This window comes from Neolamprologus brichardi, chromosome 23 (genome assembly GCF_056152115.1).
Source record: "Neolamprologus brichardi isolate AB-2024 chromosome 23, ASM5615211v1, whole genome shotgun sequence".
NCBI lineage: Eukaryota > Metazoa > Chordata > Actinopteri > Cichliformes > Cichlidae > Neolamprologus > Neolamprologus brichardi.
Window position 1 is genome coordinate 1,569,414 of NC_142125.1, and position 131,215 is coordinate 1,700,628.

Below are 131,215 nucleotides of genomic sequence, written 5' to 3' on the forward strand. Positions count from 1 at the left end.
AGTAAATAATTTGCCCACTCCAGCTCCTCTCCCACAGGGGAATTGTAGAAAAGGGCTGGCATTTATTTTTACATTAAACATAAAGTATGCATTTACACGTAACATATTTGACATAAGATAAAACAAAAACAACAACACAAAATCCGACATACCTGATCAAAAAAGGTAAAAGAAAGAAAGAAAGGCCTCCAAGTAAATAATTTTACTCCAGCTCCTACGACCAAATACAAACAGTGGGGAAGAGGGTTAGCTCAACCCACCACAACCTCCAAGCTAGCAAGGAGTATATGTTCATGCTAGCATTTATGGCGCCTAAAACACATTTATGATACATACATACTACACACTCATAACATCTAACAAAAAACAGGCTTAATAATGACGATAATTGAACTAAAATCACAATCAGAAACATCCAGGTGGCTAAATATGCATTATATGAGCGTTTTAAAGTGTTGGGAAAGAAATTATACCCACCTCTCCCACAGGGGAATTGTAGAAAAGGGGAGAGGCAAAAGGGGTACACTGTATTTATAGGGTTGCACCAAAGAAGAAGAAGAAAAGAATGAGGAGGGGCTCTAACTGATAATGGACAAAACTACAGGCTTGGAGGTCCTAAAAGTCAGGTATAAAAGGAACGGTTTGGGGGTTTGAACACATTTTGTGTAATTATAACAATGTGATTTATGACTCTGTTACACATGCATGCAACCAAAGCCTCCTTAATCCCGACTATAAACAGAAACCCAAACTTCTTGTTCCTTGGCTGATAAGTGTACAGATTTATTTACTATTTATTTATTCGTCAGTACAGAAAAGCGTCGCTGGGATGTTGAGGAATTATAGCGTCCTTCTGCACCGCCTCTCCTTTACTTTCTCTCTCCCGTAAAAGCCATACCATGTTCTTGCTTTGGCCCGCTCTTAATGCGAGCCTTTACCTCGCCACAGCCCTTCCTCCATCTTTTCTTTATGCTGCAGCACGCCCCCCCACACCCACTCTCAGCAGCAGCGTGGTTAGGAACCCAGCAGTAAGCAAAAATCCCCCTGCTGCTGAAACACTCTCCACTAACACCAGATTGGTTTAGCGGTGGCTTGGACTGCGCTCGTGCGAGTTTGTGCAGGTTTGTGTGTCCTCCACTCTGATGTGCAGTTTGCGTTGATGAAGAAGCGTTACCACTAACTACCGAAACCAAAAAGTTGATGTTTAAGACTTAAGGCGGCAAACAGAGGCTTGGTTCTGCGTTACATTCGAGATTTTCTTCAGTACAGCTACACATGATTTGGCTACCTGTAACCGATCGGATTTCTGTAACAGTAACTGTGGAGTGGAAAAGTCCCAGTTTCACATTAAAACAGCATTGAGCTCACAACCTTGAGGGTGTCATTGAGAGGCCTCCGTTTGACTCCAGCTCCTCTTTAAGACTCACTCCGTCATGCTGCGGATCATTGTTCACTGCAGGCTGGATGAAGTTGTTCGGGGAGAAAAATGTCCTGTCTCGACGCTGCAAGATTGACTTTCGGTCCGAAAACAAATCCTGTCTATTTTGCATGTTAATTTATTCCCTTTTGCTTGAGAAGAAAAAAAAACCCAGTTTCCTTGAGGAAGTTTGTAATAAAAGCCTCGCGATCGATGATAATGGCATTTGTGCTTGTGTTTGTCATCTTCGCAAAAGCAACAGTGGTGGAGTTTCTACAGATTTATTTGTATACTAGTGCTGTAAGTGGCGTGTAAATTATCCTAACTGTCTGTGTGGCTCTTTATCTTTGTAAGCCAGTACTATTAGACCCTATCCATTAATGCCCATAACCCAGCCAATCAATGCTTAAATAAAAATCAGCTCAATTTGTAGCATTTTATGCAAACGTGCAAACTCCGAGCAGGCTGACTCTTTGCTTTTTGTTTTTATAATGCTACAGGAATAGCTAAAACACAGAGGAATCGATATCACTTACGTTTGGGTTGCGTTGGCCTGCTCTCAAACAAATGCTGCACGTTGCTGCATAGAAATGAGTTTCATACGGATGTACACTGTGCTGTAATTTCATTATAATTCTATACATGCTGCGCTTAGCCAACACCATAGTCACAGCGAGTAGATGCATTGTAACTCGTGAGCTTTTATCCATGCAGCAGAAACTGCATGTGTGTGAGTGCCAGTTACACCTAACGACGCAGCTGCACCGACACGCAGCCGACACGTGACTTTTTTGTGTTATTTCCTGGTAGCGTCTCAGGTGACGGCGACGATCGTTCTGTCTGCTGTTTTGGTTAAAATGTGTTCAAAATGTGAATTTTAACAATTTTAAAATCAGAGTCTATGAAGCAGCTTCAGCGCTACTCTATGTTGTGCATGCATTATTAGCTTACATGCTAAGCTAAGAAGGCCTCTGTCACACCCTCACGTTTCCATTGCAGACGCCTGCTGGGACTCACTGTTATTTTCTGTTTTCACATTAAGTACAGATGAAAATGTGCAGAAGACGCCTTTTAGGTAATAATTACTGCAAGTAAAATTTCATTTAATAACTAAATAATTTTTTAGGGTATTTTTTACTGGCCTCTCAGCAAATTGTTTATTTACCAGCTCGACATGTGCGAGCACGCTGCCTGCATATGGATCATATTTGCCTGACTACAAAGCACATTTGCCTATATTTCACAATTAGTTAACAGCTCGGGGATTAAGGGTAGATTTGACAGTGCGGTGCTGCAATCTGCTGTTGTGTCTCTTTAGCACTGAGAGGATCAGAGAAATAGCCAGCGAGCATCTGTTTCTGCACTTGTTTTATTTCTCTCTCCGGCTTTCTTTCCTTAATCTCCCTTCATGCATCTTTCTTGTCACCCCCCCCACCCGGAGAGCGAGAGCGGAAAGCAGTATCAATCACTGTTAACTGACTGACCACTGTCTGTTGGTGGTACTAAATGGATCCCCACAATTGAATAGAGGCCTAAGTGTGTGGTAAATGCTCTCAATGGGTAAATGAATTTGCGGGTTAACTCGCTCTAAGAGCGTTTCAATAAGGCAAAATAATAAAAACACCTACAGCACGTATTTTTCTTTTGATATATTAAAAACAAAGTCCAGCTGAAACTCTTAAGTCTCACATTCATCACCGCCGGCCCGGAGTACGGAAAGAAAGCAGCCGAGCGTAACCCAAACACAATCCAGCTTTATTTTCCTCATATAGATTTGACTGTACACAGTTCAGACCGTTACACAGAAGGCATAAATGAATAAATTCAGTGCTCTCTTTTACATCTTTTTCAAAGACACATGGCAATAATAAATAGCGCTCATGAAACAAGACGATCAACACGTTTTCAAACTGTACAAAATTTACAGCAATTAAGATGCAAAGTTTGGAGGCAACGCAGACTGAATGAAGCTGTCGTGGTCACATGTTTGTTATTTCACTGTAAAACTCAAACATTACACTGTAGTTAAGGTGCACTCGTCCTGGGGGTAACAGAAGTTTACTCATGGTTGATGTGAGTTATAGACTGCATCCCTTTTTTAACTGTCACATAATGAACAATTGTTTTACAGTAGCTCAGTAATTTAAAACGAATGTTTTACTATTCTTCTTTCAAAACTTTGTCCACGTTGCTTCCAACTGTCATTTTTAAGTGATAAATGAAATAATCAAATATGAGAGCTTCCTAAATTTGTTTTTTCTGTAACACATTTATTCTTCGTTGTATTGGAATTTAACCAACTCTAATACATCTAAATGTTTCCCCCGTGTTACACTTTATATCGTTTTAATTTATCAACCAAATAATTACGCTGTAATCTCGAGTTTCTCTGAATAGTGTCACCTTTTATTTCTTTATTTGCTTTCTGGTTTTGAAAACACTTGTTTTTCCCTCTTTTCCTTGTTTTTTTTAAACAAAAGAAGTACCCACATGACTTTGTTTCTCTTTTGAAGCAGAGATCAAATCTGAATGATGGTTCCTGCATGCTCAGCAGGTCAACAATCAGAAACACCGAATCGTTCCACCGTTTCAGTTGTTGTGGGTCTTTAAAGACGCAGCTGTGGGAAATGCATCGGCCCGGCAGTCGTGCCAGCGCTGACGCTAAAGCATCAGCCCTGAATGTGGGGGACTATCGGTAATCCCTCTGACATGCAGGCCGGGCGGTGGGAGAACAGGCTGACGACACATCTGGGGTCAGTAAGTAGGTTGATAGCAGGCGAAGCTGCACTGAGTAGATTACCAAGAGGCGCCTGGATCAGACCGAAGAAACTCAAGAGAGTTTTTATCTGCGTTCCTGCTTGTTAGCATTTCAAGTGTCAAATTTATGTTTGCTTTTCAACGTCTGCAAAAGAATCTGCATGTGCATACGAATGGATAAGATGCGGGGCGTGTTTAGCAGTTAGAACTGAATATTTCCAAACCGTACACATGTCTTGACTTTGCCTCGAACATATAATCTTTTTATTCCTGGCGAGTCTGTGTCTGAGATCATTTAATACTGACGGACGTCTGCTTCCAGACCAGCTTTTACACAGATGACAACAAGTCAAGCACCTATAAATATAGACGAGAGATCTGCTTTGTAGCAAACAGTGATCGCCCTCATTCACAGAGGGGAGACGTAAACTTCTAATGAACAGACAGACGGACAGAGGAAAGGACGGGCAGACCAACGGTCATCTATTTGCTAATAAGTTGTAAGTTTGAGCACTATGTTCAAAACAAAAAAGCATCAGCGTGGTTCAGAATCAACACTTGTGCCACTCTTTTTTTGTAAATTTCTCTCCCGATGAAACACTGTTTTTTGCCTTGTGCATACGTCTCTCCTCCTGTCCTCTGCTCCTGTTCCTGTCCACATGTGTAGAGAGGCGAGGAGAGTAAAGTGCATTGCCAATGTAAAGGCTCGGACGTGGCTGTACGGCAGTCCTGCTCGGTGTGGATGAGAAGCATGCAGGTGACTCCTGGGTTTCGTAGGGACTTTGATCTGGATTGTGTCGCCCTAATGTTGTGTGAGACGTTTCTCCCCTGTGAGCATTACTCCACCGATATATTTGAGATCCGGTCTCACTTTCAGAGAGTGAACGAACAAAATAAAGTGTAAAAAAGATCATGTGATGCAGAGTTGACTCATTCTGTGTGGAGGCGTTCTCGCTGCTTCTGCTCAGACTACATATCTCCGATGGCTACCTCACCAACTACGACTCCCTTCTCCTCTTCGCCCAACATCGCACCCGAAACATGGACCGTGGCGAGCGATAGAAAGAAATGTAAAAAGCCTTCTGAGTCCACTTTGATGTTTCCCCCACAGTACTTTTTTTTACCATGTCTGAGACTCAAAACTGGGAATGGTCCATCTCGTCCAGCCATGAGGCGGGGCTGGTGGGGAAGTCAGGGTATCCCGTACTGCTCCCTGTGGAGAGGTCTGAGGTCGGGCCTCCTGCCATGGCCCTCAGAGCCTGTCCCACGCCGCCCGGCCCCCCCTGCGCCACCAGGCTGTCCATGTTGAAGCTCAGGTTGTTGAGGAGAGGAGTGTGGCCGGGCAGAGAGGCGATGGAGGAGGGCGACTGGGGGAGACCGTAAGGGCTTCCCGCTCGGATGTCGTGGTAGGGCTGTCCCGCCGCGTCGACGGAGAAGCCGCCATTCAGCGTGTTGGTCACATCGCCGACGCTCCCGTAAAGCCCGTTGGCGTGGCCGAGATCTGACAGGACCTGGTCGTCTGTGGAGGAGAAACCGTCACTTAGGAGTGTAAAAACTTTGAGACATCAGCGGCGCCGTCACCTGCGCGAGCATTATACAGTTGTTATATTTCAATACGGTTAAGTGCTTTTACGAGTCAGATTTATCGTGGCGGATTTCACGGAGGTACAGTAAATGGACGAGTCACGCAAGTCTTTGAAACGCTTTTCAGTTCTCTTAGCGAGAAAGTGAGAAAGGATGCTCTCTCTGCTTCGTCTCTAACCGAGCGATTACTGCAGCACAAAATATTTGTTTCCATCTCGTCCCTCCCCTGAGTGGCTTCAATAACAACAACGCCCCAGAGCGCTTTCTCTCTAATTGACTAAAAGCCTCACATGCTTTATAGAGTTTCTGTCACCATGTTTTCATTTCTCATAAAAATAGCCTTCTTTGGCTTGAGGACTTTTATGACTACCAAAAACGGGGTGTGCGAACATTAAATAACATGGTGTGTCTAAAACGCCGTTCGCATCCCACTAAGGACCCTCTCTCTTTTCCAATAAGCTCCATCATGGTGACAAACAGAGGCAGGAGGATGCGTCAGCAGCCACAGGGACGTGTGACGGGAATGTGAAATGAGAATGCCATTTTGGATTTGCCCGACTGCGACGCCACGCGTTGATGAATGCTGGAAAACAAATGAAACGCCACAAAGACACTTCCAATTGCCGCGGCGCTCGTGTCATTTAGCAGCTTCTAGGCTCCCTCGATCCCATTAGCGCGGCAGCGTGACGGACAGTTCCCTGCAGGGATCTCACTTTTAAGCGATAAAAGCGGCGTACCTCTGAAGCTCAGCTCGCTGTCGCTGAGTCCTGCGTCGTCGGCTGAGCTCTCCTTCTCCACTTTAGTTCCTCCTCGGCTGCGTTTGACACTTTTATAAAACTGAGTCCAGCGATGGCGCCCAGCGTCTTTCTTCAGACGCTTTTCCTTCGCTCGCCGGTTCTGAAACCAAACCTGTGGAACATTTATCGTTAAGTGCAAATGAAATTATGAAACACTGGAAGACATCTGCAACGAATAATCAATGACAACAGGAAGGATACGCTCTCAGTCTGACTTCGGCCTCGGCCTTTGTTTGACGCAATGTAGCATCACTCTTTATAAATGTGTTTATTTGCAACCTGAGCTTTTAAATGAACAAATAAACTCATCAAATTTTAATTATCTCACAACAGTCGATACCAGAAATTTTAGGTAGGAAAACAAACGCATGAACACTAAAGTGAATATGTGAAAAAAATGTAAAACGTGATCTTTTTAGCTCTGAAACACTCTAAAATACTAAATATGTTCATTTAAATTTAAAATTCAAGTAAAATGCATGTGAATTATGTTGTTTACAAATATGCATTTGCTTTTTAACATTTGTATCAGCACTTGAGATCCTGGATTCAGCGAGTCGGCTTTCTCAGGGACCTGCAGGACATAGCCAAAACACTCTACCTGCACCACTCTCATGTCTAACCCCGTCTCCGATGACAGCTGCTCTCTGACGTGGCGTGCGGGCTTCGGCGAGTTTTTGTAGGCACTTTTGAGGGTCTCCAGCTGTTTGGCGGTGATGGTGGTCCTTGGTCTCTTGGTCCCCGCCTCTGAATCATCTGAAAACACCACACATGCGAGCGTGAGTGACTTCTTCACTGCCCTCAGGCCTTCACACTGAGCGTGTCTGTGCTCGGTGGAGTGAACGGTCATGTATAGAAGTGTATTATTGTCCTTGTGCATCTGTCCCACTCCCACAGCAGAGGACATAAATCTATTCACTGCCGGAGTGATTGGAACAGCACCATATAAGAGCATTGCTTCACTTTGCATAATCAATCAGAGATGCATGGACATCTGAGGAGAGAGAGAAGCAGCACACAGCCACAAACAAACAACAGATCCACCGGCAGGAGTCGTATTACCGTGAATACAACTTTATCCATGATTCATAGTGTTGTGATTCTGTGTAGTTAAGTGAAGTCATCAGCACTAAACCAGGTGGATAAAAACTGCTAAGACTTATTGAAACATATATTTCCAGTAAACGCTCGTCGTAGCCTAACAGTGAACACTCCTGCACACCTACCATTTTGTTTGGCGGCCTCGTAATCCACCTTGCACACCAGCCTCCCGTCTTCCATGAGGTAAAACTCGTCCCCGGTGGCCAGCTGTCTGCTGCACATGATGCAGGCGAAGCAGTGCAGGTGATAAACAAAGTCCTGCGCCTTCCGCACGACCTGTGTCGGCGGGATGCCCTGCTGACACGATGCACATTTTGTACCAAAACGTCTGCAGGAAAACACGAAGGAGAGCGAGAGAGACGCCATTAAAAAAAATTTGTAAAGCGCCGGCGGGGTGGATTGATGGAAAGAGTGCGAGCAGCTGAGATTAAAATTTCACACACTACATGACTATTTCTTCATCTGCAGCCAAGAATGATGGCACAGTGTCTGTATTAATAGGAACTCCAGCTGCTGAGGAGGGAAAAATCATCCCTGGAATGTGTTTCTGTTAACGGTGGATCTGCCAGCAGACTGATAGATGGACGGGATCAGTGCACTGTGTGCGTTTGAGCGTGCATCTGCATGTTTGCATGTTTATGCGATTGCAGATGAACTACTGACAGCTCTAGATGAGGAGGAGGAAGAGTAAAAAGAGAACAAGAAGAGGAGGAGGAGGAGGGGTCCTCACAGTAAAGACACCCTGAGGAGAACCAATAAAACACTGACTCAGGAGAGGCTTTAAATCACAACACAGACACACAAAAATAAAAAGAGCAAGGTGAGGCCTCCAAATCACCTCTGGGAAGCAAACACCAGCAAAGCTATGTGTATGTATTATTTAATGTGTGTGTGTGTGTGCGTTTGAACATGCTACAGCCCCCACCAGCGCTGCCCCCTGGGTCACCTAACACAGTTAGCTCCCAGTGAGACTCCGGAGCTCTTTAGGTCTCTTTCTAGCTTTGAGCATTAAAACCTTTCAAACATGATTTGGTAAAAAGCCCCAATATGCCGATCGTGTTCTGGATAAAAGTCAAACTCAATTTTCTCCTGCAATGCCTCAAACATCCAATTGTTGAAAGAATAAATGGCAACTAGACTGTGAAATAAAGGGGTTTTTAATCTGTAGAGCTGCCACTACACTGGGAATCAGGCAAACTGTGCTCATTATGAGGGCGACCAACATCACACATGTTCAGTCAGAACAAAGAGGAGAACAGAGCAGCGACCACCAAACAAACACCTGCAGCTGTCAGGTTTCTGTTCTTCATAAATTAGGGGAAAGTGGTGAATATGTATTATTAAATAATTAAAGGTAAAAAGACAAAGGTTGGCCTAATATACATGTATGGTACAATGTTATATTGTTAGCATTTTAACCGTGTTAGCAAACGGAAACCAGTCGGTTGCAATACTAATACACCGGAACTATTACAGGTCACAGTCGGATTTTTGTCAAGGAAATTGTAATATTTGTTAGTGCTGCTCTGGAGAAAGGCTGACACTGCTCACTCTGCAGGAAACAATCCACGCGGATGGTGAGGGGAGAAGCGCACTTACTTGAAGAAATCCTCCTTGCAGTAGACGCTTCCTGCCCGGGAGAAACATTTGTCCGCCAGCGGTGTCTGGCAGTCGGCGCACTTGAGGCACTTGGAGTGCCAGTGTCTGTCCAGCACCTTCAGGATGAACTTGTCCAGGATGTGCTGACTACAGCCTGCACACTGAGGGATCTCTGTGACGGAGACAAGAGCAGTCCCGCAGAGTTAACAGAGAAGCAAAGAGAAATAAGCGCTTTACGCGAGCCGAAGGGGCGTTCGTTTAGTTTTACCTTCACAAAAACAACAAAAAATGAAATTACATTCATGGTGACGGAGAATTGTTTCGCACATTAAAGTTTCCCCTAAATCTGCAAGCCTGTAGTTTAGTTTTAAAACCCGAATCAGACAATAAACTCGGGTTTCACTCATATTTCCGTGTAGATATAATAACAATGAAATCTGTTGGATGTTTATTTTCTAAAGGCCCGTCACTGCAACAAACACCGTGATGTATCATATCGGTTTAATTTTTTTAAATGTTATTTATTTTGCTTTTGTTTATATATTTATTTTTTATTTTATTACGACTTATTTTGATGTTGCTATCTCAGCTAAACAGCACAAAAAATATATAAATCGCGCGTATTTGTATTGTCCGTCTCTGTCCAAGGTGCTGAACTCGGAGCTGTTCGCTTGTAGGGCGAAAATAATTTTCTGACGAAATATTGATTTTTGTTTCTCTTAATTTCGTTAGCCAGATCTAGTTTGACCCTAATTAATCTCCTAATGATTTTATGGGAAGCATGGTGGCAACCAGTGTGAGAAGGTGAGGCGGTTTCTGGATGTAAATCAGGGTCAAGGGGAGATTAAATTTAATTTTTGTGAATGTAAAAAAAAAAAGAAAGGGAAAAAAGGTGTCTTGGCACACCACACGTGCTCATTCAGAGGCAGATATTAGCAATTAAATTTGGCGTCGATGATAAACTACAGGTAAGCTGCACATTTCAAGACATCTTAAAAAGCGAAATAAAATCAAAACATAATTTATTTAAAAACAAAAAGCGATTTTCTGTCAAAGTAGCACATTTCTAGAGATCAAACAGCATATTTTTTATATTTTAATATTTGTATTTGTAACATTTTTATTATTACAGTAACTCCTACTCCTTCTATTAAATTAAAGCAATGCTCCATAAACCAACATCACGTCAGCATTTGTCTTTAAAGACCTTTAGACTGTTTTTATTCTCTGCCTGTCTTTGTCACACATCTGCATGATGTTACACGATCAGAAAAAAACTGTAAAAAAAAAAAAAAAAAACATACTGAGAAAAAACAAGTGACCGGGGCCGGAAACCACCATGAAGCTAAGACACACATCACAACCTTTTTGCTGTGGAGAGAAAACATATCGGCCGTGAAATCATCTTACAATAACCGTGTAAGCGCCGGGTGCCTCATGCGTAATCCCCACACACAATACTGCGTGCAAAACCAAGCTCACTGACTCTGCACCGTGGAGGCGAGGACACGCACATTTTAGAGGGTTTTTTTTATGTACTACTCTTAGTACCTTTGGCATTTCTGTGATTTTAATTTTAATTTCAAGGAGGAGAAATAATAAAATCGTTTTATTTTCAGTATTCATTCGTTTATTTTGCGAAGAGTAAGAACAGATAACCTCATCGAAATATTCGGTCCTTATTACAGAAGCTTAAAAACAGTGCGCACACTGTTACACACAGAGGAACATTCCGGCACAGACGCAGCTTGGACTGGCTTTGTGTCTCCTCGGCGAGGTAATTCTCATAGAAAGGATAGAAGAAGGCAGTGAAATGATTATGAAGGGGTGGCCTGTGTGTCGGACGAGCATTTTAAATATCCAGAGATAAGTGGTGGGTGAAGCCGAGCGGGATGGCTTTGGAGAGAGAAGTGGTGCTGAAAGGAAAGCAGCACGATTCTTGGCAACGACAGGGCGTTCGCCATCCAGCTTCAGTGTGTGTGTGTGTGTGTGTGTGTGTGTGTGTGTGTGTGTGTGTGTGTGAGTGAGAGAGAGAGTAAACCTCGTGTATTCAGGTCTTCTTCATATCTTATTATCTGTTGCCACCACTCTTCACCACGTGCAGTCTCATCGCTTTGCTCATTTCACACAGCGGGTGAAACACACTTTCAGACTCTTAGCAGGAGTGTTGTTTAGAAGAAGAAACGAAAGGAGGAAGAAGAAGAAGAAGAAGTGCACTCTGGCAGCCGTCGGTTGTCAAGCGATTTGTGTTAATTAAACGTGAAGTAAACACTCTATATCAACGACTAATAGCCTGCAGGTTAAGGTGTGGGTGTAATTGCCCTGAGTCAGCAGAGGACTGTGTGTGTGATATAAAATGCTCACATATATTCTGCTTTGCTTTTATTCCTGAAATAATCCAGGTTTAAATCCAGGATGCCTGCTGGCTCTGCAGGGGGCTGAGTGGCAGGATCTTTATCCAATCTTTTAATCTGTCTCGATTTATAAAATTAAAGAGCATAAGCCCACCATATAGAGGCTCCCCCCCAATTGGTGAGGTTTAAATACTTCACTGAACAGGCTGGAAGTCTGAGATGACTCTTGTCATATTTCACCGTTGTTTATGTTTTTTTTAGTTAGATGGGAGAAATGTGAAAGATTACCCTCAATTTTGTTATATAGTTTTAGCCATTTGTTAACAGATTTCAACCTTTAATGTGTTTCTTTAAATGTGCATCATGAGTATTTTGAAAACAGAGCAGTCCAGTAATTTATCGACGTTATCCCGTTCTGTTGTGGATTATTTTTGACGTTACTCTATTAGACCCGCTCCATCTGTACATTGTTACTAACTGGCATATTAAATAATTAGGTCAGAACAGAAATGTATCCAGTTGCACTTGGACCTTGATTGTAAAAAAAAAAAAAAGAAAGAAAAGGTTTGGCACAGATTAACAGGAGAACAGATGTAAGGCATTTCTCGCCTTTGATGCTGGAAGGTAGAAAATACATCGATACATCGATAATTAACTACTGAATATCTGCCCTTATCCTCAATAATAATAATAATAATAATAATAATAATAATAATATTGATAATTTCACTTTTATTAGTGCTTAAATTGTAATAAATAAAAGTGTTTCAAGCTATTTAATTCGACCCAGTGATGAGTGTCAGTCAAAGTCAGTGTGTTTGTCTGATGGCTGATGACAACTGCGCCTGATCTCTTGACCATGCAGACTCTTTTACAAATTAACAGCTGGGAGGCTCCGTGTGAGCCCAGCAACCTGACGCGGGAAGTTAGAGGCCAAACTGGGGAATCATAAATGTTGCCTTTCACCAGAAATTATTTTTCACCCGGGACGAGTGAAAAATATCCCAGTTTGCGCTTCAGCCTAACGCAGAATACGTCTTCGCTGTGTGAGGCTGAAGATTAATTGGACATGCGGGGTGGCTGTGAGGCCGAGAAGCAGAATCGTCTATGAGGCGCTTTTGCACCGTGAAATAAAGACTAAGCGTGGCACATTAGTGGTGTACGTGACACACTAAGACTCCCCAATCTCGCTCGGGTTGCTGGAACTAAGCCCCTCTCCCTACAGTCAAATCCCCGCAGCACCGGTTGCGCTCGCCAACCAGTTTCCAGACTGAAGAACAGGAGAAAAAAAATGTCTTACGCTGCAGTGGCACTCCGAGAATCTCCGGTAAACTCTTCACAGGACTCTCTGTCGGTAGGACCGCCGCACTTTGCATCATCGTGATCCAAACCGGGAGACAAGCGCACGCACATACACCCGCAAAACGGTGGGCGCACTCCCCCGTCCTGTCTCGTGAAGAAAACAAACAATGATGCTGATGTTGTTGGGCCTTCGTGCGATTTGGAGGCTGATCTCTGTCGCTGTCCCGTCAAGCCTCTATTCCTGTTATTTTCCTATTCCCGGGATGGTGTCCGTGCTGTGCCGTGCCGTGTTGAGCTGTTTTGGAGCGGATCGGACAGGCTGCTTGGTCCATTCAGCGCTGCAGGGGCGGCGGGGCCTGACGTCACCACGGCAGAGGCTGACCGGGAGCCAATAGGAGAGCAGGAAGAGGAGGCCCCCCGAAGGCGGAAAGCATCCTCAATAGGTGTACAAGGAAGAAGGAGAAAGGAGAGGAGCAGGGGAGTCTTACATGCTATATGAGAAAGTCTCTGGAGAGGCGGGGCCTCGCTCCCGTGGAGACCATAAATAGCTCACTGCAGTGGCTTCCGGAGGGTCCCCGGGCAAGCAGGGCTCCTTTAGGAAAGGAGGAGAAGGGACCCGTGTTCCCAGGAAAATTAGAGTTCAGCTACATGTCATTTTACTTTAGAAATGATCCACGAAGCAATAAAAAAAGAAAGCGTGTCTGCTGTCCACGCAGATTTCCCTGCGGATCGTCCAGACTATGTTGTTTCTTCAGCACCCACGTCTGTGACCAAATGCGATGCAAAAATGTACTTTTATAGAATATCAGCAGGTGGGATGGCGGCATCAGTCAATTCAATGCAAGTAAACGCATTTTTCTTCATTTTTATTATTTGGTGATTGATTGATTGGCCCTATAATGTGCGCGTAGGCACCATCACACCTGAGAAGTATCCCTGTAATCTGAGATGTAATCTGAGGTCTTACTACAGCTAAGGGTGCAAAAAAAAGGAAAGAATAATAAATGAAGCCACACCACAGAAGGAATATTATTGGACACGTCTGAGTCACATTCACAGCACCGTCACCTGTAGCCCTTTCCCCGGCAGTGGCAGCTCCGTGCAGCTGCTCTCTCAGTGACAGGTAGGATTAGGAGTCTGGGCGCAGTCCTCCTGACACTGCTCATTTCAAACCCCATCGTCTGAGACTGCTCTCCCGGATAAGATATTCCCTCCGGAGGGCCGCTAGTTCAGGCTAGATGAACTCAATCTTCGCTTCCAATTTACTTCAAGCGTGGAAAGAAAAGCACACAGTGGCGCTTTGCCGCCGCGGTCCGCCTCCAAACCAGTGCAGGTTGTTTCCATCAACTCCGAGTCCGTCTGAGGGTCCCAGGTGACTGTTTGCAGCTCTCTCTCTCTCACACACACATCACATGTTCAACTAAAACAAAACCAGTAATTTTTCTTTATTTAAAAAAACAAACAATAAGTGAAAGCATTTCTTTTTAGTTTATTTACCACTTGGCTATTTTAGGTGAGGTTTTAGTTCAAGTGTATCAATTCGACGCATTTATACCCTTTAATATCCAACACATATTTGAGCTCTTCTGTGATGTGACTCAATATTTTGCACTAGCAATAGATCAAAACTAGCGGACTTTTTCATTTGGCTTTACAAATATCAGAAAAAAGGGAGAACAAGCTCTGGCAAAGTCAATTTAAGTCGTCATATTATGCGTATTTCCCCCCTTTTTGCCCATAAACTGCTTCTATCTCTGTTTATTATTTATTTATTATTTATTTTTTATAGCCACCCTATGGTGTTTGGACCCACAATCCCCTTCGCCTGTACGCGTGGCGTTTCCAGATATAATTTAGTAAAATGAAAACGGGCATCAGGATGATTAAAAGGCAGACTGGGATATTACAGGAATTTTATCCGTCCATCCATCAGTAACGTGCACGTGTGGCGAGGGGATCATATGGTCTCACTTTATTTTCATTATACACTTTTCCCCTCAAGATCATTCAATTTATTCGACTATTCAATTACTCTGATTGTTGGAATCGAGGCCCTTTAGCTGTCCTAGAAAACAATGCAGATAAAATGCTCTTAAACTGTCAGCAAAGGGCAACACAATTAGAATAATTGACGGATGCAAATGCAGCGAGAGAGAAGATACGAGCGCGCACATCTGGTTTAGTGGGACAGTAAATGATGAGGTGCGTTTTTCATCTTTAAATGAGATGGCAGAGCAACGTGGCTATTAGTGACTAAAGGATGTGCAAAACAATCCGCATTTGGGGGGGAATCGTTTTGCATTTTACAAATATATGTATGCTGCAAATAACAGTTAAAAATAATAGTAATTAAAGTGTGAAATTACAGAGAAGATATATTTAATGTTATTATCCAAGAGGACTCAAACGGCTCTGTTAAATTCGCCCGGGCAGTCAAATGAAGTTTAATTTGTAAACATTTTTAACACAAATCAGTAAAGATGTTTTTCTGTTTTTATGATACATATTTCGAAGGAGGTTATTTATCTAAATGAATGTAATCTTGAGAGGAGGCAGCTCTCGGACAATAACTCAAACAGAGGGCGACTCCTTTGCCACCGCCGTTGACCCGAGCACCTCTAATTAGATCTAATATTTCAGTGGATGAGTTCATTGTCACCAAAGCGCAAATCTGCGATTCACAGATCCATCTTAGTGAGAGCAGAGAGTCACAATATCTTATGTGATCAGGCTTTCATGGAGCGGGATGAAAAGCTGCAGCAGGCCTGGTTCATAACGAGCCACAACAGAAAAAGCTTCATCTGAGTGTTTATTATTTTTGCGCGTTTAAATGTATTATTTGAATGTTGGTCACACAAACCAAAGTGGACGTCAGCTGAGCACATTAGCAAATTTGCCTTGCAATGATGATAACACGGTTCAGAGCACAAATTCAGCCTGGGTACGATCAAATTCATGCAGAGACTGCGAGCAGAACAAACGCGTTATGTTTCCCTTCATGCAACACTTACACTTTACAAGTGCGTAAATGGATTCTCCACTTCCAAGACGAATTACAGCCCAGCGCATCGCGCAGACCTACCTGGCTGTCTGTCTCCTCTCTGCTCTCCCTCCTCCTCCTCGCCTTCTTCTTCTCCTCCTCCATACCGCCGAGGCTCGTTTCAGCCAGAGCTCGCAGGGAAACTGCAGCAGTCAGTCCACACTTTCTCCGCCGTCCACCCGCAAAACAACATCAGGTAGCAGTGGCACCGTGTCCCCGCGCATTTGGTCCGAAAGCAGGAAAGGAACAGAGAGAGGGAGAGAGGCAGAAAGCGAGGGGGAAACCTTAGGAGAGAGCTCGGAGGAGAAAATTAAATTGCACTTGGGGGGCAAATTCTATTAGGGAATAGTTATTGTCTCCTGACAGCTCCTGTCCATTTGGGTAATTAGTAGAAGAGATTGGTTGAACAAACGAAATCTATTCCCGTCAGAAATGATATTTTCCAATTCCCTGATTGAACCTGACCCTGTCGCGCTAAGGCGAGGCGGTAATAGGCTCGTTTGACTCGAATAACTACAACAGTTTAAGCCTGCGCGAAGGATTTCATTTGGATGTTGCTTTACTTTCACACTGATAAGATTTAATTGAAACACTATTAATATTATTTATTTATGACAAGATAAAGACACACAAACAGGAGGATTCAGCAGGATCTCCCTTTAACTGAAATGTAGTTAAATTATCCAGTTTCAGTGATGCACTGGCACCTGCCCAAGGTGCTGGCCTGTCTGAATGCTGCCCGTCGTGCTGGAATAGACTCACGAACTTCATTAGATAAGCGTGGAAAGCAAATGGATATAAGGATGAATGAAAGCTGAGACCTGGAGCTTAAGCTGCTCTCGCAAACCAGAGTGCAAACAATAATCTGGATTCAGGTGAAACCTCCTGATGCAAAAATGATGTTAATGTGTGATTAGCAGAAGTCCAGAGCTGCAAAAACACATTAACAGCTCCTATAAGATCACAGCTCCTCTGCAGCTCCTGTGGTTTTCTCTGCATTCTGAATTAGTTCGCATTTTCACCGTTCATGGGCCACACACAGCTCACACAGCATTTAAAATACTGATTTTGACCAACATTACTGAATGAAACCATTCTTTTAAATTTCAACAAATAAAACCTAAAACAAAATAAAATGCATTTACTCCAGTGTTGTATTTTGATATTTCTATTTAAGATAACTATTAAAATCTGATTATTTTACTGCAGATGACCGATCATAACAAACTACTCAATACAAACGTGTGAAGGCATCCACAACCTACAGATTTCCACAGAAAGCCAGTGTTGCATCTTTGATGCTCGCTGAAAGGAGCAGTGTTGGCTGAGTGAGTGAAAGCAGCGTGACTGACAAGTGTTGGCTCTTCTCCAACTTCATTATCCAAGCACTTCCTGTAAGCTATATGCTAACTCTGGAGGGGAAGGGGTGGGGGCGAAACAGGAGCAGAGCCCCGTTTCCCAAAATCATCTATAAGGTGTCATTGTAAAGAAGTACAATGGGAACAAGATGATCCCGGCTTAACAATGTTTTTGGGAAACTGAGCCCAGATCAGCAGAAGTGAAGGTCGGGGTTGTGTTGTAATGATGCGGTGACGTGAACTCACAATTTTAAGTCCTGAAAGTTAAATTATGAGATTAAACAAGCACGAAGCAGTGAAAGTGATTATACTGGAGGAATTTAAAAGTAGTTACTTAAAATGATATAAAACCCACGTCTGCATTATTAATGTGGAAGGAATCACAAATGAATTCGAATAAGACAAACGCATCAACTGGGTGTATTCCACAGTTTCATCTGGTGTAACTGTGGTTGGCTGGTTATGCTGGGTGTGCTGGTTATGCTGGGTGTGCTGGGTGTGCTGGTTGTGCTGGTTGTGCTGGTTCGGGGTCTTTGGGAGCGAAACAAAAACGTATAATCTGTGCTCATTCATCAGCCATTAATTTGAGTGAACTGACAGAAGTAGAAGTTATTGCATGAACTGCAAACCTCGGTACAGGCTGCATGAACACTCACTGAGATGTTTGCAGATCTCGGCAGATGAGCGTCCACATGAAAGGGGGAGGGGCTGCAGCAGACAAATGAGATGGGTCTGACCCTGCGTGACTCCTGCGTTTAAAAGGCTGCATGTTTAAAACCCGAAAGGGGATCTGGCTTAGTTAGGATGCAATGTATACCAATACCATATATTAACCTCTTTTTCATAATTTATTCACCCCACTCCACCCCCGCACCCGCATTCTCCCTCTACCCACAGCAGGAAGCTTTATAGTATTATTAAAGTCAGAAAGAGAGATGACAGAAAAATGCATCAAGCCCCTCCTGCATTTTAATATCAATACCGGCGGGGTAATAAACATCGAGGCAGAGAGCGCACAGGAGACGAGTGACTATAAAACTCTGCATTGTCTAATTTATGGAAGACAGCAACAGGGCAGGAAGGTGAGGTTTTTACCCTTCAGTCAGTGGTTTCATAACACAACTTTGTCTCAGTTCAAAGCATCAGTTTTAGACAAAACACACAAAAAAGTTTAGAAGAAAGTAATCAGCTCGTGTTACTCCAAGAAGATATACGGTGACAAGGTATGCAGGCAAAGCTACGCCATGACGGTGTCACCTTAAGCTCAATTTGCAGTTTGTGTGGTTGCTTTTATGAGCATTTGTCGTCTTTGACCTTGGAAACACAAACAGATTTGTAACAACATTGTAAACTGAACAAACGGATGTTTTCAGATGTTGGTGGACTGTGGAAACCTTCCTGTAACAGAAGTCAAAGAAAAACATGTAGATGAGTGAAAACACAACAACTGCAGCTTAATCTGTAGGGATTTATGTTTCCTTCCAGTCTGTGTGCGAAAGAAGTGATTATTTCTGAGCTTTTTTTTAATGCGATTTATTCTTTTCAGTGTTAAATATGAAACTCGAGGATAGACAACATGGACAAACACTAACAGCTGGAGTAATCCACTGACAGTGTTGGTCAATTTACTTGAAAAAAGTAATCAGTAACTAATTACTGATTACTTCCCCCCAAAAGTAATCCCGTTACTTTACTGATTACTTATTTTCAAAAGTAATTAATTACTTAGTTACTTAGTTACTTTTTAAAAACACGATTTACAACCTGAATAGGTGATAAAGTGATAGATCTTTCAGCCCAATTCTACTTTTTCTGCATAATCATCATACAAAATGTAATCAAATGGAAAAGTCTCTTTTTAAAACTTGTTTTATTAGTTTTAATCTTTTAACTTTATGCATCAAGCAAAAATTTAATTATCTGCAACATTCTCTGACTGGAAGAAATTTGTTTAACATTTAAACCTATTTTCTGCACATTCCAGCACATAAAATAAAATATTTTGTGTGTTTACACTCAGTCTTTCAAATAGATGCAAGTAAAACACAGCAGAAAATAAATAAAGTCAAAGACTAGCGGTCCTGTTGCTCTATTTTCACCTGTAAAGCAGGAGTGGGGTAGGCGGAGGGTTACCCTGGTGCAGGTGTGCAGCGGTCAGTGGAAGAATCCGCGAGTTTCTCTGTGAGTTTCCCATTACGTCGTAGCTACTCGGTGCTTGTTTGGAAGTTTAGGGGTTTTTTCGCTGTAAAAAGAAGTTTTCTTCCCACGCACAACGGACACTAATGTTTTTGTCACTTTTTATGGAATCAAACTCAAAGTAAGGTCAGTACTTCCACGCTTTAAACGCTGCACGCTCATACTCTCTCTGCACTCGATATATGATCCATTGTTGATCTGCACACAGCTGTTGTCACGAACGTCGCACTCGCTTACGTCACTGTCATGAGACATTCTCGCAAAAAAATCACGGTTTTAGTAACGCAGTAACGCAGCGTTCCTACGGGAAAGTAACAGTAATCTAATTACTGTTTTTGCAATAGTAATCCCTTACTTTACTCGTTACTTTAAAAAAAGTAATCGGATTACAGTAACACGTTCCCATCTCTGTTCACTGATGAGGCCAAACTACTATCATGTCTGTCCATCACATATGAATCTAGCTGTTTACAGCTTTATATTAAACTGCAGCTACTATATGGATGGTTTTCAATAACCATAACTAACACTCACTAATTAGTTATGTCTTGTTTTATTTCCACAAAGTGATAAAATAAGACACAGATAAGACGGGCTCGCCCTTATTTTGCGAGATTTGTGTCCAGCTTCAATAAAAAGACTTTTTATTGAAGCTGCTTGTTGGTTGTTAATTTGTGGCTTAGTTGACTCCATTACAGCAGCAGTGATGACTGTGTTTACCTTTATGCATAAGCACCTACACAGGCCATGAGGGCAGAGCACTGGCCCAACACACACATCAAACAACCTGGTACAAACATCACCAAGTCCAAGGAACTCATCCTGGACTTCAGGCTGAGCCCCCCTGCACATCAACAGATAAATGTGTAGAGCGAGTGGAGTCCTTCACATCTCTGCAGGCATCTCCTGGGCAGCTAACACCACGGCCCTAGTCAAGAAAGCCCAGCAGCGGCTACACTTCCTAAGGTTTGCTCAGGAAGGAGCAACTAAACACCTCGCTGCTGATGACCTTCTACAGATCCATCGAGAGCCTGCCGACCTGTGCAGTGACAGTGTGGCACGCCAGCTGCACCAAGGCAGACAAGAAGAGACAGAGGGTGGTAAACAAAGCACAAAAAATCATCGGCCGCCCCCTGCCCTCCTTGTCTACCTTGTCCTTGTCTGCAACTCCTGTTGTCTCAGTAGGGCCAGAAACATTTTAAAGGACACCACCCACCCGGCTTTTCAACCTAATGCCCTCTGGCAGGCGCGACAGATCCATACGGGCCAGAACAGACTCAGGGACAACTTCTTCCCCAAAGCCATCACCATACTCAACTCAACTGTACAAAAGTAATCTGCACTGAAATATCATCAGTTCCCTGCCTGTCTGTCACTGTGTCAGCACTGTGCTGTGTATTTCTATTTATAGTAGTGTATAGTTATATTATTGTATAGTTTTTATAATGTGCTATAAGCACGTGTGCACTTTTATAGAGCTGTTTCCAATTTCGTTATACTATGTATAATGACAATAAAGGCTTTCAATTCAATTCAACTATATTCATACTGTCACATAACTGACATTTTGCGGTTTGTGTGAATCCGATTAAACGGTGTAAAAAGCACAAACAGCTCCGGATGTGTCCTGATTTAGATTTGAAGCCTGTGTCCTCGCTGTGAACTGCTCACCTCAGCCTTGGCAAAGCTGCACACAGATATTACACTGCTGCCAACTTCCTCATTAACCATCATTAGTCTGAACCAGCATAACACTCGCAGCTCACTGAAGCTCAAGACACCTGATAACGGGCTTGTGTAGCGCGAGCGGCACACAGCCTGACGCCAATCCTCTAACAAACAGGTAAACGTTTAAACAGATTAACTGATCGGACGTGCGGGAAAATCGCTCGAGAAAAACGATGATGATGTTTCATGATGTGCAAAAAGTTTAAGGATACATAATTCCTGCTTCACTCTGATGGTCTTCCATCCCAGCTGAGATTTTAAAAAGTGTCACGGTGCACTGATAAGAGGCATAAATAAATAAGTTAAGGTTTCTTGTGATGAACTGCTTTTCTCGATCCATTCTGGCAATCATAATGTGTCATTGAGGATCTAATTTAAAGTACCTGAGAGTTTGATTAAGTCACACAACCACAGCTGCTCAGCTGTGATGCTCCTCTGCTTTAATGTGGGGCTATTAATCACCCTATTGTGCGTTTGTGTGTCTGTGTGTGTGTGTGTGAGAGAGAGAGAGAAATTGACTGCCTCAACTCACCTATGTCATCATCAGAACTGCAAAGGCTGAACACATGGTTTGGATGAAGGGATAGATCGGGCTATAGGATAAGATCAGAGGGTTTATCCACGTATGCTTTGGTGACAGGTTGGAAGGTGGAGGTAAGGGGCAGGAGTCGAGGGAATTCAAGCCGGCGTTCCAGGAAACACAAAGCTCAAGATCAAGCTGTGGCTGTCCTTCAGCTGTGCTCGTTGTGATCTCAACATCAAACCCTCATCCACCATCCATACATCCATTTATCCCCCCCACCCCCACAGTACTCCTTTCATCCACCCCTTATCCCATCATGTTACCGCCCCCGAGGGTCTGCCGTTGCCCTTCCTCAGCAGAGCCCACCTCCAAGTGTGTGTGTGTGAGGATGGAAGAAGCCTCATGAAAGCCGATTGCATTTTAATAAAGTTTATTATCTGCTGGGAGCTAATCCTCAAGGGTAATCTCTCCTCTCTAGTCCTAAAGGAAAGCTGGATTACTCACTTGCTATAATCCCAATGAAATTGTTAGGATTTAGCTTGCGCTGCACAGCAGATGGCAACAGGCTTTTTCCTTCAACCTTGCATGGTTTAACCCCCATTTCTACATGTAACACCCTTCTCCTCCTCCTGATTGTTTTTTGTTTTGACCTAGAACAACAGGAAGTCACTTTCAAACCTGGAACAAAAACATATTTCGACATTAAAGACAACACAGGCGGCATTTACGTGTTTAACGTGACCGGCGCTTCAGAACAAGGAAACAAAAGATGAAGATCCTTATCAAAAATAATTTTATTGATTCAGACCAAAGCAAATGGAAACATCGAAGAAGAGCAGCGCTTCATAGTTCATGGACCCCAGGCAAGAAAACAAAACAAATCCCGATTAATCCAAATCCTCGTCCAGTGTGAACATATTCCTCACTCCACTTCAAGAACCAGAGTGGCGATCACGCAGACTCAGTGTGATGTAATATTCAGACATTATGTCAGCTCAAGTGTAATTTGGACCAACGCAGCTCATCTGCTTCTCTCTGGTCGAGTCACAGTTTTCAGCAATAATTTAAGATTCAACACGACTGCTCTGAATCACTCAAAGTTCATTTAACCGTTTAAATTCACAAAATTGAGACAGAAATGAAAAAGCAACCAAAACAAACGTAATGTGACTAAATTCGCAGCCACACGACAGCGTGAAGGAGGGAATCTGACAGAAAACAGTCAAATTAAAAATCCACCAAAAGTGAAAGAAAACCAAACACAGCTGAAACTTATTAGACCCCCCAGCACAGCTTTATGCCATAACTAACAGTATTGGTAATTTCCAAAAGCATCGGTTTCTGTTAATCCACCAGTTTGTGCAAGCTCTTAAATCAAAATGATATTGGTTCAGTCTTCCTCCCATCACCCCCAGTCAGTCGCGACAGCCCTTCTCTCAGCCCGGCTCTGCCGGAGGTTTCTTCCTGTTAAAGGGGAGTTTTTCCTTCCCACTGTCACCCAGGTGCCTGCTCAGAGGGGCTTTATCTGATTGGTTCTCTCTGTACTATTGTAGTAGTAGCACCTTGAAGTGACTTGTGATTTGATGCTATATAAATAAAAATGAACTGAAAATAAAATCATTGTCAGGTGAATTTTCAGATTTACCATTTTACAAACAAAAATACAATAATAAGATAGTAAAGCACATTTTCCAATCAAGACGTCAAATTAAAGCCATTTGCTTGAATTCCTGCAGAAAAAAATGTTTTGTTTAATGTTTAATGCTTTACCCGCCCATATGGAAAAGAAATAGTAAAAACATATGATTTACTCATGAAAGTGGCCACTTTCTCATTACTTTCATATATTTTTTAGTAAGTATTCAAAACATACAAGTTTCATTATATAATTTTTCAAGGGATCTTATATCTGTTTTTACTCTTGTATGCTTTTCATACAAGACAGATACAAACCTTATAAGATTTATATCTTTTCCATATGGGCGATTCATTTCTGACTCCTCTCTGAAGTCCACTGTGCCGGATTAAAAATATGAATTTAGTTTATTTTGCCTAATAAATAACAGCTGTTAGCTATAAACAAGCTTTTTGATACATTTCTAAAATATTTGTGTTTTCTTCTTTTTGATGACAGGTGATCTAATACATTTTAAGCGCTGTATCTATATCACACAGATTACAGAAAACATTTCAGCTCATACTGGGGTTTAAAGTGGTGACAAAAACTGATTTTCCTTTATTTAAAGTAAATATACATCTAAACACATTTTTTCCACAGTCAGTGTGGAAAGAATGAAATTCCCTTCAGGCTGCACGGAAAATAAAATCATGACTGTCCTGATTTTCTTAAACAAACTTGCTAATTTTCCCTTCTCCTCGTCTCTAGTTGGACAGAAAACAGTGAAATTCACAGTAAAATGTGTCACTGCAGGTAACATTTGACTGGACAGTTATGGAGGGCAGCATTTTTTATTTGTGTGCAGTGCGCTCAAACTTAGGAGACATTAATCTTTGTTATGCCTCAGGTGAAATTAGCACATATTTTAGCTCAGGGGACGGAGATTTTCGGCCGCCGTCGTCTGAGGCGGTTTTTGAAGAAAAGGTACATGAGCAGGAGACACAGGGAGGACAGGAAATAAAGGAAGACACACAAGCTGATGTCCACCTTCGAGAAGCCAATGCTCAACACGGACATCAAGCGTCCCTTGTGCCTCAGCTCAGCCTCCTGACCAAAGTACAGGCCCGCCACGTCTCGCTTCTGCAGCCGCTTCCTTGGCCGCGCAAAATCCAGATCAAAGCCTGCATCCATTGGTTCCAGACCCACCATCCCCAACCCTGCGCCCAGCTCCATGCCGAGCCCAAACACAGGCCCGGGCTCCTGCTCTTCCTTTCTCTGCAGGCTGCGTCGTTTGACTCGGGTGGAGGTGGCCATCTGCAGCGCCTTGGCCTTGTAGTGCTGGTTGACGAACGAGTCGAGATCCACAATGTCCTCCTGCGGGTCTCTCCTCATTCTCACGAAGCTCGGCCTCCTCCGAGCCTGCTGCCGGCCACGACCCAGCTCCATTTCAGGCTTGGCCCAAGGCGTTGGCTCAGACGATCTTCCTACCATGTCACCTGCTAGCCCATCCTCTTCATCTTCCTCGTCTTCCTCTGCTGCCGTTTCATCCTGTGGGCCTTCTTCCTCTTCCTCCACCTCCCCGCCTTTTTCTTCCTCTTCCTCCTGCTCAGTGGGTTCTGTTTCCAGAGGATGTTTTCTGAAGTCCAAGGCCTCCCTGGCTCTTCTCTCTGCGTGTCTCTCAGCTAAGTGAACGACCTGCTGGCTGCCATGTTTCTCCCTCTGTTTTTCCAAAATCTGGCTTTCACTCTCCAGGTAGTCTGATGGGAAAAGGGGGAAAAACAAAACAAATAAAACATATGTGGTTCTCCCTTCACCAACTTTCCAAAAATCACACTTTATGAATCTAGGACCAAATCTTCTCAGACTATGAAGGAACATTTGATCCCATTTGAACTTAAGATACACAGTTACTAGTTTACACTTAGAAATGTAGCAGTCAGTCATTAAATGCATTAAAAATTCAATTAGTAAACAACGCTGCTTTATATATGTGTAACGGGCATCCAGGTATTGATGAACAGGTACGACAGGTACGAATTTATTTTTTAATTTTTTTAAATTTTATATATTTTTTATTTTTTTAATTTAATAAATTTTTTTAAAATTTTTTTACTTTTTTGGATCAGTCTAATTTTGACCTCCCAGTTTGGTAAAGTTCTTGAAGTTCTCAGCATAAAACGTTTTCAGTCAAACCTGTGAGGATTCTGTCGGAGGAGAAGTAGGTCAACAGGAACTTGAGAACCTCCGTCAGGTTCCACGTGTGCTCCCCGTTGTCCTTTACTGCATGGCAGGCTGAACACACGTCGGGTGGAGGCCACTGCATCTTTGGAAATTGAGGATCTTCACTCAAAGCACCTGCAAAAGAAACGGGGTGAGCAGATCGCACAGTGGAGCCTTAAGCACTTTGTTACTGGGAGAATATCAAACGTGCAACAACAGACAGGAAATGAGGATCAACTATCACTGCAAGTTACATGCACTGCACTGTCAGAGGCCTCAGAAGTAAACTTCACATCTTCCTTCTACATTTATGACCATTTCATTCAGAAAGATGTCCAACACTTACAACAAAGAGAGAAATCTTACAATTATCGCTACAATTTTACCATAAAAATCTCTTTTTTTCTGTATTCACGCTGCTGACAGAAATCAAGTATTCAAGAGATTTTTAAAACAAACGTAGACCGTCTCAATGGCTTCTTTCACAGCCTCAGAGTCACACTAACAAACTGTAGCAGATGAAGCGACTTGCAGTCAGATGCTTCTTCCATTGTTGGTGCACACTGACAGGATGTAAGTGCTTTGAGGACTGGATGCAATCTGCGCTGAACCCATTTGATCTTGTCACAGCGCTCGTAAAAACTAAGTGCCTATATGCATATGTGTATGTATGTATTTAAGAGTGTATATGTAAATCATCTGTCTGGGTGTGTGCGCGTGTGTAATCTATGGATTGATATTTTTGTGTGTGTGCGCTCGTATGACAGCGTCTAACAATGATCAATGGGCTTCTGGGATGTCCCAGTGGGAGGGATGGTGAGATAATAGATGTGGCCAAAGTGGACAGCTTCCCCACTCATACGCGCACCCACCCACCCTGTTTTCAGGCACCTCGGTGCTCTGAACCACCTGTCTCGTCCCTTTACACCCCTTTGAAAGCAAAGTCCAATCTCCAAATTGAACATGAGACCAAGAGAAGCCTCAGCGGGGAGCTGCCCTTCTAATGAATTAGAAACTTTCTCCTTTAACATGTTTTCTTTTATGTAGCCGCTGCCCACCGACGCCGCTCATCGCTCACACATCACTCGGCCTTTGTATGCTCGCAAACACACTGGCAGGAGACACGTACACCCACACACAGGGCAGCATCTAGTAATGAATTGCTTGTTGTCACCAGCGGGCCATTGTGCGTCTGAGTGTGTGTGTTGGTTTGTGTTGGAGAAAAGAAGGGCGGGGGGGGGGGGGGGGGGTGCAGAGCAGCAGGTCTGTCACTTTACAGGACTGTCAATTTACATCCTCCTCCTCCACCACCTCTACTCCCCCTTCTCTCCACTGCTCAAGATTAATCTCAGTCATATGCATGTGTGTTTGTACTCTGCATACAGTACTTTACATAAAGGATGCATCAATTTTACTGTGTGCTGAATGTGTCTGTGTGTGTGTGAGTGAAGGGGGGCTTTTAAACATTTCAGCAGGTGAGGGTACACGTGCACATACATCCAGTAAGCCTTCCTTAGTCTAATCAGCTCGCCACGTTTGCAGCCAGGGTGACTTTAGCCACAGTAGCCAGATTGCCACAGTAGCCCGTCACAGATGTCATCACTGCCAGGCATACATATTCATCAGGTATGAATATGTATTGTTCAGCACGTCAAACTAGCTTCTTCAGCAATAATCCTGCAAACACACCAACAGTGTACGCCAGCAGCAGAGCTTCAGGTGCAGGGGTGTGAGTGAAGGGGGCTAATAGTCAAGATTTCATGCTTATTTAAATTATTGCAGAGGAAAAACTCATTTAGGGATTGTTTATTATATCAGAGTTTCTGCTGGGGTTGGGTAATAAATATTAATATTTCTTGTTTTAATTGAAACGTGTGAACATGTAGCCCGATTCATTCAGGTTACACGAGCTCTTTATGGAACTACTTTCTGACTTTTGCTCATTTTAGATCATTTAGCAAAGTTTTTATGCAATCTACACTTTTATATTATGAAATTCTCTCATTACCTGGAAAGATTTTAATGGACAAATATTTTTGGGAAAAAATGTTGCTTAAAAAGTTTAACTTGACATTTTTATTTAACATTTACTTATTTGCAGAGATGGGCAGTAATACTGTACTGTAATCCGATTACTTTTTTCTAGTAACGAGTAAAGTAAGGGATTACTATTGCAAAAACGGTAATTAGATTACCGTTACTTTCCTGTAGGAACGCTGTGTTACTGCGTTACTGAAACAGTCATTTTTTTTGCGAGAGTGTCTCATGACAGTGACGTAAGCGAGTGCGATGTTCGTGACAACAGCTGTGTGCAGATCAGCAATGGATCATATATCGAGTGCAGAGAGAGTATGAGCGTGCAGCGTTTAAAGCGTGGAAGTACTGACCTTACTTTGAGTTTGATTCCATAAAAAGTGACAAAAACATTAGTGTCCGTTGTGCGTGGGAAGAAAACTTCTTTTTACAGCGAAAAAACCCCTAAACTTCCAAACAAGCACCGAGTAGCTACGACGTAATGGGAAACTCACAGAGAAACTCGCGGATTCTTCCACTGACCGCGGCACACCTGCACCAGGGTAACCCTCCGCCTACCCCACTCCTGCTTTACAGGTGAAAATAGAGCAACAGGACCGCTAGTCTTTGACTTTATTTATTTTCTGCTGTGTTTTACTTGCATTTATTTGAAAGACTGAGTGTAAACACAAAAAAAAATATTTTATGTGCTGGAATGTGCAGAAAATAGGTTTAAATGTTAAACTAATTTCTTCCAGTCAGTGAATGTTGCAGATAATTTAATTTTTTGCTTGATGCATAAAGTTAAAAGATTAAAACTAATAAAACAAGTTTTAAAAAGAGACTTTTCCATTTGATTACATTTTGTATGATGATTATGTAGAAAAAGTAGAATTGGGCTGAAAGATCTATCACTTTATCACCTATTCAGGTTGTAAATCGTGTTTTTAAAAAGTAACTAAGTAACTAAGTAATTAATTACTTTTGAAAATAAGTAATCAGTAAAGTAACTGGATTACTTTTTTGGGGAAGTAATCAGTAATTAGTTACTGATTACTTTTTTCAAGTAACTTGACCAACACTGCTTATTTGTTTGCAATAGCTGCATGTTTGAGTTAGTTTATGCTATTTAACTAAGCTGTCGTCCTGTGTGTGCGTTATGTTTACTGGGACGTGTACAACAAGCCAATTCTGATGTGACATGCACTTGTGATTTTGTTTAAAGGGTCAGATTTACAGCAAACCTCGGCAGTATTGATGCATCTTGAATAGACTGTGTGGATAAAGAAAAAGCAAACAAGAAAACGCCAACGTTTCAGATAAAGGACGTAGCTGTGCTCGCACAATGTCCGGCTAATGACACTTTAACAAAAACAGAAACTACACAGAAGCAATAGTGATGGTTTTAATAAATAAGGAACATTTTTATGCATCATTCGTTGTTTTTTTCTCCATTTGATCTTACTGTTAAAAAACAAATTACACAAGTGCGACATAATTTTAGGGGAACCATCCACAACCAACAAAACCATCCCAGGAGGCAGCTGGAGCCGCTGCAGGAGCAGCAGCTATTCCATCTGTAGAAATGTGAATCAGTCTCAGCTGTTGACAAGCAGCAACAGGACCGAGCTGCCACCAGTCTTAATTCTGCCCGTGCAAGAAGGCCGAGGGCCCTGGGGCCTCTTTGTTGCCAGCTAAATTAATTGTTGGGCTGCTTTACAAATAGCTGCTCTTTCATGCATGGCTGCTTGTGAAAGGAGGGGCGGGGAGGCCTGCTAAAGAGCTCCACTTTAGGCAAAGAGGAGGGGAGGGGTTGAGTGGATGGAGCGCGCTTTCCTCGGGGAGACGCCGCCACTCACTGCAGCAAACGCTGCCAAACCCTCGGCTCCTCCCTCGCTCTCCCCTTCTGATTCGCCTGATTTAACCTCAGTGCCCCCCCCCCAGCGACAACTTGACCCATACAGAGGAAAAAGGGGAGGAAAAAAAAGGAAGTGTGTGTGGCTTGTGTCATGGTGTTTGCCACCTGCTGTCACACATTACCCTGGGAATTGTACGCAAAGCGCGCCGGCTCCTGGGGGACGCATCCTGCGAGGATGCTGCACTATTACTTGTCAAGCAGAGGATATGAGTCCCAGGGGATGGTGAGTGGAAAGAGTGGAAGCTACAGGAGGAAAGATGGATGCATGAAGGGGGAGGTTAGATGGTGTTTAACTGTCTGAGCAGCCGCGGGGACGGTGTACTGCTGGCCTCTGTGCTGAGGACACAAGCTGTCCCTCAGATAGAAGAGGGGGCAGTCACAGAAACACAAACAAAAGGCAGTGATTTAACAAAGTGGGCTGTTAATGACCACGCCTAATAAAACCAGGAACACAGAAAAGGGAGGAGAGACACTCCGGAGCTGTTCAGCACTCGTGCCGGATGTGAAAAGAGGAATTTGCTGACAGAGCGAAAACTAAAAGATTGTATTTAGAAACCTGAACGAGACGGACAAACCTGGAAATACAGAGAAAGTTATGCTCAACATTAGATATGGATTTTATTTGTAGGCAGCAGTAAAAGATATTACTTATTATTAAGTAGATATTATTTATATTCTGCTTATAAGTAAGCAGAATATAAATGGGCGGGTCAGGAGCCAGGGGGGTCAGGAGAAAATGGGCGAGGTGGAGGCAGATGATACTTGGAGGGCTAAGACGTGGTGACAGCTGGTGTCTGATCTGAGGATCCATCCTTCCTCCTCAGCCTCTTTTAGTCATATTACGAAGACTAAGTGACCACGAGGAGAAGCTGGACACACACACACGATGGGAAAAGTGGGAGGGAGTAAAGTTTAAAAAAGACTTACTTTGATCTAACGTACATTATTGCAGAAGCTGCAACAAACCATCAATTTATTTTTAATCACTGATTAATCCATGTGGTCCAGTAATGAAAAATGCAAATATAATGCAAGGTTTATATCTGGGACTCTCCACCATTTGACCTTAGAACTGAAGAAGCTTCTCGGATGAAGGTGAAACGTCTTCAAGCAACTTAAAGAAGTCCAGACGCTTTTCTTTGCAAGCTCCTTTGACTACGATGACCTGGATGACTGAGAAGCTTCACAGAAATTTAATGCAACAAGTGCAACATCTTAAATGTGCTTGTTTGTCAGATAAACCACCTGAACATTTCATTTTATCATCTCCATATTCAAACAAATTAACTGGTTTTAGGTTTTTCAGTTTCTCAAACAGATCTCTTCAGCATCATTCAGTCGATTAAACATTACGTCACCAGTTTAAACACTGGTGGCTTGGACTGCGTTTCTCATCTTTTTTTAAATTGTGGGTTTCATACGACTTGGCTTTCTGTTAGTTTATCTAATATTTGTGAAACAATGCTCACTTTGGGGTGACTCACACTTTTATTTAAAGCCGTGTTACTGTATGTTAGTCCCAAGTCAGAAATTAGTCCCACGATAGAAGATAGGGATGCACCGATACTGGTATCGGGTATCTGGGCCGATACTGTAAAATGTGTGTGTACTCATACTCGTAAAAGTTAACCGATACCATGAACCGATACCAACTTATTTCATTAATAAGGGTGGCTTGTCATTTCAGTTGTAGTTTTTAGATTGGCCACTAGGGGGCCAATTATTATTTTATTTATTATTTATTTTATAATTGTTTTATATTTTATTATTTATTTAATAATAATTATTTTGTTTGTTTACAATATGGACACTCTGCAATAATTTAAAAGTTTATTTTATTCGCAAACCTAATTTGTATTTATTTTATTCCAAACAGAAGTGTTTATTTATTATTCTGAAAGCTCGAGACAGTGCCAATAGTTCAGTGATATTTTGTTAAATTACAATGTGGAGACTCTGCAATAATTTAACAGAAGTGCTTATTTTTCACTTGAAAATTTTTTGTGGTCATTTTTATTAAGATTTTATTTTTTATCGGCAGGAAATATAATAAAACCTGTCTTCCAATTAATTGTATTTGTGTGTGTGGTAGAAGTATCGTTTTTTGTACTCTGTATCGGCAAATACTCAGATCCAAGTATCGGTATCATATCGGTTTGAAAAAATTGGTATCGTTGCATCCCTAATAGAAGATCAGAGACGTTTTAACATCATTAAGGTTTGAGAGCTGAAAGAGGGAAAAGAAGATTCTACAAAGAAGCGACAGACCGAGCCGACTCCTACCTGCCAGTCTGTTGTTGACCACGTTGTGTCTGGACCACAACCACAAGACTGCCGTGGACAGTGATGTCACCTGCTCCAGAGTCTCTGCTGCCATGTTCTCAAAGTGTGCCGCACACTCCCTGCAGCCAAAGAAGTTGTGGACGTAGCTTCTCATCGCATCCAGCACCTCCTGAGGATCTTTAAAGACAGTGCACAATGCTTTAAAATACACTACAGTACGTTTAAATTCAACTTTACTGTAGCATTAAATCTCCAAAGTCACTCACAATCACATCTAAATGAGGTCACAGCTGCAGAAACGCACCTGAGCATGCACCTCCTGAAGGTTTGCCAGTGGCAGCGAGGACCCACCACCCGCTGGATTCCCACGATTACGTGGGAGTCACCCAGAGCTGGGTTAACCCCCATATTGAGATGAATGGGATAATGCAATCTGGAGATTAAAGGCCGTTAACGCTCTATGTGAATGGTGGCCCGGCTGTTGTCTCAGGACTCCAGCAGCCCGCTAACATATTTCCCTTTAGCCGTTTGCTTTTGTCCTCAGCTTAGCAGATCCTTTAGATGTTCACCAATCAGCTGGTGCGAGCACGGACAGGAGCTTTGAGGCCTTTATGAAAATAACGATAGGCCTGTGGAAGACCTTTGATACTGTGCGGGTGTGTGCAGATATGGATGAATGATGTTTTCTCTGATAGTCAGAAGTGTGTGTTAGTGTGTTAGTGTGTATCCATGCGCCCTTTAAGCCGTGGTGGTCCGCGGTGGGCCAGATGGACACCATTTTTGGCCAGTCCATCTGCAGGTCACATAATGGTCTGTAAACCTGGGGATTAACCTCGGTGTGGATGTATATGAGTGGGCCTGTCTCTGTGTGTACTGCAGGGAGATTAACGTCCCTGCCAGGAGCGCAGCCTCTGGTCATCTGCCTCCTATTTTTATTAACCGCTCACATTCCACTAATCTACAATAATCCCGTTTCACACAAACAATTAGGCTCAATTTGAACTGTTAAAAATAAAAATATAAACTCATCTCTGTCAGATCAGGTCACTGTTGGGAAGGAAAAAGGCCAAAGCAGAGCTCATGTGTTTACAAAGCTCTCTCATCCTCAGTCTTTTCTGCATTTTTGACCTCTCAATGACCTTTTAATTCATCGCAACACAAACTGTTTGTACCTGAGCCTTTGCCGTTAGCTTGAACGGTAAGAACATGGAAGAGAGTCCACACCCCGCAGGGATAACGTCTGAAGTGGGGCTGTGAACCCTGACAGCCCACCCACCTCACGCCGTCTGGCAGCGTCGAGTTTGGAGCCTGAGAGAAACACAAAGAAAAACAATCAAATTACAGGTAAATGTGAAGTAAGGACAAAAAAAATCCAAGATTTGTATGCAACAGATTCTCAAGATATGATGTCCTTTGATATGCTTAGACATAAATATAATATAGATAGAAAGCAATTTTTCCAAATATCTCCAAATTAGAAGTTACATTCGAGCAAATCAAAATAATACCTGCACCAAACCACCAAAATCAGAATTGGAAGACATAATTTATATATTTCTGATATTGCCCCTTTTTTTTGAACTGGTTTTGCTAATTGATTAGGTCCAAAACATCCGACAATTCGTTGGGAAGGTTGAACGCCTGGAAAAATGATTTAAAGAAGGACATATCCATGGAACAATGGGCATTGGTTTGCGTAAAAGCTCATAAACAAACTATTAATTCTAGACTAAGGTTGTTGCAATACAAATGGTTAATGCGAATATATGTTACTCCGGAAAAATTAAATAAGTACAACTCTAATATTCCAGACACTTGTAATAAATGTAATGAAGATAATGGTAACTTTTGGCGTTGTGTTTGGGATTGCAGGAAGATCGGCTCCTTTTGGGGTGCAGTAACAAACTATGAAACTCCTTCTCTCACCCCAACCAATCACAGCAGATGGCCCCGCCCCTCCCTGAGCCTGGTTCTGCTGGAGGTTTCTTCCTGTTAAAAGGGAGTTTTTCCTTCCCACTGTCGCCAAAGTGCTGCTCATAGGGGGTCATATGATTGTTGGGTTTTTCTCTGTATCTATGAAGCGCCTTGAGGCGACTTTTGTTGTGATTTGGCGCTATATAAATAAAATTGAATTGAATTGAATTATGAAACAAATATTATCCAAAGAGGTTGTTTTGGATCCTGGCTTCCTTATTCTGGGATTGTACCCGGAAAACATGAGGTACATAAAAAGTGACAGAATGTTTATTGATATGGGTTTGTTACAAGCAAAAAGATTAATTGCACTAAAATGGAAAAAAACATTTTATCACACAGTGGATAAAACAAATGATGGTGGCTTTGCCATCGGAGCGGATAACATGTATACTGAAAAGGAAATTGGATGTTTTTGAGAAGGTGTGGAGACCATTTGTGAATTTTGTAGAAGGATTTGTATTATCTGAGGAGGACGAGGACTGAGGGCAATGACATTTGATTTGGGATAATGACAAATTTAGGCCTTTAACGGAGTGATAAATCTGACGACTTTTTTGTTTTCTTTTTGTTGTCTGAGAGGAGTGTATGTTCATGTAGTGTTTAGAATGTTGGACTGTTTGTAAGTCATTAAAATGTAAAAAAAAAAATAAAGATATTGTTGGAAAAAAAGTGAAGTGAGGACAGGAAACAAACAAGCTAAATAAAGGAAATCACATTTTCTTTCTCGCCTAATTTATTATAAACCTGCTGATCTCTGATTCCAGTGAACATGAGATCTCTGCACAAACACCTCTGGACAGGCCCGACTCTGCAGATGAAAACGGACCCGAACAAATGGATTACTTAACCTCGTGTGGTCACTAGAGCTTCTTGGCAAACGCTCTTCAGCTTTTTAGGAAATGTGGGGGGTTTCCAACAAAAGGGAGACCCGTTTTATGATTCTTCAAAGGAAAGAAAGTGTCTTAGTGTTCAGAGAAGCTGGAAAGTATCACCAGGCTCCTCTAAATGAGACAAAACTCTAAAAGTAAAGAGTCTCCAGCATCTCGAGATCCGTTCAACTTAATGAAAGCAGCTGCGTGGAGTTTCCTGATCAATGAGAAGTCGATCTCAGGTTAATGGCTCAGCCCTCCACTAATGAACAGAAGCTATCCGCATCTCTAACCACGAGCCACAGTTGAATTCAACAACATATTTTCTCTGACATAAAGTCGTTGCACTCGTTGCACCGCGCTGCCGTCGCTGGCGTGATTGACAGGGTTACTCAGATGTCAATAGTAAAGATTTGGTGCAGAGTCCATTTCCTCCGAGGCGGAGTCTATTCATACCTTCCCATTGATTCATTGATCCATTGATTTGCCTGCTAAAAGCTAATGATGTAAGTAAGTGAGTCTTTCGATTTGTGAGCGGCTGTACACCGGAGGCACGCGGGCGTCGTTCCAAAGACAACAGCACATAGATTTCCAGCTGCACGCGCTGGCACAGAGACAAGCGCAAAGCAGATACGGAAACATCTGGATGCTCATCTTTAAGAGTATTTTTCTACCCTTAAACTTGTACAGAAGGTTTTTTTTAAGATGTATTTTTATGCCCATTTTGGCATTTCTTTGACAAATTATTGTGCTGCCTCTGAACTGATTAAGTGTCCAGACTGACAAGTGACCTTGTGGTTAGCAGAACGAGCCAGACGCTCGGACATCAGTCTGGGTGTATTTTGTGATGACCTGCCCTCTGTTCTCCCTGCAGCTGCTCATCTGTCTGCTACTCTCTCCATTGGCTGCTTTGGCTAACAAAAAACCTGTTCTCTGTTTGCATTTATGTACTTTCTTTAAATGTAGTCTGCAAATTACAAACTATTTTTGAAACCAGTGAACGCCACAGAGATAAACAACGTTACTACAAATAATTCGGATGCACCAAATTCATTTTAATAATAATAATAATGATGTGTAATTTGTCCCTGTCAGAGCTTACCTGTGCATCATTTTCCAGTTTTTCTTTAAATGCTTCGTATGAAATGCGATCTGCAGTCTGCTTCTGTAGCCAGGAGTTTAAATCCTTCAGCAGGTTCGTCACTATAGGACGGCCTGGGAAGTACTGCATGAGGAAGAACAAAGCACAACATATTCATGGTTCGCAATACAAACAAGGAAAACATCTCTAATGAGTTCCAGTAAACAGACTAGAAAATGAAGGGCGTTTTTGGGAAGAGTTGCAGGTTTGAATCCGTCGATTCATTACTGGAATAAGAGACTTATCACTCAGGCTGTCGCTGTATACGTAGCTCGAGAACCAGAAATCTCATTTCATGCATGTCACTCACTCTGATTACATTTGTGTTGTTAGACTGCAGCGTAGATTACATTAATGCAATAATGATTCCAGCTGAAATTTAAATGCTTGCACAAAGTTTCTGCAACTAAGTTGATTCATGTTATGAGCCAAACATGCAACTTAAACTAGAGCCAGAAAAATCTTAAATGAAACATCTGTTTGTATCCATCACATCCAATTCAGCCTGATTCATTAGAACCCAACTCCTGAACATGTTTCTGATAGAGCCGCTCACCAGCTAAAACATGTTTTCAAATCAAAAGCTCAGTCTCAACCAGCAGTAGAAATCCTGCAAAGGTCCGAGCAGCGCTTCTGAACAGTGTTGGTCAAGTTACTTGAAAAAAAGGAATCGGTAACTAATTACTGATTACTTCCCCAAAAAAGTAATCTCGTTACTTTACTTATTTTCAAAAGTGATTAATTACTTAGTTACTTTTTAAAAAACAGGATTTACAACCTGAATAGGTGATAAAGTGATAGATCTTTCAGCCCAATTCTACTTTTTCTGCATAATCCATCATGCAAAATGTAATCAAATGGAAAAGTCTCTTTTTAAAACTTGTTTTATTAGTTTTAATCTTTTAACTTTATGCATCAAGCAAAAATTTAATTATCTGCAACATTCTCTGACTGGAAGAAATTAGTTTAACATTTAAACCTATTTTCTGCACATTCCAGCACATAAAATAAAATATTTTGTGTGTTTACACTCAGTCTTTCAAATAGATGCAAGTAAAACACAGCAGAAAATAAATAAAGTCAAAGACTAGCGGTCCTGTTGCTCTATTTTCACCTGTAAAGCAGGAGTGGGGTAGGCGGAGAGTTACCCTGGTGCAGGTGTGCAGCGGTCAGTGGAAGAATCCGCGAGTTTCTCTGTGAGTTTCCCATTACGTCGTAGCTACTCGGTGCTTGTTTGGAAGTTTAGGGGTTTTTTTTCGCTGTAAAAAGAAGTTTTCTTCCCACGCACAACGGACACTAATGTTTTTGTCACTTTTTATGGAATCAAACTCAAAGTAAGGTCAGTACTTCCACGCTTTAAACGCTGCACGCTCATACTCTCTCTGCACTCGATATATGATCCATTGTTGATCTGCACACAGCTGTTGTCACGAACGTCGCACTCGCTTACGTCACTGTCATGAGACATTCTCGCAAAAAAATCACGGTTTTAGTAACGCAGTAACGCAGCGTTCCTACGGGAAAGTAACAGTAATCTAATTACTGTTTTTGCAATAGTAATCCCTTACTTTACTCGTTACTTCAAAAAAAGTAATCGGATTACAGTAACGCGTTACTGTCCATCTCTGCTTCTGAATAATACCTCCAGATCATTAGGATTATTGGAAGTCATTGCATGCATGCCTAAATGATGCAGTTTGATGGAAAACACTATGAGCTTCCCATTTAGTCAAATTTAGTTTTTTGCTGATTACCTTGAAATCTCCAAACACCCTGTACGGCCCCCAGACCCCCCAGAGAACTGCTACGTGTCCAGGCTTAAAACAAAGGGGGAGCATGCAGTCGATCTTTAGCCTCAGTGATTAGATTGACTTTTAGAGCAAACCACTTATATCTCTGTTTAAAAAGAATAAAAGAAGTTTTTAAAGATAACATTCATTAATTATTACATGTCTACTTATAAAAACACCCTGTAGCTCTGGTTTAGAAAGAAGCTACGGAAAGAAAGAATAATAGTGATGAAGATGTGACGACACGGGTCTTGAGGCGTCTTCGAAACGCACGTCTTCACTCAGAACATTTGTTTCCTAATATTTCACAAGCTTTACAAAAGATTGTGGTTTAAGGTTTGTTCCTGCTCAGCACCTTTAAAGCATTTCAGTAAATGTGACAAAAGCCAAGCTTGAGCCTCTTCATTCATTCAGATCCATTTCCTAATCCACTAACAACCACTTAGGTGTTCCTCACTCGGGCTTTCTCCTGTTGTACATTCACTCCTCACGTCACCTTGGCAACAGGCACAGCTGTAAAGAAACGTGACACTGTAACTAGCAAAGTGGGTAAACGAAGCGGGAGAGGAAATCCAGCTGATGGGTGTCTGAGACCAGTGATGACAGCCTTAAGACACACACAGAAAACACGTCTTCACACAAGCGATACTGACAATAGAAACAGCTGAGGCCCGGGGCTTTCTGACTGTCAGAGAGACAAGACCGCTTTAATAAACTTTGGCTTAATGTGCTTCCTATTCTTACATTAAGCCTCTCTCTGGAATAGGTTATGATAACGTCTCGTTTCTCAGAAACAGACACAGCAAGTAAAGCTTTTTTCCACAACTTCTCACGTTTCTACGAACGCACTGGGCCTCTGGAAGCAACACGAGGCAGGAACAACAAAGCAGGGGAGGATGTCTGTTCATGGGAACACGCCTGCATATAAACACACGATGCAGCGCGCAGTATAAGGCTGGGCCTGCAACTCACCACACACTGATCTGTGCGTTAGTCCCACTTCATCAGACCTGCTGGAGGGTAAACGCAGGGTTTTCTGCAGCTTCAGAGTTACTTGTTAAGTAATTCATTGGTGTTCATGAAACTCAGATCTCCAGCTCAAATAAAAAGCTGACATCATGCGCAGGTTTGACTGCCTTATAAATTAGGGATGCACCGATACCGATATCGGGTATCGGGGCCGATACTGTAAAATGTGTGTGTAATCATACTCGTAAAAGTTAACCGATACCATGAACCGATACTAACTTATTTCATTAATCAGAGGGTGGCTTGTCATTTCTGTTGTAGTTTTTTAGATTGGCCACTGGGGGGACATCCCGCGCTAAACAGGCACAGGGTTAGACGAGTGAGACTGGTGGCTGCTGTAGCTAGGCTAAACAAAATGTCAGCAGTGTGGAACAGCCAACTTTAACTCAGGTTTTGGAAAAGCGAAGAAAAATGTCAAGAGAAAATCCACGGGCAGTTAAAATAACTGCACCGTCTTCTCAGCATACTCGAGCCGCGATATGAAATTGCCAGACGCCCACACATCAGGGAGATAATGGTGCCAAAACTTTCTGAAGAGGTAAAGACAAGCAGTGTGTGCGCGATGTCAGTCCTCAGTTTAACGGCACAGTGGATTGATGATCCACGGGCAGATGAGGAGTTCGTCAATGCCGAATACTTTCATTATTTTGTTTGTTTGTTTACAATATGGACACTCTGCAATAATTTAAAAGTTTAATTTATTCTCAAACCTAATTTGTATTTATTTTATTCCAAACAGAAGTGTTTATTTATTATTCTGAAAGCTCGAGACAGTGCCAATAGTTCAGTGATATTTTGTTAAATTACAATGTGGAGACTCTGCAATAATTTAACAGAAGTGCTTATTTTTCACTTGAAATTTTTTTTTTGTGGTCATTTTTATTAAGATTTTATTTTTTATTGGCAGAGAGTAAAATAAAACCTGTCTTCCAATTCATTGCATTTGTGTGTGTGTGTGTGTGTGTGTGTGTGTGTGTGTGTGTGTGTGTGTGTGTGTGGTAGAAGTATCGGTTTTTGTACTCGGTATCGGCAAGTACTCAGATCCAAGTATCGGTATCGTATTGGCTTGAAAAAAAATTGGTATCGTTGCATCCCTAATATAAATATATAATTACAAATAAAGAAACCAGATGAATCCTGTAGCCTGACAGCTTTGAGTGGACTGGCTGACTCACTAAGCCCCGCCTCCATGCACACGTACACAAAGTTGGAAAGTTGGGCTGTGAAGAGCAGCACAAAGGCTTGTGACGTTTGCAGCTCTGGAGGCACAGTGATAATAGGTTTATCAGGTCTGAATGCCAACTGGTTGGAAAAGCTCATTAAACAGCCATATGAATTTAACCAGAGGAGAAAACGCAGATGTTTTCCACTAATGCGTTTAGGTCAGCATCACCAAGCAGCTCTGCACAAGCTGTGCAGGTTCGGTAATCGTGTGAAAAGAAAATTTAAAAAGGAGAAAAAAAAGACTCAGTTTGCTCACATTGATCTCAATAAAGCTTCCTCCTTCCTGCCTGGATGGTTCACAATCAGTCAGTTTTCACCAGCAGCTGCTTAAAGTAATGCAGGCACAAGTTTCCATGTTTAAAAAAACGTGTTAATTATTAAACTAAAATGTCATTGTGTGCTTTTTCTTTTTCCCTTCATAAATATTATCAGCAACAGTAGGCTGGCATCAGGAGGAATTATCCTGGCAATATATTACCAAAATAAAACCATTGAGCTGACAGGACGATTAAAATGATTCATTTACGGTTGAAATTCTGAATGAGGGACGCCTGCTGATTATTGATTTTCTTTTGCTACTACTTTTATGATCTCTGCATCTCTCTGCTCCAGAGATCTTCATCTGTATCTGTCGCTGTATCTGCACAATGTGCACAACCTCCTTCCACCCTGCACCCCCTCCTGCACCCATCCCAGTTGGACCATGACAATCCCATTCACCCTGGCAATATGTCATTCCTGATCCGATTAGTATCAGCAGCACTTGAGAAACCGCAAGCTCCTTGTGGCGAGGGTCCTGAGAGCGAGGCATCTGTTGGCTCTAACAGGGGAGACCAGGCCGGGCCGGGGGTGGAAGCCAGGGGTGAAGGCCCTCGATAATCTACTGCAGACACGTGCCCGAGTGGAAACCAGAAAACAGCAGCCTCATCCTCACACACACACGCAAAATACATCAAAGCGAATTGACAAATTCTGAGGGAATGCTCATTAAATCTGTAATATGATTCATAATTATCTGGACAGCTAATTTTAAGAAAAGCCAAGGCAATCTTGGCAGCAGAGGCACTTTTCTACATTATGTCCTGGGCCGTGGCGTGAGAAGGCAGAAGTCTGTGTTTCTTTAAACTAAACCCCTCCTCTTAATTCTTTGTTTTATTCCTCAGCCCCTTTGTCCCCTCTGGGCTGAAGGGCTTCTTTCGAGAAAAGCAGGATAGAGGTGTAATCCTTAAAAACCTCGCTGTAATGCTCTCATGCTTCCCAAGATCCACTTTTTTAATCCTCATATACATGTAGAGGATTCATAAATCCGGCTGCAGCCTGACAAGATAGTAAATCTAGTAATATTACGACTGGGTGCAAAAACGAGAAGATGTCATCTACGACATGTGGCACAGAGATGTGATGATTGTATGATTATGGAGAAGAAAGAATTCATGGAAGTGTGATTCTTTGACTAATTAAAAAAAATGAATCCATGAAAGAAGCAGCTCAGGAGGCACAGGACACAGTTATTTGTATAATAAGAGTCAATTTTATATATTTATTGGTTTTCTTGTCTGAGGCTACGTCCACACGTACACGGGTATTTTTGAAAACGGAGATTTTCCGTTTTCGTTTTAAAAAATAATCCCGTCCACACGTAAAGGCAGAAATGAAGGAAAACGCTGCTAGGAACATGCCAAAGCAGCAGGTGGCGCTATATTCCTAACCGTGCAGAAATGTTGGCCAATCAGAAGTCTAGAAGCCTCTGTGGGAAAAAGTAAACAAAGATGGGGCATAGAAGCAGAACCGAGTCGTGTGTGGAGCAGTGTTGCTAACTTAGCGACTTTGTCACTATATTTAGCGAGTTTTCAGACCCCCTGGCGACTTTTATTCTAAAAGACGTGAAAGCGCATATCGCTTTTACTCTCAACAAGCAGCGGGTGCTGTAACGCAGTCAGTTCTTCTTTTACTCTTATGCTGTTTTGTGGATCACAAGGTTTAAAACTACTTATAAACACACACACACAAAGTAACTCCACCAGAGGGCCTATTTCGGGTCACTTTTGCCGGTCCAAGCCCGGGTAAAGGAGCAGGGTTGGAATTGTGACATTAAAAAAAAAAAAAAAACCAACAATAATTGCTAAAATAAATTTAATTCGAAGTTCTAAATAAACTCTAAATGCATTTAGGACGTTTTTTTACTCACTTTATGTCTCTTCCACGATGTTATTTCTCTCTCCAACAACATAGGTTACAATTACATTAGCATGACCAATTATGCAAACTAGGTGATGACGTCATTTAGCGACTTTTAGGACAGCCAATAACGATTTTCCTTACTGAGGAGTTGGCAACACTGGTATGGAGGGACAGTAACTGTGTGTGTATATGTAAGCATTTAAACACTGCAGAGAGTACAAGTAACAGTAACAGTATTGTAGAAATTCATTTCATCAAAACAATAACGTGGCGCACAGTGTGACGTCAAAAAAAGGCGCACATCTTTGACGCTGTGTTTTCTCCGTTTTTCTCGTCCACACCTAAATGTAAAAACGGAGTTTTAGAAAATCTCCACCCTGGCCGGAGTTTTTAGAAACTTCCGTTTTCAGTGACCAAAAACGCCGTTTACGTGTGGACGAAAGGTGCAAACGCATAGAAAAATCTGCGTTTTCAAAAATACCCGGTACGTGTGGACGTAGCCTTAGTTGATGACAAACAATCATTAGAATCCCTTAAAACTATAATTTTCAGACTTTTTAGACAATTAACTGGATACGCAGAAGAATGACAAATGAATATGCTGATTAAATTAATATGAAAGCATCACTTGTAGGCATACGTGAGCCAGTGCGTGGAGCTTTCCACTCACTGTGTGGTTCAGCTCACATTAAAGAGTCATGATTAAGGAGCATGACAGCAGAGTGAAATAACACTGACATCAAAGGTCAGGCCATCGTGAGTCACTTTCACTCTAATCTAATCACATGACTCACACGTGGCGCTCAGGTGTTTTTGTGGTTCGTTTTAAACGCAGCGCTTTAGCGATCAGGTGCAGAGAACAGTTAGAAAGTGAGCGATTTTAGACGAACCAAAGAGCGAGTCAAAGATTATCCAGCTGGCTGCTGTAAACACGACCTGCAGGCATTTCCTGCTCTCGTGTCCAACACGGTCTCACAAACCACAACTAACAGCGAGTCTGGCTTAAAGCATTCTCAACGTGCAGCGAGACCTCTCAGTCAAATGTCAATAAGGGCCGTCGAGTGGCGGTCGGCTGTAACAATGACGCCCTCCTCAGCAACACAAAGCCCCGCTGGGCTGCCGCTCCATTCTGGTAAGGGGTGGGGGCATGCTAAAAATACCACTGGGACCTGCTGCTATTCACTAAACAAACTGGAGCTAATAGGAGGCCACAGTGCTCTGCCACACACACACTGACGGAGATGCTCTCTACGATGCCTCCCTAGAGAGCGAGATATAATCAGAGAGATTGGTGGCGGACTAGGGCAGTGAAACAGGCTGGTCTGGAGCCAACAGGAGCAGGATAGCAGGTCAGGCCTCATCATCACAACATGTTTGCCTGGCTGGCACACTTCACACAGAAAGGATTTAGCAAATAGAGGTGTAAGAATGCAGCCAAAGGCAGGGCGGTAAAAAGAGTGGAGACACTGAAATCTTTGGGAAAAAAAATTAAAAATAAGGAGGAAAGGGTAACAAATGACAGTGAGAGACAAACATCACTCGCACGCACCCACAAGACTGGCATGGTCACAAATATTTACAGAAATGCTTGTGTGAAACCACAAGCAGGAAGACAGCATGAGCCTGTGGAGCCACGCTTCAATTCCCCTGAGAGGCCCCATCAATGCCCACGAGAGTCTTTGGACTTTCACTCTGGCTTTCTGACATGTTTGTGTGTCTATGAGTGCGCATACAAACAACAGTACGCACAACAGGATATAACAGTAACAAAGTAACGGAGGCCAAAGTTAATAACGTATGTGAAGGGAAACAAAAGCCAAACGCTGGAACAGGAAAACTCAAATCTGCAGCTTTAACCCACATTCTGCTGTCTCAATCTCCACCTAGTGGTGACCTGCTGCAACTGCAGGACTTGAGCTACAACATCGCCTGATGAAGTTCATGTTCAGCAGATTTTTAGTTTATTTTTATTAATATCTAGAAACAAACAGTTTTTTTAATGCTTTTCTGACCACAACAGTGTTCAGTAGTCAGTATACGTCAAGACAACAAATCCAGTCAGACAACGAGGAGCAAACTGCTTTAAAAAATACAAATCTGCTGGTTTTTGTCCTTGCTGTGTCTGAAAATTCTGCTAACTGTACCTTGGCCAAGACAGAGATGTAAGCCTTGAGAGAAGTCAGTGCCCGCCCTTGGAAAACAGACTGAGCGCCCAGCTCAACGCGCAGGGAGTAGTGCAGCGCTGACTCCAGGTCTGCCATATACACCCTGAACCTGCAAGAAGCAAACAATCACATCAAGGCGACATATGAGTCAGTAAAGATGTTTGTGGATGTTGTGTCTCGTTCATACTTGTCGAACGGTCTCCAGGGATCCTCTGTGTTGTTTTTAAGGAGTTCGGTGGAGACTGGTGGAGGCTTCCCTGACCGCACCACCCCCGGTAGCCTCTGGAGGGCATAAGAGTAGAAGGCACGAGCCTCAATGTCACTATGGGAGAAAGGGAGAAGTGAGGCCATCACTTACACAGGTTCATACAGGATGTTTAGACTCTTAGTGGAGTTTTCAGTGTGAAAGTGCATCTGTGCACAGAGACGTGCAGAGAAATGCAACAATCACACCTGAGTAACATTAACGTGTCCGTATCTGCAGCGAACCTCAAAAAGCAGTTTTCCATTTCGTTTTTTTATTTCAGTTTCAATCTTTTGTCTCAGCAGTCCAACGCCATAAAAGCCTTTTTACGACCTGTATTTTTCACAGCCATATATTTTACACACTTACGGGAATGCGTTTTAAATACTAGGCAGACGGTGCCAGGGTAAGTAGGAGAGAGAAGTATGGCTGATCATTTAGGCATGTGATAACCCTGCAACCACAACCACAAGCATTAAAGCGCTCGCCACCCTCCATCCCTCACATCCTCCCCTCATTTTCCTTCTCTCCTTGTCACGGGCGGAGAGAGAGGGAGGAAGAGCGAGCGAGGGCATCGTAAAACTTGAACAGGATGGTAATAAGGAGGATGGATACTCGGGGCCAACGCTTACTCACGCCAGCCTGGGACTCAATTACACCTGCGTGTGTGTGGGAGTGTACAGATGTGGAGGGAAAGCCATTCATCCAGCGATCCCCAGGGCCAGCAGGCAGGCAGGCGGGCAGGCATCAGGGTGAACGGAGGGGGAATGCATTCACCTGGGACCGGCACACATTACATGCATGAAGGATGTGAGACGCCACCCGCACGCTCGCGCGCAGACACGCAAACACAGGCGCACGCCGCTGTGCTCTCCCAGGATCAATCAGACATTCAGCGATGATGGGAGGCCATCTGTCGCCGTGTGTGGCTGGGGCTTGTTTGGCAGGTGAAGCCAGAAAAGCAATGGCATTGTTTTCATGCAAGAAATTAAAAAACCTCCCTTCTGTACAGTGATGGAGATGAGGGGGGCTGGAAAGGGGAGAGATGGAGGGTGAATAAATAAAACAGCAATAAATCATTTCCTCTTTGCATTTGTCAACTAAAAAGAGTCCTCTTTGCATGCCAAGTTATTGAAACAGCCAAACAAAGAGGCATAAACAGCAGATGAATTTGCAGGGTGAGGAATGATCAGCGCCGCTTTATGATGGTGAATAATGGAGCGATTTTGATGCTCTGATCCCATTAAGAGGCCAGATGTTTAAAAATATTCTCATGAATAGCGTTCGGATAATGAGAACACTGCCGAGCTTTTCGGAAGAGAGCGGTGCTGCCGCGTGTCGAACAATGACAACCAAAGGGGAATAAACTTGGTGTTTGTGCAACTCTGACCCAGTTTGAAAGGAAAGAAATGCAGGGCGCCGACCTTCTAGTTCCACAATATTCACGAGGTGGCAGATGTTTCTGCAGCCAGTGTGAGCGATGCATGTGCTTCTCTCAGGCTCACTGCCTCAGCTCAGCCATTCAAAAAGAATGAGCTCGTTATAATAATGCAGAAAATCTGATTTTTAAGTTTTGTGCGCCTGTTTCACGTTTGATTGCTTTGGGCAAGAAACAACTGTGTTGGACTGAGAAACAGACATTTCTACTGGAGCCTCAGGCTTTCTTACGCTCTTGTTAGTGCTTAGCCAAGGTTACTTGTGTGTTTACATAGTGTGGTCAGTTTTATACTGGTGCTAAACTGGTGGAGTGCTAATGGAACCTGCGCCTGCACTGGTGCTCACTGCTGCCCTCTTTTCTCACCTGTATTCTCCTCTAGCAACTGCACAGCGAGGCCAAAGCGCATGAAGGACACGTCGTACAAAGACCTGTAACTGCCCTTTTATGTTTGTGCTGCACAGTCCAAAGTTCTGCTCGCCCACAGAGATGTTTGCACTTTCTCGCCGATTAGACCGATTCTCACGATGTCCAAGAGTTTATACGGAAACAACAAGATCACCAAATAATGAACAATAACAAATATCAGTCAGAAAAATCAAGGAAATCCCTGAATAACAAGTTTGATTAGACAAACTGAGTGAAAACATTAGATAAGGAGTGTGTGGGTTGTTTCAAATATTTTGATTTTTTCCCATAAGATCATCAGTATTATTATAGAGCAGAAAAATGTGTTTTATAAACTTGATTTTGTCACTTCTTCTAAAAGGAAAAGCAGTGGATATGCAGTAAAGCTTCTCACACTCTGAGTCTGCTGAAGTTGCCTCCAGGATAATAAAGGTAACAGGATGGAAACTCGGTGACGCCCAGTTTGGTCACCAGGCTTTCCTCGGTGTTCAGGACCCTGCGCACCGCAATGCTGTCAAACTGTAGCAGGTCCAGGGTCACCTAACGTACAAAACACACACACACACACACACACACACACACACACACACACACTTTACCTCGCCATGTTTCATAACACGGACCTATTTAATGTTAATACGCCGCCGTTTGACAACAAACACTGCACGCGTTTCAGTCACATCTCTGACGCGTTACCTCTCGGCCAACGTACGACGCAGCATCTTCAAAGATGAGAGCCAGGTGTTTGACAACGTTTGTCTCGAAGAAGACATCGACCTCCATTTGGCTGGGGGGGGAGGAGGGAGAGAGAGAGAGAGAGAGAGAGAGAGAGAGAGAGAGAGAGTCCCACATCAGACTTTTTAAAAATCAGCAAGGATAAATAAATAAAAGTGAATCATTATGTGTCTACAGCAGGGGTGTCAAACTCAAATACACAGTGGGCCAAAATTCTAAACTGGAACAACATCGCGGGCTAACATTAATATTTATTGAAATATATTTATTCCTCCAGATATAAGAATGAATCATTTCTTATGGACTCAAACACGTTTTGCTGAAAAACTGAATCTGGAACAAGCAAAGCTTAATACTAAACAATATATATATTAGCTGTATAATACCAGTAGGCCAGCTCTGATAGTAACTTGGTATGGCTTCACGGGCCAAATGTAATTAGGCCAAATTTGGCCCGCGGGCCAGAGTTTGATACCTATGGTCTAGAAGGTCATAATAACAGTATTTAGGGTGCAGAAGGGTTTGTGTGTTGTGTTACATGCTTTTCAAGAATGTATGATAGTTTGTTTTTCTTTTGAAAAAATAAACTAAATGAAAAAACACAAACAAAAACACCACCTTTCTGTCATTTCTCTGCCTCCACCTAAAATACTAAAACTTAACAAAATCTTCTCCACCTGTGAAAAATAAATAAATAAAATAAAATCTGCTTGAAATTATTTTTTTACTTAAAAAAACAAAAAACATCTGCATTTCTGAATTTCTGCTCTAACATGAAGCTTTCACTTTAAACCTGAAGAGAAAGACTTCCTGATGAACTATGTGTGCTTTAGTCCACATGTCTGTATGCGTGTGTGCCATGCGTAGGCACCAGGGCGGCCATGCAGTAATAATGAGCTGATGGGGAGTCTGAGTCAAACTGAATTTGTCATAAACTTTAGAAATCACCTTTTTTAACCTCTTATTTAAATTTAAAGTGAACAGTTCTTTTTTTTCTTATAGAAACAATTCTGCCACTAATAAACTACAAAATCCACAGAAAGTTGAAGATATGAAGTAAGTTCAACAAAACAAAATACACTGGGAACATGACAGGTACTGGAAACAATTTTACTGACTACAGATAAACAAAGATACATAATCGAGTAAGAGGACAGAAACAAATTCAACACAAGTTATTTTATGAAGGCAGGGTAACAGGAACTGCAAAAGAAAAGCGAAAAATATTGAAATAGAAGTTGTTTTGTGGAAACATATGTTTTGTAAGCTTGTAAAAATATGGGACGTGGAAATATGTTTTGTGGATGTTAAAAAATTAAAGTTATAAGAATCTTTTATAAGTTGCCATATGTGCATTAATTCCTTCAGCTGGTCATTTAAGCCCCTTGGTAGGTGGTTGCTAGGCAACACAGAGACATCATAACATCATATTAGATGAGAACCCTCAGCGGCCCGAAGATGCACCTGTGTGCCAGGTTGGGCTGCTGAACCCGTAACTGTAGGAGTTACTGCAGATACATCAGCTGCTTGTGTGTTTACCTGGTGGGCTCCAGTGGGGGGCAGGCAGGGGGCCAGGCTTCACCGTGGGTTTCCAGTTTGTCTAAGATCTTGTGACGGAGGTCTTGAATATTACGGCTAAAGTCTAAAAATAAATAAATCAAAAATGCAAACATTTTATTACAGATGATCATAAACTGACACAAATCCGTATTTACCAAAACATCAATACAAACGAGTCCAAAACAGGGAACTGTGCTCTCAGGTTGGTGAGATAAATGATGCACAGTGGATATAGTTGCATGTTTGAGCTAAACCAAGACAAAATAATTAGAAAACAAAGAAGTTTGAGGGTTAAACATATTGAAATAACACCATGACTACACAAGACAACTTATGGAGGTGTTTGCTAGAAAACCAGCTGAAGGCTCGGTGAGTGTCCTCTGTGTGTGATACCTCTGAAAGACAGTCCTTCATAATCAGGCTTGGAGTAGGCATGGAAGAACTGAGAAGAGAAAACAAAGAGGAAGGTTTCAGTTAAGAAAAGACGAGAGAGAGAAGTGAGATGTGATCAGACGGCCTCGCAGCTACGAGTGAAGCAAAGTCATGTTCTGTAATATCTGGGGGGGGGGGGGGGGGGGGGCAGCCCTCCTCTTGACCTCTTCCTGGTTAAAATGAGTAGCAGATGTTAAAGCTCCAGTGCAAGTTTAAAACAGAAGGAGCTCTTTGTTTTATTGGCGTTTGATGCGTGAGCTTGAACTCACTCTGCTGACTCATCAAGTATGAATGCAGATGTTTGAATTTCTGCGATGTGGCTGCTGATCATGCAAAGCACGTGGCAGGCTGACGAGACGCTGCAGCTAATACAAGAATAACGTTGTCAAAATGACTCCTTGATGTTGAGACTACTACAAGGCAAACTACACAAAGTATTGTTTGTTTTTATATACACACAGTTTTCATACTGCCTTAAAACATATGCATAATTACAACAGGATTAAAATCTAGAACAGCGTGAATATAACAGTGTTTGATTCAAAGAGTAAACAATGGGACCGTTACTCATGCAAAGGTTTAACCATCATCTGCAGAAATGATCAAATCTTTGCATCAGTGCTGGAAGAGCTGAGAAAAGCATGGGATCCATGTCCATGTGCCACCCCTGCATGAGGGAATGTGCTGGATTTCTAAACAGGATTCATTAATGCAAACAGGGCGAGCAGATCCCAACAAGCTGAATGTAGGACGACGAGTATGTTTGTTTAACACAATTTGCAGTTTCTGTGACAGTTTTCTAACAGTCGTGTGCTACTTTTTTTTTTAACCCTCTGTCTGATAATCATCTGCTTTTGTACGCTCGTACACTGACACGTCATCATTTCCCCAGTGCAAAACTGAAAATAGAATAGAGAGGGGGAACGACAAAAACACTGAGTAACAGTTGTAGGTTGTGTCAGACTTTATTTTAATAGTTTCCAGCCTCTTCTAGTGAAATCTGCACGCCTGGGACTTCAGCACGAGCAGTGAAACAGTGACAGGCTGATGATGGTCTCTCGTGCTTTCGCTGTAGCTACTGAATAAAAGCCAGACTTGGTAAAGAGTCTGTTTGACAGTGTTTACTTTTGAAAACTAGAACAAAATCTAAATGTGGGACATCGCCTCAGTATGTGGGACAGGGGGTGGAAATGCTGTGTGCTCAAATCTAAAGGGGGGACTTTGGTCACCCTACATGCAAACTGTTACATAAAAGCCATTTCAATGCTCAACCATGTGAAACTGAGGAGTTAACAACAAACTTTCTTTCCAACTTTCTTATTTAAAAAATAAAAATCTGTCTGAATAATTGTGATTTGCTTTATTCAGAGAACAAAGTTGTTTACTTTCTTTCTGTTCTCCTGTGTGGATCACTGTAAGGATCCTAACTAACTCATCGTCAGCGTGCTGTGGTGCAGCACCTGAGACCAACTGCAACTCTAAGCTCAGTCGAGGGAACTATGGGAGCCAGTTTCTCCTGAGAAAACCTGCAGGAGCAAAGAGGGGTAAAAACAAGCGAACCACACAGAAACATCCTGCCACTCAGGGGGTTCGAACATGACACTTTCCTGCTGCGACAAGACAGCGAGCCACTGTTTTTGGATGCCTAATTCAGCCTCTTTTTCATACAATTCCCATAATCAGCAGCTTTAGTGGAAAGAGTGAATTTCCACACAACACCCATCGTAACGGAAGAAACAGCCGTGCAGACAGTTCATATAGAGCATACGACCTTTATTGTGGGGTAGCCTCGGACTTTGTAGGTTTTGCAGAGCTCCCTGTTCTCCTGGTCAGCGCAGTCTATAGCTGCCAGGTCCACAGCCGGCTTCCACTCTGAACAGACATCAAACAGAGGGAGACAGACCCACAGTAAATATTTATTTACAGTCTACTTTGCTGTGTAGAGTCCATCAGCAGTGGATGGGGCCCCGAATTAGAAGGTACGGGCTTTTAGGATAAAAACTTCTAGCTATGAGCAAACTGTCAGCTGCTACAGGTGAGCAGCGTTTTCCTTTGATGTTCATTTTAGAAACTTTGCTTCACGAGCAGGATTGTGGCCGTCCACACACCCGACAGAGGTCCAAGGCTCCTCCGGTGCTGCTCCCAGTCTAAAATCATTACATTGCGAGCATTCCTAATCCCTCCACAAATCCTACTGTGAAATTACTTTGCCGTTTGATAGCATGCCAAGCCGTGGATGCCACTGTGGACTGCGAGTGAAAGCACTGGACTGAAATACCCTGTGACTGTTGGGCCGCAGCCATCATCACAAACTTCGTCCTTAACCATCATCCTAATTATATTTGCTCGGATGCTTCTGTGAGATTCTCGTTGGCAGCGGCTGCAGGAGCGACTGTGAGTTGGAGAGGATGTGAGAGCAGCGAGCAAAATAACAACACTTCCATTAGATCACATGCTCTAATTAACAGATGGAAAGTGCAGCTTGATGTTCTCATCGTTTCCGCGCAGAGATGAAGCTCGAGAAATATTTAAAACGACTAAATTATAGATTTTTTATCCTTAAAATGTTTAGCAGAAGCTTCTTTTTAAGGCAGCTGTGCGGAGCTGGAAGTGGACACAACGAGAGTGGGAATGACTGAAAGCTTTCAAATGTTGCTGCTCTGTACACACCTTTAATGTCTCTGGCCAGCGCTTTGTACGTCGGAGAGAAGGCGACACAGTGTCCGCACCACGAAGCGTAAAACTCCACGACCATAGCAGCTGTGGAGTTGATCAGAACAGACTCGACATTCTCCTGAGTTAACAACACGATCTGGTCCGAAGCCGTGTACAGTCCGGCCTCCGCGGACGGAAAAAGGAGGCACAAGCACAACCAAACCGCAGATGTTGCCGTCTTTCTGGGACGTGTTTGTGTTTCTTCACACCGAGACGTGGCACGGCCGAAGCGCCGCGCCATCTTCCCCCTCCGAGCTGCTGCTGCTGCTGGAGCTCCCAGTCGTCTCTCTGAGCGCACACACTCACTCCGCTGTCACAAAACTTGTCACAACTTTTTCTGCCTCTGCCTTTTTATGCCCACCGGGCTTCGTGGGTCCTCCCCCTGCCGTGCAAACCCAAAGTGCCATCCAAACAGCGCAACTCCGCACGATCGCCCATCTGTCGTCGCTTTAAACGCACGCTGGAATAAGATGAAACTATTAATTCATGACGATTTAAAGTCACGTGCTGGACTCCACACAGGAAATATCTAATGGCTGCACAGACTTTAACTGCGAAGTAACACGCGTCCAGCACACGTTTAGATTCACGTGTTTAGTTTGTGGTTTTCTGCAGAAGATACGATTTTGTGACGAGACAGAGTTTTGCATTTTGAGGGCAGGTGTCCTTCAACAGAACAGCCACAGAGACACAATATTCAGTTTATTTCCAGCTTTTTATGCATAACGTAAACACACTACACTAATGAAGAAAGATCCCTAACAATAAAAAAACAGTCTTTGAGGAAGCATTTGGCGACAGTGGGAAGGAAAAACTCCCTTTTAACAGGAAGAAACCTCCGGCAGAGCCAGGCTCAGGGAGGGGCCGCCTTCATAGACTCACAAATTGATTGATTGATTGATTGAATCTTTATTTTGAACATGTTGAAAAAGTACAACAACATAGAATTAAAAGAGACAAATGAACAAAGCAAAACAAAAGGAAAACGAGCAAAAACAACTACAAATAACTTTCATGTTCAAAAAGGAGCAGGAAGAAGCATAAGCTTATTTAATCCCGCCCCTTTTCCACTATCTAGTAATCAATAGACTACAGAAATACCTCCTTGCAATTACATTATATGTCATGTGTATTTTTTTATTATTCATTTTTTTTATAAATATATATACATATATGTTTCTATCTATCCATACATATGTATATACACATACGCACATATACACATTTTCAATAATCCCATTAACACCTCAAAGGATACACAACCTACAAATATATATATATACCCACACCAACATACCCGTGCACCCGCACACACATGAAAATATTAGACAAGGACACCTGATCAGATCTCCACCTCGTCCCTGTACCCTGTAAAAACCACATCCTTAAACGCTTTTTAAACTGCGCCGTGCTCGGCTTCATATCTTTACTTAGTCTGTTCCACAGCTTCACTCCACACACAGAGATGCAAAAACGTTTTAATGTTGTACGGATACGAGGATGTTTTAAATTTAATTCCCCCCTCAAATTGTATCCCCGTTCCCTTTTAGAAAACATTTTTAGAATATTGTCAGGAAGCAGGTTATTTATTGCTTTATATATAATTTGTGCAGTGAGAAAATGAACCAGATCTGTGAATTTTAGAATTTTTGATTTTATAAATAGTGGATTTGTATGATCTCTGTAACCAGTTTTATGGATTATCCTTATGGCCCTTTTTTGTAATATAAAGATTGATGAAATGACAAAGACTACAAAGTTATGAAATCAACACTGAATGGGAGCAGAAACAGAAGTAAACCTGTGCAAAACTCACCGACAACAGAAAGCAGACACATGCTTCCATGCAGGGGGAGCTGGAGACAATTTACAGGTCTGTGCAAAACAATTAAATTATCTGGAGAAATGAAAGTGAAGACCAGTTCACAGAATAAGCTGCATTTGACTGTTCAGCTATGACTATATTAGAAACTTTGACACAGAAGGAAACACAGCTAAGAATCAAACTGTATGTTAAAAAAAGAGACGTTGTTGTATGCTTGGTTTGACCAGACTTGTATCCTACAAGGTGAAAAGAGCCTTTAAAAGTTACCCAGGACACACTTTGTGAGTTGTTTTCAGTGAGTTTAAGAAAACAGATAAAACATGGATGGTATCAGTGTTTTGTTTTGTTTTGAGGTGACTCTAATTTAGGGGGGAAAAGTGTGATAAATCCAATAAAACTGATACTCAGCAATTAGGAAAAAACAAACTCTGGTGCTGGTGTCACTTGGGTTGATATAAAGGTGATTAGTTTGCAGTTTTTAGACGAAGCCTAAATGTGTTGGCATGAAACTAAAGTTAGGAGACTCATTATGCTGGAAAAGCAAAGGCCACGATCTTCAACACAGCCCTGCGTATTTTGGAGGCCTGTAACTTTATGCATGGGACTTATTAAAAACACAATCTTCATTTTCCCAAACTTGGTTGATTTTATGTTGAATGAGTCTTTTTTTTTCTTTTAAATGAAAACGATTCAGTAATGCAGTCAGATGGATCTCCGACTCTTCTGCTAATTTGCAGATAGCTTTGCAACAACAGCCTCACGACTGCGCCCTAAAACAACGTGACAAACAAACATCAACACCTCTGTTTGGTCGCAGTCGAACATTACAGAGAGATCTGTCATCCTGCCGTCAGCACTGTAACATGTGGGAGCTACTTCTGCACACCCTAAATTAAAATGGAAAACATTTCACATCACAACACAGTCCTTTAGAAACAATGAAAGCTTTATTTACAGTTTCAAATTTCATTTAGTAAACAAATATATACTATGTACATATTTGCAAAGTAAACAGTGTTTTTTTTCTTCCTTTTTATACAACAATCGTTAAAGTTACCGTAAGCGTGGGTCAGATTGGACAAACAATACATTTACACCCATAAAACATTTGTACTAATCTTCAAGTGCACTTGCAGCGCACTCACAGCACATTATTATAAATATTCAGGGAAATCTAATTCGACTTGTTAATGTGACACTCAAACATCTTGTGCCTACTTTTCCATGTAGTTACGGAGATCAAACGGCAGGTGCTGCGTCTCCTGCGGAGACCTCGGACCAGACGATAGGAACGACGCCGCTACACCAAACGGCTTCAAGCTACTTGAAGGCTGAGTTAATCTACAGACTACAGCTGAGGTTTTAAGCTGTTTGGTCCAGACACACAAAACAATAAGTACAACCGAGTACTGCATAGTTACAGAGGGGAACAGCTTCCACCAACATACAATCAATCGAGAGGACAAAGACGGAGGAGTCGCAATAAAGCCGTTTCTAAGATACTAATCGTGTCACCGTTACAGACCAGACTTTAATGTCATATAGCACGGAGACTGGTATCAAACGTTTTTGGTCTTTTCCTACATTATGTACAGTTTGAACAAACACGTATTAAAACAGCATCAGGAAAGAAAAAGACTCAGTTTAAGGTCACTTTAGCTCCAAGCAGTCAGTGAGAATTAACAAGCTCTCTCATACATGCCACAATGAGTTTCTACAGTTTGTTGGATCAAAGCCACACTGACAGTGGCACTAAAAAAAAGCCCTTAGCTACAGTCCTACGTGCTGAACCACATCAGCTCAATGACTCGCACTGTGCAGCCTGTCAGCTCGAGCCACTTGTTCCTGATACAGTACATCAATAACATGACTCAACAGTGTCTATATGCACAGACACATGGGCTGGCCTGATAAGAAGCAGGTTAGACGCAAACATTTCCTCAGGCTGAGGCACAGAAGCAAGAGGAGATTTAAAAAACTGTCCAAAAAAAACAAAAAAACCGACACAGAAATATCTATAAGGCAGAAACTGAAGCGCTGGTTAACTGGTCAGAAGAAGAGCAGCCTTTGTAGGATCCTTTATAAAACGGTAGTATACAGCAGTTTAAGGGAGACATTCGAAGAAAATAGGTCCAAATGATGCAGAGACATCAGGAAAGTCAGTTTGAAACAAACAACTCAACTTGAAAAAGGCACTTGAACTGAATATGGAGTTCGACTACTTCTGGCTACTTTGCGACGCCTCGTTTGAACTGGTCGATGACTTGCAGCGGCCGTGGTTTTACGTGACAGGGTGTTTATTTTAGGGCAAATGTTACGCAAACAAACCTTTCAGAGAGTAAATAATAAAGAAACGAGAACCGCGGGTGTTTTCTCAGATAAGACAAAGTAAATGTAGGATAGCTGAGGCTCAAATCCAGCATTCAGTACTGTCCCGAAACATCAGCCTACTGCAGCTGTTTCTCTTCTGTTTTCGTGCTACACACTAAAGTGTCGGTTGCGTTCACACCTACCACACAGAGAAACCAGCTGATAAGGTTTCTCTGTGTGGTCAACACTGTGCTACAATGTCAACACGCTTCCTAAGGTTAGCATACAGAAGAGGAACGCACTGTGTCGACCAACTGGACAGCTGTGGCCACAATAAAAAAGTCAAACAGTTTCAATCGATTATTAAGAGAACGACTAAACATTTAAAACACATTTCTCCATCTTCTTTGCCTGGATTCTCCTCCCTAATGTATTGCCATATTCACATTTTTTATTTGTGCTTTTACAACAATGTTAGACTTTCTTTACACAAAGTTTAAAGGAGCTCTTCTCTGTACGTTTACTTACAAGATCATTTACAATTCTGAATGTTCTTTGTGCCTCTAATTAAACATTTTCACGCAATAAATAACTAAGGAAGCAAACATGTTTCATCGACTCTTTGAACTCAGCGGTCCGACACAGCAAAGTCTGTCCAGATCTGATCAGAGACCAAGTGTTGCAACTCTAGATTTGTAATACAGCACTGACTATTTAAAGTCCCAACTCTCTGCTTTAAAGTTTGATTGGCTGAAATACTTTTTCATAGACAGAACGTGGAGCGAGCCTTTAGTAAACTTGCGGTCAAAGCAAACCGTGAGCTTTGTGAGCCAAAGAGTTGAATTTTATCATCACTGGTAGGCAAATCACTTGACCCAATGCCAACTAAGGAGGTGCTGTATTTGCCAAAGACCAGAAAGTGACCTAAAAGTCCCCGTAAACAAGCAAGAGCTGCAGCGGTTAAGGCAAACTTACAGAGGACTGTGAATAAAAAGAGCTACGATTACCCCCCAGATCACTGGGTATGGATGTGAAACCTTCAAATTAAAGCTTAGAGTTGGTACATGTGCTGCATTACAAAGCCAAGGCTATAATGTATCACTGTCAAATCAGACTGCACGTTATATTGCTCATTTGTTGTTCTATTACAATTTTTGAATCCACATATATACACATTTACCTAAAGACTGAACAATTCAAAAGAATTATCTACTACTGTTCTGAGTGGATGTTATTCCAAAGTCCACGACAGAACGATCACTTAGCAGCATTCGTGGACCTTCGCATGCTTGCAAATGGCACAGTCCATCTCATCATCATCATCATCGACAGTCTGCAAAACGGCCGGTCCAGGCGGGAGCTCAGGCTCGTGTTAAGGTTTTCGAGGGCGGGATCGCTCGAGAGGCGTTTTGAGCGCGACCATTGTCGCTATTACAGTCAGCTGACGCGATTCAGCGAATGAATGTCGGAGAACTAAGGACGATTTGTTTAGCTGCGAGGTAATACTGAGACTGAAGGCATCAGAGGGTTGCTGTTGGCACATCAGCTGGTGGAAGCCCGAGCAGCGACAGGTTGGCTGGAGTTCACCGTGGTGGGGAAAGAGCGGGGTTGAGCTCGAAGTTGGAGTTCAAACCCAAGCAGAAAGTCATCAGGAGAGCGTGTCTCTGTTGGCTCTCCTGTCAGAAATGAGTGTGAGCACATTCACTGTGTCCTTAAGTAACGAATCGAAGATGCTGTCTGCTAGCTGCATTTTGACAAACAGCTCGTCCTCGTCGTAGTTGACCCACTGGGCCTCCTCCTCGTGGAGTTCCTGAACCTGCGAGAGAGAAAAACTAGTTTTTACTACAGAAGCACAGTGACTGACAGCTGTCCCTATGACAAAGAATTAAGGACATATAGTAACGCAGTAATCTTACTACTATGTAAAGTAGTCTGAGGTGACAAACGCTGTGGTTGGCACCACACAAATAACATCAGAGACATTTCACGGAGCGAAGATAAAAAAGTTAATGTTCTGTGTTTATGTAAAAATCACCCGTGTGCTGTTACTGCAACACTGACTGAATGTAGTTACTGGCCTTCTCGGCTCCTTCTTACATACAAGAGATTTATAGATGGCAGAGCACATACTGGCTAAACATTAAAACATAGCATGATAAAGAGCTGAAAGACTTAATTTCTTTGCTTTCTTGGCACAAAAGGGGAATAAATAAATTAAAAACAAATAAAACAACTGTTGGTTTTAAATATGTGCCCCAAACCTTCGTCCGAGCACATCTGTCCATCTGGACTTTTCCTCTCAGGAGTCATTTCATGGAGCTAAAAGCTTCCACTGTTTGTGTTTCCACTTTGGTGAAGGCTCATAAAGAGTATTATCACGTCAGCCTGCTGACACAGCTGTTGCACAGCAAACTCTCGTTCACGTTCTCTCCTTATAAAAACTTAGCAATCAGTCTTACTACTTCCCCTAAACTCTTCAAACACACGTCTGTGTGACGGCCCGTAAAGAAACAAACACAAAGCAGCAACAGTGGACTCGCTGCCCTTAACCTGCCCTGTGCTAACAAGCTGCACCTCCTCACAGACAACTGGACCATAGCTACTGTAAAACAATCAGAGAGTCACAGTGTCTTTATTAACACCATTGTTTGACTCGACCACTAAAGCAAAAATTCCTCATCAATCCATTTTAACATCTTAACGTCTCTTTTCTATTTATTCTATCTGGTTTCACAGTTTCCTCTCAGAGGATAACCACATTTTTGTATGTTCCCACCAGGTTAATCCCCTCATTTGATTGCAAAATGAAAATTAAGACCCCTAAAAGTAGAACTTTCTCACATTTTCATTTTGCAGTTGTAAATGAGGGAATTAACCTGGTGGGAAAATAGTTTGGGCTTTCCAAAAACCATCTGACAGTTCCTGTTGTGGAAAATGGCCTGTGTGGAGCACTTCTCCTGCTTAACCCTTTAAGACCTACCATAGAACCAAGTCCGCCAGAGCTTATATTATATGTTTACATGCTGTGGAGCCATTTTTGGGAGCATTTCAAGTTGCTATACATCAATACAACCATTACAGCCTAAATTTTAATAATATGCATGCATTAAGTGCATAGTAATTACATAAATTGCAAAAAAGTGCAATAAACTACAAAAAAATTGAAAATCGTTTTTGTTTTTTTAACATATATTTCTAGTTAGAGAAATTTAAGAGGCTTATCCCTCAAAACTGTAAATACAAAAAAGTTGCACAAAATAGTTTCCCACCACAGGAAATTTATTTTGAGTGTCTTCATAGTTTTATTTTTGAAATACACCAATTTTTATATACTGTAGGAAAAACGAAAATAAATATTATAGTGCAAATTTGCAAAAAAGCAGCATATGCATCAAAATAAACTATTTCCAGCAGTGCAATATGAGTCCTAAGCATCCCAGAAACCACACAGAAAGTCATAAAGTCAAACAGAACTTTTAAAAACACCAGTATAGGCTCATTGAGGCCCTGATAGGCCAGGTCATGGCGGACATGCGATAGTTCGCGCTGATGTCTATTCCAACGTAGGAAGTGTTACGAACAGCTGATCGGATCGGCAAAGTGTTTCTGGAATATTATGTTTTTGTTGCTGCAAGCGCTTTTTATGCAGTTTTTGCAAAGCTATATGTGGAAGGAAACTGTGACCGAGGACAAGCTGATGGCATAAGATGTAAGTACAACTCCTCCGGTTTCATATGTAAAAAAAATTATTGCGCTAGCTTACGTGGTTGCAGAGCTACCGGGATTTAAAAATAGTTACGCAAAACAGAGCGTGCCCGCTCCGACTGGTTTAAAAGGGTTAAAATTGCTCCTCTTCTCTAAAGACATTAAATGAACCTGCACGACCTGAAATAAACCATCACAGTATGAAGCTTTTCAGGCAGATTATGTTCAATTTCCTGTAATTTTAATAAATCATCAAAGACTCTGCAATGCATGTTTTCTTAACTCTAAGTAATCCTATTACTGCTTTAAAGCTGTTGCTGTTATTTAGTGGAAATAAAATCATTTCTCGTGGTTCAAAATTTGCAATTTGTGTTTACTTCTAAAAATGATAAAGGCAACATTTACAAGATGCTCTGTTTGGGCCACAGAGAAATGCAAATGGGATTCGGGGGCCTACCAGTATGTGATCGACTCTGTCCCGCTTCTTTCTTCCGAACTTGAGCATCTTCTGCCAGTCGTTCTTCTGGTTCTGGTCTTTTGTCAGACCGTAAAGCTTCAGTACTTCTTCTGTGATGAACTCCTGAGAAACAGCATAAGGGGGAAAAATAACATGTTAGGCACGATGCTGGATTTGAGTGAATGTAAAATCCTTATTAAGAATTTTTGATTTGGTGGTCAAATGAAAATGATTATAGAACATAAGTCAACTATGAAACAATTTCACAAAAATGTAATTATTTTATAGTCAAAAATATCAACAGTCAACATCACTACAGCATCATTATTGTCACTGTTCAACACGGGAACAGTTTCTCTCAGTGTTGCTGCCATCGTTCTTTACCTGGATCTTCTTGACGTCTCCCGGTGTCCTGACTTTGTGAAATGAAGAGGACTTGACTCGACGCGGTTTGACCCACTGAGGCTGATTAGTATTGGGGTCTTCAGCATAGATCTCCTGAAGGATCTCCCACGTTAAGTCATACACAGCCTGAGAAAAGAGCACAGGTAAAAATATGAAGTACTGTATGAAATCTACATAAATAAAGCTTCTCAAGTAGAATAACCTCAGATTAGGTGGTTTGTGTGAGTAAAAACTCACACATGACTGACATTTTCATGGGTCCACACGTCTTATTTATACCTTTCTGTAGCTGCGAATGGACAGCGACTCCTGGTTCTGGGTGCTGTCCTCTTTACCAAGGTATTCTAGTGAAGGTTGTGGACTTGGCAGCTGCCCATGAGTGAGTGTTCCCTTGTTCCCGAGGTCAAAGCTGTCCCAGAGCTCCCGTGTGGCAGCATGGACCATCTTCTCCACCTCTACAGCTGAGTGGGGTACCACCATGGCAGGCTGCTCAGGTAGTTTAGGAGGCAAGGGGAGAGGCAGCTCCGGTCTAGGTGGCGTCTTTACCTGGGGTTCTCCACCTGATGACGAACCCATTTCCCCCACAGCTGGGCCAGCTGATGAGCTAGATCTCCCAAATCCCGCTCCCAGTCGCGCCTCTTCCTCTTTGAGTTTCTGCTGTTTCCTGCGGGAGCTAAGGCCAAAGTCTTCATCAAACCAGTCCTGATCATCACCGAGGTCATCGAGCAGTTCGCGGCTCAGTTCCAGCTCTGCTAGACGCTTGGCGAGCTCTTCTTGACCAATGGCTCCTAACACTGGACTCTCCTGTGTTGAAAAAGTAAACATCAACATCATGCTTACATTCAATTCTAGATTTGCATAAATATTAAAATCTAATTGCAACATCACACCACGAGGCCTGCAATAAGTTTCGGTTTTGCATTTTAGTGTCAATTTTCCTTACAAACGTTTCAGACACAAAGGCTTTCAGCACCGACCACCAAATTCAATGAAGTCTGTCAATACAAAGTTGGACTTTGGCTGAACAAATCCAGAGGACAGGCTCAAATAAACAAGTCACTATCTCGATGTCATCACTGCCAGCGGTTTCTTATTACAGTTTAGCCGACTGCTTTGATCTTATTATTATTTTTATCCAGAACTCGTCACAAAACAAAGAAGCAGAAATGAAATAATCTGCTATTAAACTGTTAGACTCACCGGTCGGTTACACAGTTCTGGAGAGGACAGTTCCTCCTTTTCCACTGGGAGAAAGAAGGGGAGATCATCTTTTTGATCCACTGTAGATTTCCATTTTTCTTCTTCTTCTTCAGCATTTTCACCAAACAGGTCTCCATTCATCTGCTTGGCAGCTTCAATCTTCTGCTCTTTCGCCCTTTTAATTTCAGCACACTGTTTAAGAGCGTCTTCCACAAAGTTGCTGACAAGCCTGTCTGCAACTGTGTCCAGCAAATCCTTGTCCTTTTCTTTCCTCTTATCATCATGTGACTCCATGTCTTCTTTTTCAATGAGGGCTGTAATCTCCTTTCTACTCTCCGTCACCTGACCTGTTTTATCCAAGTCAGAGATGATGAGAGTGTGCGATGCATCTTCAGAATTCAACATCATGTCCTTAATGTTCTCATCAGAAAATCGATGTTTAGATTCTTTGTGATGTTGTGAATTGAGCTGGGGCCTGTCCCAATGTGGATCCTGGCTCTCGAGAACAGAGCCATCAGTTTCCTTCTTATCATTTGACCCAGTCTCCTTCTGAGAGGTCTGTTCATTCTCCCTGTTGAGATTTTCTTGCATTTGGAAATTGTCTTCCTTTGTTTTAGGTTCATTTCTATCTTTATCTGACAAGTCGTCAAAGAACGAGTCCTCATCTTCTGTGGTATCGGTGTAGAGCTCAAACTTGTCCGGGAGATGTGTGATTTTGTCTGGTGGAGCGAATATACCATGGCGCTCGTCACACTCAAAGTATACGACTCCATCGTAAGTGCCGTTGTTGCTCCCTTCAGACTTGTCCAGCTCAACACCTGCCCAGAAACCATTGGCGAAGCTGGTTGGACCTTTGAATCGCAACGTGCCGGGCTGAACACCACCAACAAGAACTCGGTCTCCGATGTAAAAATCGGGCATTTCATCTATAACAGGAGAGAGGGGGACCTGCAGAGAATAGATGGTTGGTGAGTGTCTGGAATCAAAGCTCTCATTGTCCCGTTTAAAATCTACTGCCTGCTTATTGAGATCCAGCAGTCTTCCAGATTTATGGCTAGGCACACTGATGCCAGAATGGTGACTCAGATCTTCAGCTATTTCTTCCTCTACAACTTCATCCGTGCTGTCAAATGCCAGGCCCCTGCTAGATGCGTCTTTTCTTGAACCCTTGATTTCGTGGGAGGAAACGTGGGAGGTTTGAGACTCAGCCTTGGAACTATGATGCTCTTCCTTGGATGAAGAATCCACTGATGACTCAAAGTCATCGTGATAACCATCTGCTACTGGAGAAGCCTCGATGTCTTTTATGGAAGCCTCCTTCATTGAACCAAAAGCATCTGAGTTTGGGGATGGGGACTGGTCAACAGATGCAGAGCCGTAGTTTTGATGCGCTGAGGTTTTGAGGTCCGCTACCGCTGAATGCGGCTGACTAGAGGCAATAACGTATGGCTGTAAAGGTTCCTCTACATCAGATACTTCACTCTGCTTCATCTGATTTCCCTGTTCAAGGCCAACAGTTGATGAATGTTGTTGTTCTTCATCCACAGAAGAGGAAACACATTTGGATGTAGGCAACCTCTCCCGAGAGTCAAGTCTGTCTTCATTTTCCAGTTTTAGAAGATGCTGAGTTTGTTCATCCTCAACTCTGGAGCTTATTTCCACCTCCAGCTCTTCCTGAATATCAGATCTATAATCAGACACAATATTCTCATCTGCATATTCTGACTTGTCTTCTGTGGAGTGCTGCCTAATAAGATCTTCTGTAGACTGATGATTGCTCTGTCCTGAGGTTGGACTCTCTGGGCTGCCGGATATCGCCACACCCGGAGTGACTCTTTGAGGCGTCTCAGCAGACACGTCTCCAGGCACTGAAGTGGATCTACTTAGATGTGGCTTAGGAAAGGCATCTGTCATAAGAGTGGGGAGAGCCGCATTATTACTGGAAAATATTTGTGAAAACACATTTAGAATAAACGCTCCACGTAATCTATTTATTATAATAAAGTATTTATTATGATGACTTTAAAACACTCACGATGATCTAATGATGCATCAATTTGTGTCCTTTCAGACTCTGAGATTTTGACGAGTTCAGACCTGAGAAACAAGCATTTATTTTTAACTGCACACCATTCATTTGAAAATTATGTAGAAAAATATCATTATTATTCTCTGTACCTGTGTGAAGATGGAAGATGCTCTAAAACGGAGTTGGACTCGTTGATCTGGGTGTTGGTATCAAGTGTTAAGTCTGGCTCTTTGTTAAGGTCTGCCTTAGTTTTCTCAATGAAGTTGTTATAGTTCTGTAAAATCAAAATCAAAACACAGAATGATAGCAGAGATAAGAATACACGCACAAGTAAACGTCCATAGAAGAAAAGAAATGATTCAAATCTAACTGGATGTTTAACCCTTTAAGACCTACCATAGAACCAAGTCCGCCAGAGCTTATATTATATGTTTACATGCTGTGGAGCCATTTTTGGGAGCATTTCAAGTTGCTATACATCAATACAACCATTATAGCCCAAATTTTAATGATATGTCTGCATTACGTGCATAGTAATTACATAAATTGCAAAAAAGTGCAATAAACTACAAAAAAATTGAAAATCGTTTTTGTTTTTTTAACATATATTTCTAGTTAGAGAAATTTAAGAGGCTTATCCCTCAAAACTGTAAATACAAAAAAGTTGCACAAAATAGTTTCCCACCACAGGAAATTTATTTTGAGTGTCTTCATAGTTTTATTTTTGAAATACACCAATTTTTATATACTGCAGGAAAAACGAAAATAAATATTATAATGCAAATTTGCAAAAAAGCAGCATATGCATCAAAATAAACTATTTCCAGCAGTGCAATATGAGTCCTAAGCATCCCAGAAACCACACAGAAAGTCATAAAGTCAAAGATAACTTTTAAAAACACCAGTATAGGCTCATGAGGCCCTGATGGTAAAAAACTACATTTCCGCAAAATGACGTCACTTCCGGTTTCGGGCAGGTCATGGCGGACATGCGATAGTTCGTGCTGACGTCTATTCCAACGTAGGAAGTGTTACAAACAGCTGATCGGATCAGCAAAGTGTGTTTCTGGAATATTATGTTTTTGTTGCTTCAAGTGCTTTTTATGCAGTTTTTGCAAAGCTATATGTGGAAGGAAACTGTGACCGAGGACAAGCTGATGGCATAAGATGTAAGTACAACTCCTCCGGTTTCATATGCAAAAAAAATTATTGCGCTAGCTCACGTGGTTGCAGAGCTACCGGGATTTAAAAATAGTTACGCAAAACGGAGCGTGCCCGCTCCGACCGGCTTTAAAGGGTTAAATGTAGTTTACACATCATGTTTACCTCCAGCTGTTTCAATAGACTCGCCTCCTCTGCCTTCAGCCGCTCCTTATGTCGCTTCTTCTGCTCCTTCTTTAGCTGGGAGGCCATTAACTTACGTTTCTTGAGTTCTTCCTTGAGCGCCTTGATACGGCTCTCTATGTCACTCTGGTCTGAAATGGTTTCTAAAGAAAAATGTACACGACAAATCACAACTACAATGTGAAAATGGTGCCAGACCTCTGATTAGCAATGGGTAATCCAACCTTTAGCCCACTCAAACACTAACACATTTCTTCGGGGATTACTGTACATTTTCTTTACCGGGAATGTGTAAAGTTCATTTCCATAAACACACTGAACAAAAAGAGTATTGAAAACATTTAAAAAAGTGACCTGGAAATGAATAAAGCACACTCAGCTACAACACGAGGCCAGCACAACAGTTTGCACTGGTACGATAAAGTGCAATGCAAAGAGTTCCCGTCTCCTATCGCACAGTTAAGCTTGTTAGGGAGCAGGGAAGTGGTTGCATAATGCATTTCTGGCATCATCACATTCTTCCTGCCTACACAGCGCCAGCAATATAGCTGCATTATGTCAGCTGTCTGCTTTACCCATCCTTTCGTCTCTAAAAACTGTCGGGAAGAATTTCACACTCCAAAAGCGTTATAATCTCAGCGTGGGTTTTGCACACTAGTAACTCACCAGACTGTGTGGCCATTGGAGGGTCGGTGGGCTGAGTGCAGGGGCGGATAAGTGTCCGGGAGGTGGAGCGGAACTGCATCTTTGTTTTACTGCTGCCCTCTGAAGGAGATGCAGCAGGGCTGTGGCTGCCTTCAGGAGCATTAGACTAGATGGGAAGACAGGAACACTACTTCAGGACATGTCACATGACATCACAGTCAACAGATGGTATGCTTACATTAATATTTTACAGTCACAGTAAATTAAGTAAGGCTTAGTGAACCCTTTTCCTAATCCTCAAGGAAAAAACGCAGCTATAAGATTCTTTCTCCTGTACACAGATGTGTGTTCATTTTGAAACCCAAAAAACTACAGTGAGTAAAATACAAAATCCATTACATGCAGTTGACTTGTAGGTGACTGTGATGCTGAAGTGAAGTCCTGGGTGTAATTTGCAGGGCCGCCCTGGACAGAGGCCAAAGTTATTTCAGAGACTGAGGCAGGTGGAGCCGGTCCCTCCGTGTGTATACTGGACTCAGGTGTCACTGACGAACAGTCGCCCTCGCTAACATCCTCTGAAAAATGAAACAAATCAACATTGTTATGTATTTTACTCTTACTCCCACATAGGGATGGGTATCGAAAACCGGTTCTTGTTGAGAACCGGTTCCCACTGTTTCAATTCCTTGGAATTGTTTGCCATCTTTGCAAACGATTCCCTTATCGATTCCAGTCGCCCCGAATGAAGTCACCACACTGCGGAGCGTCATTTACCTGGCAGGAAACACGGCGCCTAAGCGGCTCAAACGCTCAAAAGTTTGATTACACTTTACGAGAACGGATGACAACAGGGCAACTTGCAATACTTGCAAAGTAGATATTTAATTTAAGGGAGGAAACACGACGAATATGCAAAAACATTTGCTCACAAAACACGCGATGACCTTAAATAAATGTCGTGTTTTTAATTCCGCTCCGGACTCGTGAATCTCAGCCCAGCAGCAGCGGTAACGTTTGCACGTCCTCTCCCGTTAATGCGGCAGGTGAATAATCAACTAACAGTGCAGATTATGTTAGCGCGATCTGCCTTATTACAAAACCTGCCATTACTGTGCATTTAGTGACCATGATGAGACAGACAGAGTCTCGCTGCAGTCTACCATAGCGTCTCCTTTCAGGCCGGGATAGACGAATGTCAGCGAGCAGTGACTCAGTTTGTGGTCAAAGGCTTGCACCCATTTGCCACAGCAGATGATTTTCAGTAAGTGAATGTGTTTAATTGTAGGCAGGGACATTACTGGATATTCTTGTGTAATTGCTACAGAATAATTTATGTTATACTTTGTTATTGCTACAGAAGAATATTTATTTTATTATTTTACATTTACAATTTTTTCCCTGGGGACCCTGTGACGCCCCATTGAAGAGCTGTAGGCTGGATCTCTTAAGATCTCACTGTTGGGTTTGTAAGGCCACGTTACTCCTACATTTCTATCTTGTTCAAAGAGAAGATATAAAACAAAGTTCTAAGCTAATCGACCTTAGTGTTCTCCTTTTTTAAAAAGAATCGAAAATGGAATCGGATTCGTGAAAATCATATCAATACCCATCCCTACTCCCACACCACACTGTGTATTTTTTAAATCCCATTACGTTGTTATTTTCCGGTTAAACCATGTTCTACACTTGAGAATAAGAAAATTCGGCAGCTTCACCTTTCTCGCTGTCAGTTCTGGGCTCTGAGCTGCGGCGGTGACTGAGGTGGGAGCTTATATCAGAGATGTCCTTTTCTTGTCCCTCTGACACGTCAACATGATTGTCCCCGAGTGTTTTCTGGTCCCATGCAGCCAGGGCCTCTTTCTCCATCCTACGGACCTCTGCCTCCTCCTTGTCCAGTTGCTGCTTCCATTGTAGCAGCTCTTCAGCGTGGTGACGTCTTTGCATCAGCTGTTGTTCTCGTTTGGTCAGGAACCTACAGAGGTGAATGGAAAGGAAGAAATGGGAAAGAATAAAGTGATGAAGAGGAAGTGGAAGAACGGTTAAAAAAGAGATGAGAATGGCAGAGAGGAGGAAGATGAAGGAAGAGAGTTGAAGAGAAGCAGTACAAATACACCGAGCATTAGAAAAGGTTAAATATGACCTGCAGAAGCAAGCAAACCCAGAATCACCTTGACATTCAGTTATTACTGCAAACTCAACTCAAACTTTTGTCCAGCGCACACAGAATTAAAACACACATCCCACACATGCCCAGAATAATCATCCAAATACAGATATGTACAAGTACCCATTATATACAATAAGTGATGAAATGTCACTTAGGAGAAAAGAGGAGAAGGAAAATAACAGTAAAGATGTCAGATTCATGCATCAGATTCAAACCCAGGGAGCAATAAGCATAGTCACACACGCACACACACCAAGCAGTTTAAATATGATTTTTTAAGTCCTAAGAACAGATTCTTCAGTCTCCGAGTGTTCCTTTACGTTCCTCCACCTCCTTATATATCAGAATAACAACTCAAAGAATAGTTTTGTTGTCTTGAAAAGCAAGAAGACCATTTAATTCTTCAATTCAGTGTATATCAGGGACACTAACACATACAAATATCTGTCAAAATAAAGTGCAGTCAGGTATAGCTGTTTTGTAATATGGTCTCCCACAGCTATGGGTGCCATTACAGCGCAGTATTATTTAGCCTTGATCTAATTTAGAAGCCTTTCTCTTGACCTAATTTATACTGATGACAGCCCAGATACTAAAGACCGAGACCGGGGAGATTCTTTAGTGCCTTCCCAAACTCTATTAGAGCCAATGACCATCTGTACTTATTATCCCATCCTATGCAACAGTTACATAATAAAAGCGCTAGTTAAGATTTACTGGGCTCATTAAAGAGATAAACCACTCCATCTCTGGTCTTTTCTCTGAAAACTCCTTTACTTCAATGTCACTGTGCGGTTTCATTTCTAAACATTTTATTTTGATAACTAGGCTGCAGCTCTCAGCTAGAAGCCGCAATGTAAAGAATTATTTCCACTGCAAATTTTGCTAATTCATTCCAAGAGGCAAGAAGGATGGAAAGAGTTGGAAATTAAACATGACGCAAATTAGTGAAATCCCAGTTTTAAGTCTGAGATTCCCATCCAGCAAGGAAGGCTCCTACTAAATAACATAACCTTTGACCATCGCAAATCAAAAGGTTTCTATTTCCCAATTTTCCCTCGTGTTTATTGTTTTACACTCGACCAGTGTGCTTTAATACCTTCTCTGGTAACACTGGATGTTTTTGTCTTGCTGATGCCACAAATATCAAGGACTAGAAAATAACATGTTTAAGGTTAGCTTATTTCAGTAAGGCAGCTTTCCTTGGGCACTTTAAGCTTTCATCCAAACTCTGTCCCCTCCTGAAAGTTACAAACCTTGAAATATGCCAACAAAGAACCTCAGACATATCAGCACACATCATTCACCATCCCACCCCACCAAGGTCCCAGTGCCAGTGGACAAACACAAGCATGTTCCATGGGGTGGGGGTGGAGTCGAGGCAGGGCAGGGCAGGGCTAGGTGCATAGGTAGAGAACACTGTACAGTACCTGACCAACTGGTTGTAGATAAAGAGCCTGAATTTAGGGTGAAGGTTGGGAAGACAGACACTGAGGGAGGCCCAGTGATGGGCCGTGAACACAGAGAAGAAGCAGTGGACAGGAGAACAGTGTCTACAACACACAAGCACGCAGAGACAAAGTCAAAAGAGCCACACGAACGAGGATACGTTTACAGCGCACACGCAGACACACGTACGCAATGTAAAGAAAACAGAACAAGACGCAGAGGAAAGAGACAAGCAGAGAGAAAGGGAGAGAGTGAGATGAGAAAATGTCGTTTTATCGCACCCGAGGTGTCAAAGCTGTTACGTTTAAAGCACTTCTTCTCATGTAACAATCCTTTTATCAACATTTGACTCCGTGTGTGTGTTAAGGTAACCTCGGAGGTTTGTCAGGATGTCATTACAGGCTAACCTGCTTACTGAGGCAGTTATGACAAACTAATCTGTAACTATGACAGTCAAACTAATTAGTGTTGGTTAACACCATCAGGTGAAGTTGTTACTGGGTATTTTTGGGCTGTAAAGGTGCAATTGATTTTGCCATTGTTAACAAAACAGCAGATTTGGAGAACAACGGGGAAAAGGTCGTCTAAATGATCCGATTATATTGTTCTATATTACCTGCCTGAAGCCTATAACATTATACAACAAAACCACAGTAAAACCGCTCAGATATTTTTTGTTGTAAGCATTTATTTGAAGACTTGAAGCCCTAAAGATTGCTGAAAAAAGGGGTAATGGAAGGCTGGTCTGTCACTACGCAAATTATAAATCCCAGAACAATTCACACTTGTTTGTCCCAACTAGATTTGAGAGGCTCTGCAGTCAGCTGACCAAAGCTGGTGACCAAGTTTAAAGCTTTAGGTGACCTACAGCTACTGCAAGCCCATGGCCAATATGAGAGTCATTGGGTGTAATAAACTTTATGGAATACACGGCATACATATAACTGAATGTTGCAGTGCAGGTTAAACGGTACTGTAAATATTTAGGGTGTTTGATTATTGTCTGATGTTCTTTCTTTCTTTCAAACATATCAGTAGGAGAGCTTTTTACAAAGTAGCTTATCTAAATCGAAACTCAAAGATGTACTGAGGGAGTGTGTGGCTGCTCGTCTAAGCTAAAGAGACGAGCACTTTAAAACAGCAAGAGAAGCACGGCGAGCAGCAAGAGAAAGACGCCACACTGTTTCAATTAGTGCTAGATAAGGTCTCCCACAGTAAATGTACATCTCTGCTTTGTATCCTGTCAAAATAGAATTAAAAAGAAGACATTTATAAACTACGATACCTTTTCTTTTTAATGAAGCTATGCTAACCAAGAACATAGCACTAATGGAGGGATGTCTTTGCAGCCACGTACTAAAAGCAATGCAGATTTTAATCAAAGTAAAACTAAAGTTAAGTTGAAAAATAAATGAATACATGAATTCTTATCATTCAGTGGGAGGCTTGTCAATAAGGAGACGGCCGAGCCCAGTTAATCCATGAAGATTCAATTAAAGTCCTTACTTTTCATCCATGTGAGAGCGCATCTTCTTGAGCTTCTGCATGATGCTGCTGGTCTCACTTCCAGAGACGGAGAGTGAGGGAGAAGGGCTGCGGTTATCATCAGCATGCCTCATATCTGGGGAGGCTGGCTCAGACCCTGGGGTTTCTGACACCGGGGTCTCCTAGAGGATGATCGACACACGCAGAAAGATTGAGAATTAATAAGGGAAATGAGCACACCAACATGTCTGGTTAAATGTACACTTTTTTCCTGTGTTTATTCAAGACTACCTGTCACGAACAAAGCATGAACTGAACTGAAATGGCCTTAATTCGCTGGTTCTTCTACAGGAGCTGATAAATGACTGAGCTACTTACAGGAGGCGCTTCAATCCCAGCACACTTGAGACGTTCCTTCAGCCTGAGTGTTGAGTTTCTCATCCGTTCAATCTCCTCCTGCTGTTTCAGCAACAGCTGCCTTTCCTTCCTCGCAGCTTTGTTGGCCTCCTGAAGCCGCCTGATCTCAGCCTGAGAAAATGAGCACAGTGAGAGAGAACACTGCTTAGTAGCAAAAGTTAACACCGCAGCATTCGGTGAAGCTCCCTCAATGTAACCGTGCTTTTGCCATCCACAGTACCTGCTCCTGCTGTAGCTTTAAGAGAAGGCCTCTCTGCTTCTTCCTGATTGGTGGCATTTTGTCATCCTCTCCCTTATCTCTCAGCTTCTTCTTCAGGTGCTCCAGCCAGGCCAGCTCTGTTCTGGTCTTCTCCTTGAGCGCTTTCTGGCGAAGACGCAGCAGAGAGCTCTGGTGCTGCAGTCTCACCTCCTCATCTTTCATGTACTGGCGAACCATGTCCATGGTGAACTGGGAAAAGCTGTCCTGTCCACCAGAGAAGGCTATGTTTGAGTCCTGTGACTGCAGGAGAACGTGAAAATGAGAAGACAGTGAGGTTTAAGAAGGAAGAGAAACCAGAAGTTCAGTGAGGAACAAGTAAAAAATGATTTCAGTTACATAGCTGCATCAACTGATTGTGCTGGCCAGTGTTTGGACTCTCACCTTAAAAGAATTGTGCAGCCCTGGTCCTGAAACCAATGCGCTGTGATTGGCTCCATCATCCTCTGACTCCTCGTGGTGGCGGGATTTTTTCTCCATGGTTCCCCGGCGATGTGCCTCCGATGGCAGAAGAGAGCGGAAGGAACGCTCTTCTATCTCGTCTTCTGTCATGGACTCGTCAAACTTGAGCGAGTACTCTGTGGCCACTGATGTACTGTCTCCTGACGGGGCAGAGACCAAAAGAAACTCAGGATGAAGTTTTGGGGTTTTTTTAGATAAAGATCAAAGGTGGGCATCATGATATCAACACCTGACTGTTGACAAGGGGAAAAGAAAAAATTTAAATGCATGTCGAGTTTTTAACTTTTACCTTTTTCATCTATTACAGATGGAATACTGTCACTGCAGATGGAGTCATTTGCTGCTGCTGCTAGAACTTCCTCTTCTATGGAGCTGCTGGCTGCTTCCTGTTTTGGCCTTTTCTCGAGTCCACCATTCCTCCATTTCCCCTCTATGGCCTCTTTTTTCATCTGCTTCTCATGGTTTGATAAGTGATGTGATGGGCTGTGTTGGCTGCTTAAGGCAGATCCACTGAGCGGAGGGACAAAAGGCATATTTTTGCGGGTTTGTTTCAATTCGTATTCCTCAAATATAATTAAAAAAGAAAAACCTGCAGACATGGCACTGCGTAAAGAGACTGACTGGTACCTGAGATTCGGTTTCCTGAATGATAGTGAGTCAGAATGACTCGCGCTCAGTGAAGACAGCGGCTCCTCTGACCTGGTCCTTCTGTTTGATGGTTCGCTCTGAAAGCTGTAAGAGAACAAGATTTTAAATTTAGGCCTTTGCGGTAAAAGCGTTGACAACACTTGGGTTGTTAACCCTAATGCATGTCCAACTAGTTGTTTAATATTATTAGAGATAGGCTTGGCTGTGAATATCTGAACAGTTCAAAGGTGGGTCCAATAGTGAAACCAGTTACGGCTAGCATGTCAAACGTCTGCCACAGCTTTGCAGAGTCATGTAGATAGATAGAATTTTTATTTCGAACATGCAAATATAACTGAAATAACCAGAGAAAAAAGATAAAGAAAAACAAAACGTAAAAATCGTCAAGTTTTCATGTATACATCCATGTCTACAGAATGTATGTGCTCGATAAGGAGTAGGATGAAGTTTAGACTTTTCTAGTTCTACCCCCTTATTTTAAATTTCATTGCTTACAAATCCATTCCCAGAATACAACATTATTTGATCCATACATGTTTAACTATGTACAAGTCTAACACATGAACAAAACCATTTTCATCACGTAAACCAAAACAACAACAAACTACATTTTTACGTAAACTAAGCACCTTGTGTTTGACACCCGCTTAATCTCTGAGCTTATTTTATATCTATGTGACAAACACCTTAATGAACACTTAAGCTTTGGGTTCTCTGGACTTGATCTGTAAAATAGATCAAATGGTAATGGCCTGTATTTGTATAGCGCTTTACTAGTCCCTAAGGACCCCAAAGCACATCCAGTCATCCACACATTCACACACTGGTGATGGCAGCTACATTGTAGCCACAGCCACCCTGGGGCGCACTGGCGCCACCGGGCCCTCTGACCACCGCCAGTAGGCAACGGGTGAAGTGTCTTGCCCAAGGACACAACGACCGAGACTGTCCAAGCCGGGGCTCGAACCGGCAACCTTCCGATTACAAGACGAACTCCCAACTCTTGAGCCACGATCGCCCGCATCACGGCTCAGCACCTCATGTGATAACACGAGGTGAAGGGTAATCTTCAATTCGTCAAGCGGTTCCCTGCAAAAGCATTTTTGCTTTGCGTGCCCATCGCTGTTACGAAGGATATAAAAATCAGAAACTGACAGGAAAGTGAGTGTGATCGTTTGGAGTGTACCTGTCAGAGTCTACGTTATCCTGTCGCTGCTCCATCAAGTAAGTGTCATTTTCTTTTCTTTGCTCCACTGTGGAGGAATCGGTGGCAACAGGAGGGACAACCACAGATCCTGACATCTGCGACCGGACTAGTTCTGTCATCTGATGAAGTAAAACACAATAAGGCGACCTCGTCACTCTTAGGCTGGATGTTATGCTTTTTCTCTTCTTCCACTTATTTTTTCCTTTACTGTTAGTCAACAATCAATCAGCTTTTGCTGTACAATTAGGACACAGGCTTTTTCCAGGCAGGGAGGAGGGAACTGATTGCTAACCTCTTTGATGTGTCGGGCAGCGTCGGCTGTGTACTGCGCTGCCTCGGCCTGTTGAGTCATCATCTTAGTAGTTGATTCCTGGAGGCCTCCCAAAGTCTTTTTTTGAGATGCTGCCAAGGTTTCCTGCAGTTCTATATGAGCCTGGACAAAACCATATACATACATATACATTACACAGACAGAAAATCAAAGCGCTCATACGTTGGAAATTAAAAGGTTATAAAGCAAACGTTGAATCTATTATCCACAAATACATAAACATTTTGTTGGTTCAGTGCAGTACCCTGGCCACTCTCTGCCTGTTTTCTTCCAGCTGTAGTTTTGTCTCAAGAGCTTCTCGTTCGGCCTTGATCTTCAGCTCATAGAGCTCACGTTCATGCCGCTGCTGCTTGGCCTGCAGGGTCAAAGTTCACAGAGTAGGTCAATAAAGTGTAATACAGTAAAACAGCAGGTCATATTCTTGTTTTCACCACAGCTGGTGCTGTAACTAATACAACATTTAGAAATAAAAAGAAAACTTAAAGAAAAAGATATTTAAATACTGACCTGTGTTCAAAACATCAAATCATATTTCATGAGCCAGAAAGATTATAGAAGCTAAGTAACTTGTAATCCTTTGAAACTTCTGATAGGTAAAGATTAATGCTACAGCTAATATATATCTCCGGCTCTCTTCCACAGCATGTCTTTATCCTGTCTTCCTTCTCTCACCCCAACAGCAGCAGATGGCCCCGCCCCTCCCTGAGCCTGGTTCTGCCGGAGGTTTCTTCCTGTTAAAAGGAAGTTTTTCCTTCCCACTGTCACCAAACTGCTTGCTCACAGGGTTCATTTGATTGCTGTTGTTGTTTTTTTTCTGTATGTATTATTGTAGGGTCTACCTTACAATTGAAAGCACCTTGAGGCGACTGTTGTTGTGATTTGGTGCCGTATAAATAAATTTGAATTGATCTGAATATATATGATCACATTAGTATTTCATAGGAAACATCTCCTGCTTTACCTTGAGCATTTGGGCCAACGATGCACTCTCCTGCTGTGCCATGGACACACCCATTAACCTTTCCACATCCCCCAACTGTCTGAATGACTCCTCAATTGAGTCCAAATAATGGAGTTCTGCTGCCATACGCTGCTGCAGGACACCAGGTGAATACTGTAGTTCACCTGGGAGAAAGGAATGAGACGAAGGGAGTTAGACATAAATAAAAATAGATAAAATAAATAAGCAAAAGAACTTTATTTTTACCAGTGGACTTGGTGCCTGTGTTCTGGTTGGATGCATTTCTCAAAAGCTCATTGGGAGATTCTACTGTTGGAGGAGACCGGGGGATTGGAGAACTAGTAGAGGAAACCAATCTGGACCTGCAATAACAAAGCGATGAAACATCATCAGTATATGGGGTTTGTCAATGTAATAGTTAGCAACATGTTTTAATACATTATTTGATACAGAGAACAGAAGGGGAAGTGGGAAAAGCAGGCATGTGACATTTCACAAATTGTTGCAAAATTGACATTATGAAACTGGCATGACATGTACAAGATTGAATAAATATTTAAATAAGAGTTTCAAATATTCACTAGAGCATGTTTTACAGAAATGGTTGCCTATTAGAGGTGGGGGGGAAAAATGGATACTGTGTAGTATGGTGATATTTTGTTTGCTAATAATGTATGGATACAGGGACAGCAGAAATCGATATTTTGTTACAAAAAGGTTTTTGTGCTCTGACTTCAGAGCATGTTGATCCTTTTTCTGAGCAAGAATCCTGACATTCCTTCACTATCCAAATGTGTTTAACTTGTTTTTGGCAGCAATAAACATGACAGTTTACTTATTTTAATTTAAGACATGTTTTATTTTAATTAAGTTTAAAACTTTTTTATTTAATGTAAAATTATATTTTGTTTTAATTTACTTTCAAAGTCTTCAGTTGCTGAAGGGGCTGCATAGTTTTCATAAACTGCATAGTTCAGAATAGCTATAATTGTACCAGATGGTTGATTCAGTTAAGTTGGACTAGACTGTAATACAAACCGTTCAGTTTGTCAACAATCAAACTGAAATGAGAGAAAGACTGAGTGTGAGACTTTGATATTAGATAAAATGAATATTGATAAAGTTTACCTTTATGTACAGAATCTGAATATCACAAAATATTTTTAAAAATTGCAATAATATCGTATCGTGCGTTAAGTATTGTGATAATATCGTATCGTAAGATGTATGGTGATTCCCACCTCTATTGCCTATTCTGAAGAAAAGGAGCAGAATGGCAAAATGATAAAGAGCGAGACAGCCCGTGAGAAAGTGAGAAAGAAAAGGTGCTGCTGTGAGAGGTCAGAGTTATCAATTATGAATATTTTTTTCAGAAAGAAGGAGCGTCTAAAAAATAATAATACTTTCTAAATCTGTACAAAAAAAAAAAAAGCAGACAGTGGCACTTTTCTTCTTTGATCAAAATCTGCACAAAGCATCTTGTCAAAAGTCAAAATACTACAGAGGGTGACTTCCCTTAAGAACATTTTTAACTGTTTTTGTCTTACAGAGTTAAAGAAAAAAAGAAAAGAAAAGTGAATTACTAATAATAAAAAAAGTTTATAATTCTCTCACAAGTTTCTTCCTTTATTGTTGAAGACACACAGACCGTGCAGAATCCCAAGAATCTGCCACCTGGGCTTTGGAGCACCATTAGGGGGCTCAAATATCACACTGCACAGTGGGATTAGAAGGAAAAAAAGTCTCTTTCCTTCTCTCTGGGAGCAGGCCCAAGCGGTGGTGAAGCTGAATGACCCGATCAACAACCCCGTGGGCCTCCAAAACAAAATAAGCAGTGTTTTCTGTCTTGGGTTGAACTACAGTGAGGTCCTGTTGCTGGGCACTACGCGGCTGCTTAAACCCTCAGGCCCTCAAGAGAACAGCAAACCACAAGACTGCTTAGACTGGCAGCCTCAACCGAGGCTCCTCTAAGTGTAGTTTAGTAATTAGTCATGCTTAAATACATTTACTTTTGGTTAATAAATAACAGTATATGCCAAGTGGAAACTTCAGAGTGGTTGGAACAGCAACAACTGAGGTTGCCTAGTTCAGAAAATATCCAAATTATTCCTGAGTGCACATTTTTAAGAGAAGTTTAGGTTAGTTTGGAAATACTCTGGGAAGCAAACAGTGTAGCTGGTGTGTGGCTTCACAGGTTAATGTCAATTTTACTTCATACTTGCCCTGCATCCAGGAGAAAAATAAATAATTAAATGTTTTAATTTATGAAGCCGGACTGCATCCAGAAATACATTCATGCTGTGATCCTAAATGAAATATATATATAAATACACCTATAACCTACCACATTCACACAGCAAATAGATACGTCACTGTAAGCCAGAAGAACCCCCACGACACAAAAGCAGTGTGGCATTAAAGCTTACTAAAAACCAGGAAGGAAATACCAGAGACAACTGAACGCGAGGGCAACGTAGATTTGTATGAACAGTACACACCATTCATCCTGCTCTCACACAGTTCTGTACACACTTCAGTTGGATATCTTAGAAATGATCTTAACAGAAAAATCTGCTGATCAACATATCCGGTGACATATCTGCAGCCTTTATAGCACTGAAATAAGCTTACTGTTGGTGAGAATGGCCTGAAGCTTCCCCTAGTGTGTCATTAGAGTGGACACTCTTGGCCTGGGTGTGGGAAGAGTTTTTGTCCGAGCCTCCCTTTCTGGATTCAGACGATAGTGCTTCCGAGGGTGGAGAGCAAGAGCTCCTCTGCTCCTCTACAAGAGTGGTGTCACTCTGATCTGAGACTGTTCCTGCAAAGAGACAAAGCTTTGTTCTGTTGCAAATATGACTTCAAAGACAGTTTAACTGAAATTCAGTTAATAAATCATGTCAGAAAATAATCATTACAAAAATTAAAAAACAAAAAACTCACCTCTTTTTCTGGCAGAGTGCCTGGAGAGGGGCGAGGAAGCAGGTGTTGAGCCAGAGGAAAGATGCTGCGAGTGATTGGATGACTGAAAGGATGAATGGTGGGAGTGACTGCAATCTGTGCTTTTTTCATAAGGCGACCTCCTCATCAGTTCTTCAAAGTGATTATTCACACTAACAAAGAGCGCAGAAAGAAATCGTGAGCATTGGACTTCTATCAAGAGCATATCTCCATTCTGAGTTCTGTTAACTCAACATTTACAGAAATACATTGGTTGAAACCCCCCACAATACAGACACAACACCCCACTTCCTCACACATGACAACAGTAATATGCTGTCTTCCACTATAATACATGGAAATATGGATAACATGACTTCAATAATAAGGATTCTATTCATCAAGTCAAAGCTTTGTGAGGACACACGGATGACCAGTTTTAAATCAGTTTCAGGGTCTTTGATACGACACGTACAAAAACAAAGCGAGGAAACAAAAGTGATCCTGAAAGTTGGTCTTTACTCTAAAAAGGAGGACAAATGTTTGTATCTAAGAGCGCTGGAGAAACCATCTGTGTGACATGGATGCCACCCAGTGGTGACTTTGAAGACGTCTTCAGTTACCTGGGGGAATTGGAGCTTCTCTTTATTTGCCCGCTGGCTTTGCTGCTGTGTGACGATACAAAGTCATCTTCATAGACTGCTGCGTCTCCAGGTCCATTTCCAGAGGCCGCAGAATGGGCGGAGGGAGAATTCCTCTCCACATTTCTATCACTCACTAAAGAACAAGTTGGAGACAGAACACACACGACCTTATCTAAACTGACCGCAAGTGTTTTGCATACATTTATATGACCATTTCATATTAAATGCATCATGGGAAGCTATTATATGCATACTCACACGTGAACTCACCTTTAATGTGGCTGTGATGGTTTTTAGTGAAGATGTTGATTACACTCAGAGGGCTTCCTTTGTTCAGCTCTTCCCAAACTGCGTTGTCCCGGTCCTGCTGTGCAAAGGATAAGCCGAGGCCTGAGCATTTCTCTGCTTCCCGCTGGAACTCCATCAGTCGCTGGTAATCCTTTCTTTGACGTGCACAGTAGCCCGCCACTTCCAGGCGATCTGCTGGTCTATGTACATAATTATATCTAGAGGGGCGAGGAGGACTTTGCTCATCCTCAGAAAAACTCCCTTCACTCAGAAGAGGACCCTCACTAATAGATCCACCACTCGAATCATGGAGATCTGTCCTGTTCTCCCCCTCGTCCATGATTTGTTTCCTTTCTGATATTTTATTCATTCTTGATTCCTTCTCCAATCCATTGACTAGCTTCCCCCTCTCTTGTGTGTAACTGTTAAAGATGGGATCGATTACATCAACAGAAGTCTGTTTACCATTCTTCAGCTTCTGCTCCCTGAAGGAATGCAGACTGTCTGCTCCTGGGAGAGCTGTGCCATTGTATGAACTATAATTTGTGGTAGTCAAAATCTTCTGGATCCTCAGAGCCATGTCATCTTTTTCTGTGTCACGTGCTGCCGTTCCTGCCCATCCATCGACAACAACAGAGGGCCTCGGCACTAAAACAGTATCCATATCCATTGATGTTGCATTACCGTAGTTGATGCCTTCCCCAGCAAGCTTCCGTGCCTCACTTTCTATGCGGTTAGAGAGGGAGGCAGCCGTGGCCTTGATGGCTTCGATGCGGGACATTTTGGACCGGGACCTGCCGGAAGGGGCTGTGGCTGGTCGCGGGGTTTTCATGCTGTTACTAGCAGCCACTTCTGCCTCTATTCTTAAGAGTTGAGAGAAGAGACGGTCGTCGTCTGATCCTTGAGCAGTGCTGCTGGGTCCAGTCAAAGGTCTAGCAGGTGGGTACAAACGTTCTTGATGAGGCAAAGGGGCAACTCCAAGATCAAGATCAACCCTGTGACAAAAAAACTTTATTTAAAATGTAAGAAGACAAAAGAAGACTAAACATATCTAAGTGCAACACCTATGGTAGGTAAGGTAAGCAAACAGCAAAACTTCCACAGACAGTAGTTATAGTTTCAAAGAGTGCTCCACTTCCTGTTTTAATGCAGGGAAATGCAGCATCCCAAACAATCATCCTGTACTTTGGTGGTAAGATGTAAAAAACTGACAGCAGGCTATGAGGCTATTTATTTCCAGTCACTTATCGCAGATGTTCTTTATCGTGCACTATTTTTGTTAGTTCCTGTAATAAAACACTCGTGGGTTATTGCGATGCTCATAAAACCAAACATCTGGCCAAACCAAACAAAAGCCAGATGATTTTCTAGATATCAAACAAAGATCATTTCAAGAAGACAGAGGACTGCGTGTACCGGCAGGTTGTTGTTGTCTATTTGTGTTGATTGTATTGAGCTTGTTACTTGTGACAGAGGTAAACAGTTTTGTACTTGGGTATGAGCATGAAAGTACCTAGTTAAAGGAGGTGGTGGATGATCATTCAAAGACCTATCGCTGCTTGATGGGCTCTGGGGTGCCTCTAGTCGTTTGTTCTCTTTGTCCGACTCTCCCGAGGGCTGGTACATCGGTCTCTGTAAAAGAATACAACACTTATTTTCGTTTTGTTTTTCCACTACATAAGTGATCATGTCTTTGTTTTTGTGACCATACTTACCAGCTGAGTAGAAGGAACTGCAGGGAGTGTCTGCATGGCCCCTTCGCCCAGCTGGGCCTCCTCCATCAGCAGTTTGTTGTAGGTCTCTTGTAGTCGCTTTTGTACAGGGGCCACAGGAGTCTCAGTGGGGATTGCCACAGTTCTAGCAACCTCTCTTTGCTTCCTGTAGAGCTCCTGCAGTCTCTGGTGTCTCCTCTCCGATTCCTCCCTCATCGCCTTCTTCTCGTCCGCCTGACGCCTTTTTCTCTCTTCTTGTTGCCGGGCGATGTACTGGCGTACTGTATCTGCATCATAGTGCCTTTTCTTGTGCTTTGCGTCAGTTATGTTGGTCGTTTCTGGACGATGTGTAGTGGGGCTGGCACTGCGACAAACTCTCGATGAGCTGTTTGCTGCCGCAGTAGTTCCCCAAGTAGAGACGGGCGTCCTTGTTCGTGACCCTGAGCCCCCTCTCCTACCACTGCTGCTACCCCGGGACCTTTTTCGGGCCCTCTCGTCCCGCTCGGCTGCTTTGCACTCCAGCTGAAGGTCATCCAGTATTCCCTGGATGTCTGCTGACAACAAGTCTGAGCTTAACCCTCCTGGAACCTTGTCCTGAGGGATAGATGTTGGTGTGAGGTGGCTTTGTGATTGTCCCTGAAATCCACTGCACGGCCGCTCTGTGCTGTTTGGACGCGATCGTCGCTTTGATTCTGAGCGTAGATCTGAGCGGTGGCGGGAATCTGGTGAATATTTCCCGACAAGCAGATATATCAGTAAAACAATGTGTGTTGTTAAATGACTTCAACCAAGAAAGACTCCCGTTTAATAAGTGTAATATCAACTTGACCTTCTATGCCAATAAAATGAAATATTTCATGATAAATATCAATAAAAACTGGTTCATCCCAGCTTGAAAAATGAGAGATCCTCCAACATGTGACTACAGCTGATTAAAAAATTCCTAAGCTGAAGCATCAGACATAAGAATATGCATAATAAATGAGGCTTAGGGGAAGGCATGCTATGGCAACTCTAATCTGGGCCAAATCGAAGATTCCCATGTCGTATATAATCCAGACACTCCCCTGCCATCCCCACGGTACATGCTGCATGCACTCGGGTCAGCCTCTGGAAATCAGGTCATGTGTTGTGCATCCAACCAGAAAAGCCAGTCAATTTCTATTCCTTCTGGTCAGTGGTGGCCAGTACAGACACAGCGAGCAAAGACAGAGTGAGGTGTGGCTTTATGTAAGTGTGCAGCAGAAGCTATGGACTTTATTTAATGCTATTCCTTTGGCAGGCTCGGTTTTCTGCATTGCTGTCAGACGTTCCAGACAAATGAAACTATATGTCTTTGAATTTTCTTATAATATTTTCAAACTACTTTATGACAGATAATAGCATCGATGTATTTCAGGAGTTAAAAGGCTTAAAGCGGCATAGTTAACACAGGCAGATTTAAGTCAACTGAAAACAGTAGATTTCTTTTTTAATGAGGTGCGACAGGGTTAAAAATCTGGGGTACAACCTATTTTACACTTCAGTTATTCTACAAGCAACTGAGCAGAGTCACACTGACACGCTGTGGGTGAGTCTTTAATGCTTAATAGACTTCTAATGATCTTTTCTCTCTCTATGCTATTCAATTTAACTTCTTTACTGTTAGGTAAGAGCTTGCTGTTCTCACCTGTTCGGCTCAATAAGTCAGCCGCATGTGGACTGTCCTCCTCTCTGGGCAGCTGAGGAACTGGACCTAGTACCATCTTCACCAGCTTCTGGCCCTCTCGCCATGATGCAGGGCTGATCGCTGCAAAGTAGCAAAGTTCACACATGAGACTGTGTGCTGCTGAAGAGCAACTGAGTATAGTTGCTCTTGGCCTCATGAAACATAAGCATCTATATATCCACCACCAGAATAGACACACAGCTAAGAGAATGAAAGACAAGCAGCAATCTGACTTTGCTTTAGTGGGATTTAAATGATTATTCAATCAAATACTATTACAATAAAAGTTGCTCTAAGTCTATTTTTCAAATCACTTAAGTTGCTGTGTGGAAGAGTCGATGCACCAAAGGAACAATGAGTGCAGAATACTGATTTTGCAGTGCAACCAAATCCCCAAATGGATATTGTCCTCCTTGGCTTCAGTGACACAGCAGGTACAACACTCTCAGCACAAAAGCAATGTCCCTCTATCTGAAATCTCTAGAGCACCCTCCACTCTGAATTCTCGTGAAGAGCAGTTCCCGGTAACGAAGCTGCACTTCTGCTCACCCAGCAGCTGTTTGTGCAGAGTGAAAGAGCACACTGAACCTGGCCACAGATCTAAGGGGGCTATTTATAGAGTCGTGAAGGAAAGAGAAGAAACCACGAGACCAAAGCGAGCTAGAACACAAGATAAAGATCTTTTACGGCTTTTAGGGTAGCTTGACTCTGTTTTTTAAAACATCGTTTTCATTTTTGCCGTGGAAAAAAGAGGAACTACATGAAACAGGATGCCAGTTAGAGTCAAAAAGCTGAAGTTGGTGTCTTAACCTTTAGTAAGCTAATTCTGCACCAATAGCTGACAAATCAAAGGGCCTATAGCTCAAAGCAAGGTTAGTGGCTTATCCATACCATAATGTAGAACACTTTTAATGAGGATAGATTAAGCTCAAACGGTGACCAATCAGATCTCTTAAAACAAGAAATCACACAAAAACCAAACATGTACACAGAGAGACATAATGAACAGCAGACAGACAGGTATGTGACAGCTGAGACAAACTTGTCTGTCCCACCCTTTCAGTTTCGCGCTGACGAAAGAAAACTTCCTTCCAAACCAGTTCTCTGAAAACGTTGCTGCCTTTACATTCTTGATTCATTACAGCAGCTGAGGATAAGATTTTAACATGATAACTGTAAAAAAACAAAGTGGCACATCCTTTGTAACTAGAAAAATAATCATTTAGCACTCTTTGAGTAGTAATAGGACACTTTGGTCAGGCAGACCTTAACATTACATTCTAATTATTGAAGCTGGATAACAATCAGACACATTAAATATGTACTTTTGATGGCAACTTGTTGAGGGGGTGAAGCTCTGCTATGATCAGGTTTCACCAGTGTGTGTGGGCACAATTCTACTATGCTGGTGTCTGTACGCTACTAGCTGGCCACAAACTGCATGTCACACATGCTGGACATTTCTTGAGAGGTTTGAGTCTTAACACTTAACCAGCAGCCAGCAATACACACACACACACACACACACACACACACACACACACACACACACACACACCTGTTAGAGACAACTACAAAGATCAAAAGAACACATTAAATACTAAAGCACAAACACTTGCAGGATGTTTGGGCAGGCTGCTTGCATGTAAACAACATAATAACATTACTCTGGTTGTGTACATGCGAGCCAAAAGTTTAATATTTGAAAGCATCGAAATCACTACTCAACTGAAACTCAAGTGTGCTGGCTAAAGCAACAACAAGAACATCTATGAATACATATAGAAGGGAATAAAGGTACATAAGAAACGCTGTGTATACCTAGAGTACAGACAGGAAATGAGCAAAGCTAGGGGAGAAGAAAGTACCACAGAGATGGTTCAACATTTGAGGCTCTTGGTTGGCAGCATGTTCACTGACCCGTGACAAAATCCTGCCAGACTGTTCCACTTGCTTAGCTTTCCCACTGTCACTAATTAAAAATAGATCAGGGGGTGGGTTTGCCCACACATAAAAGAGGATTATTATACCTGGTTTTGGATTTAGGTCAGAGGCAGGGGCAGCTCTGTGGACCTTCCTAATGGTTTTGGGAGGCCTCCTCTCTTTGGACCTGTCTGCTCTCTGTTCCCTCTGCTGTTGGTGCCTGTGTCTGGTGCTCTCTGAAGACATAAAACACATACAGAGAATAAGCTATAAAGCCAAACAGACGGGGACAATCTAATATTTCAACATCTGGGATATTGTAAATCAAAGGCTGTGCATAAATCTAGATTTATGCAGAATCCAAAAATATTTAAATTAACTACTGTTTTCAATAAATCTGTTGTGTTTCAAAGCTCAGATAAAAACATCATGACATGAAGAGTGTTTTGTGTTTACCCGCAAACTGCTTTGACAGGTCTCTGTAAAGTTCTCTGCTGAGGTTATGGAAGTCCTCTTCCTTCCAAACTTTCCCATCAGGAGTCCGGATCTTTGTCTCTGTACTGTTGAAACCTGTGAATAAAATGATGGTTTAAATAAAACACAGCATCATGTTCCCTGCCATACAACTCAAATCTGTCAGAAAGGTTGAACACGATGAACCAATCCTCCAGTGGAGATACCTTTGTATATAGGAGCAGGTGGTGCAGCTGCTACTTTGCGTATTTTGGCTGTCGGCTTGTTGCTTGCATCATTAGTCTCAACAAATGCAGCTAAAGGCTGTTCCAGATTGCCCATCAGCTTCTCCCTCTCTGCAGCCTCCTCCAGATGTTGTCTCTGCCTTCGAATACGCTCTTTGAGTTTCTCCAGCTTGTTGTCGGGTTGATGTCGTCTTAGGTTTTCCAACCGCTGGGAAGCTGAACCAGGGCTGGTGGATGGCGTGCTGTCCTCTTGTCGAAAAGAGCCCGGGGTGGAAGCAATACATGGGCTTGACTGTTGGCTATCCATGCCAACTTGTGCTTTGGGGCTGCTTTCCTTAGTCCTTATGCTATCCAGGGCTGGCTGGTCATTGAGGTAGCGCACCTCAGTGCTCTCCCGACCTGAGGAGCGTGTGCTGTCTAGGTCCTTGTCAGCCTCCTTGTCTGTGGTGTGTTTCTGGTAGACCAGCTGGCTGGGCAGAGAATCTGAGCGGGGGGGAGAGGATGGGGACAAAGACGCTGGCACCGACTTCTGACTGTAGGCCTCTGGCTGAGAGGAAGGATGGGGTGGTGGGGTGGCCTCTCTGGACACAAATCAGATTACATGGGATCAAGAAGAGGATCAAGATTTACTTTTAATTCATTGCTCACCGAGTTTACAGAAGAACATATTTACTGGCGGCCAGGGGTTATAGAAGGCTGGAAAAATGGACTCTACCAAAATGTTTAATGATGAAAAAGTGAAAACCTTTGACAACACTAAAATGATTTGGATATATTAATTTTTAGTAATAAATTTTAACACTACCCGCAGTGCACAATGAGATCGTATGTGATGCTTTCTACGTATCGTGGACCATTAAGTACAAACCAAAACAAAAACAAGTCTGATCCATCTCCTTCCACTTCCCATACAATATTGATACCTACCAGTCAGTGTTAATACTTAATGAGTTAATGAATTAATCATTATAGATGTTGAAGGACCAGCATCAGGCTTGACTTAGTCAATGCTTTCCTAACTCTGTAAAATAAAATGTAAAAGATAATAATAAAGACACTGCTCTGACCTCAGCTCAGTGTTAGAGTAACATCAGACTGCATACTGCTAATTTCTCCTTTTTCTGCTTGCACTGAGAGTACATATGTACACCACACACGTACACGCCATACACACACACACACGCACAAACACAGCATTTTGAGTCAGGCTGACAAAGTGAACATTAACTGAGTTGAAGACAGGTTATGTTACCGTAAGTGCAACAGAAGATTCCCAGTAACAGTCACACTGTACATAAACAGAAAAGGTGAGTAGGAAAACATCTTCGTGGGAAGTGTTAAGTCACCTGACCCCACTCTGCAGTGACGTAGAAAATTATTAAAAACATACAAAGAAAAAGCTGCTCAGTTCAGTCTTTGCTGTTAGCATCTTCTATTCTATGCTGTTTCTCACACTAGTAACATATGAGTAACTTATGCACTGTATAGTAAACACGCACGCACACACACACAAACACACACACACACAGTAGCACAAAGCATTAACAAGATACCATGTGCATCTCAAAATATGTCATAACTCCTCAACCATTTTGGGCTAGAGAGAAAATTCAAATGGTTCCAGAAAGATGAGAATTATGTTATAATTTTATAGCCAAAAGCAGCCAGGTGGCTTCGTAAAGGCTAATCGATGTTTCATGAATGCATTTTAGTTCATTATTCGTACCTGTATGAGGCCAGCGGTTCCCTGAATTCCACGCTGTTGTTTCTTCTGACATTTCTGTCCTGGGTGGTATTTCTCAAGGGGCTACGTGAGCTGCTCTTTTCTGGGCTCTGCTGACTTCGACCTCTGGGCTTTGAAGACCCTCTGATGTCATCAACTTGTCGTCCATCTATCATAGAGAGCAATCTTATTAAAAATCATTACAGAACTCACAAGTGACCTTGTATTCAGACTGTAGTATACCAAAATTAAAGGAAAACCCAATTAGCCATACTACAATTTACAAAGAACAAGTTTTATATCTTAGAATAACCCACCTCTGTGGTGGGCCCTAGAGGATTTCTTCTTGTTAGAGTCAATGACAGAGTCCAGGATAACTCCTGTTCCTGGAGCTGCTTGTATACGATTTTCTATGTGCCGCAACTACAAAGAGGAAATACCATTGTCAGTCTGCGCACATACTGCAAATTCAATTCTGCTTCTACAAAAAAGACAGTGATTTAGGAAGAGCTTACAAAAAGAACAGTTTCAACAGAAAACCATTTCAGTTGTACTTACAGCAACTTTGGACTGAGCCAAACTTTTCCATGCAGCTGTCAGCTCTGTTAAAGTGTAACAGTGAAGATAAAATGTAAATTCCAAAACCCATATCACCCATTAAGGTTACAAAAAGTCAAATTAATTCGTATTTCAAAAAAACAAAAACACCAAAATTAAAAAGGAAATTCTTCTACACACCTGTGCCAACATTATGATCAGAAAGGTGCTGAGCAGAACTTTTAAGAGATGCCTCAGTCCTCCTGCTGCTCCTCATCTCTCCCACTCACCTGCAGTTAAACAAATTACCAAACATATTACTGAAAGAACCAAAAAACGTGACAAACTGTAAGTGAGATCCACACAAAAACCAAACCAAAAATGTTAACTGAAACCAAAACAAGGAACAAAGTACTAAAAACACTGGAACAAGTCAGTGACAGACAAATAATAATTCAAAAACATGAAGCACTACAGTTCGTACCCAACATACTAACAAGTTAAAATGCAAAGTAGTCATGGCTTGGCAGAGGTATGCAATTTGTCACACAACAACAGCATAACTCTGCTACCCCGCCATTTAAAACAGGTTCTACAGCCTCACATTCCTAAGATGTAAGCACAACTCAGATATGTGATGTTTACTCAAAACACCTGTAATGCTAGTCACATGTCTGCTTTAATGGTAGGCGCTGCATATATCAAGTCTGTTAGCTGTTTTGTCCTGATTAGGAAAAAGTCTTCCTCTACAGCAGGGGTGTCAAACTCAAATACACAGTGGGCCAAAATTCAAAACTGGAACAAAGTCGTGGGCTAACATTAATATTTATTGAAAAAAAAAATCTTCCTCCAGATTTAAGAATGAATCTTTTCTTATGGACTCAAACAAGTTTTGCTGAAAAACTGAATATGGAACAAGCAAAGTTTAATACTAAACAATATATATATTAGCTGTATAATACCAGTAGGCCAGCTCTAATAGTAATTTGGTATGGCTTCGTGGGCCAGAGTTTGACACCTATGCTCTACAGCATTAATGGTTGCCAATGTATTCAGATAATTACAGCACAGATCTGTGAGAGTCAAGTCTAGTCAGTGAGACACTTAAGGGTGTTTTGCACTAACATTTAACACTTGTTGAGTCATGAGGAATTCTTGAGAAGTCATGCCTTTGCCTCATAACAATCACGTGACACAGCCCTGGGGCGAGATAGGAAAAAAAGAAGAAGAAGAAAACTGAATCCACTCTTCTTCAGTGGCCCCCCCTGTTCTGTTATCAGAGCCATAAACAAATTACTGATAGGATACACTCGACTCTACAAACTTATTAAAAGACTGTTTTCTACCACAGACCGCTGTATTTGCTGCTGTGCGAATCCAAAACGCCACACAAAGAGCAGCTAAACTCTGAAACATTAAACTTTTTGTAAAGTTAGTAAATTCACAAGGAAATGTCGTTTTGCTGGGCTGTCACATTCACTACGGAAATATGCTGACGTTGGCTGAGTTTAGAAAAACTGCACACCCCAGCATTTGTGAAACACTCTTTTTCTTTTACAAGTTTAACCCAAATAACAGAGGCATTACAATCAAGGTGAACTTATTCTGCCGATTACCTTAAATGTAAAACCCAGAGAGTTTAAAATATCACTGTATACCGGAATGATCCTGTATTCCTGTATAAGGGAACACACTGCTTTTAGACATTTGGGACTTCTAAAGTTTGAAAACGATAATATATTGAGACCCCAAACTTCCAACAGAGAAATCAAACTCTTTAGCAACATATCAATGGAGTAAAGGAGGATACTCTGTGAGAATTTGATGACAAAAACACTTTCACCGATAGAGTGGAGGTGTTTCCACCACTAAAGCCGTGTAAAATCCAAGATGGCGCATAACTTCTTCTCGTTAACCGTTTGACGCGGCTTTCAGCAGCAGCGGCTCGGTGCTGCCGCAAACGGGAAGAAACTGTATTACAAAAACACTAACACCGACTTGACTGCTGCAATGCAGCTTCACACCACAAGTGTCACTAGTGTGCAAAAGGTTACTTAACAGCACCTCAGTCGTTCAGCAAGGAGGAAATAATTGGCCATCTTCTACTTTACATGAGCTCTATTGACTTAACCGTAAATCATCAGGACTCGATCTTAGTTGTGTTTTTGGTTTCTTTAGAGCCACCTGGAGTTGCATTAATGCCGCCGAATACGGCGCCGATAAGTTTACCTTAGCTTCAAATAAAAATATCATCTAGTTGTAAAACGCCGAGTGCCCAAAATAGACGAATTCAGACTGAGCGCATCCGGAGATATTCAAACGGTATCTGTAGTCAGTATTAACAGCACCCCTATTATTATCGATTCTGTTAAACAATAACTATGCGAAACAGGAAGTGATAGTAATGTTAAAAACATTTAAACTGTTCTGTCAAAGAATATAGCTAACAGTATCCAGGAATTATTCGCTCAAGCAACGGGGCAACAAAACTAATTTATATCTCGTATTGGGTGTTAACTTAGAACCCAGGGTATTACGGATTTTTCATAATTATTGTTTTTCATAATAACTATGTTAAGTTGTCCAATATACTCTGCGTGCGCTCAAAAATCACGTTTGTAACTCCGTCTGACTTAAAGATGAGGTACCGCGTAATGTCTTCGGTCCAGTGAATAGTCGGAGCCCCAACTCGAAAGAGTGAATAATAACGCTAGCTGACTAGAAAATCATGACTGTACTTGGCTATTCCAGTTTTAGGAGAGTAATAATATGTACCTTAAGTGAAACAATCCGGTGTGTCTAGATGTCCGCATTTATGTCGATATCCTCATGATAAGAAAATCCAAAGTTCTCCGGGCGACTTCTTCAGTTTCGTTCAGCTGTATGTTTGCTAACGTTAGCATCAGCTAACGATGTGGAAAACCAGTGTCAGTTAGCAGTTTTGCCAACTAAGCCAGCAACTTTTTTCTACATTCACCCATCGCCTCAGAGTTAGTCCAGAGAACAACGTCTCCCGTGTTTCGCTGTGAGATTCCTTCAAAGAAATGTCGCCACCCGCCTCCGAGGTCGCCTTTCCCGGGTTACTATGATGATGTTTCTCAACAGTGAAACTGGAGTATCCAGGACGTGTAGGTAACTGAGACACCGAAATCTCGCGAGAATTCAAACACGAGAAACACCGGTAAAAGCCCACCTCCGCTCCCATGGCAGCAGTAATAATAATAATTATAATAATAATGATTAGAAACATACCTGATATACTTGAAGCGTCTGAAACTTAATTTAATGAACCAGTTTGATTATATTAAATCATAAAGTCTAAAAAGCAGCTGTACAAAAAACCCAGATTAATTCACAGAATAACGAAGAAAAACTGAAATCTGAAATGTATTTTCTAAAAATGCTTTAAAAAATGAAATAAAAACATATCCGAGAATCGAAGGGCATTAAAACCAGAAAAGACTTCTTAACTCAAGTTATTTTTGCCTATGTGAAGCTGGACGACACTGCGTCAAGAGTTCAATGAACTTCACCAACATATCAAAGAAAATATTGTTTTTTACTTGTTCCAGAATTATGTGGTCAAAATGAGCAGCTGGAGAGAATGGAGACAGACTGTGGGAGGCAGCTGAGGCTAAATGTGTGTGTACAGATCAGACAGACTGCACACACAATAAAAGGGCCAGCGACTGTTTCAGGTACACAGCTCTACATGAAGTATCCAAAGGTGTACTCAAAATGGTAAGATGTGTACCTAATAATTTAATCACAGTCAAAGCATGCTGGCAACACATTTCGAGGGTATATGTGTGTATTTTCTTTATTTCTGCTTTTAATGTGTACATTACATCAACAAGCCAAATAAAGATTTTATTTATTTATTTATTCAGATTAAATTTAAAATAGTTATTTGTTGAAACGCAGTAAAATATTGTGCATTACTGTAGCAGGATGGGCAGAAATCTTTACAGTGACGTCGGGTTAACCACTTTTTACTCATTACCAGACAAAATAAGAGAAAAAGTCTTTGAAAGTTTTTGTAATTTGTAACAAATTTCCCACGCGTGGGACTAATAAAGGTTATCTTATCTTATCTTATCTTATCTTATCTTATCTTATCTTATCTTATCTTATCTTATCTTACGTCGGATTACATCCTGCAAAACTAACCTCAAGCACTCAGTTTTATTGTGTTGATTCGCCTGTTTGCACAAGTGTGACAATAGATGTATTGAAAAGACCAGGTACTCCCTGAGGCTTCAATCTTGGCATATAGGCTACACCCATGAATATTTCAAAGTTTCCTGAACAGCTAGTCAAGCCGCACAGCACGGCATGAAGGATAACGCTCAACATATGTGCGATTACTGCCCCCTTGCGGCTCGATTGTGTATTGCACACAGATATAACCTGCTGGTTGCATGGCGTCACCGTGGATGCTCCACTTATTCAAGAAGTTACCTCAGCCCACTTACCTTACGTTCAGCTCGTTTAATTCACTTTCCCCCCTTTTCCCCCCTCGATTGATTTTTATTGTACGCCACTCAGACTTGGCGATTGGTCTCTATGACAACAAATGAAGTGCGCCGAGAAAACTGGACAGAATAGTTTGATGATCTGTTCCCGGTGTTAACAGGTGAGTCATAAATATAAAACAACTGTGCAGCAGAGATTGCCATGAAGGTAGAGATTCAGGTTTCCAGGTTATGGCTGCTCGTTAGACAAAACAGAAAGCAACAAGTAAGCAGCCGTGCTTAATAACAGATTACGAGAACATTTTCTTATTGAAGTAAACAAATTGTCTAAATGCTTTAATTAACATATGGAATATTTAGTATTTTCAGTAAAGATTTGCAGCTGCCAGCTGCTCCATTTCCCCGGATACCCTCTCGGCAAATAACCCGACACAGTCTCTCGCTCTTTCTCTCTCTCTCTCCTTCTCAGTCTCTCTTTCTCCGGGCAGGCAGGATAGGACGTCGGACGTGGTCGTGTCTGCTGCTACATTTTCATTTTGTCTTGAAAGGTGAACGAAATGGAAAGGAGTTGTTTCTTTGTAGGTAAGGAATCCGGCGTTTTTCCTCGTCAAACAGGTGTTTCGCGACTGTATTCAGCTTGTAGCCTGAACCTTTTGTTGGCAGATGTTTGTGAAAACCAAAAAGAAAGGGAGCAGAAATCCCAAATGAGGAATATCTTATTCACTGATGCTGATTAATAGCAGATAAATCGTGGATTGTGAAGGTGTTATGTGATGTGACTTGAAAGTAGATTTCATTTGCTGATTGGATCTCGGCTAATTAAAGTATATACTACAATTCAACATAAATTAACTTTAAAAATATTTTTGTGTGTTTATATATTACATGAACGTGATATGCTGTATGTCTTTTTCTTTTCTATAGTTCTTTTTTGGCAGGAAGCTGTTTTTCAAGTCCACTCCCTTTGCCATGTTTGCATACATATCATTCAACGACATTATCCAATTAGCAGCGCGCTAAGACCATTACAGAGCCCCAATCACTCTTCACTGTGGCTTTTACCAGTGTAACAGATTGACAGGACAGTGGAGTGAGTCATTAGAGTCACAGGGATGCAACAAGATTCAATTCAGAGTGCCAGCGTAGTTGTCAGTATTAGGAACATGTGGAAGCAGGCTTTAGCCAGGTCCTGCTAATAATTTAGTGGACTTACACCAGATAATGATAAAAAAAATTCTAGGAAAGAGACTCTCTCTCTCGCTCAGTCTCAGAGGCTGTGGGAAAACAGCCATCATTACCTCAAGGAGGAGGAATTAATTAAAGTAGAGAAAATCGAGAACACATTTGCTGCAGTGAAAGTGTGTCTGGCATGTTGTTCCTCAGGTTTTACCTTCATGTAATTTACTTTCATCAATCACTCCTTTCGCTGCCATGTGTTTCTTTGACTTGAGACTTTGGGGATGTTTGTCATCATCTTCTAGAAAGAAGAACCCGTGTCGAGACCTGTTGCAGAACAGTCAGATAAACTAATCCCATCAGTCTGTTTTCTAATGTAACTGGAGTTTCACAGCGGAGGAAGAGGCAACCTGAATAATCAGTGTGTGTATTTTAAATGACAAGCTGCCGGCTAACACTGTGCCATCTTCTTCACTTGAAAGATGTCTTTGTCGTGAGCCAGTGACAGTTATTTCTCCCATTGCTGCCCAGTACAGCAGGCAAGGTCATAACCTTTAATTAGAACTGATCCAATTATTTTATTCAGACAAGAAGTTGCTTAAATCAATTCTCTCAATTGTCTTCCTAAATAGTTCCATCATGACACTTGTCAATTTCCTTTAACTGGACGACGTTAATCCTTTCTTGTCAACAGCTCTGATTGTCCTGATTGAATAACACCGCTCTACTACGGGGTGTAAATTGGTTTTCTTGGTGTATAAATTAGTGCCTGTGATCAGCACGAAACTGAACCTAATGAAACCTCTTGAACCCATTTTTACAAGACGAGCTGTGTGTGTATTTTACCACCTGCTTCACATTTCCTGTGATTCATCTTAAGTATTTTTTTATATTATTATTTTAAAGAACAGCGTAACCAGAGAAGGTTGCTGTTAATGCTGCTCTCGTAGGCGGGTCTCTAACGGTAATGAATGTTTAATCTCTAGACTAGGATTTTACCTCTTTAAATACAGCGAAATGAAAACGAATGGCAAAGACACGCAAGTGAAGAATGTCTCTGATCAAGTGTACTGAAAAAAAAGAACGAGACTCTTAGTCGGCTATAAAATTCTGAGCAAGGAATGATTGGTTGGAATTAAATCTGAGATACTGCCGATAAAACATCCGTTCACCTTGGACAAAAGAACAGCTCGAAACAGGAAAAATAAAACTATGATTTGAGGCTCTCTCTTCAGATTGTCCCTGCTCCAGAGGCCGGCGACTCAGAATTGGTTCAGACACTGCTCGCTTTGTGTTTGAACCACTCGTGCACCGTGTTTGGGTCCTGTTTATAGTACATACACTAATGTGGTTCTTCACTCTGATAAACACCAACATAAAGCCGATGTACTTTTCATTCCGATACGCCCAAATGTGACCAGTTTCCAGTAGTGAGTCCCATTTTCTCCAGCAGAGACAAACAAGTGTTTCTGGCAATAAATCCATAAACTGTATTGATTTAATTTCATCCCAAAGTTCAGAGTGTTGCAGCTTGTTTATGAATCGGAGGGACGCAGATTTTTCCACGTTTAATTTATATTTTTGTTTCGAATGGCTGCACATCTTCTTCTTGTGGATCCATTTTTGCAGAGGCTAAATGTCAGCAGTGTTAGCGCCGTGTGCTCTTTGTGGACAATTGTGCACACAGCGATATTGTGCAGCAGACTGTTCCTAATAAAAGGGCGGATTATGGGATGCAAACCTTTTAAAATGATTTGCAAAACATTTCAGAGTAAATTCCATCAAAGCTTTTTATCTAGTGTGCAACTGTAAACCAGCGACGCTGCAGATCCCTGTGTTTATACCAAAAGCAGCGACTTGTTTCGCTCCATACGCTGCCTGCTGTAAAATATGATTTACCTGTAACGGTGAGGCGCTATGTTTATAGCTTTCTGTGATTTTATAAGGCCTGGGGCTCTGGGTTTTCTCACGGTGGTCCCGCACAGACATAGATGACAAAGAAGTGTAATCTTTCATGACCTCTCTGCATCGAAACATCATGAAAGATGGATATTTCCTCTTGTGATCGTTTGTTGCTTCATTAATTCATAAATACATTATTAAATAAAGTTGGCAGTTTTTTTAGATTCTAATATTCCAGCCTTTGCTCTGCTCCCTGAAGCCTCTGAACCTCCCAGTGATTAGAGCACAAGTGTGAAGTGTTCCTATTAGTGATCATTACTGATCTAAAGGGTCACTATTGCATAACGGTCTTTGCTAGAAGGTCATGATAGCAATAGGATCCCTCTGAGAAGCATCTTTTCATCTTCTAATGGCTCTGTGCTGTGGAATATGTGGCTTCGGTAAAAGACATAAAACATGATCTAAAAGAATATGATTTACTTTTAGAGTCTGCGTGCATATCGAAAGTCTAATCTAAAGAATAATACTGAAACGGATCCACAAATACAGTTACCCTGGGTGCTGTCAAATGTCCCTGACTCTGGTTTCCCACAATTTGATCTATTCTAACCGAGGTCATTTGGTGTTTATGGCCCAATACTTACAGAATGAAAGCATGAAACTTTAATGAACCCTGCAGGAAAACCGGGCCGTTACTATTGCAGAATAACACATCATATTGGTAGAATGAAGCAAAGAAACGTGGAATAAAAATACAATTAAACTCAATGGATGCATGAAATAAATGGCAAGTAGAGCACCGTGCAGACTCGGAGTAGTAAATATTAAATGGAGGCAGCTGAAGGACAAACATAACGGCGCAGACAGCACATGAAACAAAAGGGAATACGTGCAGGACTTGGTCAACACGAGAGCAAAAAAGATCAGAAAGGACCAGAAAGTAATGGATTTTATTTCCAATAAGTCCACAGAAGGCGCTGCATGACAAAAAGAAAAAGAAAAAACCATCATTACATACCTTTCATTTTTTTCCCAAATACAGAGGAGCTGAATTAATGATGCAGAGACAACAATAGAGGCAGAGGGACGTTTCTGTGGGTGTGAGTTGAGTTGGCAAAGCACAGTGGAAAAAGTTTATCTCGTTTACATATTATCTGGCCTCCTCTGTTATTGTGGCCTCAGCTGGAAACTGTGCATTAGTTTCATAAGTTTTAAAGGCGGACAATATTCTGCCCGTCACACTGAACGTTTGCACGTTTTGCTCGCTAAACTGTACCACAGCGTGTTACCGAAAGCTGTAAATCTAATATGTAAATGTTGGCACTGCCGAATGCACTCAGTATAATTTAGTGCAATAATATGCAGTGACTGTATTTCAGATAGAGCAGCTGTTCAAAGTCTAGCTGAGACTGAGGAAATTAGACTTCTGACGCAGTACTTTCAGTGTGCACTTTTCTGCAGCTCATGCAGGATTTAAGTGTCAGAATTTGTCCGTCTTGGCAAATTTCAGCTGGTTTTTGTTCTTCTAGTGTAAATCCAATAAAATGTTTTGTTTGCACGTGAAATATTATTGCCAACTGGGGCCACTGCTGGTGGCTTTTATCTCCTTGTGGAGTTTTCCTCTGGCGTTGTAGTTTTATTTAATCTCATTCCCCTTTTGTACTCTCAACGCTTCCCTTAAGCTTTCTCAACACTGACGCTGAATATCCTGAACCTTAACTACCAACAAGATGGTTATTTTCAGCTGGCTGAAGTGTTGCCACTGATTTTTCCCTCAAACATACTGCCCATTAGTTTCAGATGACATAACGCTTCCTGAAGCATGTTTAGTTTGGCCGCTTACCAGGCTGACACTCCGGCTGGGTGGAAGGATACGGTGAAATATGAGGTGCAATGAGGCAGTTGTGTCGGCTAATGGGGGCAGCAGGTGTGAGAAGGCTTCTCGCCTGCCTCAGCCTCTCCTTCACTCCTCATTATGAACCTGGAAACACCTGGCTTTCCAGCGAAGACCGTAAAAACAGTTTGGCCCCTGTAACAAGTTCATTCAGTTTCAGTGAAATGTGATGGACCGAGCAGTGAAGGAAACTTAGGCACAGGTTAAAGTCCAAAAAAATGATTTTTTATTTAACCCAAAAAACATAATTGGTTAAATCATGCAAAAAGAATCAAAATCTTGGGCCCATGAAAGAGGTCAAAATAACAAAACTCAAAGTTGACAACACTACTGATAACTCAAACAAACTGACCTAACTTAACGAGGCAAAGGGGAAACTTAAATAGTGGCTGATCAGCCCACAAAAACAGGAGAAGGGGTAAAACACACAAAACCTAACTAAACCTAACATAATGAACTCCAATTCCCCCCCATGGTCCCGAGTTATGGCATGAACCAATTTGCAGTCTTCCTTTAAAGCTGGCTCCGCCCCCTTTTCCACCTCTTGGCTCCTTAATCAAGGGACTGGAGCAGCTGCAACTGAGGTAACTCAGAAAACAAAAGATTAATCACACATAACAGTGTAAACTAAAATGTGCGCACTTATTTTAGAATACAGTGTCATGTGGATATGTGAATTAACTCTAAACCAAAACCAGTTATTTATTGTCCTGTAAATTAATTCCTATATTTAAAGAAAGACAAATGTGAATGCGATGTTACTTATAAGCCTCTACACTAACATGGTGGGTATTACCACTGTGTGGCTGTAAGTGCAGCCATCACATGAAAACTAACATTTTCTTTTTTTTTTTTAATCTGACGCTAAGTGACCAAGAAGTCATCAAAGGCTGTGAACAACAGATTAGCTGTTCATGAAAAAATCCTGATTATGGGAGTGAAAGCTCAGAGTACAGCCGGTCGACGACCACCTTTTAAAAGCTAATTTGAAGGATTATATGAACACAATCAACTTTCCTGGCTGTAAGGTTTTGATAATTGTGAGGGGGAGCCACAGTGCAGCGGAGCCTTGATGTTTAAGTATGAATTGCAGTGTAGGTGTTTTCTAAAGCTTTGTGGTCTTTGCCTGTCTTTGGGTTGGTGGCATTTTTCTGTAACAATGGTCCTAATGATGGTTACATTACAGAGCTGGCTTACATAAATGTTTCTTACAAGTCCAGCTTGTTTTTTGTTTTTTCCCCTGATGATATAAAAGCAGGGAAAATTTCATGGATGGAAACAAATGAATCCCTCTTAATTTTATTTCTGTCATCAATCTTCATTCTGACTTCTTATGGCAAATGGCAAATGGCAAATGGCCTGTATTTGTATAGCGCTTTTACTAGTCCCGCCTAGGGACCCCAAAGCGCTTTTACACGTCCAGTCATCCACCCATTCACTCTCACATTCACACACTGGTGGAGGCAAGCTACAGTTGTAGCCACAGCTGCCCTGGGGCAGACTGACAGACTTCTTATGACAGCTTTAAATGGCAGGGTGACATTTTAGGAGCCATTTGGCTCGACCTCGAGCAGCCGATTAGCTTAGATTAACATAAAACTGGATTCAAGCAGCTAAGCTAACTATCCAAACATCACAAAGCCTCTTCCTATGAATATCTGTAAGCAACAATGGGAAAACATTAATTAATAATCAATTAATTAATCAAAGTGGAATAACTTGTGTACCTTAGCAGCCCAGGGTAGCCATTTCCCCCTGGTGGGCTGTGCAGGTACTGCAGACACTCAGTAATAACAGAAATTCAGTTTAAATTCATTACTGTGCAGCTACATATTAATGCATTTATTCATATAAACAATCAGTTCAAACTACTAATAGGAGGTGGTTAATTTGTGATTACTGCTCTTGTTTTGAAGTTTGTGTCGTAGTGACGCGTGGGTCACATTTCCTGTATCACTTTACATGAGTAGTATTAACAATTTACAGCCAACAGCCTGTGTTGTTGATGTTTGGGGGTTTTTTTTAACAAACATTTTGATTTTTTATTCTCTTTTTTGATTAGAGTAAACATTTTAGATCGTGTGGGCCCCGTGGGATTTTTAGTTGGTTTTTTTTACGTGGGATCTACTCCGAGTCTTCAGAATTCCTGAAATTGTGAATGACTGCTGTGCGGATACTTGGAAGTTTACTTGTTTCTTTTAAAAAAGAAAGAAAAAAAGAGCCCATTAACAGCCTAATAAGACACTGATGGGTATTGATTAAACGTATATCAATATCAAAATATACCTTTAAAATAGATCACAGGTGTCAATCTCCAGGCCTCGAGGGCCGGTGTCCTGCAGGTTTTAAACGTGTCCTTGATCCAACACAGCTGATTCAAATGGCTAAATGACTCCTCAACATGTCTTGTGCTGTGTCCCAATTCGGGGTATGCACGCTTGAAGTACGCACACTACGCGTACTACGTACGGTGCGTACTATAAGTACGAGAAGTGCGGAAGTGAGAGGCTTGTGAAATGGGACGGTATATGCTTCGTCGCGCTGTTCAGGTTGCCTAGCAACCATGATACTAACCGCGAGACACGTTACATACAGCTTTGTTTGACAGAAATGAAGGAGAAAAATGTTTTGTTGGTCAATCATTTTTGTCATGACATCACTTTGATTAGTTGAGTATCTGAGGCTGAAACCACAGGACTGTAAAACATGATTCAAGGGCTTCATTTCTGTACTGAACAGTCATTTAAGATTAGCTAGTAAATAATAATTAGTTAATGTTGTTCATGAGACTAAAGTCATCTCACTATGGTAATGTAAATATAATATGGCCAATATTATAGTATTGTCAGATTATTATGAATGAATAATATATATTATATATATATATATATATATATATATAATCTATATCACTGACTGTCAGCTTGTTGTGTTTGTGGATATATGACTGACTTTAATTATCCATAAAATCATCAGATTCTCTGTAAGATTAAGGTCGACTATATATATATTTAGAAGTAGAGGCTTTAAAACCAAGTTAATGCTGAAAGTACAAACATCACTAGTGTCACATAACTTTGCCGACATGTGGCCAACAGCAATGTTTTAATGTTCTTCGTTATTAAACATTCGCACATGAATAAGTGACGTCATATTCAGTACTTACTTTTGACAGTTCACTCTTGGCCGCTCCCTTCTGCCGTATTTTGCGGCAAAATTATCCACACCCACCGCAGCGCTATGAATTGTGGGATATATGGGACCACGAAGCGTGCACCGGACCACGCTTGATATTTGGGGAAATTGACGGCGCATTTGGAGTATGCATTTCAAGTACACTTCGAATTGGGACAGCCGTCGTCGCGTGGCGGTGACGTAACCGCACTTAAAATGCGTACTTCAAGCGTGCAGACCCCGAATTGGGACACAGCATTGAAGTTCTCCAGAGGCCTGGTAATGAACTGATCATGTGATTCAGGTGTGTTGACCCAGTGTGAGATCTAAAACCTGCAGGACGACGGCCTCGAGGCCTGGAGTTCGACACCCCTGAAATAGATACGACGTGGTGTCAGCCTGTTCATGTAACTCTTCACAGTATAAGACTTATTTTTCCAGTTTTTGTTCAATACATTTAAATCGAACTCAAACTACTTTAGAGCAGTGCAAAGGCACTAAGGGGATTATTTAGGGTGTCCTACTCATATCTGTATTTTTTATTGATGTTTTAAAATCTCATTGTATCTGTATTGTATCTTGTAAAAGCAGATGGTTGGTGCCCATAAAAAAGTCACTTTAGAGCTGGATAACCTGCAGCTCAAAAACAGATAGACAAATATGGTGTAAATGGCCTCACGGAGCAGTAGATAGGCACTCACTGTTTGGTGATAAGACCTGGATTGACTTAAGGTAGCTTTGTGCTTTGGAAATGTAAAGTCAATGTTTATTGTCATATATTTCTTGCCATCGTCATATAGCTCTCACTTTTTGGGAGCTGCTTTTTTGCACTCTAGTATAAAGTATATTTATCTTTTAAAAAAAACATTTTTGATGTCTTGTAAGTGTTTTTAGATTTTATTTGATTATGAGCAACCACAAAAACAGTGCAAGTTTTTGTTTTGTTGCATTTTCTTATTAATGTTGCTGTGAAACGTCACAGAGTATCATGCTCAGTTCTAATTGTCTCAGTGCGAGCATCTGCATAAATGATCTTGCTGTGTGGGCAATCCTGTTCAACCAGTGTGAAAACATAATTTGCTAAATGGATTCTGTAACCAGCAGATCAATGACAGTTCTCCTGCCATATCTAAGACCTCTCCCTACCTGGAACTACACAATGGACAATAGTCTGCATAAGCAACTTCATATATTTGTGTATATACATCATGTCATTTGGCTAAGATGGGATGACTTTGCACTAACTGCTTTCTTTCTGTTTTCTTTCTGTGTCAAAGGCTCCGTTTATATTTATTAAGCACTTTACCTTCGTTCCCATCAGTTTCACCGTTTCAGAGCTCCAGCTTTGCTATTATACATCATTAACTCCACAAGGAGCAGAAAATTGAAGATGTTAGATGTTACAAGCACCGTGAGTCAGAAACTATAAAAAAAACATGCCCGACTGTGTGCTTTAAAAAGAAAAGCTGTTAATGTGTGCTAAAGGCATTGATTGATAATTGATAGGTCTTGCCAATCAATAAAGACCTGCAGGAATTTGATTTGATTGTGAAACAGCACTTCCTTTCTGTTGTGTGTTTTTACTGAGAGACTGAGAGAGGAGGATGAGCAGCAGCATTGTGGTTTAAAGATGCTCTGGTACGTGACAGTTAGTGTAAGAATTGAACATTGTTACCGATTCTACGTAGTTATAACTGTAACGTGACATGTCATCAGCTCTTCCTTTGATTATGTTGCCAGATCAAAACACTTTTGATCATCGGGAGTCGTTGCGTTTTGCGTTGCAATAAGTTGCACTAGATTTCATCCTGTTCAACAAATAGTCTCGGTTCAGATCCACCGCTCTGTTGAAGCCCAAGTTTTCCACAGAAGAGCTCAAGTGCCTCTTCAGTTTGCTTGGCAACATTAACAAACCCCCTGCCACAGATTGCTTGGGCTCCCCTGGTCTGGCTGAAGCCACAACACATTTGACCTCAGCAGACAGTGTTGACCTGTGGTCTGCTGCCACACCAAAATACAGTGCTGTGCAAAAGTCTTGACTCACCTGGAAAGTATCTGATGGCAGTGGTTTTTTTAGCATGACAGTGATCCCAAACACACTGTCATGGATTGGCCTCCCCAGAGCACGTGGATCTCAACATTACTGAAGCAGTATGGGATCATTTTTAAGAGGTAGCCAATGTTCAAAGAGCTTTGAATGTCCTTCAGGAAGCCCGGGGAACTGTTGCTGAAGACAAGAAGGCTGCTTTCATAGAGTTCATGCAATGCTGAAGAAGAAAGGTGGTCATACCAAACACTGACTTTCAGGCTCCTTAGAATATTTTAAACTCTGCTTTTTATTTTCCTTATTTACTGTATTTCCATGTATGTTTGCACATTAATATAAATCGCTGCTCCATGTCACAATTTTCCAAGCGAAATGTAAAGAAAAGAGAGGAGACTTAACACTTTTGCACAGTATAATATAAGCCAGAAGTCAGGTGTGTCATGCCATTTGATTTACATTTGGTACACACAGCACCTGCCATCACTCATGTCAAGCATAGCTCATTATATTTAGATGCACACAGCACAACTATAGATTGAGCCCACATTGTTTTTTACCAGAGTTTCTCATTTCTCTAGTGGCTGTTTTGCAGTGCTGGCACCCCTCCCCCCCCGCAATTTCTGTTATAATAATAATAATAATGGATTGCATTTATAAAGCGCTTTTCGGGACCCCTCAAAGCACTTTACAATTCCACTATTCATTCACACACTGGTGGAGGCAGCTACAGTTGTAGCCACAGCTGCCACATCGCGCCATCGGCCCCTCTGACCAGCACCAGTAGGCGGTAGGTGAAGTGTCTTGCCCAAGGACACAACGACCGAGACTGTCCGAGCCTTGGCTCGAACCGGCAACCTTCTGATTACAAGACGAACACCCAACTCTTGAGCCACGATCGCCCCAATATTTAATGGTTTTACTCTGAAAAACATCCCTAAACAATTTTTTGGCATATAGAAGTTGCCTCTCTGTTAGATTTTCTTTATTTTGGGGGAACTTTCTATCTATCATTATAATACATAATGTTTGGGTAACGGTCCCAAAGACTCCACACCTGGATTCTCTTGGAAAAGAAAGATGTAAACCAAGTTTTTCTTTTAATGATTTGTTCACTTTGGTTGATTAATTTAATATTTACCAATTTTGGGACAGCAAATAGAGTTGTAAACATCAGTACTTTATTTCCTTTTAAAGTTGATTAATATATAAGCTAAAAGTGGAATAATGACAAACAAGCTACAGCAGACGATATCTGAAAAATTTCCTCCAAAGGGAAACATCTGGCTCTTACTAAAATTTCCTAAAGGGGACACAAAGGGGAGCAGTAAAGTGGGATTTAAAATAAAATAAAATTAGCTAAAAGACTGTAAGAGAGAGAGTATATTGTAAGACTTTGTAACAGTGCAGCTAAACAGCATTTGCTGACCCACTTCCATAATCTCTTGCTGAGTGGAGACAGTCATCTTTGCCTCAGGAAAAGATAAAAGTTCAATGCTTAGTTTGTTGTATGTTTTGACACATTTCACTTCATGTAACTATATTTTCATTCAGTTTGTGACAACCTTTCATGTGTGGAGGCGTTAGTGGGGACCTCTTAAGGAGATGTAGATTCGTAGCGGAAGTCGTCATCAAATCAAGCCGGCCTAGCAATGTTCAGGTGTTGACCTCAGGCTAATGAATGAGTAAGAATACTGAGGCAGGCTGAACACAGCATAGTTCGTCTCCCCTCTTATCGGCTACACTATGCTCGTTTTACTGAGCAGCAGCTTCACCACACACAGTTATTTAGAAGCTTTCCTCTCAGCGGGGCTGTAAAACCAGCGATCGATCATTTGCCAAACTGAGATGGTGAGGGCTCCAGCGTGAGCTGCAGTAACATAGAGGCTGCGTGATGTACAAGTGAGATGTGCAAGTGCATGACAGGAGAGGATGGGTTGATAAAACTTCTCTCCCTCTCAGTTTTTTCTTCTTAATTGCACAATTAAACACAGCCCTGGCAGCATTATATTACCATTTGTTTTGAAGTCTGTATTATTACAGCTTCTCTAATTGGTTCTGACACTTGGAGGATTGCTGATATTTTAAGTCAGCTGAGGACACTGAGAGCTATTTACCTCAGGAGGTTAGCTGAACAAATGCATAGTTCTACAGTAGCCGGATGTCTTCAGGCTTTTTTACTTGTATTGCCACCCAAACAGCGAGTGTCTGTGTTTCCAGTGGATAGAAGGTAGACGCACAAAGTCTGTTTCAAGAGCATAAACAAAGCCTCCCTTTGTGTCTTTGTTTTACAAAAAATGTTCATATTGTGTGATAGATTCAGCTTTAGAAATACAGTTTTATTCAGAACACATTATACTGTTTATGATCTAGCTGTGGATTAATATTGGAAATAGAAGACGTTAACAGTATGAGAATACTGAGTAGCCAAACGATTGAGCAGCGGTCTCCAACCATTTTTGCGCCACGGACCGGTTTATGCCCGACAATATTTTCACGGACCGGCCTTTAAGGTGTCGCGGATAAATACAACAAAATAAAACTAGTACCGGTACCAAAAAAAAGAAGATTTATTCATAACACACGTGAAAAGACCCAGGAAAACCGAGTAAACGATAAAAACGATAACAAAATAACGCTGAAAACCGATAAAAACCCTGAAAACTATACATTTCACACCTGAGCCTCAACTCTCGCGGACCGGTACCAAACGACTCACGGACCGATACCGGTCCGAGGCCCGGGGGTTGGGGACCGCTGCGATAGACTACCCAAACCTCAGCTTACAGGTTTCCTATCTACATTCAAGTCATGTCCTCATATATCATGAGAAGCCTAATAAGATAGATATTCAAAGATGAAACTTTTTAATCACATTTGTATTTGCTTTCATCTGTAATTAGTGTTCTCACTCCCATATCTGCTGAATATGAGATGCAGACATCTGTTTGATGGTGTCTTTGATATCAGTGATGACTGTGTTCATTCTCTACGTCTCTAACATCTCCTTTCCTGCATTCCTTCTCCTCTCTGTTGCAGCACTATGCTGAGATCCCGAGGCGCTTCCCCACCATGCTGGAAATGGGCTCCTGTTCGGTTAGCTCTCAGTCTCTGACAGGGAACCACAATGCTAGAAGCCCAGGAGGGCCTGACTATCCAGTGGGTGGTTTGGCTGTGGGGGCAATGTGTGGTAGCAGCACCCCCCGGCACCACATCATCCGCCCATCCCCAGCGGACTGCGAGAGCTGGCAGAAGCATCGCACAGGACTGGGTGGAGGGTCAAAGCTGTATCCTGAATCGCACTCCCTCCTGGAGCCCGAAAGCCTCTCAACCAGCTATGACGCCCTCCACCTCTCACACGTGTCGGGCCACGCTCCTCCTTTACACCCGAACCGTCTCGGTCTCACCCTTGATGTGGTTTCCACTTTTGATGTTGGAGTGGGGATGCTTGGGGTGGATGGAGATATGGCAGTCAGTCCTAATGTGATCAAGAGACGTCGGGGTGGACTGATTGAGCAGAGAGACATTGTTAAAGCCCACCAAGCTCATAAGATTCAGAGCACACCTCAGGCGCGACGCAAGGAGTGGGAGTAAGTATAAGGCTGATGATAAGTACACGCTCTTAGATCCCTTTATCTTACCTGCTAAATTACCATGAAGTTGAACTTAAACTTATTAAACTTATTTTCTCCCAATACTGTTCTTCAGAAATCCAGTGCTCTAAAATCCAGAACTCGCATCTGCCTGCAGTTCCTATAAAAGACCACAACCCTTTTTAAAAACACCATTAAAATTGCTACACACATGTTTTGATATGTTCTAGTATACTATGTTGTGGTGTTCCAGCTGGTTTACTTACCTTTGTTGGGACAAAATCCAATCCCCAGAAGATTAGTGGCTAGGTTTCAAAAGTCAGAGAAGCTATAAAGCAGAAACAGATTTAGTGTACTGTAAATTGCAGTTTCTCTTCTTGGTTTTGTAGACTGTGGCACAGCAGGTGTCTATTTATCATTCTGTAAACAGACATGTCAGTCCTCCGGGGACCAAATTTTATTTTGACAGAGCGGGCAAATCTGCTGCAATACTAGTAAAACCAATTCAGTGTTCAGCTTTGTCGGGGCCGCTATTTATTTTTGTTTGTCATTAGAAACAGTATTCAGCTCAGGTCAGGAGTGTGAAACCGCATCTCTTATTTAAATGTATAAAACAAATATACAGTAAATGTTACAGAGCCAGTAGCCTGAGGATTATTAATAATAATAATAAACTTTATTTATAAAGCACACTTAAAAACCAAGGGTATGCCAAGGTGCCAAAGTAACATAGAGAATAGGAGGAGGATAATAGAAATAGGACCAAAACAAGTACTAAGTATGCAAGCAGGTAGCTGTCACTGATACACAGGAAAGCAACAGGTACAGAGCAAACAAGAATTTAAATGAGGATAAAAGTGCATGATATAAAATCATAAAAGAAATATTAACTAGAGGGAAAGGCAAGATTACATAAGTGGATTTTTAGTCGTGATTTGAACAGTGCAATGGAATCAGATGCGCGGAGGTCGAGAGGAAGGTTATTCCACAGTCCGGGGGCAGCCAGAGCAAACGCACGGTCACCCCGGGACTTCAGCTGAGATCTGGGTTGGGTCAGAAGTAGTTGAGTGGCAGATCTGAGTGCTCTAGCAGGAGTCTGTGATTTGAGAAGTTCACAAGATCAAAGCTCACATGAGTCTCAGCAAAAGTATATTGACAACTAGTGACTCTGTCATGTTTTTCTCTAAAGGGAACACTCACTGAAAAACCTTTTTTTTTCCATTCATAGCATCAAACACACACTTGCAAATCAGTCAAGAAATATTTTAGAAAAAAAATACTCTTGCACTTATATGAGAGTTTCATGTTTTTATACAGACAACAGTCACTTAGCTTAATATTAGGACTGGAAACCAATCTGCATAAAGCAACAAAATTCACTTAGTGCCACATTTACAGCTCGATTGTTCTCCATTGTGGTCACAGACATGGACAGCTGGAGATGGTCGAGTTCTTGTTGTACTTCTTTGAAGTCTGTACTGCCATTACTGTAACGTAAATTCTCTTGTGGTTAAAGAAAAAAAACCCTAAACAGGCAGACATGCTGCATCCGCACAGATCGTCGAGCTGACTGTCTGATGGTGAAACTGACATCACTTGGACCACTCAGCAGTTAACATTTTGCTAATCTAGCTAGCTTAGCAATTACCTAAACTAGCTATCTTAGCAATTAGCTAATCTAGCTAGCTTAGCAATTAGCTAATTTAGCTATCTTAGCAATTAGCTAATCTAGCTAGTTTAGCAAATAGCTAAGCTAGCTAGCTAATGGCAATGACTTAATATAGAGCAAACACAATCCAGGCCCTGCCCATATATGCATGCGTATTTTGTTAAAAGTCACACTTTGGCCTTTTGTCCAAACATGAATGCTTTTTTTGGCCACTGAAACTAGAAAATCTCCTTTGAGGGTGAATAGTTGCTTGTTTACATGGGTTCAGGGCCTTTTTTTTTTTTTTACCCTAGATTGTGCTCCGTGTTCTTTTGTAGGCTTTTGATTGACCAACAGTTTCACACATTTAGGGTTGCTTTGGCATGTTCTTGACATAATTTCTTTTTCTTTTTCTTGGTGACAGAAATATTTTTGTATATAAAAATGCCCATGTGTGTAAACATATCGTAAGAATAGATTCAGCCTCATCTAGCAAATCATTTTTATGTCACTTTTGCACATCTTGTGATTGTTTCCTGTTTGAGTTAAAGCGAGTCTTTCATATGCGAAGGTCTAGTAAATACTTTTCATTGAAACTATATTTTTGACTGCATGATGTCTGCGAGTATGTGTGTACTCATTCACATGTTCGTACCACGTGAACGTGTGTGCATATATTTAATGGTTTCCTGCCCTGCAGCGCTGTGGAATTTGTAGCTGATTATATCAGCGATGCCCCCCTCGGTTTCTCTGCTGAAGCTGAGCCTTCACCTCTAGTGGCGTTGGCACCCTCTGTGCCTCCCCTCATATCCTCTTCACCGCAGGTACAGGATGCCACGTCTTAACCTGAGCTACTGTATATCTTTAGCTAAAGAGATGAAGGACTGTGGAGAATGACAGCACATAGTGGGAGGACAGATGGAACAGAGATGACGTACACTGAATGCAGGATAAGTGTGAGTGGGAAAGAGACTAACATGAATCAGTTAGAGGAGCAGTTTTCATTGAGAACTTTTCCTGCTTTAATTTGCATTTGATATTTAAATCCATGTGACAGTAGTGTGGAAGTGGGTGATAACCATTCAAACCAGGCCTGTGGAGGTGCTCGGCCATGGACTAGATTACTATTCACCGCCCTGCCTAGTATAATTATTACAACACTACATGACAGATCTATAGTTGTGCTGCTGAGGGGACAATGACCAGAGTGAGTCAGGAATCATTACAACCATAAACATCCACCTCTCAGAGCCACTTAGCAGCAAACCCTCAGTTACCTGACATGGAGGATGGAAAATGAGATGATGCACCTGAGCCCACCTGCACACCTGCTTTTGTTTTTCAAAGCAAATTAGTCTGATTTCAGACCAAGCTGCAGCCGCATCTCGTGAAAAAAGCTAAATTCATCATTAGTGCCATGCTGTATAAACTCTACAGTATCTTTAAGTCATTATAGTTAATGAGGCCATGCATTTGTTTTGTTTTACTTTCTACTTTTATTTCAAATTGGTTTATATGGAATCTTATTTCCCCACTGAATAAAACATTTTTTGCTTTAATAACCATTAATACCTAGAAAATCTGAGACATTGATTTTTTTAATGGCCTAAACAAGCTTCCGTAAACTATGTAATGTAGGATGGACACGCTGAAACATCTCTGTGGTGTCAACTTGAATCCATACGTTCAGTTAACATTTCAAAAAGGAAAAACATTGCCAATAAGTCTGCTGTGGACTTTCATAAATATATTCATTCTCACAATCTGTATCAGATTTGGCCCTTAACAATATACAGTATTGTAGTCTCATTGTGATTCATTTGATGGGCATGTTTAGGCTCCACAGGGGGAAAGAAACTCTATAGTGTAGACCAGCAGTCACTGGCCTGTTTCTTTTGAACACTTTGTTCTGTGAAAAATAATGAGCTACTGATTTTGTCTTTTGGCATTTGTATGTAATTCCTGTGGGAAACCTATGAAATATTAGCTTGTCACACACAGCTTAGTTGAAAGACAGGTTGAAACAACAAACACTTGATATCATGCTTTGTACAGGAAGCAATTAAGCATCCAAGACTAGTAACGTGTCTTTTAATCAGGAGTGGACTGTGTTTGTGTGTTTGTGTGTGTCTTTGCAGGTGCGTGTGTGTGTTGCATTTCAAACATAGCAGTCAGGATATTAACATCCGTTCGGAAGCGCTTAATGAAATAGCAGTGTTTGGAGTCGGCATTAACTTGATGCTGATGACAGTGATCAGCTGGAATCAGTCTGGCTTTAGGAGGCTGGTCACCAACAGAGGAAAGCACCAAATATGTTTCTGGTCCTGCTTGACTTTCGTGTTGATTTGTGTCTGAGTACGTGTGAATGAAATGAGTAATCGTGAGATTGTAAGATCAGTGACTCAAAATATGCACGCGTTTCCATATTTCCAGTTTCTGCTTCACCCGCTCCAACAGGCCGGCCCAAACAGACTCATCGACTCTGTGTTGTGTTTTTAAGAAGACAAGGAGTCTCTGATTGATTGTCGCCACTTTATTTCTTGAATGGAAACAACGGTGTTGTATCAGTGCACAGGCTCGCCACACACCACTCCGCACAGCACAATACAGCAGAACATCCCACATTAGAAAGGTATAGTAATCATCCACAACTATTTTCAGCTGCAGATGATAAAGGATTCAGTAAGTTTATTCAGGCAGGCCCATATGACAGAGAATGTGCATCTTCTTTTTGTTTTCATATTTTAATTTATATTTAATTGTGTTGTGGTTTGCAGCGTTTTGTGTTGTTTCACTTTAAATTTGTAAAAGGAAAAAGCTGAAAATTTAAATAGTTAAAAATTGAAATGTGAATAGTTGTTTTTTGTATTATATGATTTATTTATTACATTTTATGTGGAGTAAATAAATAAAAGTATATTTGCGGTGGCTCCAAGAGACAAAGCACTACAAACTTCAAAACACGTAAAAACTCAGAAGCACATAAAAACTCAAAACACGTACAAAACACAACAGAAGTGCTCCAGGATGCTAGGGGGCAGTGTTGAGCTTTTGTTACCTAGTGGCTACACAAGCCAGGAAGTACCAACGACTGGATTTGGTGTGTGGTAGTAACAGGTAAATGAACATTTGTTTTTTAAATTATTTAAATATATAAGAATGCTTGTGTATAAATACACAAACAATACACATATGCTTTCGTGCTTTCAATTGTGTAATTTAAGTGATCTAGGTAGCTCTGTTTTGGAAGTTCAGTTAATGCTAGAAATGTGTTTTGGAGTTTGTACGTGCTTTGTCTCTAGGGGCCCCCATAAATATTTATATATAAACATATATAAATAAAACCACTTTTTTACATTAGTAATTCATTTTCTGCATAATTTTATATTGTTGTTAAGAATAAATTAATTAAAGCAACAAAACAACCTGAAGAGCTGGTTCGGAGCCGAAAAAAAGAGCCGGAAATCCCATCACTAGCAATTACTGCAGCCAGCCTCACCTAACCGGCCACACCGAGAGGGGGCGCCGTTTCCCCATTACACTGACATTTGTGGCAAGTGAAATAATACCACAGAAACACTGTTACATTAGCAAGTCACAAACAGTATAAAAGGTGGACAGAGCTACTGTTAAGTTGGTTTCTGAAGTCAGCGTTTTCACCATCGCCATCTTAAGGCTTCAAAAAACTGGAAGCGACGAGAGGAGCGGTTCAGCCTGTAAAACTGTTTGTTAAGTGGTGAATGACTTTTCAGTCTCAGTTCATTGGCCAATAAGTACATACAGCCAATAAACCTCTATTTTGACCCATAGAATGACCAGGACTTATAAAATAGTGTTTACTATATGACCAGGAGTCTTTTTGCAATTACAGCTATCGCCATCTGGTGGCCTTCAGATATATTGCAGGTTTAAGGTACTTCCACATCACTTTTCACATCTGTCCAAGTTTTATAGTGTCTGTTGAGGTTTTGCATACATGTTTCCACATGGACGTTAAATTGGGCCTGTGACAGTCAGTGTAGGATCAAGTGGACAAGGCTCCACCCGCAAACGTAAGTCATCAGTCTGTGAACGTCTGGTAACTGACTGGTTGGAAAAAAACTCCTTGTGACTGCTTTGGTCACAAGCAGCAAGCTGTAGTGAGAGTGTGACACAAACGGGAAGTGGAAATCCATGAAAGGTAAAAGTTCTGCCTTTTCAAATATGTCAGCTGTAGCTGAGTCCTAGCTAACAGTCCCCATTTCAGGTTCGTGTTACACTCTTTTAACTTTTTCTACTGCTCGACTACTAGTTTTTTATTTTTGGTTTTTTCCTACAGGCCTACCAAAAAGGTCTGTGAACAGCTACATTTTTATCCCATGAGAATTAACTTCCAATCCTCAAGTGGCCATTAGAGGAGCAACACTTCTGGCGCTGCCATGTTGGCTTTGTTTTTTAGGATATTATGATGTTTATTCCCGTGGCAGAGCATTAACTGGCTGTTTTAATTTTTGTCTATTTTTCACACATTTTACAAAAGCTCGAGTGCACTATTACAGTATTCAGTGTCATTGCACAGTAGGCCATGTTTTGAAGATGGCATTTAGATGCCCTCTGCCGAGGTCCCAGGATATACTCATGGCTTTTTAAAAAAGGGCTTGTGATTATATTCCTTTCAACATTAGGCAATTCTTTCTAGAAGAAGAGAAGTTTATAGGCCTAAAAACTGGGAGGATTACGGCATAAAATTGGGAAGCACTTGTTTGAATATTCAGCGCCTCTATTCTTAAATATATACTTTCCATGGATGTAAAATTGCGCATTTGCTGTATTTGAATAAAAGTACAAAATTATACTATGAAATCCAGCAAGTGTGGAAAAAATGTTCTTCGTTGTTTTCCAGCACTGATCAAGACAAAAGCTCATTAGCAGACAGCCGCGGCATTAGGTGCTGCAGACAAAATCCTAATTTCCGGAGCAATCTTATCGAAGTGAAGAGAGAAACAGTAAAAGAAGAGCTGCTGGCTGAGTGGGAATCGTGGTTAATTTAAATGCTGCAAGCCACAGATTCGAGGCAGTTAGAGCTGTTAAACTAATGGCAGCATATGTTGAATCCATGACTCATTAAGCTGAACTTGCAAATGGAAGCTGAACAGACTTCTGAAAGAATGGCATGACGAGCTACCGTAAGCACAAACTCAGTATACAAGTGACAACACTGCCTTTAGCATATTCTTGAAATCTGGGTAATTATCTTTGAAATGTTTATTGTATGTGGATTCCAGGTGTAACCCTAAAAACTGTTTCTTGAATTGCTTTGATTTTAATTTTTCTGGTTCTGGTATCACACCTGCATCTGGGTTTGCTCTGTTTCTTCTGTCTAAGGGTCCTTATACCCGCCTAAGTTCTGCCAGCCCATATTTATGGTAAATGGATGCAGGATTAATGAGAATTAAGTGTCTGAGTGCAGTGAGGATACAAGAGGAGTGTTCAGTACACCAGTAAATACCGAAGCTTCATCGCGGTGCTGGAGATTTCAAAAATGGGTTAATTGCGTGTTTATTTTCTCCCCTTCAGATGCAAAACTGAGCAATATAGAGTCCATACAAGTGATCAAGCTCTTGTGTCACTGTTTGCATAGAAACCACTGGTTAAAGAAGGCGTGTTGAGAAATTGCACTGTTTTATTTATTGACTTGGCACAGAGTTCATGTTGTGAGTTGGAACAAGCCACAGAGTATTCATTAAAACATTTTCAAAATGGAAGCTTTCCAAAAAAATCATTAGCAGTAAAACTCACAAAAACATTGAGTCCAGAGAAAGCAGAAGGTACAGCACACTCCTCTGGTTGCTCAGCTCGGTTTCACTTTTGCTTTTCAGAGAATATACTGCAATAGTTACTGAGCTGAATCAGTCATACCGCCAAAACTATTTACTGATCTGCCTTCACACGCACATGAACCTGAGTGGCATCTTATTCTTAATCCATTAGGTTTAATTTTATATCAGCCCACGTTTGTAGCTATAACAGAGTGTGTTTAGGGGGGTGTCTTGATGCATTCTCAATCATCCAGGAAAATAAATCTCCAAAAGTTGATTCTGTTCATCTGGACGTAGCGTTTTCTGGGAGAAACGTTTCGTCATCATCCAGGTGACTTCTTCAGTCTCAGCTGACTGCAGGTTTCAATCTTATAAACAGTACATTTGCATAATAACTGAAACCAGCCCACTGAAGGAACAATGGGCTGTGAGGTCAGTTCCTTAATCATAATTATGCAAATTCTCATGACCATTGATCAACAACCACTGATCAATAGCCATGAGTACCAATCACAGAGAGTTGGGGAATGGCTGCAATTACAGCCCATTGTTCCTTCAGTGGGCTGGTTTCAGTTATTATGCAAATGTACTGTTTATAAGATTGGGGAAACCTGCAGTCAGCTGAGACTGAAGAAGTCACCTGGATGAGTGACGAAATGTTTCTCCCAGAAAACGCTACGTCCACAGTGTTTCACTGTCCTTCCACAAGTGAATTTGTGAGGTCAGACGCTGATGTTGGATGAAAAGGCGGCTCGCAGTCTCCACTTGAATTCATCCGGGTGGTGTTCTGAGTTTTTCTACACCACACTTGTCTAGTCAGTCACGTTGGAGCAGAAAGGGACCAACCTGAAACTGTTCCCACAAATTTGGGAGTATGAAATCATCCAAAATATCTTGGTCTGCTGAAGCATTAAGAGTTCCTTAATGGGGCCCCCCCCACGAACTACACTTGACGCAATGCAGTCAGACAAGTAACGCTCTCCTGGCAACTGTCAAACTCAGACTCGTCCTTCAGATTTCCAGACGGAGAAGCGTGACTCGTCACTCCAGAGAACACATCGCGGCTCTAGAGTCCAGCATGGCTTCACCACTGCAATGCACTGAAGCTTTGCATTGCTCTTGGTGATGTAAGGCTTGGATGTAGCTGCAGAAACCCATTTCATTAAGCTCTCTGTGGCCTGTTCTGGAGCTAATCTGAAGGCCACATGAAGTTTGGATGTCTATACGCCCCACCGAGCCTGCTGTGATTTTACGTGGCCTACCACTTTGTGGCTGAGTCATTCCCAGTCGCTTCCATTTTATTATTATAACACCACTAAGCGTTGACTGGAATATTTAGTAGCGAGAAAACACTTGCAGACTTCTCACAAATGATTTCATGACACGAGTTATTGTCTCTGTAATATGATTCTTTGTTTTTCTGCTGACCACACACATTAAAAAATCAGCACCCTTATCGAGGGACGTCAATTCAAGAGTTCATGCAATACTTCACGGTGCTTCGCCTCCAGCCGTGGTCGTAGCAGACGAGGACACGAGTGCATCAATGTTTCCTGCACAGGCCTGTGTTTCTTGTACCTGTTGTTAGTATTCCTGGCAGAAATGTTTACAAGATTGGATAAATTGTGTGATATTTATTTCCCATGATTACACTCTGCCATTAAGCGAGCATGTAATTCCATCCCCCACAGATGAAGGGGAAAATTTGCCTGTTTACAGAAGTGTCTGGTTCTTCACACACTGGGCACAACTTATTTACTTATACAGCCACTTTAAGAAGAAAGAGCTTATTAGGTCTTGTGGTTGAGTTTTTTAATTGTAGAGTGTAAGACCCATATTTCATCAATTTTAGCCATGCTAGTTGGAATAGCTCGTGGTGTAACAGTGTGGATTTGTTAGAAGTGAAATATCTCAGCCTATTGACATGGATATGCATAAGATTTTCTGCCATTCATCACTGCAAAGTCTGCCTGATTTCTTAGTGTTTGCCTCTTGCATTAACAGAAGGTTCACATTTCTGGGCTGGAGTTAAATGCCTCAGTAAATCTTTGATAGATTGCTGTGAAATTTGGCTCAGACATTTATGTGATCCTCAGGATAAACTGTAATTGCTTTGGTGGATCTTTCGTTTTCATCCAGTCATCATCAGGTAAAAAATTGTAATACAATATAATAAATTGGTCTGTAACCCAGATCAACAAAACGAATGAAATCAGCAGCTCTAGTTGAATTTCCTTTTAATCTTAATGCACCACTGTGCAAAGAACAAGTATAGCATGACTTTTACCAGCCATGTTAGAGTCAAGAATGAAGCTGTAAACGTTATTAATAAATGATAAAAGTAGTCAGTACACTGCTCCTGTCAAGACACAGGTCCAACATGTCGATAAATCCATTGGATGCTGCAGGAAGTTGAGGCCACAAGAAGGAGTATTGGAGGCAGAAGAATACTGGAAGGTCTTCGACGGTTGCTTGGTCCTTGAAAACTACGCCACAGAGAGGTGGACCAAGTGCAATACTGAAGGCAGGAGAGAGCTGTTGTGATGCAGAGTAAAAGGGAAACCAAGCACACCATTGTTTTTCTTGTGACATTACCAGTAAGTTTGATGTGTCACATGACCCTCTTCCTATTGAAAAAACAAAAGTTGTATCCAAGATGGCCGACTTCTAAATGGCCACCATGGTCACCACCCATCTTGAGGAGTTTGCCCCCTTACATATACTAATGTGCCACAAACAGGACTTTAATATCACCAACCATTCCCATGTTATTACGGTGTATCCATATAAATGGCCCACCCTGTAGTGTGTTCTATCCAGATGTCCAATGCATTTTAGACACTTGCCAGATGTTGCTGCATGGTGCAGCAAATGCTAAAGGTACTTTTCTGCATTCATAACTCCATCAATTTAGGTTCAGCAGTGCCAGACCATGACAGAGCCTGTACTGACTTCTTACAGATGGTTGTAGACACTCTATGAATCAAAAATTACAAATTTTGTTCACTGAATAAAACCTGATTCGACTGATTTTGAGTCCAATTTTTGTGTAATTTAACATACCTCAATTTTAACCTGGATCGTAATGTTTTTTAAGACAAAAAGCAGCTATGTTCCTTAAAATAAACACAACCAGCTAGCAAAATCAAAACAAGTAATAACAGAAGTAAACGGTGTGAAACGAGGACCAGTGTCCACCCTGCAAGGTATTTATTGAGCATTTATAAAGCTTTACATAAATAAGCTGCAACTTTATATTTTTAATAATGGATTGCATTTACATAGTGCTTTTGGAGACCCTCAAAGTGCTTCACAATTCCACTGACGACGATTCATTTGTCGTCATCATCATCTATTGCACTTCAAGACACACCTGGTAGACCAAAGTGCTGTACAATATAAATATAGTAATACAATAGGAAAAACCAGACATAGGAATAAAATTAATTTAAAAAAACGTCAGTCACCCACAGAGTTGTTGCATTCACACACTGGTGGAGGCAAACTACAGTTGTAGCCACAGCTGCCCTGTACTAATATTAACCTATTAGTTGGCCAGTTAGTCAGTATTGTTGTCATTTAATTTTAAGAATTAAAAAAAACAATCAAGTTTAGATTTTACCAAGAGAAAAGACACAAGGAAAAGGCTACATTGTGACAAAGTGGCACAGAAGGGAGGACGAATACACAAGAGAGGGAGAGATCATAAAATGCAGGTGATACAAATCGGGGCACAGCAGGTGATCGGAGCAGAGGGAAACACACAAGGGAGGAATTGTAGCTTCTGAAAAGATGAGATTAATGGATGCAAAGCAAAGCAAAGTTCAGAAAAGGGCAAAAGGTGCAGAAAAAGGTTTGACAGTAATTAGACTCTTCATGACAGTAAATTCATCCATGAATTCAAAGTTGAATCATTAGATTTTCTCCTCATGCTTGCACACAAAGTAATACCACAGGAAGAGCACTCTGCACTGTGGTGCCCTCAGAGGCTCTCACACATCAGTGCATTTGCAGCCTGGGAGGAAATAAGTTGTTCTGCAGCTCATTTACACATTCTTATCCCACATTTGTCTCTCATAAGCACAGGAGATGTGTGAATACAACTCAAAAAAGTCATGAAGCGCTGCTTGTTTTGGTGATTCCACCGCCACGTTAAACACTTCCTGTTTAGCTTCCTGTTTTTGTCCTTCGAGTGACTGAAAATCTTCTTTGGCTCAATTTTAGGTCAGAGGTTGAGTTGTGTAAAGGTCATCACAGCTTCTTCCATCAGTGTTTTGCGAGTAAAGGTTCGACACTATATTAGGCCTGAACCTTTCTAATTGCATCAGCACACAGCTGAGAGAGAATCGGTCTCTCCCTGTGTTGGACTCCTTTTCCTTCATAATTGTCTCCCTGTCAGTGTCAGGCAGACACCCAGTGCAGTTTAAATGTCAGAGCTGTTTGTCGTAAGTGAATTATTGATGATGACATGCTGAAAAGCTATTTTCTTTACCACAAAACCATGCGCTGTCAAACCATATTGAGAATGGAGAAGGCAGCGTTATTAAAATAGAACGTGATTCCTGGGAAATCCATACAAACAGCTTCTGTTTCACAGCAGTGTTTTCATTCAGGCTGGCTTGATGCTTTGCTGTCTGTGCTGCGTTTAGGATGGAGAGCTTCTCATTTAGTGAGAAAATGATGAAGTGTTTCATTAATTCTCTCTCTCTCAGTTCGCTCTGTCTGTTTGGTTTGTAAAATACTGAAAGCTGACATTGATGATGACCATCAGAGAGATGGAAAGGGAACTTGAGTTTGAGCGATGCGTGACCTGTCAGTGGATGATGGTTTAGGAGTTTGATGAAATGTTGCTCTCGGGTGCAAAACAAGGAAACAGTGATGGGAAACCTTGTGAGTGAATCAAGGACAGGAAGGTACAAAAGTGGTTTGAACTTTTCTGATTAAATTTGATGCACTATTGTCATGAAAGCTGTTCCCTGCTCAAAATGAGTGTCAGAAGGACGAGTACAGCTGAATGGTCTGCATATACACAATAACACTGTTACCTTACATAACAGAAATCTATTTCTCTGACTACTGTGGTAATCATTTTCTTTTCTTCAGAAAATGAAAGGCAATCTTACAACATTTCTTTGCTTTTATAAGCCTGGATTATAGCTGGGCGATAGAACGATAACGATATGTGTTGCGAAATAACTTTTTCTCGATAGAAAAGTTAAACTATTGCGATAGGCCTCGTCTCTCTTGTCCTCTTAAAAAAAAAAGAAAGAAGAAGAACAGCCAATCCAAATTAACTAGCGCAGAGCCGAACCAATCACAGCCGCAGCGTCACGTAATGGCCTGTATTTGTATAGCGCTTTTCTAGTCCCTAAGGACCCCAAAGCAGCTACATTGTAGCCACAGCCACCCTGGGGCGCACTGACAGAGGTGAGGCTGCCGGACACTGGCGCCACCGGGCCCTCTGACCACCACCAGTAGGCAACGGGTGAAGTGTCTTGCCCAAGGACACAACGACCGAGACTGTCGGAGCCTTCTGATTACAAGGCGAACTCCCAACTCTTGAGCCACGATCATCGTCACGTGACTTGTTACGTGCAGCACAAGTGCCAAGCCGCACATGTGTATTTGTTTGGGAAGCAGCTAGCCGCCGTGCCGCCCGGGTGATGGAGGAAATGAGCGTGCCGACTAGAGAAAAATCAACCGAGAGCGTGACCGAAGAGAAAACAGATGATGGTTCCAATGCCGGAGAGATTGTTGAACGGAAGAGCCACAGAAGTTCTGTAGTGTGAAGGTATTTCGGCTATTTCAAGTCTGACAAAAACAGAGTAGCGCGCACTGTAAATGTGCCGAAAGTCTGGAAATACAATAAAGCGATGCATGCTCAATCTCTGACTGGAAGCGCTAATTCGTCATTCGGCTTTTGTCAGACTAAAGTAACTGTTACAACTGTTTGAAAAGCTCAGCTATACAACAAGGAGAGATCGAGAATTTCCTTTTAGTTCTCAGTTTATTTGATATTGACAAAAGTTAGTCAATTTTGTTCTTCTGTAAAACAAACTAAGATTTATTTTTAGAATTAATATTTTGTTTCTAAGTGGAACTGACAATTTAGTCTGTTTCGTTTGTTCTGTTTTGAAACTTAAACGCTTTAGCGGCTGCTTTTTGTGTAGTTTGCAATATTTGCCTTTATTTATCTGAAAAATTCTCATGTTCCTTAAGTACATCTACCCTGTTGAACTTATTATAGGAAATAAATAAATCAAAACAAGCTGCTGATTATTTCACATTTTACTTGTGAGCAACGGCACATTTAAATCTTATAAATATAGTTATTTGGCTTATATCGTGATATATATCGTTATCGCCTGAAATGAAAAAAAATATCGTGATATGAAAAAAATCGCCCAGCTCTAGCCTGGATTCATTCTGGTGAAGAACGTTTTACCACCCACCTATTCCCATTTTCAGTCTCTAATATCACTATAAAACATTTCAAAATAATCTACAAAAGCAACAGCCTTACACAATTGGTGTTTTGATGTCATAAATGCTCATAATTACAGTTTAAACATGGTGACGTTTACCAGGTATGATGGTCCTGATAAGACCCACGATCAAAAGTTAAGAGACTACAAGCAAACTTCTTTTAGACTCACAGAAAATGTCACATTTAGTTGTGTATTTCACAAAACTATGTCACTTCACCATTTTTGCAATTTAGCACATTTAATCAGATGATACCTCATTTACATCTTGAAAAATCCATCCATCTGTAGGGATGGGTATCGTTTAGGTTTTATCCGATACCGGTGCCAAACCGATACTTTTGAAACGGTGCCGGTGCTTAAACGGTGCTCAAACCGGTGCTCAAAGAATGGAGAACACAAACTTTGTCCAAAAACCTCTCATGTTCAGCTGTTTTTTTGTAAAAAGATAACAATGTTAGCCTTTTCTGCAGCTATGGGGCATATATGGTATCACTCTTGGCTGGAAGCAGCTTAAACAATGGAAAAAACACAAACTTTGTCCAAAAACCTCTCATGTTTAACTGTTTCCCACTTTTTCTTTGGTCATTTTAGCCTTTTTGTCCAGGGTGAAGGGAGTATCTGCCATCAAACAAGAAGACAGCCTCATGTAGCTATGATGATGTTTGCTAGTTCACCTTACAAGCATTAATGTAATAACGTGGTTAGCCTACTCAACGTAAATTACACACGAACAACATTAAGCTACTCACGCAGAGAAGAACGGCTGCTGCTGCATCATCATCCTCATCATTTCTGCTACACTGGCAGGGCTAGGGGCCAGGACTCTCCTCTTCGGGTTTTTGGGGGATGTTGCTAACTCCGGGTCGATAACAGGCACCACACCCGCAGTAGATGTGCTCGGTGTGAGGTCTCGCAGCAAGCCAGCAAATACGGCGCATTTCTCGGCTTTTAAAAAAAACGCTATGCGTCACCAGGTGTTTCATCAGATTTGAGGTGTTACCTCCTTTGACAGCATCACAGTATCAGCTTAAAGCACTTGTTGCAGCTGCTGAGTTTGCATCTTTTGCTGTGAAGTACAGCCAGACTTTGACCGCTTCACCTTGGACATTTTTAATCTGTAGCTCTGCTCTAAAAGAACTTACGTACCTGGACCCGCCTACTATCCTCGGAAACGTAAAATGATTGGCTAGAATCTAAAGTGTATCACAGCTCAGGGGGAAAAAGCACCGAAATGTGCGCTGCTTTTCGGTCTGGTTACTACCGTTTATGTCAGAACCCAGATACCGGTACCCATCCCTATCCATCTGTCTTATCTATCTTAAGCATTACCAAGCCAGCCAGTGTGTCCTAAGTCTGCCATGAGGCCTGCTGCCGGTGGGACATGCCCAAAACACCTCACCTGGGAGGTCTCCAGGAGGCATCCTGTATGGATGACTGAACCAGTTCAACTAGGTCCTTTTGATGTGAAGTAGCAGCAGCATGTTCCTCCTGTATGACTGAGCTCCTCAAACTATTTCTAAGGCTGAGCCCAATTTTTGTCACTTAAATCAGTGAATAATGTGATTTCAGTATTGAACAAAATAATTTCAGTTGTTGTTTGGCTTCTTGATCCACTGGGATTTTCCCTCACAAACATCTGTAGGGTTCCAACAGGTCATAAGAGAATTTCCAGACTGCTCTGAACTCATAGGAAGGCAATAATAACTCAAATAACCACACATTAGTCAAAGTATGCAGACAAGCCTTTCTTAATGCACAACACATCAAACTTTGTAGCAAATGAGCTGCAGCAGCAAAACAACACCAGATGCCAGGAAACTGATGCTGCAGTTCACATGTGCTCACCAGGATTGGAACATGGACGACTGGAAAAATGATGCTTACAACATTAACCTGCAAAGTAAAACAAGAGAATACCCAAAGACAAAAACACAGACAAGTTTAATTTAGCTTAACTTTATTAAAGACACACACGGGTCCATAGAAAACACACACACAGAATACATTACACCAGATATAATAACAGAGACAGAGGAACAGGCACCTTTAAGACAGGAGTCGAGGGAAACACTGAAAGAATTAAAAGCACAAGAAGAAATAATGAGCTCAAAATAGAAACCGAAGCTCAATAAAAACCAGAACTCAGATACTCAAATAAGTCAAGAGACAAAACCCAATATCACCACAATGGTAATGAAATCAAAACAGGAATGGAAAACATCTTCAACACACAAAAAACAAACAAAAACAATCACAAACGAGCTCAACGCTGAAAGAAAAAGGGATTGTTCACCTTTAGTAAAGTTGATCGATAAATAGGGGTGAAGTCCTCAGCAGGGTAAGTTTCATGGTAACGTCTGTTTAAACTTGCTTATGCAAAATACTGGGAGAAGTGATAGGATGGGCATCACCAATATCTATACAAATGGGTGACAGTCAGTACTGTAGATGAGCTGACCTGCTGGTAAAGCAAAACCCATGAATATGGACGCCGTTGGTACTTGTACCAAATTTGTCCACAAGCCTCAAATACAGTCTCCATCCAAAGTTTAAGACCACTTGAAAAATGGCAAAAAATCATATTTTGCATGTTTGGATCTTAACAAGGTTCCAAGTAGAGCTTCAACATGCAACAAGAAGAAATGGGAGCGAGACAAAGCAGTTTTTGAGCGTGCAAACGATTGAAAACAACTCTTAAAGAGTGATGCAAGAGCTTCCACGAGGTGAGTGGGAACATTTCTCCGAGTGGTGAAGACAGTCGCGCGAAGGGCATCTACTGTCTGGAACTGTTGTCCATTTTTGTAAACTTCCCTTGCCATCCATCCCCAAAGGTTCTCAGTTGGATTTAGATCAGGGGAACACACAGGATGGTCCGACAGAGTGATGTTATTATCCTGGAAGAAGTCCCTTGTCCTGCGGGCATCGTGTACTTTAGCATCGCCCTGTTGAAAAGCCCAGTCGTTACCCCACAGACGAGGGCCCTCAGTCATGAGGGATGCTCTCTGCAACATCTGGACATAGCCAGCAGCCGTTTGACACCCCTGCACCTCCTGAAGCTCCATTGTTCCACTGAAGGAAAAAGCACCCCAGACCATTATGGCGCCCCCTCCACTGTGGAGCGTAGAAAACATCTCAGGTGGGATCTGCCTGTCATCCCAGTAACGTTGGAAACCATCAGGACCATCAACTTTAAACTTTTTCTCATCAGAGAATAAAACCTTCCACCTTTCAATGTCCCATGTTTGGCGCTCAAAGTCCAGACGGTCGGTTCTGTGGCACTCAAAGAGACGAGGCCTTTGAGGACGAGTTTTGTTTTTGAAGCCCTTCAGTCTCAGATGCCGTCTGATGGTTACGGGGCGGCAGTCGGCACCAGTAACGGCTTTAATTTGGGTCGAGGATCATCCAGTGCCTTGACTGACAGCGTATTGGAAATTTTGAGGGATCATCTGATTTACTTTTTTGTTCCATAACCCTCAGGATCCTTTAAGAAATTCCAAATGACCGTCTTACTGCGCCCGCCTCAGCAGAGACGGCATGCTGCGAGAGACTGCTTATGCAGCCGACCACGTTCTAAAAGGAAAGTTTTTTTTGCCATCAGAGCGTCAGACCACCTGACAGAAAATGACAATAAATCCACATTTTTGCACAGATTTCTGCACATTGCTTTTCAAGACATGTGGTCCTAAACGTTTGATAGGCTATAAAACAGCCTGTTAAAGTTTAGGATGTTCAAACAAATGCTTTGTCTCACTCCCATTTCTTCTTGCTTAATGTTGAAGCTCTACTTGGAACCTTGTTAAGATCCAACCAAAATATGATTTTTATTTTTTTGGCCATTTTTTTAAGTGGTCTTGAACTTTTGATCGGGTCTATATTTAGCAAATATTTCAGTTTGGGTAAAAGTCAAAGAAGGGCATAAAACAATATTCCTGTTTTGTGATTAAAGACCAAAATGAAGGTGTTGCCACAGAAATCTGCCTGCACTCTGTGCTCCCATTTGCTTTCAGTGCTGCAGTTGCTGCAATAGATGTTTGATGCCCTGCTTTGCTGCAGCTGAAATATGGCCGCCGGTACTCCTGTCCAATGCCACATGACATCAGCATTAGGGGTGGGTTTTGATTATCGATTTACCGATTAAAATCGATTCTTGGATAACGTGATATCGATTCATTGAAATCCTGAATCGATTTTTTAATATCTCACCCCAACCAATCACAGCAGATGGCCCCGCCCCTCCCTGACCCTGGTTCTGCCGGAGGTTTCTTCCTGTTAAAAGGGAGTTTTTCCTTCCCACTGTCACCAAAGTGCTGCTCATAGGGGGTCATATGATTGTTGGGTTTTTCTCTGTATCTATGAAGCGCCTTGAGGCGACTTTTGTTGTGATTTGGCACTATATAAATAAAATTGAATTGAATTGAATATAAATTTATTTTGCCCAAAACGGCAGAATCTCAGCTTAAACCTCACAAAATTTCAACAACCACCAAACAGCTAAAACAGTAAATGAGAGCAGGAACATGGATTCTGCACAAAGACGTAAACACAAAACGCGGACCCGCCGACGGATCAGAACCAGTGAGATGTCGCCTTTTTCACCTGACGACACGGACATGAGCTGAAAGCCGACAGCTCGCTGATTCTGATGTTTCGGCGGGTCCGCGCTTTGTGTTTATGCCTTTTTTGCGCTGATTCTGAAGCTGCAGGTTTTTCTCTCTCCAAACAATATTGAGTAAACCAGCTGCAAAAAAAGCAGCAAACTACGCTTCACATAAACATCATCGTGAATTCCCTCTGATTGTTTTGCTGCCACCACAATAAAATCACACTACATGCACAGCTCTCTCTGTACTTCAAGAACAGTTTCCCGTCTAAAAATCTTTTCTCTGCATTATTCACTTGCTTGTTACGCACAAGTCTACTGTTCTTACAGCTACTTTGACACAAAGGCATCTGCTGTGATGCTCACACCTTTGATTATGTCTCGCAAGTGTTAGATTTCTTTTTGTAGATATAAAAATGTAGAAATGTACTGATGAATGATCTGAATTATAATATTTCTGACTGTCTGAGGCAAAATTTCCCTGATTCAAATTGAATCGTGGATCGAATCGATTCTAGAAGTGAGTGACGATACCCAGCCCTAATCAGCATGCTTGCCCATGTGCTGTTGATTCAGATTCAGCACAGTGAACAACTTCATGATGGAGTCCAGATACAGATGGCTTGCCAGCACCTTCAAAATTCAACATTTATTATCTGTTTAATAATTAATGATCTACAGCGTGCAGATAACTATCTTACCAGAAGCAATATCTTAAATTGATGTTTAAGGCTTTTTGCTGCTGGAGTTTTACTGTCAGTTCACAGTTTCACTGGTTACGTGAGTGCACTCTGTCTGTCACGACTGCTTTTCCAGAAAATAAAACAGAAATCTGCCAGAGGAGCATGAAGCTAAATCCCGAGTTACTCAGAAGTGTCTGAGCATTGATTGAAGGAATGCATGATGTATTGATCCAGAATAAACTGCTATCAGCTTCTGTCACAATAAAGTGCCTCCCATGAATTGTTAATATCTTTACATGAAATGATGTGAGGTTATCATTTTAAGTGGATTTACTGTCTCTTTGTGTTGTTTAAAAACCTATTTCCAGAATGGATTTATTTTTCATAGCGGCTGGTGGGCTTGTATTACTGCTCTGTGATATTGAAACCCTTTAGTGCAGGAAGCAATGCAACCTGTCAACCAGTTCCATCAACCTATCAACGGGTATGAGCTTGCACAGAGACAAATAAAACACGCTCATGTAATTAAGTTTGGTTGGAGTGAGCGTCCCTGTTGACTGTCAGGTTGCAAAAAAATCTTATTAAATAATTTATTCCAGACACAACTGTAAGAACTCCACGTTTAGAAAACAGCAAAATATAGATTTTAACTCGTGTTTTCCAAAGTTTTTATTGTTGTAATGAGGTATAATGATGCTTCTCTATTTTATCTATGTCTACAATTAGATCCATAACTTTTTGGACAAAGGCAATTTTATTTTTACGTTTTTTGTCCCTCTATCATGGATTTTGAATCAGTCAATATGGAATTTAAGTGTAGACGTTTCACTTTAATTTAAGGGGTTTAACACATTTTCAGAGGCTACCATAAAATTAAATATAAGGATTTTTTTAAATATTTGGCAGCCAATGACTGCATGACGTCCTGAAGTCATGGACATCACCAAAGACTAAGTTTCTTTTTGTCCTCAGTAACTGAAACGCTGCTCTTCTGGGTTAAATCAGACGACTGACATGACAGTTGAAGAAAATCCAACTCATTTGGCTTGAGAAACTCCTGCAGTATCCTTTGGTTCATTTTCTATTTGCAGAATGAAACGCTGTCTGATCGGTTTTGCAGCATTTGGCTGAATCATCAGTAAATACCAGCGGCCCCGTTCCACTGGCTGCTGTACATTTCCATGCCATAACATTACCTCCATCAAGGTCTCCATAGTTTCTTCTCATCCTTCTGATACAAATTCATCTTTGTTTCATCTGCTTTTAGACGTTTTCTGTCAAAGTGGCACCTTGTCGTAAACCCTCTGTCTGTCCGTTCATGAAGGCGTCTCGAGGTTAGCGTTTGACAGTGGCACACCGACCTCCTCCAACAGTTTCTTGACTTGATTGGATACTTTCAAGGGTTTTTTCTGTCGTATTTGATGTGTTTTTGTGACTTTGCTTTACCCTCAGTGATATAAATTGCATGACACGTTTTTAATGACTAAAATGCAAAAATATGGCTTATGTAACAAATGTGATACAAATTTTCATTTCATTTATTTATTTATTTCACACTTGGTACAAAAAGAAATCAAACAAACCAACCACACTTTCTATCAAAAACACTACAACCATGTGTGAAAAGGAGCAGGAAGAAGAAAATATTCTTATTAAACCCCGCCCCCTATCTACAATCCAATTTATATTACAAGTGGGCACCAAAAATCAGGGAACAAACCAACATTAACATTTATCTCCGGTCCTAACCCAAACCAAACAACAAATTTACAATCAGAATATACCGCTCCACATAGCAACAAGGAGAAAAATTAAAATTAAAATAAATAAAACAAAAATTATAATGGATCCTTTTTCAATGAACTCCAATTTCATTCACATTCTTCATATTGAGTTATCATTTTAAGCATGTAAAACAATGTAAATTTATACAATTCTTTAAATTATAATGAAGAGAGTTCCACAGTTGTATACCCCGTCTAACCGTTGGACTCATTAATCTTTGTGTAGTCACAGCTAACTGATGCTTAAAATAAAATTTCCTTCTACTATCTTCTCCCCCTGAACACAATAAAAATACTCTTTGTAACTTAAAGGGCAAAATATTATTTTTAGCCTTAAACATAATTTAACATTAATATATAAACATTACTAGTGTCCGTAATTTCACTAAATCTCCTAATTTTAATAATTTCGATTTTATAAATAGCAGCACGGTGGCACGGTGGTTAGCACTGTTGCCGCACAGCAAGAAGGTCCTGAGTTCAATTCCACCATCAGGCTGGGGTCTTTCTGTGTGGAGTTTGCATGTTCTCCCCGTGTTTGCGTGTTCTCCCCGTGTTTGCGTGGGTTCCCTCCGGGCACTCCGGCTTCCTCCCACCGTCCAAAGACATGCAGCTTGTGGGGATAGGTTAATTGATAATCCAAATTGCCACTAGGTGTGAATGTGCGAGTGAATGTGAGCGCGAATGGTTGTCTGTCCCTGTGTGTTGGCCCTGCGACAGACTGGCGACCTGTCCAGGGTGTACCCTGCCTCTCACCCTATGACAGCTGGGATAAGCTCCAGCCCCCTGTGTCTCGTGTTTTTGTGACTTTGCTTTACCCTCAATGATATAAATTGACACGTTTTTTAATAACTAAAATGCAAAAATATTTCTTATGTAACAAATGTGATACAAATTAAAACCCTATGCAGATTAAAATTTGATATATATTGTCTAAAGGGTCAACAGACACTCCAGCATCACAAAATTAAAGATTATTTTATGGTTCAGCTTTTAAAAGGTTAAGGAAAGAATTCTGTGATCATCCACTTTAGTTGTCTCATCTGCTCTTTCAGACCATTTGACCGCTGCATTAACTCTTGTAAACGTTTTGCTGTGCCTCTGATGGATTTCTTTTTCAGCCTAATGTTGGTCTTCCTCACTTGCACTGAGATGCCTGGAATCAGGTCCAGCTCTTTTATCTGCTTTATCAGGGAGCAGGCCTCGTCCGGCCATTAAATTGCTTGTCAGTCAATTGTCCGATTACTTTTGAGTCTTTGCAAACGGAGGACTAAAAATGTGTCGTCGCCATTGGAACGCCAGTGTGTTTGACGCCGCAGCTGTCACACGTGTCTTTGAACATTAAAGTGACCCTGAGGGGGGATGAATGTGAGCCCTGTCACAGACCTCGAATTCACTCCCTGCTCATTCATTCAAAGCTTTAGATTTAAATATCAAAGATGATTGTGATGCGCTCTGAGTTCAATGCTGTTAGCTTATTGGAGCAAATAACGCCTTTGTAGTGCTGTGGGATTTCTTTCAGCCGCTGGTGCTTTCAAACCAAATAGACTTAGTAGGAGCCTTGGCCCGTGTTTTGAGATTACATTTCAGTGTCGGGCTGGCTAGTATGTGGTCAGCATCAATATTCACGCATTAGCTTTTGTTTGAGGCAAGTATACAGCAGAATCAGGCCAAACCTGTGTGTGTGTGTGTGTGTATGAGAGATATTTATCACATCCAGTTCCTCACAAAACTAGAGAGTGCTCAGTTGTTGCAGCAGCATGACTTATGTTGCTCCAGGAGGGACTAGTTCTAACAAATGGGGTGAAGGATGCTGGGTAAGCAAACTGAATCATCATCAATATCCACCTGAGGTGCAAACTGTGATTTCAGCGTCATGACTGTGACCCCTACTGGAGCTCTAGAGAACTGGAGAACGGCTCGCTGTACAGTCAGACTCATGCATGCATTCATGAGACAAATGGATGGTGTGCTGCCTGTGAAGTGAACATTTGTCATTAAAGGGGTTTCTGAATCATTCTGCAGGCATTCACAAGAGGAGCGATAATTAAAATAGATTTTTCACATGGAGATAAAATGCAAACAAGAAGCTGAGAGATCACACGTTTGGAGCTCTTGTCAGGTTTAATATGACACCTTGAAACCCTTCTGCAGTTAACCACTGATGAAGACGAGCAGTGATGGAGTCTGCAAACACACAGAACTGATGAATCATCATTCCATATTTTTCATCTCAAGCCAAAGTTTCAATTTATCCTGTGTGTTAAATTAGCGTCGTGCATCCCACCAGAGAGCCTTCATGATCCACGGTCTTCGTGATTCACTGCAGCCTCAGTCAAGCTTGTCTGCACAGTATGTTTTCCAGACCAGAGCAGCTGCCACTTAAGAAGGGATTAGGTAATGATGTGGGGATGTACTTTCATGTGGAGTAAAAAATCAAGACTACGAGATCTGCAGCTGCTCCCCCAGTTTGTCTAATCAGAGTGATTTAAACACAGTTATCACACGGCCTAATTTTCACTGCAGCTTTTCCTTTCCCTCCATCACTCGTGCACGTTGCATAAAAACCTATACTTAGGCCTCAGCGGTGCACCACCTTCCACCAGCCTACAGGCCATCTGCTGACAACCAGCCTGCTCTTGCGCACCTCTGTGGTAAATTTCCAGCTGCAGGTTGACAGTATTGATCTGTGGAGCTGCCGCTTTGATAATAAACACTCTTTTCATTCGCTCTAATTTTATGTTTGGTGGATATATGGATAAGCACACGGTTTAATTTAAAAAGTAAATGGTCGCAGCGCTGGACAGTCGCTGCTAATTTGTTATTTATAGATTTTCTTTATTAGTTCAGCACCTGCTTCTTTTTCACTAAATTCCAGTAAGATTTTTTTTATTAGGGTTTTTATTTATTTAAGAAATATCTTTAAAGCCTTGTTGTGTAAAACAAACAGACTGATGTGTCCTGAATAAATGACATTTTATAGTTCTTGCTCTGCGGTTCCTCTAAAGAAACATGGCTTCTGTATCCATTTGGATAATTTTGCTTTCAGCTCATATTGTTAACGGTGCATGATTAAAGTAAATCGCATTTACATTTTTATAACCAACAGCAGTTTTAGATAGTTTAGTTAATTACATGTAAATTAATAATGACTAAATACAATAAAATATTAATTAAATCGATCAGTTTATTTTAGATTAAATAAACTCTTTAGACGTTGCCGATCATAATGTGTTTTTCTTTATTTCTTTCTTTAATGTCCCTTGGGGAGGGTAGGACGAGACTTTCATTGGATTAAAAAAGCCCTCTTGCCAACTATTGGCTGCAACTCCATTCAAATAACAAAAAAAATGGGGATGTGGGGGAAAGTTCTGCTTTCACAAGGAATTATATGAGGTCATTTTTTGGTTTATTGGCACTGGGGATGATTTAAATAGAAATGTTAAACTCTAAAAGCCTCGTCAGCAAAGTAAACCTCCTTAAATTTGGTTAAAGATTATCCAGGTTATCCACACAGCCGTGCAGCACATTTATTCCTAAATGTCACCCTGTCCTGCTCACTTTCTCTGTCCATTTTTACTGTGTGGTGCACCCCCCCCCCCCCCCCCCCCCCATTTTTTTTAAATTACCCAAACAGACTGGAATTCAATTTAACCCTATAATGCCCTTTGTGTCATATTATATCATATTTGATACATGAGTTTCTGAAACCTCTCTCTCATCAACATAATCAATACTTGCCATAATTTCAAAATGTTATTGACAAAACTAAACTTTTTGTTACCAAATGGGATACAAAAATAAATAAGAAATGCATAATAAAAATATATCATTCACAACACGATATATTTTCTAGCTATGTTTGTTTTAAAGGTTGGGTCTTACGGGGCTAAAACATTATCTGTTCTATTAAATAATGTAGTTCCCGTGTTGGCCACTAGATGGCGCTTGCTGCCCAGCTATCTTGTTTTCCAACAGAGCTTTTGACTTTATCCAAAGGAAAAGTTATGCAACATGCAACAGCTTTTAGTATTCATGGAGCAGCTTGGTAATATTAGGACACATATGCATTGTCTTTTATTAGATATGTTAGACATGAGCCTAAAATGTCACCTGCATTTCATTTGAGGGCTTCACTTATTGATGGAAACAGTTTGATGAACCTACAGTGACTTTGAGTTTTCCTTGGACAATTTGTTCTCCAGTTTGCAGCATAATGATGCCCTCCAAGAAATACATTATTTATGTAGATTGTACAGTTTTACACCTTTTATTTGTCATCACAGCAAACATTGTACGACATTGCTTCATATTAGTGGAAATGCTAAAAACTACTCATAGTCGTATTCAAATTTGCTATAAAATGTGTTGACATGTGCAAGGATTAATCCCACACGGGCTTCAAAAATGTATATTGTATGATGTGAATATTACATCTATGACTCAGGCAGTGCTGGTGTCAAAGACTGCATTGCTTTTATGCTTTTATTTGAACTTTCTTTGGTTTTTAAAATGTGCATAAAGCTTTTCTGAACGAATCAATCACCATAAGAGATTCAGTGCATGTGACAGCAGACATCTACTGGAAACAGCAGCTTTCAACTAGTGTCTGAAAACACCTAAAACATGCCTCCCAACTGTTGCTTCTACCACTCGAAACTCGCAGTACATGTGGAAACCAGGTTAACAGCACGCCTAGGCAGCCGTTCCCCGAGACACATCGAACATAACTCTGCTCCCCGTGGGGAACGATGATTTATGTGGGCTGTT

At 41.6% G+C, this 131,215-nt stretch overlaps 4 protein-coding genes across 6 annotated transcripts; 1 reads left to right on the plus strand and 3 right to left on the minus strand.

The window, feature by feature from the left end:
* Positions 1-3,151: 3,151 nt before the first annotated feature.
* lhx4 (LIM homeobox 4) lies at positions 3,152-13,203 on the minus strand. The gene is made up of 6 exons (XM_006803267.3): positions 12,910-13,203; positions 9,256-9,427; positions 7,782-7,984; positions 7,157-7,311; positions 6,496-6,667; positions 3,152-5,693 (listed from the first exon to the last, which is right to left on the minus strand). The coding sequence occupies exons 1-6, from the start codon at positions 12,986-12,988 to the stop codon at positions 5,311-5,313; spliced, it is 1,164 nt and encodes a 387-aa protein (XP_006803330.2). The 5' UTR covers positions 12,989-13,203; the 3' UTR covers positions 3,152-5,310.
* A 9,896-nt stretch (positions 13,204-23,099) lies between these two features.
* qsox1 (quiescin Q6 sulfhydryl oxidase 1) lies at positions 23,100-52,161 on the minus strand. Its single transcript, XM_087835709.1, has 13 exons — positions 51,669-52,161; positions 50,770-50,870; positions 48,960-49,008; positions 48,546-48,648; positions 46,968-47,058; positions 46,666-46,811; positions 44,372-44,506; positions 44,164-44,293; positions 35,757-35,879; positions 32,981-33,116; positions 31,809-31,985; positions 25,568-25,729; positions 23,100-25,131 (listed from the first exon to the last, which is right to left on the minus strand). Exons 1-13 carry the CDS (start codon positions 51,952-51,954, stop codon positions 24,305-24,307), a joined length of 2,466 nt encoding a protein of 821 aa, XP_087691835.1. The 5' UTR covers positions 51,955-52,161; the 3' UTR covers positions 23,100-24,304.
* Positions 52,162-54,463: 2,302 nt separating this feature from the next.
* On the minus strand, positions 54,464-90,323 carry cep350 (centrosomal protein 350). Of its 2 annotated transcripts, XM_087836826.1 has the most exons (38): positions 89,962-90,323; positions 87,388-87,476; positions 87,208-87,251; positions 86,967-87,072; positions 86,653-86,818; positions 84,909-85,507; positions 84,685-84,798; positions 84,336-84,464; positions 82,267-82,386; positions 80,601-81,319; positions 80,399-80,517; positions 78,868-79,880; positions 78,577-78,730; positions 77,957-78,126; positions 77,648-77,834; positions 75,263-75,378; positions 75,017-75,180; positions 74,300-74,410; positions 74,017-74,157; positions 73,704-73,843; positions 72,497-72,601; positions 72,159-72,379; positions 71,792-72,009; positions 71,372-71,650; positions 71,113-71,262; positions 70,756-70,916; positions 69,231-69,353; positions 67,349-67,605; positions 66,033-66,208; positions 65,655-65,799; positions 64,971-65,131; positions 63,794-63,918; positions 63,651-63,712; positions 61,616-63,522; positions 60,695-61,219; positions 60,395-60,541; positions 60,011-60,133; positions 54,464-57,664 (listed from the first exon to the last, which is right to left on the minus strand). In XM_087836826.1, exons 2-38 carry the CDS (start codon positions 87,461-87,463, stop codon positions 57,497-57,499), a joined length of 9,441 nt encoding a protein of 3,146 aa, XP_087692952.1. In that variant the 5' UTR covers positions 87,464-87,476; positions 89,962-90,323; the 3' UTR covers positions 54,464-57,496. The 2 variants fall into 2 exon arrangements, with proteins under 2 accessions (XP_087692952.1, XP_087692953.1); XM_087836827.1 differs by lacking the exon at positions 69,231-69,353.
* A 443-nt stretch (positions 90,324-90,766) lies between these two features.
* On the plus strand, positions 90,767-105,649 carry LOC148095947 (uncharacterized). Of its 2 annotated transcripts, none has more exons than XM_087836124.1 (4): positions 90,767-90,884; positions 92,150-92,243; positions 104,891-105,441; positions 105,560-105,649. In XM_087836124.1, the coding sequence occupies exons 3-4, from the start codon at positions 104,924-104,926 to the stop codon at positions 105,573-105,575; spliced, it is 534 nt and encodes a 177-aa protein (XP_087692250.1). In that variant the 5' UTR covers positions 90,767-90,884; positions 92,150-92,243; positions 104,891-104,923; the 3' UTR covers positions 105,576-105,649. The 2 variants fall into 2 exon arrangements, with proteins under 2 accessions (XP_087692250.1, XP_087692249.1); XM_087836123.1 differs by lacking the exon at positions 90,767-90,884 and adding an exon at positions 91,710-91,822.
* The last annotated feature ends 25,566 nt before the right edge of the window (positions 105,650-131,215 follow it).

Coding starts and splice junctions, on each gene's coding strand:
- lhx4 (XM_006803267.3), bottom strand. CDS start 12,988: ATGATGCAAAGTGCGGCGGTCCTACCGACAGAGAGTCCTGTGAAGAGT. Junction 6,668..7,156: donor TAGACATGAGAGTGGTGCAG/GTAGAGTGTTTT, acceptor AATGTTCCACAG/GTTTGGTTTCAGAACCGGCG. Junction 5,694..6,495: donor CAGCGAGCTGAGCTTCAGAG/GTACGCCGCTTT, acceptor TCTCCTCCACAG/ACGACCAGGTCCTGTCAGAT.
- qsox1 (XM_087835709.1), bottom strand. CDS start 51,954: ATGGCGCGGCGCTTCGGCCGTGCCACGTCTCGGTGTGAAGAAACACAA. Junction 49,009..50,769: donor GAGGCTACCCCACAATAAAG/GTCGTATGCTCT, acceptor TTCTCTTCTCAG/TTCTTCCATGCCTACTCCAA. Junction 48,649..48,959: donor TGAAGGACTGTCTTTCAGAG/GTATCACACACA, acceptor ATTTATTTTTAG/ACTTTAGCCGTAATATTCAA.
- cep350 (XM_087836826.1), bottom strand. CDS start 87,463: ATGAGGAGCAGCAGGAGGACTGAGGCATCTCTTAAAAGTTCTGCTCAG. Junction 87,073..87,207: donor TGGCTCAGTCCAAAGTTGCT/GTAAGTACAACT, acceptor TCCTCTTTGTAG/TTGCGGCACATAGAAAATCG. Junction 81,320..82,266: donor TGACTTATTGAGCCGAACAG/GTGAGAACAGCA, acceptor AATATTCACCAG/ATTCCCGCCACCGCTCAGAT.
- LOC148095947 (XM_087836124.1), top strand. CDS start 104,924: ATGCTGGAAATGGGCTCCTGTTCGGTTAGCTCTCAGTCTCTGACAGGG.